This window comes from Ahaetulla prasina, chromosome 5 (genome assembly GCF_028640845.1).
Source record: "Ahaetulla prasina isolate Xishuangbanna chromosome 5, ASM2864084v1, whole genome shotgun sequence".
NCBI classification, from domain to species: Eukaryota; Metazoa; Chordata; class Lepidosauria; order Squamata; family Colubridae; genus Ahaetulla; species Ahaetulla prasina.
The window spans coordinates 58,611,706-58,755,884 of record NC_080543.1 but is presented as its reverse complement, the minus strand read 5'-3'; the positions used below and the strand labels follow the sequence as shown (position 1 = coordinate 58,755,884).

The 144,179-nt window shown below is 37.7% G+C and overlaps 1 protein-coding gene and 1 long non-coding RNA gene across 4 annotated transcripts; both read left to right on the top strand.

The window, feature by feature from the left end:
• The first annotated feature begins 51,029 nt into the window (after nucleotides 1-51,029).
• ERG (ETS transcription factor ERG) lies at nucleotides 51,030-118,093 on the top strand. Of its 3 annotated transcripts, XM_058185771.1 has the most exons (11): nucleotides 51,030-51,048; nucleotides 62,340-62,488; nucleotides 97,453-97,670; nucleotides 101,553-101,704; nucleotides 107,215-107,418; nucleotides 108,257-108,337; nucleotides 110,620-110,691; nucleotides 113,482-113,550; nucleotides 114,177-114,233; nucleotides 115,507-115,554; nucleotides 116,242-118,093. In XM_058185771.1, exons 1-11 carry the CDS (start codon nucleotides 51,036-51,038, stop codon nucleotides 116,760-116,762), a joined length of 1,584 nt encoding a protein of 527 aa, XP_058041754.1. In that variant the 5' UTR covers nucleotides 51,030-51,035; the 3' UTR covers nucleotides 116,763-118,093. The 3 variants fall into 3 exon arrangements, with proteins under 3 accessions (XP_058041754.1, XP_058041752.1, XP_058041753.1); XM_058185769.1 differs by lacking the exons at nucleotides 51,030-51,048; nucleotides 62,340-62,488; nucleotides 97,453-97,670; nucleotides 101,553-101,704 and adding an exon at nucleotides 103,405-103,578; XM_058185770.1 differs by lacking the exons at nucleotides 51,030-51,048; nucleotides 62,340-62,488; nucleotides 97,453-97,670; nucleotides 101,553-101,704; nucleotides 110,620-110,691 and adding an exon at nucleotides 103,405-103,578.
• A 7,368-nt stretch (nucleotides 118,094-125,461) lies between these two features.
• On the top strand, nucleotides 125,462-138,420 carry LOC131199812 (uncharacterized). Its single transcript, XR_009155425.1, has 3 exons — nucleotides 125,462-125,592; nucleotides 128,158-128,388; nucleotides 137,379-138,420. It is a non-coding gene; the product is annotated as an uncharacterized LOC131199812 (long non-coding RNA).
• Nucleotides 138,421-144,179: the final 5,759 nt, after the last annotated feature.

The following is a 144,179-nucleotide window of genomic DNA, read 5'->3' as shown; positions in this document are numbered from 1 at the left end:
CAAAAGTTGTTCATTACAAATGTTTAGATTGTTTTTGAATAGTTGCTTATGAATTTTGATGAAGTAATATGGAGATTGTAACACATCATATTCTGATTGGCTTTTACCCCATGCATGTTGTTTACAATAGCAGCCTGATATGGAGAAAGTAATAGATTCAGGTGCTCCTTCTTTTGTCTTTAAGACCATTTAGAAAATCTACTTCTGCTTCTAATATAAAAGGTGTCAAGCTAACAGCATGGCTAAAAATATTCTGTATATTTGTGCATTTCAAGTGGGTTTTTATCATTTTCTTTGGAAAAATAGTTACAGAAATAAAATCTGGATAACTGTAAAGATGGTAGAACAAGACAATGCAGAGTTTTCAAGGGATTCTCTCTGTCTCTATTCAAATGTGATTCAGAGCCCAATGTATGATTTAGGTAAGCTTATAGCAAATGTTGAGAACCTCTTAAAGTGGCTGCCTTTTTTCATGGCTTTACATCACTGTCCCTCACACATATTATACACCCCCCACTCCAAATTTGTACTTCAAAGTTGGATCCTTATGTAGTTATTCAGCAGAATCAATAACAAATGGTTAACTCAACCTTGGTCTGTATTCTTAGTGCATTAAAACTTTGCTGGAATGAAAGCTTAATTTTGTAGGTATTGAAAAATTATAAACTTCGCTGAATTTGACTTAAAGCAGAATAATTTTGAGATTTGGTGGCATCACTAATATTATCTTAACCTAACAAAAAAAACCCTGCATCTCTACTTAGTAGGCTATTAATATAAATACTCAAATCTGGATTTATATAAATGCTTAAATCTGGATTTAATAAATTTTAGCCCAATAGAACATAATCTTCTCTGTTTCCATTCTTCAGCTGCATGCTCTGTTCACCAATGCTGTTATCAGAATTTGCTTCAAAAATACAAGTGGTTTGTTTGTTGGCTTTTTCAGATATAGTCTATTTTAGCAATTGTCACATGTCAGTAGGAATGACAACTATTTATTACTTTCTTTCTCTGTATATTTGTGTGCCTTTGTACACCATAATACAAAGTTTCTTCTCACTATTTCAATATATGACAGACCACTATTATGTCCAACTTTATATTCTTTTTGTTACATTCTAAATGTGCAGAAAAAATTCATGAGCTTAATTTTTATAAAGGTTATCTTACTTTTAAAAAATAACTACAGTCATTATTACCAGATATATTATTGCACTTGATGGTATAATTGTATTGGTTTCTGCATGTTTGGTTTTTATTCAATTAATGCTGAACCACTATTAATTCTTTTGAAAGAGGAAAGTACCAAAAAATGCAAAGTGCAAATAAATGTGAATACATGTAAATATAGAATGGACATTTGAAAAAAGGGCAAACAGACCACAGAAATTTAATGGATATACCCATTTTGCTATGATGTGATTTATTCAGAAAATCTTAATTTCTCTGTAATAAAATAATTGTCCAGTTCTTTTTCATAGAACAATCATTGAACAATCCTTTGGGAAACTGAATGCCGATTCCTGTGGTTTTTTTTTTTTTAGTTCTTAAAGCATCATCAGGAGAGAAAGATTCTGCAGCAGCCACTTGGCTCAGCAGTCTCTTGATGATGCATGAAACTGAACAGATTCCATAATTCTAACTCTTTCATTCCTGTTTTGGTGCTGAAAACCAAAAAGGAATGAAGAGTAATAAAGGCTTATTTTCAGTCCTGAAATAAGCAGACATGACTCAGAATACTTGTAGTGAATAAAGTGGTGAAATACAGAGATGCTATTTTCCATAGTCATTTTTTTTACCACAATGGACTTTTAAACATTTACTAAAATGGCATATGTCTAAGGTACTTTTCTTGGGAAACCGAAAAAGGAGAAAGAAAAAAAAACCTTGCACAATTTGAGCACCTTATTTGTGGAAGAAGCCATATGATATCATATTTGAAGGACCTCCAATTGAAGTGTAGTGAGTCATTTAGACTTAGTCAGAATTAATATTTTCTTTGCATCTGTTTTGAGCAAGCTGCAGTTGTAAATCAACCATAGATTGACTTCAAATTAGTCACTGAACTTCAACCACCAAACACTAAAGAGGGAGGGCACACTGCCATGATGTGAAATTGAAAATATGCAAAGTGACTTATCTAAACTCAATGTTAATTAGAAACTCCTGCAACAAAAGCCACACATTTACAGATTTTTAACAAAATGCCACCATCATTGGATATAAATGTTTCACAGATCCACAGGGATTTAAATGAAATATTATGCCTACTCTTAAGTAGGCTTTTGAGATACAGTTACTTTTGAGCAGATAGTTTATTTATTTATTTATTTATTTATTCATACTTTTATACCGCCCTATCTCCCTAGGGACTCAGGGCGGTGTACAGCCATATAAAAAACACATAAATATACAAAGTAAAATATTAATCTAAAAAACTTATTAAATAGGCCAAATATTTAAAATAGACATATAAATAATAAAACCCAGTTAAAATTTAGTTTAAAAATTTTAAAAATATTAATAAAGCCCCAAATTAAAATTTGACACTATTATGCCAGTCCCGCTTGAATAAATAGGTGTGTTTTGAGCTCACGACGGAAGGTCCGAAGATCAGGCACTTGACGTAAGCCAGGGGGAAGTTCGTTCCAGAGCGTCGGTGCCCCCACAGAGAAGGCCCTGCTCCTGGGGGCCGCCAGCCGACACTGTTTGGCGGAGGGCACCCTGAGGAGACCCTCTCTCTGAGAGCGTACGGGTCGGTGGGAGGCATAAGGTAACAGCAGGCGGTCTCGTAAGTACCCGGGTCCTAAGACATGTAGGATTTCTTGTACATATCTGTCTTCTTTCATTTAAATCAGGAGCATGCAACTGACGAACAAGCTAGATATTATTTTAAAGATATAGTGTAGTTAGCAACTTCTTCTTACCTCTTTTTATTAAACCTAAAGTAGAAAGATTTTGTGTAATTTAGGAATCCCCATAAAGTCTTGAACTCCTTTCCACCTCTTCCCATCATAATAGGGTTCAGTTCCTATAAAGAGGCCAATTATTACTAAAAGGGCCTCAGCAGCATGTTCTTCCATCGACATCTGGGAATTTGCAATTTCTAGACCATTTTCAAAGAAAGTACTGTACTAGCAGAAAATTAAATGCAAACTATTGGTGCAAGACTGCGATGAAATAAATCACTGAAGTATCAGCAATTTAAGCAGTGGGTGTGAGTATAACAATGTGTGAGTAGTATGATAAAGGTTATATAAATAAAAGTTTAACCATTTCCCCACAAATATATAACAAAAACTTGGAAAAACTATTGAACATAATTATGTTACAGGTAATCTTTGACTTATGACAAAAGTTGAGACCAGAATTTTATATTGCTAACCAGAATTTTATACTGTTAAGTGAATCACCTCTGATTTTATGACCTTTTTTACCACAGTTGTTAAGTGAATCATTCAATTGTTAAGTAAATTGTGCTGTCATTAAACAAATTCAGCTTCCCCCATTGACTTTGCTTGTCAGAAGCTGGTTGGAAGGTCACAAATGGTGATCACATGACCCTCGGTGTTGCATACACGTCAGTTGGAATTTTTGTCACATTACCATGAGGATGCTATGATGGTTGTAAGTGCAAGGCCTGATTGTAAGTCACTTGTTTAAGTGCCATTGTAACTTTGAACAGTCACTAAATGAATGTTTGTGAGTTGAGGACTATCTATAGTTTTAAATATACTGTACCTTTATTGTTTTATCCTGTTGCATCTCATAGAAATATATAACTCAAATACTACAAACATTTAAGTGTTTCTATTTCTTTTATTACAATAATAGTTGTTATGAATTTGAGAATGAAGAATAGAGGCGTCTATATGTATAGATATTCCAATTAGGTGTAAGTCCTTGACTTACTTACAATTGAGCCCAAAATTTCTGTTGCTAAGAGAGAGAATTGAGTTTTACCCAATTTTATGACTTTTTTTGTCCAAATTTTTAAACAAATCACTGCAGTTGTTAAGTTGGTAACAAGGTTGTTAAGTGCCTTACCATTGACTTTGCTTGTCAGAAGGTCACAAAAGGTGAACACATGACCCAAGGACACTGCAACCATCATAATATGAGCCAGTTGACAAGCATAGAAATTTTGATCATGTGACCATGGGGATGCTGCAATGGTCAAAAGTGAAAAACAGTCATGTCACTTTTTAACTGCCACTGTAACTTTGAACATTTATGCAATGAATGATTATAAGTCAAGGACTACCTGCATATTATTTCTCTTGTTACAAACACATGCACTATTGGCGAGCTAACCAGACTGTAGATGACTTGAATGCATGGCAAGAGAGTTCACATAATGCTTGCAATACTGCTGAGGGCCAGAACCTAGATAGTGCCTAATGTATATAGTTGTCTAAAATGCAATGCTCCATGAATTCAGTTCTCAACAGATAATTTGAATATCATTGAATAAGATTCCCATTACCTGACATTCTCCTTTTTTTTTACAAGCAACCCACCTGCCCAATCATTTTTCTTTCCTTTCCAATTGTCACAGCCAAAAAATGGTTCTTTTTGCTGTTTTTAGCTTCCCTTCTCATGCTAAGTTCCTTTAGTGTATATACTTTTTCTAATTCTTAGCAGAAGAATACTCTTATATATCTGTAACATTTTCCAAAGCTACTCCTCCATTTCCCCCTATTGTACAGTATTGTACAATTGTACATATGGTATCTTATTTCTCAGAAGTTCTCAATCCTCCTGTGGTTCCTTTGAGGATAGTCATCCCTGGGGAACTACAATATCATCATCCTTCGGGAACCACTTAATATTGGAATTGGTTATCTCGACATTTGGTGCGTATATCTGTCTGTATTCCCAATGTCTTTTTAAGTAGTAGCCTGAAGTCAACACAGTCACTTCTTGCCAAAGTGCACACTGTTTTTACCTCTTCACTAAGCAGTTTCCTTTTAAGATCTTAATATATATGCATTCATCTTCTCCCTTCTAAAAATGCTTTTCTATCCTTTTATCTAGTCTGTTTCTTTTGAATATGTCATGTCCTTCAATTTTGCATTCCATTCATGAATTTCAGTTTTAGTAATATCTGTTAAATCACATTTGCCGTTCTGTATTAAGAAATCTATTTTTGATTGTTCTACTGCAAAAGAAGAGAAAGAGAGTTATTTTAAAAGTCCAACCCACTATGAATAATATAATTCAGGGTTTGTTTTCCCAAAATAGAAATAGTGATGCAATTAAAGATGTTCATATGTGTCAGCAATCAAGTACTATTTTGGAGATGAAAGTCCTACATGGTTTGGGGCCAGGCTATTAGAAGGACTACTTCTCCCCTAAATTATATGTAGTTGGCCCATCAGGACAGAAAGGTAGGATAAATGCTGGTTCTCATTGTTTAAGGATTGTCATCTGGTGCAATCATGAAAAAGAGCTTCCTCAATAGTGGCCCCTTCTTTATGGAACATCATCTCATCCCAGGGTATGGTTGGCCTCCTTTTCTGAAAGGTCTATGAATGGAGGCAGAGTCAAGCAAACATTTAATTTGACAACGTTATTACTGCCATTTGTGGGTGGGATTTTTTATGGTTATGGTTTTTTTTTATATTTTAACCATTTTTTATGGTTTTATGTTGAATTTTTACAATGATTTTTAGAGTCATTCTGTGTGAATTGGGCAGCTATATAAATTTGTTTAGACGTGAACTGAAGACTCTATTATTTCAGCGTGCGGGACTAGCCTAAGAATAAAATGTTTTAGCTAAATTTTAATGGGGGTTTTACCGGTTTTTACTGTTTTAGTGATCAGGCCATGATAATATTTAGTTTTAACTGGGTTTTAATGTTTATTTATTATATTGTTTTTAATATGCCTGTGAACCGCCCTGAGTCCTACGGGAGATGGTGCGGTATATAAGTTTGATAAATAAATAAATAAATAATAAATTAATAGTCAAAATTTTCATAATGGTTTGTAATGGTTTGTTTAAATACAAGTTTCTTCTCTGAATGCAATGCATTATATTAGTGAAAAAACTTCATATTTTCTTAATGATTATTAATATTATAAAAACATCTAGTGGCATATATTGTCTTGCAAATAATACTATAAAATATTTTAAAAGAGCTCAGCAGAAATTATAAACTATGCTACTTGTTATTTATTTGTCATTTATAAAATGTTAAGTTTCATGGTTTATATCATAAAAATATTGGATTAAATTGCAACCTTTTGCTAGTCACAAGCTATTTGCTAATCAACATGTACCAAATAGAACCAATTAATTGCAGTTAACAATCCTAACTACAAAAATGAAAAAACGCTTGAATTCCTTTTGCATTTTTAAATTGATTTTCAGAAATATTTACATTTAGGTTTACAGACTATATTGAGAAATATATAAATATTATTCTGTTCTCCTGGTTTCTATCCCAAGGCTGCCAATTAAATTATCCCATAAATCCTCCATTATGGGTAGTAAAACCTAATTTTAGATTTCCTGCCCTCTTCGGTTGTTTTGCCTGATTGCTACCAGTTGGCTAGAGGTGCAACCTGTTAAGAGAGTAATTGTAGAGAATTGCCTGTTTCATTCTTTGCACATGTGGGAGAAAAAAAACCTTATAAAAAACCCTTTAACTTGTTCCTTTCAATGGCTAAATTTCATCTTCCCCTCTAAAATATTTGTAGCCCATCAGTTTGGATATCTGTAGTAGTTATTTTATAGAAAATATTTTATGGGAAAAATATTGAAATATAGGCTGTAATGTATTTTTAAAAATGATACATACAGATACAATATATGCACCAACTGTCAAAGAAGTTCGTCTGGGTACTATTTGCTTTTGATAAATCCATGCTGGGCCTGTTGATTGTAGCATGTCTAACACAATGCTCACCAACATGCTGTTTGGTAATCTGTTTTAAGACTTTGTCCACTACAGAACATCAAACTTCCAAGTTTATAAATCTTTGGGTTCTCCTGTTTTCCCTTTTGAAAATGGGAATGAAATTTGCTCTCTAGTTTCGTGGGATCTGATAAGTTCTCTAGGAGTTCTCAAAGATTACAGTGTTATTCTGCTATTATTTTAATATCATTACTTTAGTATGTCAGAATATAATTCATCTGACATACTAAAGTAATTTAAACATGTTCAAATCTTCATCTTGTAGATTTGAACATGTTTAAATTGGTTACATATTCTCTTACCCTCTCTCTATATTTCTCTTGCTCCTTCAGTTAAGGTTTCATTTGCCTTTTGAGAGAAGACAGACACAAAATAAAAGTTAAGAAGCATGCACTTTTGTACAGATACAGATGCTTATAGATTATTTATTTCTGTTCTGTATTTGGTAAACATTTGGCTTCATCACCTAGTTTCTAAGGAACTCAAAAGTAGGGCTAACTCTTAAGGGTTACTGTGTTTCCCTAAAAATAAGACCCTGCCTTATATTTTTTTGAACCCTGAAATAAGCGCTTGACCTTATTGTCATGTGCTCAAAAGTCCGATTGGGCTTATTATCAGGGGATGTCTTATTTTGGGGGAACAGGGTAGTAATCTAAGGACCATGTGACATGAAGAAAAGGAAAAAATATACATAAGGTATCTATTCTTAAAATAAAAAAATAATTTATGCTTGAATGTATTTAGTAATTTTACATTAAATTATTCTTTAATTTACTATTCTACAAAAATCAGTCTGAGCTATTGCTTTGGTTTAGTAGAATATATACTTCTATTGATATTTCATATATCCAGCAAGTGGGTGACTTCTCTTGGCTGGAAGGCCATATCAAACTTGTTGAGTGAAGGTAGCTCTTTTAAGGAATAAAGTGCTTGTCTTCAGTTTCTGCAAGACTTAAAGTGTCAATTTGGCCTCATGGACTCTGCAGGCCAGATATACTATATACTATATAGCAAAGTTTGAAAAGTGTGACCTAAACATATACAAACACTTGCTATTTGTAGTTTCATTTTACTTACTTGTATATCATCTTTTATCCTTCGAGATACATTCTTAATCATGTATGTGATTAGATACATGTATGTACTGCAATTTATTTTTCTTCCTCTTTCTCAGTACTGGGAAATAGAATTCTTCTTCGATCTGTGTCCAATATGACAGCAATGAAAGCTATATGGCAATTGGATAGATTCTTTGGAAACTTTCTCCTGTTTCTTCTGAGCTATTTTTCTTTTCTTGCTTTTTTATGCTGGGGAAGGAGAAACACTTAGAGTGGCCAAGGCCTATATTGCTCCAGTTGTGTTGCTGTTGTTGGAACACATGAGGGAACTGTGAATTCATCTGTTTGTATTTTAGGTTATTTAGGCTAGGTATTTTTGTAGTTTGTATTTTATTTTAGCTTTATGAGAACACATTAAAGGGATGTATATAATTCAGTGGGAATTTCTTGCGAAATACCATGAAACCTATATATACCTATAAAAGTAAAGGTTCCCCTCAAACATATGTGCTAGTTGTTCCCAACTCTAGGGGGCGGTGCTCAACTCTGTTTCAAAGCCGAAGAGCCAGCGCTGTCGAAAGACATCTCCGTGGTCATGTGGCCGGCATGACTAAATGCCAAAAGCGCACGGAACGCTGTTACCTTCCCACCAAAGGTGGTCCCTATTTTTCTACTTGCATTTTTTACGTGATTTCGAACTGCTAGGTTGGCAGAAGCTGGAACAAGTAACGGGAGCTCACCCCGTTATGTGGCACTAGGGATTCGAACCGCTGAACTGCCGACCTTTCGATCGACAAACTCAGTGTCCTAGCCACTGAGCCACCACATCCCGTTATCATACTTAAGTATTATCATACTTATCCCAAGATAAGTATGATAATAAAATTCCCAACAATGGAGGTACACCTTCTGCTCCTAGCAAAATATTTCCACAAGTATATCTGATAGTGAAGATATGTCACACAAAAATAATAAGGAGGTAAGGTGTACGGCATGCCTCAGGCAGGTGAGACGGATCCTGGGGTGTCCAGAACAGACTGCATATGAGTGTCTGGTTCTAAGTCAAGGACTAATTAAATAAATTGCTATACTGCTAATGGGTGAAGACTTTGCACATTGCAAAATATGTTAAATATAAGACAAGAAAAAAGATGTAGTGTCATTAACTAACAATTCAATGTACAAGGTGGAGAAAATGTTGGAACCTGGAATCAGGAAGATTTTGGTTGAATGAATGAATGAACAAACAAACAAATGAGCAAGCAGGTACTTCAAGTTTGGCTAGGATGAGTATTTATTGCCAACACCAGCTAAATGATGACTCTACATATGGACATTGTTGTATGGACAATATTAAAATCAAATACATTCATAATAAGAAACAGATAATAGAGAAATGCAATCCAGGATACTTCAAGGTGCAGAATGTGAAGCAGATCATGAATTATTGATGTGAGTCATATATATATATATATATATATATATATATATATATATATATATATGTATGTATGTATGTATGTATGTATGTATGTATGTATTTATGTATGTATGTATGTATAGGTTAACCATAGAAATTAACTGAGAGTGGATATGTCAGCAAGATGTGACCTTGAGAACATGTGATCATAATATCAGTGTACAGGTTTATTATACATAACTCATATGAAGAAGTCTCTGAGGAGTTATGAAAAGGGAAAAAAGGTACTGTGAAGTAGAAAAAAAAGTATTTCCAAAATTTAAAAGAGGAATGCTTAATATAGCCAGAGCAACATGGTTTGAAACCTTGAGTTATAAGACTTTTCTACACTAATTGAATGCAGACTTCCAGCATCAAACAAGAAAGAGCAAAGATAGTTATTTTAATCAGGACTGTTAAATAGAGGAAAATGTTAAGAGGAAAATGAGAAATATTTTAAAGAAGATCAGACAAATCACAGGAAAATGTAAGGAAATGTAAAAATCACAACATTACTTCTGAGTAATAATAACAAAATCCTTTTTCATATAACAAAAAAATTGGAATTGTGACTTTAGAGGCCTTGATGCTTCAACATGTCGCCACTACTGATTATATATTTGTATTCTAAAATAGATTAAAATTCAAATACAGTTGGACAATAAATACTCACAATGGTGGTTGAAGACAACAGTCACCATGAAATAACATCTATCTTGTGAGTCCAAATCACTCCTCACCCCCACACATAAGAAGATGATTGCATTTTCTAGGCTTTACAAAATGCCAGAAGCATTGGAGCCATTTGGGGGAGGGGGAGGGGCTTATAATGTTCCAGAGCAGCGGTCACAAACTGGTGGTGCATGGACCACTGGTAGTCCATGAGAAAATTTTGGTGGTCCGCAGAAAAATTATTTGCATTTTTTATATTGCACTAAATACTATTTATCTTTTTAAAAAATTCATATTACTGGTCCGTGGGATTTAAAATTATGAATTTAGTGGTCCCTGAGGTCCAAAAGGTTGGTGACCCCTGTTCCAGAGGACAGACACTGCCTTGGGAAGGCAGAGCAGAGACATTTTTCTCTCAAATTCATCCTTTATTCTCAAATCACCAGTCTTTGGAAAGTATTATTAACATTGACTTATGGATTTCTATTTTTATGCACAACCAAATAACACCCATATTTTAGTCTTTTGCTGTTAATTAATCCTATCATCAGCCCCACTTTACAAAACTAGATTGCTTTCATTCATAATGTAGCAACAGCATTTATGATAATAGTATATACTTTTATTTATACAGTAAATGTAAGAATGTTAGATTCAGAAGATATAATAGATGAAACTAAAATTGGTGCTTGAAATATTATGGTAGCATTGTATGATATGAAGATGACAGTAAACTTTTAACTGAACATTTAAAACAAGATATAGTCCTCACTTAACAACCAGTTGAAGTTACAATGGATTAAAAAAAGTTATAATAACCTATTCTTGAAATTATAACTGTTGCACGCACGGACATACACGTACACACACACACACAGCCACATGATTACATTTTGGTTGTCTAGCAATCAGCTCACATTTACAACAGTTACAAAGTCCCTGGGACTGTGATTTGTGACCCTTTTGCTGTTTCTGGAAGAAAATGGTAAATAGTGCATAGGATACTTTACTTTATGACCATTGTTACGATAGTCATAAAATTGAATCAGGTCACATGGTGATCTGCTTAATGACTGCAACAACTTATGACCAAAATTCTAGGCCTAATTGTGTTTCTTAAGCAAGGTTTACCTGTATTATGGAAATAAAACTAGAAAGTGAAAAAATTGGGTTATTTATTTATTATTTATTTATTTAATTAAACTTTTATACCGCCCTTCTCCCGAAGGACTCAGGGCGGTGTACAGCCTACATTAAAACAATTAATATACACGCTAAAATAACAATTAAAAAACTTATTCAATAAAGGCCGAAATTAAAACCGTCCAATTGACCATATAAAATACCCAATAAAATATAATTTTATTTTCAATAAAATTGAAAAATTTTAAATTTAAAAATTTAAAAATCAGGCCAGTCCCGCTTGGATAAATAAATAAGTTTTCAGTTCCCGGCGAAAGGTCCGAAGGTCGGGCAATTGGCGTAAACCGGGGGGAAGTTCGTTCCAGAGAGTAGGTGCTCCCACAGAGAAGGCCTTTCCCCTGGGGGCCACCAGCCGACACTGCTTGGAGGACGGCACCCTGAGAAGACCCTCTCTGTGAGAGCGCACGGGTCGGTGGGAGGCATGTGGTAACAGCAGGCGGTCCCGTAAGTACCCGGGCCCTAAGCCATGGAGCGCTTTAAAGGTGGTAACCAAAACCTTGAAGCGCACCCGAAAGACCACAGGTAGCCAGTGCAGACTGCGCAGGAGTGGTGTTACTCTGGAGCAACGTGGTGCTCCCTCAATCACCCGTGCAGCTGCATTCTGGACTAGCTGGAGTCTCCGAGTGCACTTCAGGGGTAGCCCCATGTAGAGAGCATTGCAATAATCCAGACGAGAGGTGATGAGAGTATGAGTGACCGTGCATAAGGCATCCCGGTCAAGAAAGGGGCGCAACTGGCGGACCAGGCGAACCTGGTAAAAAGCTCTCCTGGAGACGGCTGCCAAGTGATCTTCAAACGACAGCCGTCCATCCAGGAGAACGCCCAAGTTGCGCACCCTTTCCGTTGGGGCCAATGGGTTATCATTATCATCTTAGCAGTATAAGAAGGCAGTGTCAATCTGCATGATAAATGAATTTACAGTTGACTAACAAGAAGATAACAAAGTATTAATCATATGGAAGAAGACAATAACAATTCAGAGAAGAACATGAAAGACAAGGACAGTTCAGTGACAACAAATATTAGTTGTTGTGACTGAAGTAATGCTCTTCTGTGAAAGCTGGACACTGAAAAAACTAGATTAAACATGGATTTCTTCAAACTATGAATTTGGGAATGATTATGAAAGTATTGTGGACTTCAGAAAGAACCATGCAATCATTCCTAGATGAAATAAAGACTGGTCATCTTCTCCCTTGCAATGATCAACCTTGAAATTCATATAATTTGGGTACGTAATGTGAATGGATGGTGGAATATCAAAAAACAATTGTGCATAGCAATGGTCAGGGAAATGGAGGAGGAAGTTAATGTTTAAGATGAATATGAACATAGAGAGGACTGGAATGTCCTTGGAAAAGCTACAAGTTATTACAGTTGAAGATGATGGGCATTTTAGGACATCTGCTCAAGCCATATTAATTATTAGATTATAATTTAAAAACTACTGCCATGTGTTTTTCGTAATTTAATGCCAAAATACATAAAAACAGCCAGATTTGTTTTATATATTTATTTGTTAGAATTCTATATCAGCAAAGCAAACCAAAAAATCTTCTGGCTGTTAATAATTTATTCATAGCCCTGTAAACATTTTAACATACATTAAAAATTACATAAAGGAGCTACAGTATTCTATTTATTTGTTTACTACATTAATTTATGTGCTGCCTTTTCTATTACTTTAGGCCATGTTCAGTAAAATCCAACATATTCAAAATAATCTAACAAGAGAGCCAAAAACCAATACCTATAATTCATCTGCTTCCATTAAATCTCACTCCCTGCCCCAAAAGCCCACTGGAACAGCATAATCTTCTGTGTCTAAATGGGTAACAGGGAGGAAGCCATCTTCATTTTAGAGCAGGGCTATCAAACTCCCAGCCCATGGGCCAGATGCATCATGCATTGACCACGCCCATCCCTGGTTTAGCGAAGGGGAAAAAAGTCCTGATACGTCACGTGATGCCACCAATGACAATGTGAATTTGACACCCCGGCTTTAGAGTATTTTCCAAGGCTGCCGCCTTCTTGCCACTTTTTTGACTTTTCATGGGAAAGGGATCTTTTCTGCCAACATCAAGAAGGACTCTAGATGCTAGTTAGGTTGGATTCTCCTGAAAGTAAAGAGAACCTAAGCCATAAGGGTGTCAGAAGTAATAACAAATATCTTAATTTGGTAATTTTTTAGAGGCTGAAAATGACTACATTGAGGACTATATCAAATCTGATTCTTGGGAAGCAACTTGTTTTAATTAGGATCACTACCATAGAGCAGATATAATCAATAAAGGATGTGAATATCTTCTATCTACATAATTATCTTATATAGATTTGTACTATTATATACATTTGTTCACCAGATTTAAATGGGAATGAACATTCCATTTGGGATCTCTGAAGCCATGACTGGAGCCAGTTTAGTAGCACTGAATATTTTTTTAACCTTGAATTATTAGGGTAACCATTAATCCCTTTTGCAATGACACTTAGGCCCTTGGAATTTGAAATTTGAATTCTATCATTTCAAAATAATAGCCTCATCTTTAATGAATAAGACAAAATTTCAGTCAGAAATGTAATGCAAGAAGATTGGACTCCATTGAGTCCAGCAGTCTGTTCTCATAGAGCAGGGATGTCAAACTCATGGTGTCACGGCATCATCACATGACTTATCGGGACTTTTTTCCCCTTCGCTAAACTGGCATTTGGCCCCTGGGCCGGGAGTTTGACAGCCCTGTCATAGAGGCCTATCAAGGAAACTGGTCTAGTCTCCCAACAGATAATCTTCTGAAGCAGCCGTTCTGCCATTAAGGCTAAGAGCCAGTGATCTCCATGATTTCAATGAAATATTACAACTATTTCTGGAAGCCAGATAGGCTAGTAGTCAGCCTACATCTTGTGAAAATGAATTTCAAAGTTGAATTATGCATTGTACAGTATATTTAAAAAATCCCTTTATCAGTTCTGATTCTTCTAAGATTCATTTTCATTGGATAACTGCTGGTACTAGTACCTGTATTTTGGAAATGGGAAATTAGCTTCTCCTTCTCCATTTTATTTACACCATGCATAATTCTGTACACCTTAATTATGTCCCCATTAATTTTCCACCTTTAAAATAAAATTTAAAAATCCCCAAATGTTGCAATCTATCCTTATAGGAGAGCTGCTGCATCCCTTTAGTTGTCCTCCTCTGAACCTTTTCTAGATCTGCTATATCCTCTTTGAGATGTGTTGACCAGAATTTCACACAATATTTCAGATATGGTTTCACAATAGATAGATGGAGAGAGAGAGAGAGAGAGAGAGAGAGAGAGATTGGAAAATGTATTTTCAATACTATTTTTATTATCCCTAAATATAATTTCTTATTATCCATGCCCCTTAATTGGATAGGAAACATATTTAAGAATCTAAATCTAAACTAAAGTATTTTTCTATTATGAATTTAGGTTATACCAATTCCATTACTTAGTCCTTAGAGTTTTTATGTCAGAAAAAGATATTTCATTGTTTATATATGAAACTAGCATAGGCTTTAAATTATGGCAAATAGTATTGGCTAGAAGTCAATATTATATCAACTCATTATGTGATATACTTAAAATCAAATTAAAACAGAGGAAAATTCAGAAATAATTAAACAATGCCAGAGATGATACTTTTTCCTAATAGATATGATTTAAGGATGCATATATTTTTTTATCTAAGGATTATTTCACCAATCTGAAATATCTTTATAAAAATAAAGAAATAAGCAATAATACTATTTTATATAGCTACTATACTCAGAGAAGATCAGTGTAAATAGTTGCTGTGTATAAGGGAGGAAGGTCTTTATAGGCAAATTTTACATTAATACATTCGGATATCTGTATGGGAACCTGTAACTAAAATGTATTCACACAAGAATACATTTATGTTGTCTGTTTGATAGGAAGGCATTTATCCAATTGTGGAAAGGTCCTGAAATGCCGTAGGATTTTAGTTTTAAGAGAAGTTTGTCATGTACTACTGAGTCAAAAGCTTTGCAGAAGTCTATGTAGATTGCATCTATTGGTTTTCCTTGATCAAGGTTGGTAGTCCATATGTTTTTGCAGTGGAGAAGTTGTAAGTTACAAGACAATTTTTTTCTGAAACCAAATTGTTTATTAGAGAGTAGGTTATTAGTTTCAAGGTGGAGTGTAATGGATTGGTTTATGATAGATTCCATTACTTTACATGAGACGCAACATAGAGAGATAGGTCTGTAATTTTCAACTAATCTTCAAAATCTTCAACCAAAAACTGTCTACTATTGACCTCACCCCATTCCTAAGAGGACTATAAGGGGCGTGCATAAGAGCACAAAAGTGCCTACCGTTCCTGTCCTATTGTTTTCTTCATTATAGTATTATATGCATACTTTTACTTATACTTTTACTTATATATACTTTTTCTCTCATGATGAATTATTGTTTATGTTGATGTTTGTATATACTGTTGTGACAAATAAATAAAATAAAAATAAAATAAAGAAAGAACTAGAAAAAATGGATGTCTATGGCAGGGGGATATTGGTGCAAATCCCGGAGACATCAGGGTCTGTGACCGTCTTGCCAGCGATGCTGGCCACGCCTCTCCTAATTCGAGGACTACTTGTATATGTATCCTGTTATAGAAAAGTTATTGAATCATTATCAAATATTTCAGCATTCTATTAAATCACAGAGAAATTCAGGAATACAGAAAAATGGTTGTTAGATGTTACTCAGCTCCTTTGTCCTTTCTGCTTCCTTTAATTTCATATTGATTGGAATTCTAAGTGGTCAAGACTGCAGGAAAATATTTGGGGTATTCCAAATTTCTTAAAGTAATTCTAAAAGATCTAGGAATAGCTGCATTGCATTCCACATGGATGCATAATCCATGTCCAATATCTGTTGTGATATTTTGGGGGAAAAAAGATGAAAGGATCTAATAATAACTTTATACAGGTTATTGCCTAAAGCTCCTACTGTAGAAGAACTGACTTTGGTATCATTTCCTCTCTTAAGATGTCAGGTTTAGAATTTAAATAAGGCAACAGATTTATCGAAGTTGTAGTGTATAAATGTGACTTCCCTACAGATATCCATATTCTAAACAGGGATTTACAGAGCATCTGTTGCACAGATGTAGCTGGTCGATAAATCCTAGAAATAAAGCAAATCTGGTAAAAGTTCTTGAATAGCTGCATAACAATTAATTCAACAAAAATATTATTTTGTGGCAAATAGAAACGGATGTGTTTTTTCAGGAAGAAATCCTGAGTTCAAGTTACTTTTGGAAATGTAATATTGACTCATAAAATAGGTGGGGGTTGACTTCTAGTAGCTTTCTTTTGGGCAGAAGTTATTTCTCACACTAATATATTCTAGAAAGTGCAGTGATTTCAGTGATAAGAATTTATGCTCTTTTTATTAAAAGTTCAAAAGCTGATAGATGGACCACAAAAGGATACTGTATATATGATGACCAAAAATAAATAATACTTCAATATTAGCTTTCAGATGCTATTTATATAAATATATAAATATAAATATAAATATAAATATAAATATAAATATAAATATAAATATAAATATATATATATATATATATATATATATAGGTCTTTGGTTGTTCGGGTTTTCTCCCGTGTAAAATTGGAAGTGTCTTGGCGACGTTTCGACGAAGTCTCATTCGTCATCTTCAGGCTTCAGCTTCGTGCTTCTGGGAGCAATGTGTGATCGCAGCTGTTTCTTCCTTTTAACTGCTAGTGGGGTTTGAACTGATTGGGTGGGAGCTTGGCTGTGCTCTGATTGGATGGGGTTTTTCTGTGCTCTGATTGGCTGGGGTGTGTCCTGTGTTGGTGGGGGCTTGGTTGTGCTCAGTCTAGTCTGTGCTGCAGGGGGATTTGAGCTGGTGAGCTGCATAGCTGTTGTTTGGCTTTGTGGTCGTGCTACATCTTCATAGTGGGTGTCAGTCTGCTGCATGAATGGATTGGAGGGGTTTGAAATGGCTAATGTTGCAGCTGCGGTCTGGCTTCTGGTCCTTGGTCGTGCTTCATGATCAGTGTGGGTTTGGGTCTGCTTTCTGGGTGGATGTGCGGTGGTGACATCCTGTGTGGACCTTGTGAGTGTGGGTCTGGTGTCATTCCTCGTGTTAGGGACTCGTTTGTCAATAAGGGCGGGTTTCCAAATGGCTGGTAGGCGGGAGGTGTCATCTCGTTTGTTCATGCTGTGTGGGCGTTTTTCTATCTCAATGGCTTCTCTGATTATTCTGTTGTTAAAGTGTTCAGTTTTGGCGATAGTTCTGGTCTTTTTAAAGTCAATATCATGTCCTGTGACTTTAAAGTGTTGGACCAGGGAAGAAGTTAGTTCCTCTTTTTTGAATGAGTTCTTGTGTTCTTCAATGCGTGCACTTATTCTTCTGTTGGTTTGTCCAATGTATGTGGTGGGGCAGAATCCATCACCTCACACGTAAAAAACTCATTCCAGTTCATAGAGATCATAAAGAAACACATTGCTCCCAGAAGCACGAAGCTGAAGCCTGAAGATGACGAATGAGACTTCGTCGAAACATCGCCAAGACACTTCCAATTTTACATGGGAGAAAACCTGAACAACCAAAGACATATATACAAACACCCGTGAAAACCTCAGAAAACAAATATATATATATATATATATATTCTGAGGTTTTCGTGGGTGTTTGTATGTAGGTCTTTGGTTATTCGGGCTTTCTCCCATGTAAAATTGGAAGTCCCATTCGTCGTCATCAGGCTAGGTGTTTACAGCTTAGTGCTTCTAGGAGAAATGTGTGATGGCAGCTGTTTCTTCCTTTTAACTGCTTTTAACTGCTAGTGGGGGGGGGTTGAACTGATTGGTTGGGAGCTTCGCTGTGTCTCCAGAGACGACAGCTCCAACCACTCTTTGCTCGAGAAGCACGAAGCTGAAGCCTGAAGATGACGAATGAGACTTCGAAACATCGCCAAGACACTTCCAATTTTACATGGGAGAAAACCTGAACAACCAAAGACATATATACAAACACCCGTGAAAACCTCAGAAAACAAATATATATATATATATATATATTCTGAGGTTTTCGTGGGTGTTTGTATGTAGGTCTTTGGTTATTCGGGTTTTCTCCCACGTAAAATTGGAAGTGTCTTGGTGACGTTTCGACGAAATCCCATTCGTCGTCATCAGGCTAGGTGTTTACAGCTTAGTGCTTCTAGGAGAAATGTGTGATGGCAGCTGTTTCTTCCTTTTAACTGCTAGTGGGGGGTTTGAACTGATTGGTTGGGAGCTTGGCTGTGTCTCCAGAGACGACAGCTCCAACCACTCTTTGCTCGAGAAGCACGAAGCCGAAGACACCAGCCTGAAGATGATGAGTGAGACCTCGTCGAAACGTCGCCAAGATACTCTCAACTTACACGGAAAAAGACTTGAAAATGCCAAGACCTACAGTAATGATAATAATAATAATTAATAATAATAATTTAATTTTTTTTTATACCGCCCTTCTCCCGAAGGACTCAGGGCGGTGAACAGGCAAATAAAATAATACAATATATTACAATAAAACACATTTTAAAAAACTTATTCAAAATAGCCTAAATTTAAAATACCATACAAAATATAAAAAATAAACCCCAATAAAATCCATATTTAAAAACCCTATTTAAGCCAGTCCTGCTCGAAAGAATAGATATGTCTTCAGCTTGTGGCGAAAGGTCCGGAGGTCAGGAAGTTGTCGAAGTCCTGGGGGAAGCTCGTTCCAGAGGGTAGGTGCGCCCACAGAGAAGGCTCTCCCCCTGGGGATCGCCAGCCTACACTGTTTGGCTGACGGCACCCTGAGAAGACCCTCTCTATGTGAGCATACCGGCCGGTGGGAGGCATGTGGTAACAGAAGGCAGTCCCGAAGATATCCTGGTCCTATGCCATGGAGCACTTTAAAGGTGGTAACCAACATCTTGAAGTGCACTCGGAAAACCACAGGTAGCCAGTGCAGCCTGCGCAGGATCGGTGTTATATGGGAGCCACAAGTTGCTCCCTCTATCACCCGCGCGGCCGCATTCTGAACCAACTGTAGTCTCCGGGTGCACCTCAAGGGGAGCCCCATGTAGAGAGCATTGCAGTAGTCCAGGCGAGAAGTGACGAGGGCGTGAGTGACCGTGCATAAGGCATCCCGGTCTAGAAAGGGGCGCAACTGGCGGACCAGGCGAACCTGGTAAAAAGCTCTCCTGGAGACGGTCGCCAAGTGTTCTTCAAAAGACAACCGTCCATCCAGGAGAACACCCAGATTGCGCACCCTCTCCATCGGGGCCAATGACTCGCCCCCAACAGTCAGCCGCGGTTGCAGCTGACTGTACCGGGATGCCGGCATCCACAGCCACTCAGTCTTGGAGGGGTTGAGCTTGAGCCTGTTTCTCCCCATCCAGACCCGTACGGCTTCCAAACACCGAGACAGCACTTCGACAGCTTCATTGGGGTGGTCAGGGGTGGAAATGTACAGCTGGGTGTCATCCGCGTACAGTTGGTAACTCACCCCAAAACCACTGATGACCTCACCCAGCGGCTTCATGTAGATGTTGAACAGGAGAGGCGAGAGAACCGACCCCTGTGGCACCCCACAAAGGAGGCGTCTCGAGGTCGATCTCTGCCCCCCTGCCAACACCGTCTGCGATCGGTCGGAGAGATAGGATGAGAACCACCGAAACATGGTGCCTCCCACTCCCAGTCCCTCCAACCGTCGCAGCAGGATACCATGGTCGATGGTATCAAAAGCCACTGAGAGATCTAGGAGAACCAGGGCAGAGGAATAACCCCTATCCCGGGCCCTCCAGAGGTCATCCACCAACGCGACCAAAGCTGTCTCCATGCTGCACCCGGGTCGGAAGCTGGACTGGAACGGGTCTAGATAGACAGATTCATCCAGGTACTGGGGTAACTGATGTGCCACCACACTCTCAACAACCTTCGCCACGAAGCGAAGGTTGGAGACTGGACGGTAGTTGCTCAAAACAGCTGGGTCCAGGGAAGGCTTCTTGAGGAGAGGCCTCACCACCGCCTCTTTCAAGGCGGTGGGAACAACACCCTCCCTCAAAGAAGCGTTGACAATCCCCTGGAACCAGCCTCGTGTAACCTCCCGGGTGGCCAGTACCAGCCAGGAGGGACACGGATCCAATAAACATGTGGTGGCATTCAGCCGCCCCAGCAACCTGTCCATGTCCTCGGGAGCCACAGGATCAAACTCCTCCCAGATGGTCTCAACAAGACTAGCCTCCATCTCCTCGCCCGGAACTACCCAATTTTGGTCCAAACTATCCCGAAGCTGAGCGATTTTGTCGAACAGATACCTGCTGAAATCCTCAGCACAACCCTGTAAGGGATCATCGCCACCCTCCTGATGAAGGAGGGAGCGAGTCACCCTAAACAGGGAGGCTGGGCGGTTCTCTGCTGACGCAATGAGGGTAGAGACATAGGCCCGCTTGGCCTCCCTCAATGCCACCAGATAGGTCTGAGTGAAAGACCTAACTAGTGTTCAGTCAGCTTCGGAATGGCTGGACCTCCACACGCTCTCTAGGCGTCTTCTCCGGCGCTTCATCTCCCTCAGCTCCTCAGAAAACCAAGGAGCTGGTTGAGACCTACGCCGGGTCAGAAGCCACAAAGGCACGACTCAATCCAAAGCGCCCACCGCGGCCTGTTCCCAGGCCGCAACAAGCTCCTCGGCCAAGTCGTGGGCCAGGTCGCCAGGGAACAGCCCAAGCTCCATCAGGAACCTCTCCGGGTCCATCAGTCGCCTGGGACGGAACCAACGTATTGGTCCCGTCTCCCTGCGGTGTTGAGCGGCGGTCCGAAAGTCCAGACAAAGGAGAGAGTGATCTGACCATGACAAAGGTTCAATGACTAATTCTCATACTTGCAGATCACTCAACCACTGTCCAGAGACAAAAATCAGATCCAGTGTGCTTCCCCCCACGTGGGTGGGGCTGTCAATTAGTTGGGTCAGGTCCATGGCCGTCATGGAGGCCATGAACTCCCGAGCCGCTGTCGACGACACACCGGCTGATGGCAAGTTGAAATCCCCCATGACCTTAAGCCTGGGGGTATCAATGACACATATAATGGCTCTGCGCATGCGCAAGATGGCGGCTCGATAGGAGATCGGAGCCGCCGATGGGGATTACCGGAGGGCTGGCGGCGTCCAGGAGGCTTGCGGCTTGCACCCCCCCCGGTCGGACTTGCCATCTCTCAAGCAGCCATGGGAGGGACCTTCTCGGAACCACGGCTGCTGAGAACGAGACCGGAAGGATGAGGGCGAGCTGCGGACGGCGGCCATTTTCCTGGGCGTGAGGCATGGGGCGTGAGGCGAGGCCGCGGCTTATTCTCGGTGAAGGCGAGACCGCGGCTTGTTTTTTCTCTCCTGCTTGTTCCATCCAGCGGTTCCTTGTCTACTTCGGCTCTTTTCACTTCCATTTTGATATGGGGGGGAAGGGCTGTGTTGGGCCCCCCATGGCTCCCGCTCGAGACTTTCTACCCGTGCTCCGGGCCGCAGTTTCATCGGCGGCGTTTTCCAGTTTGCTGGCCCTTTTGGAGGTGTCTGGTGTCTGGTCGGACCCTGTGGTCAGGCTGGGCCAGGTGGAATGGGCAGACCTGGATAGAACTTGTGACCTTGGAGCGAGGGGCTGGGCTGGAGAGGCTTTAGCCTTGAAATATCTAGGTGGAAAGAGTGGTGGGAGCATGGAGGTTTCCTGGCCTAATTAGGCCTGCTTCTTCCCGGGATTAAAATAGCTGCATTGTAGTGCTGGAATAGTTGCATTGTCATCTGCAACGTTTGTCATCTGGATCTTGTATTGGATTGTATTGTCATCTGTACCTGGCACGGGCCATTTGAGACTCTTTGGCCATGGCTGTTCCTTTAGAACTGCTGAGGAAGATTATTGGAAACCATTTTATGATCTATTGGAGGACCTGCCGGGAAACATCTGTGGACACTGCTGACAGAGGGAGATTTACTACCGTTTTCATGTTATGGATTTTAGGACTGAGCTTGGGGCAGAGCAGTAGCTCTTTTGTCATCATAGACTGTATCTGCCCATTTTTTCAATCTTTTCCATCTTTATGCCAGCCACCATCTGAAGAGCTGTTGGATGATGGGTATCCATATGATCCTGATATAATATTCTGCCACCCTGGACGGTACTACCTCTCGTCGGACTCTATCTCCTATTTATGTACTTTATGCGATATTCAGCCTTGGAACTCTTGCGCCTGCGAGGTGCCCCCGCCTCGCAGGAATGGCCTGCTTTTTTACCTAGGGCTGGCCTCAATGACAGGTCTTGGGACCCACAGAGGTGGCATGCGAAGAGAAAGAGCCTTTGGTTTTTTTTAGATAGGGCGTTTTTAAGGGGTGGGAGGGGTAGGGCGGGTGTTGGGGGTAGCCCGTCGGGTGGGGAGCCAGTCCTTGCGTGCGCTCGTGGCGGTCATTTAACGGGTTCGGTGGTTAGGGAGGGGATTGCGTTCCTTTTGGTGAGGGTGGTTCCATTTGCACGGTAAGTGGGAGGGGCAGATATGGCGGAGGGGGGGATCGTATTGTTTTGGGGGGCACGCGCTCGATGTTTGCAAGTGATCACGCGCCCCGATCCCCCTTCCCTCTCCCGTTTCCCGGATGGCCAAGACCCTCAGAGCCTGGGCCTTCGGCTTATGTTGTGCAACGCCCGGTCCGTGGCCAATAAGGCCCCCCTAATACATGATCTTATTCAGGGGGGTGCCGCGGATCTTATGGGCATTACGGAAACCTGGTTGGGCACTGAAGGGGGTGTGCCCCTTGTGGAAATGTGCCCATCGGGTTTCCGTGCACTCCATCAGCCGAGGGCTCAGGGTAGGGGTGGGGGAGTGGCGGTGGTTATTAGAGAGAGTCTAGAGCCGAGGGAGACCACTGTACCTCAGATTGCCGGGTGTGAATCCCTCTTTGTGAGGTGGGGTCATAAGTGTCAGATGGGCTTGTTTGTCGCGTACCTGGCTCCTTGCTACGTGACAGTCGCCCTGCCTGAGCTCTTGGAGGCAGTGGGTGGCAGTGGAGACCCCCAGACTTATAGTCATGAAGGACTTCAACTTGCCATCTTCCGGCGCATCATCGACAGCAGCTCGGGAGTTCATGGCTTCCATGACGGCCTTGGACCTGACCCAAGTAGTTGATGGCCCTACTCATATGGGGGGTGGCACGCTGGACTTGATTTTTATCTCTGGTCAGTGGTTGAAGGATCTGGACTTGAGGGATGTAGTCACTGAACCTTTGTCATGGTCAGATCACTCCCTCCTTCGCCTAGACTTTCTGACCGCTACTCACCTCCGCAGGGAGACGGAACCAATATGCTGGTTCCGTCCCAGGCGCCTGATGGACCCAGAGAGGTTCCAGACGGAGCTTGGGCCATTTCCTGAGGGTCTGGCTCACGGCACGGCTGAGGAACTAGTCGCGGCCTGGAAACAGGCCACAGCTGGGGCTTTAGACCGCGTCGTGCCTTTGCGGCCTCTGACCCGGCGTAGATCCCAACTGGCTCCTTGGTTCTCCGAGGAGCTGAGGGGGATGAAACGCCGGAGAAGACGCCTAGAGAGTTCGTGGAGGTCCAGTCGTTCGGAGGCTGATCGGACACAAGTTAGGTCCTATAATAGGACCTACCTTGTGGCACTGAGGGAAGCGAGGCGTTGCTACGTCTCGTCCCTCATTGCGTCGGCAGATAACCGCCCAGCCGCCCTGTTTCAGGTGACTCGTTCCCTCCTTCACCAGGGGGAGCGGGATGACCCGTTGCAGGGACGTGCTGAGGAGTTTAACGGTTATCTATACGATAAAATCGTTCAGCTTCGGGACGGTCTGGACCAAAATTGCGGGGATCCAGATGGGGCGTCTGAGGGCGGTCTTGTTGACATTGTTTGGGATGAGTTTGACCCTGTGGCTCCCGAGGACATGGACAGGCTGCTGGGTAGGTTGAATGCCACCACGTGTTTACTGGACCCGTGCCCCTCCTGGTTGGTACTGGCCACTCAGGAGGTGACACGAGGCTGGCTCCAGGCGATTACGAATGCTTCTTTGTTGGAGGGAGTCTTTCCGACCGCCTTGAAAGAGGCGGTGGTGAGGCCCCTCCTCAAGAAGCCTTCCCTGGACCCGGCTGTTTTAGGTAATTATCGTCCGGTCTCCAACCTTCGCTTCACGGCAAAGGTTGTAGAGAGTATGGTGGCATGTCAGTTTCCCCGGCACCTGGAGGAAACTGTCTATCTAGACCCGTTCCAGTCCGGTTTCCGGCCCGGATACAGCACGGAGACGGCTTTGGTCGCGTTGGTGGATGATCTCTGGAGGGCCAGGGATAGGGGTTGCTCCTCTGCCCTGGTCCTATTAGACCTCTCAGCGGCTTTTGATACCATCGACCATGGTATCCTGCTGCACCGGTTGGAGGGATTGGGAGGCACCGTTTATCGGTGGTTCTCCTCCTATCTCTCCGATCGGTCGCAGACGGTGTTGACAGGGGGGCAGAGGTCGGCCCCGAGGCGCCTCACTTGTGGGGTGCTGCAGGGGTCGATTCTCTCGCCCCTTCTGTTCAACATCTATATGAAGCCGTTGGGTGAGATCATCAGTGGCTTCGGTGTGAGGTACCAGCTGTACGCTGATGACACTCAGCTGTACTTTTCCACACCGGGCCACCCCAACGAAGCTATCGAAGTGCTGTCCCGGTGTCTGGAAGCCGTACGGGTCTGGATGGGGAGAAACAGGCTCAAGCTCAATCCCTCCAAGACAGAGTGGCTGTGGATGCCGGCATCCCGGTACAGTCAGCTGAGTCCGCGGCTGACTGTTGGGGGCGAGTCATTGGCCCCGATGGAGAGGGTGCGCAACTTGGGCGTCCTCCTGGATGAACGGCTGTCTTTTGAAGATCATTTGACTGCCGTCTCCAGGAGAGCTTTTTACCAGGTTTGCCTGGTTCGCCAGTTGCGCCCCTTTCTAGACTGGGATGCCCTATGCACGGTCACTCACGCCCTCGTGACGTCTCGTCTGGATTACTGCAATGCTCTCTACATGGGGCTCACCTTGAAGGGCATCCGGAGGCTTCAGTTAGTTCAGAATGCGGTTGCGCGGGTGATAGAGGGAGCCCCTCGTGGCTCCCATGTGACATCTCTCCTGCGCAGACTGCACTGGCTACCTGTGGCCTTCCGGGTGCGCTTCAAGGTTTTGGTAACTATCTTTAAAGCGCTCCATGGCATAGGGCCGGGCTATTTACGGGACCGCCTGCTGCTACCGAATACCTCTCACCGACCCGTGCGCTCTCACAGAGAGGGACTCCTCAGGGTGCTGTCTGCTAGACAGTGTCGTTTGGCGACACCCAGGGGAAGGGCCTTCTCTGTGGGGGCTCCCACCCTCTGGAACGAACTCCCCCCAGGACTTTGTCAACTTCCGGATCTCCGAACCTTCCGCCGCGAGCTTAAAACATATTTATTCATCTGCGCAGGACTGGACTAGATTTTAAATTTATATTGGTTTTAATGGGTTTTATTATTTATATTGTTCTTTTTAATTATTTGGCTGTGTAGAATAAGTTTTTTAATTGATATTTTATTCTGTATTTATATGTACTTTTTTATTTGCCTGTGAACCACCCTGAGTCCCTTGGGAGATAGGGCGGTATACAAATACGATAAATAAATAAATAAATAAATAAATAAACTGCCATCCCGGCTATCAACTCCAGCAACTCGGGCAGGGCTGTTGCCACGCAGCAAGGAGCCAGGTACATGATCAACAAGCCCACCTGCATCCTACGCCCCCACTTCACGTAAAGGGATTCACAACCGGCTATCTGAGGAACAGTGGTCTCCATCGGCTCCAGACTCTCTCTAATAACGACTGCCACCCCTCCACCCCTACCCTGGGCCCTCGGCTGATGAAATGCCCGGAAACCCGGTGGGCACATCTCCACAAGGGGAACCCCCCCTTCCGTGCCCAACCAAGTCTCCGAAATGCCCATAAGGTCCGCAGCCCCCCCCCGTATAAGATCATAAATCAGGGGGGCTTTATTCACTACGGACCTAGCATTGCATAACATCAGCCGAAGGTCCAAGCCCTGGGGATACTGGCCACTCGGGGAACGGGAGAAGTCTGAGGGGCCGGAGCGCGCAATCGCTCTCAAACAGCACGTGCGCACCCCCTGAACATGATATGGCCCCCCCCTTCCGCCATATCTGCCTCTCCCACTTACTGTACTGATGGAACAACCCTCTGGACTTGGAACGAGAAGCAGTACATACCTATACCCGTGAAAACCTACGAAAACATATATATATAATATCTCTGTGTTATATATATACACACGCACACACACATATATATACATATCCTGTTTCCCCAAAAATAAGAACCTGTCTTATATTTTTTTGAACACAGAAATAAGCACTTGGCCTTATTTTCAGAGAGATCTTATTATTTTGGGGCATATGGAACAAGACGGGGATCCTCTTGCAGTCTTACCTGATTTCTAGCTCTGTCTTCCTAACCCTAACCAAAGGAAATGGCAGGGACCAGCTGTGCATACATTTTTTGTTTTGTTTACATTTATACCCCGCCCTTCTCCGAAGACTCAGGGCAGCTTACAATGTATAAGGCAATAGTCTCATTCTATTTGTATATTTTTACAAAGTCAACTTATTGCCCCCCCAACAATCTGGGTCCTCATTTTACCTACCTTATAAAGGATGGAAGGCTGAGTCAACCTTGGGCCGGGCTCGAACCTGCAGTAATTGCAGGCTTTGTGTTCTTAATAACAGGCTTAATAACAGGCTTTACCAGCCTGCGCTATTCACTATTTAAATATTTAAATATTTAAATATTTTTGGGGAGGGCTTATTTTCATTGGGGGTGGGGCTTATTTTAGCGCATGCTCTCAAAAGCCTGATTAGGCTTATTATCAGGGGATAAGAGCAATCTGAGTTGAAACAGGAATATAATGTGAGGAAATGTCTTAGAGTTGACCCTTCCTAATTCTCTTGAATGTAAAGGCAGGGAGGGGAGAGACATATTCAGATTATTTTAACAAATAAAAGTAATATTAGCATTCCTAATTTTGGTTTCCTTTCTGGACTAACTTGAAGGTTTGACAATTTATGGTTCCTTAATACATTATAGATGGGAGAATTGCAGATTAAACCCTAACGTGGACTCTGTTTGGAAGTAATGCTTGGGTCATTTAAATATGTTTAAATATATTTGTTTAGTCATTTTCCTATTTGTCCTTATCTTTTTCTGGTTTTGCATTGTGGGGTTCAGTCTAGTTTAGTACTCTTATGAATCACTCTGGAGGAATAAAGAATATTAAATAATCACTTTTCCATTGAAACAATAGTAAACAATTGCTTTTGTTTACTAATTTATTTATTTTACAGTTTTTAACTGTGCAATGTTATGTTGGGACCCAGGCATGCTAAAAGAATGGAAGGTAAACCAAGTAATTTTTGTTTCCATAATATAAATGAATTGTAGGAAATTCATTATGGGAAAATAGATGTCCTCAGTATTGTGAACAGCTGCCTTAACTATAAAATAGTTGGTGTTATCTTCTGTTTGTGAAAATTAAATGTAAGTTATTTCCTTCCTTTGGAGTTGATTTTTTTTCAAAATTTATTTGTGGCAGACAAATAAGGAACCACTACATTACATCTGTTTTATTTTTGCCCTTCTTTTCAAAGGCTGTTTCCTTCTCTTCTTCTCAACAAAATATACTATATAGATTGCAATTTAATACACACTTACCACAGTTGACTTGGTAAAGATGCACTTTATTTAAATAAATATCCATAGGATTTCAGTGTTACTTTTCTATTCCTAGAAATAGATTGTTTATTTACCATATTATCTTCAAGTCCTTAAAATAGTTGAAAGGGTTTAATTACTTTTAATAAGTTTTTGTTTAAAAAGAAACTTTGAATTCTGAAATTCTGCTGTGGCTAACTCTGAAAAAGCTATTTAATTTTATTTTTTTATTTTTATTTTTTATTTATTTTATTTGTCACAACATTATATATAAGCATAAGCATGAAATAACTATACGATATATAAGCATATATATAACCATAAATATGTAATAACTATATGAAATTGTATACAATCAAAGGGAACATTAGGACAGGAAGGGTAGGCATGTTGGTGCTCTTATGCACACCCCTTACAGACCTCTTAGGAATGAGGTGAGGTCAACAGTAGATAGTTTTTGGTTAAAGCTTTGCGGACTTTGGAAAGAGACCACAGAGTCTGGTAGTGCATTCCAGGCATTAACAACTCTGTTTCTGAAGTCATATTTTCTGCAATCAAGATTGGAGCAGTTCACAAGCTTAAATCTATTGTGTGCTCGTGTATTGTTGTGATTGAAGCTGAAGTAGTCTTCAACATGAAGGACGTTGTAACAGATGATTCTATGAGTTAAGCTCAGGTCATGTTGAAGGCGGCGGAGTTCTAAATTTTCTAAACCCAGGATTTCAAGTCAGGTGGCATAAGGTATTTTGTTGTAATCAGAGGAGTGGAGAACTCTTCTTGTAAAATATTTCTGGACACACTCAATTGTATTAATGTCCGAAATGAGGTATGGGTTCCAGACAGGCGAGCTGTATTCAAGAATTGGTATAGCAAATGTTTTATATGTTCTGGTTAGTAGTGTTTCTGGAGAAGACGTTACGCAAGATTAAGTTTACAACTCTTAAAGCCTTTTTTGCGATGTAGTTGCAGTGGGCTTTGGCACTTAGATCATTTGATATGAAAACTCCAAGGTCTTTAACGGGGTGGGGGTCATCTATAAGGTAATGTCCATCGAGCTTGTATTTAGTGTGCAGATTCTTTTTTCCAATGTGTAAGACAGAGCATTTGTTGGTTGAGATTTGGAGTTGCCAAGTTTTTGACCATTCCGACACCAAGTCAAGGTCTTTTTGAAGGGTAGCTGTATTGTTGGTAGTGTTAAATAGTTTAACATCGTCAGTGAAGAGAATTCCAGTATTCACCACTAAGGATGATTGTTGGTTTGCATTTAGTGATTACAAGTTTCAGCCAGATGTGTGCTTAAGCAAAAATAAGCTAGTGAACATAAACTGAGGCTAATAAAGTACAAATTTTATATCCCATCCTATATCTGGGAAAACACAACCATGTTATCGCATAATATAATTTATCAGACTTTCCTTAAATGAAAGTATCCAGGGAAGTAGCTATTTAAGATCTCTTGCCCTAGCAGAGCAATTAGGATTTAAGTTTAAGGGCTTGAGGAGTTGCAGTGTTTATAAACCTTTTTTTTCCAAAAAAAGTTTTTATTTTCATTTTCTATCATCATATTTAATGTACAGTCATTTATCCATCACCTTTTAACTTTCATTTGTTACCTATTCGGGCTTGCTCGTTTACTACTTCCTTCCTTAACTTAACCTTCCCTTCTCCTCTACCCTTCTCTACCTTCTTCTACTTACCCATCCTCCCTCTCCTTCCCTTTTCTACTTCCTCTCCTCCCTCCCCACTCCTCTCTTCTTCCCCTTCCTCTCCATTTCCCCCTCTTCCATCCGTCTCTCTTCTTTTCATCCTACTTCCTTCTTTCCCTCTCTCTCCTCCTCTCCCTTTCCAATCCCTTATTTGCACCAGTTCAGTCTGAAATGGTATTTGAGCAGCCCCGATTTCATTTCAAGTTCTTTTGCTTTTTGGTTACATATCTTCCGTCATACCTGTACATTTTTAATCAATCCATATACCATCTTCCCCTCCTCCCCAACCTCCCCTCCCTTCCCCCCCAGGACTTCCCAGAGCAAATACAGGGTATTATAACCAACAATCACAAACTAAAATAAACTAATCATACATAGAGTCCCACCCCTCTCTAAAACTTTAACTCCCCTTATCCATAAAAACGAAGAAAGAAAATATAATTCCATCAATACAAATACAGTCTTCCCTTCGTAAATTTCTTCTTTCAGTCCAATTTTAAATTACAGTCCATCTTCTCCACTTATGTATTTTTTTCAGATTTCATAGTTTTTACTGTCCAATCTTCACCAATCAACGCTACAATTAATTTTCCATCTTTCGATGTTGCTCCATCAGTAATATCATTACTACAATTACATATCTAACATTTAAATTACCAAACATTTAATAAACTATCCTTAGTCAATTAACATACTTAAAAATAATATTCGTAACATTGTTTTTCTTCTTCATTCTTTATACATTTACACTCCATTTAACATACAATTTACTTCTTTCTCTACTATTAATAATTACAATCTTGCTTTGATCCCCACAGCATTTGAATCATATAAATCCAAAATCTTACTTATATTCCCACCACTATATGTTACAAAACTATCACCATATTTCATCAAATACCATTACTACAATTACATGCCCAAAATTTAAGGTATTAAGCATTTAACTTATATTCAATTAATATACCTAAAACTAATATTCCTAAAATTCTTTCTCTTCTTCATTCCCTAAACATTTTATACTCCTTTTAACATACAATTTACTTCTTACTCTCTATTCTTAATAGTTACAATCTTGCTTTGATCCTCCCCCACAACCTTCTGTAATTCTGCTGCCAACATTAAAGTCTCAGTTTCAAATTGTGTTCGCTTTACTTCCTCCCCTTCTTTAACCATTCCCACCTCTTCTTCCGTCTTACTTCCTAACAATGGTAAACATCCAGCCTTTAATACTTTAGTATAGAAATTTCTTGCTTTAAAAACTATATTAAGACAATATTTCACTCCCTTATAATTTACTGTTATTCCAGCTGGTACATTCCATCTATACTGTATCTGAAGATTTCTAAGCTGGTCCACCAAAAATTTATATTCTTTTCTATCTCTTAACATTTTAAAAGGAATTTCCTTCAATACCAGTACCTTTTGTCCCAAAATTTCAATTCCATTTTTATAAGAAACTTGCGAAATTTCATTCCTAATCTTCCTAGATGTAAAATAAATTACTATATCTCTTGGTAAATGCCTCTGCTTTGCTACCCATGAATTAACACGATAATTTTTTTCAATTTGAATTTCAATATCCACTGGGCTCTGTACCATCAGCTGTGCGAAGGCCTCTGCAAAAATCTTCTTTAGAGCCTCTCGTTTATATTCCTTCAAACCTCTTACTCTTAATGCATATTCCATAACTCTGTATTGCAATAAAACCCATTCATCCTCTGCTCTTTCCGCCTTGATCTGGAGCTCTTCTATTTTGTTTTTAAAATCCAAATTTACTTGATTAATTTCTTCAAATCTATCATCCAACTACTTTATATCCTCCACCTTGATTTGAAATTCTTCTATTTTACTTTTTAAGTTCAAATTAGCTTGATCAATCCCTTTCCCTTTTCCCTCCAATTTTGTTATGTATTCAGCCACAGCTTTAATTGCTGTCACCAGATCTTCTCTTATATCTTCATTCTCAGCTTCAACAGTCTTTAATTTGCAATATTTTGCCCTCAATGTCTTTAATTTTTTTATCCCAAGCCAACATTTGAGCCTTGAGAAATTCCTTCAACTCGTCTTGTAATTTATAAAGTTGGGCTAACGAAGCTCCAGCTTCCTTAAAAACTTTCACAGAAGCCATTTTACTTTTATTTTATATTCAACCAAAGTCAAATCTATATATTAAATCAATTATAAATCTTCCCAGTTCCACTTTATTTCTCCACATAAAAATCAAATCCAGCAAGTAGCAAAGTTCTAGGCAAAGCAATATTAAAAAACAACTTTTAAACTTTCGCTTTCTTCACTTACAGTTTCCACTTCCACCGGAAGTTTTATCAGTGTTTATAAACTTTTGAATGATTATTAGAAGCCAGCAGATATTCTAAATATACACTGAATATATTTCTCTTAGAGATAGATCAAAGTCTCTAGTTATTAATATGCTAGCTACAGAACCACCTTTTTCTGTTTTCAGGAAGCTAACTATTACATAATATAATATGGTATATAAATAAATGTTTAAGATTCTTCCACATAAGTCTTTCATTGTGCAATCACCATACCTCATTTACTTGTGTTTCTGCTATCATTTTGCTTAATAATTTGTTATGGAAGAAGAAATGGAAAAGTGCCTTGAGTTCACTGTAGCATGCACTTGTTAATTCAACAGGGTTTCTTACAAATTTATTGAAGAGGGGAAAAGTTGTGTAGCCCTTTCCCACCCCACCATATCTAGTTGATAACTAGATAAAGCATATCTAGCTGATATTTTTCTCATTACTATATTGTGAGGTTAGGGTGGCAGACTTCTTAACTTACAGCAAGGACATCAGTGGTAGGTATTTAAAAAGTCAAGGTGATATCTGAAACCTCATGGTCCCCAGTCTTTTTTCATATACATCATACTTTTTACACCATCTGTGGATACATGTATGTTTGAATATTGTATTTCACATCAGAATTATTTTTGGAATGAGCCTGGAATAAAAATTTTGTAAAAAAAGAGAGGGAAGAGGCTGATGGTTTATTTCACTGCCCTGATGATATCTACGTTTTGACCTAAATGTTGATTAACTAAACAATTATCTCTTCAACCTAGCCTAGGGATTCTCTCTTACCTCTGAGTTTATGTCAATAAAGCAGAAGATTTTTTTTTTATCAGAGACCCATTTCCTTTTTAAGAATTATTTTCACTTTTAAAATTATTCTGGAATGCATCAACAGATTCTCTGGGTTTACTTCCCAAACCTCAGAAGTAGTTTTGGCTTTTACAAGACACAACATAAATAATTTCATGACTTCAAAAACTGGACACAAGAGAGGACCAAAGATTTTAGGTAGAGGAAATATATACAGGCCTGCAAGATGGTTTTGATAATAAAAATATTTAAGGAAGTTTTTGAAGAATAGAACAATGTTATGGAATGGATACATTCTCCCTGTCATCCATTCACTTTTATGTATTAGTTCAGGTATGGATGGCACAATTATGTAGTAGTGTTATCATAATTCTTAAAAATGCATTGCCTATTTTATTTGAGCTGAAACATAATATTAAATGTTTTAAGATTATTTTTATTACTATCTGATGTTCCTGGAACTATTAGAGACACTATGAAAGAAACAAATATCTCAGTTACTATAAAGCATTAAAGAAACAGATGGACGTTAAAATATATATTTATTTTATTTATTTATTACATTTTTTGCTACCATCTCCCCATAAGTGACTACATATATTATATAGCATTTATTGAATTGTATCTCATTGAAAAACTTTTCTAATAAAAGAAATAATTCTATAGATATAATTCAGTTTTTGGGTGCCTTTTGCTAAGGCCGAGATAGTCAGAATTCAGTCATATTATTTTGCATTGGGAGGTATATGAGAAAAATATGAAAGAATGCTTTAGTTTTTAATGCAATTTTCCTAGTAACAATTAATGGTTTTTAAACATTTAAACTTTCACTTTTTCCACTTTTATTGTCATTTTCTTTGAGTGTGAACAGAAAAGTGGAATATAAATAATTTGAGATTGTTCTTTCTTTCCTAATAATTAGGATGATTATTATTGTTAGTATAGCACATAAAGTGGTGCAAAATTAGCATGAATATTGCTTGTGGAGGGAAATGATTGTTCTTACTTGTGTAAAGTCTAGATTATTTAGAAATAAATGGCATTGGTTGCAGTTGAAAAGGGCATATGGATTCACAAAGAATTGATAGATATATGTGAAAAGAGATGTTTGATGCTCTTTTCCTTCTAGTTCTCTTTTTCATCTTTTTCATCTTAATTCTCAGACATTATATGCTAAAACATGAGTGTCACAATTACATGATTATATTTTCTTGGATTAAAAGTTGCCTGTGGCTCTCAACTTTTGGTATATACACTGGCTGTTAAATGACATGATTCAACTTTCTGGTTATTCAGATGGGTTGAGCAACACATTGCATAAATTTTAATGATATTAAAATAAGGTCAGAATCATTTCCCATTGGTTGCTCTTCTCCACTTTCTTGAGGAGAATAAACATTAGGCACCGCATAATTATTTCTGATACTCAAAAATACTAAATGTAAGATACATACAGCATATATAAGCTGTCAGTCAGTAGTGTAACATGAAGTTTATGAAAAAGTGAAAATAATATTGCTAATATTTGTGGAAAAAAATAATGAAGAAAAAATATGAGGAAAACCTGCCTGGCTTATAAATGTGGGGAGAAAAATAGTTATGTTCCAAAGTTTTCAAAAAGGTGAAATATTCGTTTATTGTATATCTTTCCAATACCTTGGGGTTTATTTTAATAATATTATTAGAATGGCAATTTTCTTTTCTGTTATTTTTTCCCTTAAATTAAGAAATAACAATACCAAACTCCTTTTTAAAAAAAAAGAAACTGGGAAGAATGGTTTCTTTGTTTTAAAACTCTCAGAATTTTTGAGCAATCCAAAACTCATTGCCAATAGCCAGATGGGGAACAGTGCTAATGATGTGTTCAAAGGGCAACATGTTACTTTAATCTTCTCCCTGAATTTGATATGAGTCTGTTTATAGATTATAATGATTTCTATTATATCTAAGACTGCCGAGCATCCCATTGTCCCTTTGCTGACCCTCCACTAGCATTGACTTGACACAGGAATGGAGGATTAGTTTTCTGATAAAACGTTGCATTTTTATTATGGCTGCTGATACAGCAGTTCTTTCTCATACGCACATGCAGAGTTTATTGTCTTTTAAAATGGCATAACATTTTCCCATATACAGGTAATCCTTGATTTATGACCACAGTCAGGACTGAAACTTTCATTACTAAGTGATGCAGTCGTTAAGTGAGTGGCACCCAATTTTATACCTTTTTTAATCCAGTCGTTAAATGAATTTTGTGATTGTTAAGCAAACCCAATCCCTCACTGACTTCTCTTGCTGGAAACCCCCTGGAAAGTTGAAAATGCCAATCACATGACTGCAGGATGTTGCAATTGTCATAAATATATGCTGGTTGTCAAGCATGGAAATTTTGATCACGTGATTCCAAGGATACTATGATGGTCATAAATGCAAGGACCGGTCATAAGTAACTTTTTTCAGTGTCACCATAATCATGATTGTAAGCCAAAGACTACAAGTAGCCTTTAGTTTTTAAAAAAATTAAGATTCTATATTTGACCTTCTATATCATGTCATCACAGCGGCTCTACATGATGTATCGGAACATTTCCCCCTTCTCTAAACCAGACATGGGCATGGCCAGCGTATGATGCACATGTTTGAGAGCCCTGTTCTATATCTGCATCAACTTGCTATGGCAGAATGGATTTCATTGGTGATAAGAAAACTGCTTTTCAGCCTAACACCTTGAAAAAACTGTTTTGTATATGCTTTATTTATCTCTATCAAGTGAGGCAATTAATACACTTGTTCAATACAGAGCATCTAGCATTTACTCAACATAATAATCTTCAGACGATCAGCTAACATAAGCAAAACAAATTACATATAAGGTACATACATACAAATAAAACAATGAATAGATACAGGAAAGAAATTACAGCTAACAATAATTCCAAATCGGGTAAGTTGTGTCAATAAAACTAACCCTTCCTGATAAAGATACATTTTAATATGTTATTTAGTTGCTACAATTACATAAGTTTGGAATGTTTTGTGTACTCAATGATTAAATATTTATAATAAACTTCTCTGTTACCATTTAAAATGTTAAAAATAGATTACCAAATTGCTGACATTATTAATATAATATTAATATATAATATTAGTATTTAACAAACTATTTATAAAAGCAGTACAACACATCATAACAAAGACGAAACACAGGTATTTTTTTATCAAGAAAAAGGGAAGAAAATGGTAATAGAAAAATGCAGATAGAGGCTATGTCTATTTTTAGGACCAGTGAAATATTAGGAACATTTTTTTTAAACATGGGTATTATTTTATGTAGAATTGTGTTAGGTTGGAGGCTCTACATTATAGAAGAATATAAAAGGCTATAGAAAATGAATAAAAAATAAATACTTAACGTTAGGCAGCAAATATCAAGATACTATGCTATATTTAAAGCTATCATTCTTAATTTTTTTCAGATGTACTTATCAATGTGATAAATATTAGTATAAATAAAAAGGTCATACTTTATAATGCAATTGATCGCACTTAAGAAAAGACATGACACAAGGTCTCCCTGGGAGCAGCTTATTGAGGCAGCAAAGCAAAATAATTATTTTTGATTCTGGAGCCTTTGCAAGTAACCACCTTTAAGTACCTAAGGGTGGTCATCCATGCCACTGGCTCAAGAAAAGCACATGGTGAATATGTGACTGCCTTTGGCCAAAGATCAGCAAACGCCATTCTCAAATTCTTCTGCACAAAGGGAAGATACTATGTCCCTGCTGCAATTAAGCTCTTTCTGAATAAGTCACTAGCACACTTTACAGGACCTTGCTCATTTATTACTATTTATTATCTTATTCTATAATTTTAACTGGATATTCCTAGACTGTTTTTATTTGTTATGGTCTCTGGTCTTTGACTGTAATAAACTTGATTTGATTTGATACTTTATAATAAATTATGTGTTTCTGTGTTCTGTTTTGTTTTCTTTACCAATAGCTTTAGTACTTTTGCTTCCTCCTAGGAAGCAAAAGGAAAATATGTAAATGTTGGTCCTTGTTTTTATTTAAAATTGAATCCCTTAGATAAGTGGTGATCCACATCTATAAGCTTGTTTATCCAATGGATAGAAAAATGAGCTTTTAAATAGATAGAGACATAGAGAATACAGTAAAGCTGTCCTTTAGATCTAAGTGGAAAGTAGCTTAGTACAAGTAGGAAATATGACATTTATGTTCCTTAGAAATTGAGGTTATTAGTGAAAAAAAACTGAAATAATGATCAAAGCAAGTGAATGTCTGTGTAATTTGTTACAATATACAGATACCAAAGCTGATGATGTCAGATAATGGAAAAATGAGAGCCATGTTTAATCTGTTACTTAAATACAATCCTATATCGCTAAATACATCTTGCAATGCGTATATATATATTTCACCCACAACTTCTGAATACATGTAATTTTTGAAGGTTTCACTTAAAAGCTTTTATCCTTACAATATTGAAATTAAATAATCTATTAATGTCATGGCTACAATCATCTTCATTTTGTAAAAGTCCTGCATTGCTGCAGAATATGCCACTCTAAATTCATAACAGGTGTTTGGGCAGTTTCCCATAATATGATTTTCTCATATAATATACTAAGTTTACTGTATGAATATTGTCATAGAATTTTATGTATATGAATAGGCAGAAAGGGCTAGAATACTTCTACAAAGTTTAAATACAAAAACAATTGTTCAGTAATCACTTCAAACAATTGTACAATGCACCCACTTTAATTCATGTATTTGATTATACAACCAAATTTGACTTATATTTTACAAAGGATTAAAAATAATGTTTCAGTTTAAATTTTCTGATTTGTAGGCTTTTTCCATTATATACTGTATAATCTATCATCTATCTATCTATCTATCTATCTATCTATCTATCTATCTATCTATCTATCTATCTATCTTCATCATCACCACCATCATAATTACCTATCTATATCTATTACCTGTCTATCTGGATCTACAAAGCCACCCAAGTCAACAATGCAACAGTAACTGGTATATATGATATGGATAAAATACATATTGTAATTTATTACATTCATAATCATTACTCTAGCTAAATGATAGAAATAATTTGTGTTGAATAATTTCACTACCCTAGATACCCAACAGTGTCTTAAGAGTTTGGAATGGCTATCTGGATTTATATTAAATTATAATATAATCATTTTTGGTAAACTTAAAATGTATAAAGTTTATCACAAACTATTATATTACACAAGAAAAAAACCTTCATTTCACACAAAGTTGGTTAAGGAATTGGCATGCAGATTATTCAAAGCAGACTCTTAATATTAAAATATTCAGCTTTCTTTAAAAGTTTCTCATATTGAGAACATTGGAAGAGCAATTTAGGATTTTGTGGGGTCAGGAAAAGAGAACCAAATCAATGATATTGAAAGTAGCATTTTTCAACCTGGTTAGTGAAAAACTCTTATTTTGTAGACTCTTTTTTAAAAAGTAAAGGATTAAAGCACTGGATCCAGGGCTTAACATCATTACTGGTGAAAACAAAGATAAAAGATAAAAGTAAGGGGCGTGCATGAGAGCATAAGAGTGCCTACCGTTCCTGTCCTATTGTTTCCTTTTGTTATATCCAGTTGATATAGTTATTACATACTCATACTTATATATATGCTTATATATTGTATAGTTATTTCATGCTTATGCTTATATATACTCTGTGACAAAATAAATAAAAAAATAATAATAAATAAATAAATAAATAATCAGTGTTGCAAACCAAATTGTTTTTGCTTATTGTTGCATACAGGTTGAGATAAATTGAATATCTCCTATACTTACAAGTAATTGAAGTCATTATTGAGCAGTCATATTATTCTCCATGAATTTGCCTATGAGTAATTCTTTTTAAAAACGATATACATTCATGGTTGTTTGTACCGAAACAATATATTTTTTATTTTATTTTATTTATTTACATTTATATCCCGCCCTTCTCCGAAGACTCTGGGCGGCTTACAGTGTGTAAGGCAATAGTCTCATTCTATTTGTATATTTACAAAGTCAACTTATTGCCCCCCCAACAATCTGGGTCCTCATTTTACCTACCTTATAAAGGATGGAAGGTTGAGTCAACCTTGGACCTGGTGGGACTAGAACCTGCAGTAATTGCAGGCAGCTGTGTTTTAATAACAGGCTTCTTACAGCCTGAGCCACACCGCGGCCCACGGTATGGCATGTATACATATATACTATTATTTCTTGTGTTAGAAGCAAATACTAATTGTTGGAGAACATGTATTATTCTATTTTTAATGTTCTTATTTTGTAGACTCTTTTAAAAAGTAAAGGATTAAAGCACTGGATCCAGGGCTTAACATCATTACTGGTGAAAACAAAGATAAAAGTAAGGCGTGCATGAGAGCACAAGAGTGCCTACCGTTCCTGTCCTATTGTTTCCTTTGTTATATCCAGTTGATATAGTTATTACATACTCATACTTATATATATGCTTATATATACTCTGTGACAAAATAAATAAATAAATAAATAATCAGTGTTGCAAACCAAATTGTTTTTGCTTATTGTTGCATACAGGTTGAGATAAATTGAATATCTCCTATACTTACAAGTAATTGAAGTCATTACTGAGCAGTCATATTATTCTCCATGAATTTGCCTACGAGTAATTCTTTTTAAAAACGATATACATTCATGGTTGTTTGTACCGAAACAATATAGTACATATATTATTTCTTGTGTTAGAAGCAAATACTAATTGTTGGAGAACATGTATTATTCTATTTTTAATGTTCTTATTTTGTATGCTACCCAGACTCAGGAACGCTTATATTGGTAAGGACCATCTTCTCTCACAAATATTAAGGTAATTTTGATATTATTTTGCTTTTTCCTTTATCATTACAGTTGAGACAACTGTGATCATAAACACAGCCTTTTAATTCTGAAAGATCAAAGTGGATAAATAATGAACTTCCATCAGAGTGAATGTGATTTTTTTTAAAAAGTGGTGAGATGATTTGGATGAAACTAAAGTGAAACAATGAGAGTAAGCTATGAGACACAGTATTGTCCTGGCTACCAACTTGGATGTCTTTAAACAAGGGTTTACCAATTCATGGAAGTCAAGGGGAACAATTACTATTAGCCTTGAGGGCAATCTGAAGGACATCTGCTGGGCCAGGAGTCTGATTGAGCTGGACACTGCTTATGTTTTTATGTTTGTACATAAGAAAATTATATGATGAAGAGAGGAATTGAAGTGCATGTTACAAATGTTAGTGACCAACAAAATGTTTTTGATGAAAATCCAATGAAAATGTTGAAAAATGGGAAGGTTTCACGAATGAATAATTGAAGAAATGTTAAAATGTGCATGTAGTTAGCTTTATGGAATGGCTGTGCATATAAAGATTGCAGGAAATGGAAGAATTGGAAGAATTTTGTTATTGTTTCTCTTGTGCAAAGAAAAAGATAAGAAAATAAATGTGAAAAGTAAAGGAAGTTTGTAAAGTATCCATGGGATGAGATTTGGTAGAAAACTAAATGAAAGGTCACAAGAGGTGAGTTTGAACGAAACAAAGTAAAAAAAAAGCATTCTTATGCTGGACTGGAGGTGTGCAGATCTTCTGGATGTATGACTTTGGTCCTGTATCAATTTTTCTTGGAGAAATAGTGTAGCATATTTAAGTCAATTCATATCACTGTGAACACAAAACTTCACTGATTTCACTAAAGAAAATTAAACACGATGAATCTCAAAAATGGTTTGTGCAAGAAAAAGGACATTTGAGTATGCATGCATTATTAGTATTTACAAAATTCCCATTTTTTCCCCAAGAATGCTGAAAGAAGCAAATTAAAAAGCTCATCATTTTCAGGCAAAACTTCAAAGATAGGGGTATGTGCAGGTCCTGGGATGCTTAATGGATTAGATATCTAATTTAATGATATTTAATATTTACATACAATATATTGTACAAAGATATATTCATCATATGAGGATGTATTTAGACTTTTTTTTAAGTTATCCATGAATATTTTCAAAAAAATTTTTTTTACAGGGATATTATTCTCTATAGCATTAAAAAAAGGGCTTGGTTGAAATGAGGTATATTTAGTTGCTATAGATTGTGTAGTACACTGGAAAAAAGAATTATGATTTTAATTATTTTATGTAATTATTCATTTGAAATAGTATTAATTCTCAAAGCCTTGTAATATTCAACAGTTTCAAAGACCTTGATTTTGGGGATCATTTCAGAAAAGCCTTTGGCAAAACTTTTTTTTTATATACAATCTTATAATCATAGCTTTTTTCTCACACTCAAATACCAAATACACTTTTGTAGTGCGTAATTAGTCCTGACCCCATCTAAAGAGTTTCTAGTGAGAATATACCCGTATTTTTTGGCGTATAAGATGCACTCTCCCCCTCCCAAAAGAGGATGGAAATATTGGTGCATCTTATAACAGAATACAGCCATTTTTGGCCTCCCAAAGCCCCACCCTGTGTGTCCTGTTTTTGCAAAAAAAGACCCATTTTTCACAAAAACGGGGTGCACAGAGGCTTTGGGAGGCCTGCAGAGTGCTCCTGGGGGCCGGGGAGGGCAAAAACTTTTTTTCCTTGCTTACCTATTCGAAATCTTGCTGCGTCTTATACACCAGTGTGTCTTATAGTTCGAAAAATATGGTAATTAGGCACATACAGAGTCTAGCTTATCACATGCGTTTATATCCTCTTCATGATAATGTGAAATATAACAGCATGTGTGGTGTACCACACTGAGAATCGCAGACAACTCATTATATTTTTGGTAGTGGTGGAATTCATAATGCTTAGCAGCAGTTCTCTGCTTATTAGAACATCTGTTTCTATTTTCAGTCCAGTCATTTGGCCAGGACATTGGCACATCCCTGCGCAGAATAGAGATCGACACTTTCTAAAATTTTAATTTATTTCAACTGATCACTTAAAGAATGTGTGTGTTCTTTGTGCAGATAGATTAATTTACTCCATACCCTAAATTTATTCAGATTATTAGATTCCAGCTGAGTTAGTAAAGAATACTACATACAATTCAATCTTTGTGTGATGGCTGATTGTATTGTGAATCAAGCTATTTAATAGTAAGATTGTTAGTTTAAGTATTTTTGGCATCAAATCCAAGGAAAATCGCTCTGTAGCCAAACGTGTGGCTGAATTAGCTTGGGAAAAAGTTCTGTCTTTGATAAAGTGGATACGGTTTAAGACTGTTGTTTAATTGAGGGACAAACTTTGAAAAAAGTCATGCATAGCCAGCACAGCTAAACACACATTCTATTTAAAATTTTTATATGTGTGCTTTATGATACTTGAGCAAAACTCCACAAATAGGGAACAAAAAATTCTGAAATAATTTTTAGAAATGATTATTAATGTACATGAAAGGCACTCTGTATACATGATTTGGTGATATATTTTCATATTAGATTCCTTATCATTTTTTATTCTGGAAAGAGAAATAATCTGTAGGTAGAGATAAAGTGGGAAGGGAGGGATGTCAAAATATATATGGACACTCATTCTGCTTCTGCCCCTTCTTTTTCTTTTGTTCTTCTTTCCTATCTTTCCTAAACTAAAAAAATAACAACAAAGTGACCTTCTGCCATCTGAATTAGAAATAGTGAACTCATGTATTGGCTTCCTTATTTCCCTATATCAATTACACTATGCAAATTCCAAAGGACTTGGGTCTAACTATTATATTGCCTACTTATAAAAATGTTGGTCATTGAGAATTGCTTATTAATTATTGCTTTATCAGGCTTTTATGCATAAAAGTAGTCACTATGCTAAACATCATCATATTACATTGACTAATTAGATCAGTCTATAGCATATTTGGCCAGATAAGCACATGTATTTTATTGATGGACATTCTATCCTTGACCATCATCACGAACGACTAGCCTTGTGGTGCAACCAAAACAATCTGGAACTGAACACACTTAAAACCATAGAAATGGTGGTAGACTTTAGGAGAAACCCTTCCATACTTCCACCTCTCACAATACTTGACAACACAGTATCAACAGTAGAAACCTTTAAATTTCTAGGTTCTATCATATCGCAAGATCTCAAATGGACAGCTAATATCAAAAACATCATTAAAAAAGGACAACAAAGAATGTTCTTTCTGCGCCAACTCAGTAAGCTCAAACTGCCCAAGGAGCTGCTGATCCAATTCTACAGAGGAATTATTGAGTCTGTCATTTGCACCTCTATAACTGTCTGGTTCGGTTCTGCAACCCAACAAGAAAAACACAGACTTCAGAGGATAATTAGAACTGCAGAAAAAACAATTGCTACCAACCTGCCTTCCATTGAGGACCTGTATACTGCACGAATCAAGAAGAGGGCCGTGAAAATATTTACAGATCCCTCACATCCTGGACATAACCTGTTTCAACTCCTACCTCAAAACGACGCCATAGAGCACTGCACACCAGAACAACTAGACACAAGAACAGTTTTTCCCAAGGCCATCACTCTGCTAAACAAATAATTCCATCAACACTGTCAGACTATTTACTGAATCTGCACTACTATTAATCGTTTCATAGTTCCCATCACCAATCTCTTTCCACTTATGACTGTATGACTATAACTTGTTGCTGGCAATCCTTATGATTTATATTGATATATTGACCATCAATTGTGTTGTAAATGTCGTACCTTGATGAACGTATCTTTTCTTTTATGTACACTGAGAGCATATGCACCAAGACAAATTCCTTGTGTGTCCAATCACACTTGGCCAATAAAATTCTATTCTATTCTATTCTATTCTATTCTATTCTATTCTATTCTATTCTATTCTATTCTATTCTATTCTATTGTCCTGCCAGTCTGAAAAATAGTCATTCCAGCCAGAATGTATTACATAATGTATGTACTTATCAACCTTAGAACTGCATTTGATCTTGGCTATGATCAAGTACTCATTGCACTTATAGCAATAGCAATAGCACTTAGACTTATATACTGCTTCACAGTGCTTTACAGCCCTCTCTAAGCAGTTACAGAGTCAGCATATTGCCCCCAACTATCTGGGCCCTCATTTTACCAATCTTGATAATTTTGCGAGAGAAAAAAGTCTTAATTTTGCATTTTCAAACTATCAGCTGTAAATGAGAAAATAGGAAGAGAAAAATCATCTTAAAATTGTCATAATGTGTAATATCCCTAAAATATTATGGTTAGCTTTTAGGTAAAGGTAAAGGTTTCCCCTGTCCAGTTGTGTCTGACTCTAGGGGGCAGTGCTTATCTCTGTTTCTTAGCTGAGGGAGCCTGCATTGCCCGAAGACATTTCTGTGGTTATGGGACCAGCATGGCTTTATGCCAAAGGCACATGGAAAACTGTACTTTCCCACCAAAATGGAACCTATTTATCTACTTGCATTTGCAGGCTTTCGAACTGCTAGGTGGGAAGGAGCTGGGGCAAGTAATAGGAGCTCACCCATTGTGCAGTCTCAAATCCGGGCTATTAGTTTTCCAACTGATAAGCTCAGCATCTTTTACTGCCCCCATGGTCACCTTTTATAAACCTAAAATTGAGTGTTTAAATAAGAACTTGAGGATATACTGTAACATGTTGCAAGTCCTACTGGTATGCATTTATTTGTAATATTTGTCATTTTCATTTCTTTATCCATATTTAGTGAACTGCAGAATTATAGTTAGTTCTAATGTTCATAAAGTCAACTGCTAATATATTTCTTTTCTTGGAAACAATGAAATTTGCAAAGTTGGCAAATGTACCGTGCATCATGAACCATATCCTCTTGCATTGCAAAAGTGCTTCTTTTAATTAGGTAGTTCAATGCAGATCACTGAAATAAAAACACATGATGTGCCGTAGGCCAAAAAAGGGAAATATGAAAAAGTAATGAGTACAGATTGTACTGATCACCATAACACAAGCTACCACTATAATAGAAAAATAACAAGCATTCTAATACAGCTGTCTGCTGAAATATATTAATTTTAATTGAATAGATTTTATGATATTATCATGCATTTTCAAGCCTCAATTGTGGAAAGCTCCCTTCAAATTGGTAGGTATTGTTATCCTGCTACTTGGGGAAGAACATTTAATAGAAAGGATTCTATGGGGGAATTAAACCCAGAAATGTGTTAAACTAATCAGCTTTACTTTGATCTTTAATTTATGTCTGTCTTTTTTGTTTCATATAGTTTGTAACTCTTGGCAGGCACAATGAAATCCCCTATGATTTGTGCTGTCTCTAAATAAATTAAATTCCAGCTATCGGAAACATTCAGCAACTCTTAAAAATTGATAAACAATTGCTCTAGATCATGAAAGGATTGCCAGTCACTTTTAAAAACATAAATTCAAAGACTTGAGAAAGTATAGTGTCCGCTATAATTCCAGGAAGATTAATGGAATTCAAAATTAGGGGTAGAATTATTAAGCCCTCTATCTAATATGTAAAATATATTTTAACATTAAAATTTATATTGAATTTGAGCATCACTCACTGTGCCAATCTTTAGGAGTGTCAACAAATGTGAAAAAAGAATGACTCAGCAGATATTGTATAATTGTAGAAACACTTTAAGAAGAAATTCATATTTTTTTAAAACAAAAGTGGATGAATCTTCTTAGGACTGCTAACTAACTAAAATCAACAAATATTTTGGAAGAAATTGATAACTTGTTTTTAATGTATAATGTATACATGTATTTATACATTAATGTATAAATTTTTGATATATGTTTATTTGAAAGTGAAATTAAAAAACAAACAAACAGATTATTCACAGAGCCAGTTTTCCAAGGACTACAATGGGCATAGAGCTAATATAATTCAAGAACAAATTGAAATCAGGTTGCTTCCAAACAGTTGACCAGAACTGCTGATTAAATCAAGCTGATAAAAATGAAAGTAGGTTAATGGACAACAAATGAAAAGTAAGATTCAATGAAAAAAAATAAATCTATGTATTGATGCTTATTTGGGCAAAATATCCTAATAAGATATTCATCTGATTGATTTGATTCCTGAAGCTACACTTTCAGTTTTAACAGATATAAAAAGACAATTTTCCTTTAAAATATGTAATATTGAAATTATTTTGCCAAAATGCATGATATTAATACATTGATAATACTACCTACAATTCTATTTGATGCAATGAATGCTGTAATCTTGGAAGAAAGTATAGAAACATATTGCCAAAATGTAGTCTCTAGATCTTGGAATGGTTTATCCACCGAGAAAGGCTGACTTGCAAGTAAATTTATCTCTGTCAATTACTGGTATAAATATCCATTTGTTTATCTCAAGTTAATCAGCACACCTTGGATTTAAGGAGTTAAGTTTTGTATCAGATAGGCCTAGAATAAAGGGAACTATGCCTAAAGTAAATTTAGCTAAAAGAATCTAGGCCCAGTACTCTTCAACATCTTCATCAATGACTTGGACGAGGGGATAGATGGGGAACTCATCAAATTTGCAGATGACACCAAGCTGGCAGGAATAGCCAACACTCCAGAAGATAGACTCAAGTTACAGAAAGATCTTGACAGACTTGAACATTGGGCGCTATCTAACAAAATGAAGTTCAACAGTGAGGAAAGTAAGGTTCTACATTTAGGCAAAAAAAAACCAAAATGCACAGGTAGCGTATATGTGGTACCTTGCTCAATAGTAGTGCCTGTGAGAGGGATCTTGGAGTCCTAGTGGATAACCATTTAGATATGAGCCAGCAGTGTGCAGCAGCTGCTAAAAAAGCCAACACAGTTCTGGGCTGCATAAACAGAGGGATAGAATCAAAATCACGTGAAGTGTTAGTGCCACTTTATAATGCCTTGGGAAGGCCACACTTGGAATATTGCATCCAGTTTTGGTCGCCACGATGTAAAAAAGATGTTGAGACTCTAGAAAAAGTGCAGAGAAGAACAACAAAGATGATTAGGGGACTGGAGGCTAAAACATGAAGAACGGTTGCAGGAACTCGGTTTGTCTAGTTTAATAAAAAGAAGGACTAGGGGAGACATGATAGCAGTGTTCCAATATCTCAGGGGTTGCCACAAAGAAGAGGGAGTTGGGCTGTTCTCCAAAGAACCTGAGGGTAGAACAAGAAGCAATGGGTGGAAACTAATCAAGGAAAGAAGCAACTTAGAACTAAGGAGAAATTTCCTGACAGTTAGAACAATCAGTAAGTGGAACGACTTGCCTTCAGAAGTTGTGAATGCTCCAACACTGGAAATTTTTAAGAAAATGTTGGATAACCATCTGACTGAGATGGTGTAGGGTTTCCTGCCTGGGCAGGGGGTTGGACTAGAAGGCCTCCAAGGTCCCTTCCAACTCTATTGTTATATTATATCTATTTTCAAACTGTCAAAATAAGATTGGAATCTAGTCTTCTGTGCTTATTCCCAATATTGCAGTGGACATTTCTATCAACTTTATTACTTTTTATAATAAACCTTTAGTACTAATGCAAAATACTCTTGTCAAATCCAGAGCTTAATATTACTATTACTACTATTATTATTTTTTAATTTTAATTTTTATTGTCATTAGAGCTGTGTGTTCAAACCCTGACAATTTTCTCAGATTATGTGAATCTGCTAGTCTGAATACTGTTGGAAGACATTCAAGCTTGTGTTGCATCTGGATATTTTCCAACACAATGTTCTGGTTGATAAGGACTGCTTGGCTTTTATAAAGCAGCCATTTCTTTTTGCTAATATCCAAGGTTTGGTCTTTGGGCCACTTTCCACATAATCTTGAGTGATTCCAGCAGCCACCGATTTGAACAAGATCAGTAGAAAGTGCATTTCTCTAGCACAGCAGTCTGTTAGCTGTAAAAGAAGTCCATCCACATCATAGCCCTTGTTGTATCCCTTAAATTTCACGAACCACAAAACCTAGTGACTGATTAAAACCATTTAACAAATTATAATACAATTATGTGGGCTTAAGGCAAATGCTGCATTCCATTTTTACCCTCCTGGAGAAGTTCAGGAACAGGGCAAACTTTGTTTTGGCTAAGTGAGATTGCATTTCTAATATTTTTTTAAAAAAATGCTTAATATCATGCCAACTTTAATTTGAAAAAATCACATTTAGCTTCTATATATAGTTGTTGCCTTGACAATTCATAGTAGAGAATGCAAAGATTTCAAAATTAAAACAATTAGTTTTATTCAAGCACTATGCTGTTACTTCTCATGAGTAACTTGGGGCTCTTCTGCATAGCCATGCTAATATGTTTTTCTCCCGGTTGTGAATTAGGAAGAGAAAACTCTTATCAGTTTAAATTGCTCTGACCTGTAATCTTCTTTTACAATTCCCTAGTCTGTGGCTTGGCAATGTAATAAGGGGTAGTTTCAGGGCCCCAACTGATAGATTCCTAGCTGCTCTTTCCCTTCACATCTAACATAAACTACTAGTGGGAAGACCAATCATCAATCATTCTCTTGGAAGTGTGGTAGGGCAGGGTTGGCAGTTCAAAACTATTTTTCTTTGACCGCTTATGATAGCAGGAAATAAAAAAAGAACACTTTATAATACCATTTTAATTGCTGCCATCTAGAGATCATATTAATTATTGCAGGTTGCCTGGGAAATTACAGGTAGCCCTTGACATATGACTACAACTGAGCCCAAAATTTCTGTTGCTAAGTGAGATAATTAAGTGAGTTTTGGCCCATTTTGTGACCTTTCTTGCCACAGTTGTTAAGTGAATCACTGCAGTTAAGTTAGTAACAAGGTTGCAAAGTGAATCTGGCTTCCCCATTTACTTTGCTTGTCAGAAGGTTGCAAAAGGTGATCACATGACTTCAGGACACTGCAATCGTCATAAATTTGAGTCAGTTGCCAAGCATCTGAATTGTGATCATGTGACCATGGGGTTGCTGCAACAGTCATAAATGTGAAAAACGATCATGTCACTTTTTTCAGTGTTTGTCATAACTTTGAATGGTCACTAAATGAACTGTTGTAAGTTAAGGACTACCTGCAATTGTCCTGTCCAAGAAATAGAAGTTTGATTATCTACCTCAAGCAACACTTCCTGCCTCCAAGCCAGCCTTAGAAATCAGAAGAGCAGGTTCGAGATATAGATTGGAAAAGTCAAATCATAGTGTTATCAGCCTTATTGTGGCTTTGGATCAGTCTTTCCTTTTCCCTTCCTGACACCAGTTTCGTGAACAAATTGTTGTTGTTGTTGTTGTTGTTGTTTTAATTTTTATTTTTTTATTTTATTTTGTCACAACAGTATATACAATCATCAACATAAGCAATAACCCATCATGAGAGAAAAAGTATATATAAGTAAAAGTATAAGTAAAAGTATGCATATAATACTATAATGAAGGGAACAATAGGACAGGAACGGTAGGCACTTTTGTGCTCTTATGCATGCCCCTTATGCCTCTTATGCCTCTTATGCAGCAGTTGTTAATGCTGTTGCTGTTGTTGTTGTTTTTGTTAAGCAAATAATTTCTGTCTCTCACCTCCACTCTACATTTATGTGCATATGTAGTTGTCTGTGTGTGTCTCACACATTTTCTTTGTTTTACCATCTTCCCAGAAGAATGTACTACAAACCAAATAGTATGGTTCCTGTTTGACAGATCTGTCAGTCTCCTGGAAGTTTGATATCTTGATCTAAAGAGAAAAGACAATGGGTCTAGTCTTTCTCTCTCACGCCCAAAGCCAAAATGGCTACGATGCCTGAATGAACGCCAGATGGGAAGAGGGCATTTGCTCAGCTGACTTGCCAGGCCAACTGGCACTGAGGAAGTTGCTGCCCATGTCTAGAGATTGGAGAAATTGCCTGAGAATGAAATGGAGGCAATATCATGACTGGCTGTCATTTCAAAGCTTTTTTATGCACATTAAGACATAAAGATTATCCCTTAGGATGAATGCTACTCCATCTTACACAATAATAAAGTAGAAGTATAGCATTAAAACAAAAGTTAATAGCAAATCAATGTCAAACCATATAAATACATTCAAGTTACCTGAACTTGTTTTCTGCACTTGTGATGTATCTCTACCACTTCCAAAAGAAAACGAAGAAGTAAAAGGTGTTCCATATTAACTAGAAAAGGAACATTAGAATGCTAAATAAAGTTAGTTGGCAACCTACCCTGTTTTCCCCAAAATTAAGACATCCCCTGATAATATTTTTAATTGCATTTTAAACTGTATATTGTATTGTTGGTTTTATCTTGCCTGTACACCGCCCTGAGTCCTTCGGGAGAAGGGCGGTATAAAAATCAAATAAATAAATAAATAATAAATAAATAATAAATAAGCTCAATCGGGCTTTTGAACACATGGCAAAAAGGCCACATGCTTATTTCAGGGTTCAAAAAATATAAGACAGGGTCTTATTTTCGGGGAAACATGGTAGTAGGGGTTTGTATTGTTGTGCTGACCATAAACAATATCACTATTGTAAGATTGATCTGGGCTGCAATAGGTTAATCATCCAACACTAGTGATGTACACCTATTATTGACAGTGAAAAGTGACATTTGTCTGAAATTTGCAGTGTTTTCCACAGATGCTATTCTCACTGAATATATTCAATCTCTAAATTGCAAAATTGCACTCACTTTAAAAATCCATAGATTTTAAAGGAGCATAGTTCAAATACACTCCAAGCATGCATAAAATCTATCATGTTTCATCTCTTCATTTTTTGAAGCTGAAGCATTCTGTCAGTATACGTCTGCTTCTGTGTGTGTGTGTATCTGTGGCTGTTCCCTGAGTAAAAACCAGTGAAGCAGGTCTATAAATATAACAGAAAGGAGATTTATTTACAGGAAATACATTATTCCAGATCAAATCTATAATTCTGACTGGTGGGCTTTACATCCTCATTTTACACTTTATAGAAAATGGCAACATCGAAAACCATTGGGTAACACACCGAAAACAAGTGGAGAAAGATGAGCCAAGCATATTTACAAATCTTATTTTGAACAAATAAGGAGATGTTTTACATGGGTAAGAGATCTTCTTTTTCTAATTTTAGAAAAATAACTGTGTTATTCTGTTGTGAGTAAATGGGCTGAATGAATGCCCATTTATATATATTCATAGCTCTTCACCTTCAAAATTGTAAACTAACTTCTGTTTTCATTGAATAAAGTCATTCTATGCAAAAATCAGGATGTTTCCTGAATGTGGAATCCAGAGTTTCACAATATTATGAAGTAATTATGTTTTACAATTAGTTTATCAGGGTTTTTTTTGAGCAAGCAGGACAATGTGGAAATAAATTGAATTTAGAGCTATATGAAGTAGTACCAATCTCATTGAATGCAATTTATTTAAGGTTCACAAAATAGAAACAAGGCTCCCGACACAGAGCTTTAGATCAGTACATATGGATATTAGGGTTGTTCTATTAGTGATGAAACAGTTTGCTTCATTCTGATTATTAAATATTGATGTGTTAATACTGAATGCACTCTGCCAAATGCAAAATTCATTTTATAAACTCAACAATATAAAATGAACTGTGTGCCAAAATAAATAATTGTGCTCTATCAAAATCATAAATACTGTAAAGATTAAGATAAATTTGGGGATTACTATTATAAATTATTTCTATATTATTGTATGTATGTGTGTGTGTGTGTATATATATATATTTGTTTTCTGAGGTTTTCGCGGGTGTTTGTATGTAGGTCTTTGGTTATTCGGGTTTTCTCCCACGTAAAATTGGAAGTGTCTTGGCGACGTTTCAACAAAGTCTAATTCGTCATCATCAGGCTAGGTGTAAACAGCTTCGTGCTTCTAGGAAACACGACGAGACCTGTGTTTAACTTATAGAATCATCTATTGCAATATCCTTCCTGTTAAAGACTACTTCAGCTTCAATCACAACAATACAAGATCAAACAATAGATTTAAACTTAATGTTAACTGCTTCAATCTTGATTGCAGAAAATATAACTTCTGTAACAGAGTTATTAATGCTTGGAACACACTACCTGACTCTGTGGTCTCTTCTCAAAATCCCCAAAGCTTTAACCAAAAACTGTCTACTATTGACCTCATCCCATTCCTAAGAGGTCTGTAAGGGGCGTGCATAAGAGCACAAACATGCCTACCGTTCCTGTCCTATTGTTTCCTTTCATTTACCTAGCCTGATGATGACGAATTTTGTCGAAATTTCGATGATGATGGGATTTCGTCGAAACATCGCCAAGACACTTCCAATTTTACGCGGGAGAAAACCCGACTAACCAAAGACCTACATACAAACACCCGCGAAAACCTCAGATAGATAGATAGATAGATAGATAGATAGATAGATAGATAGATAGATACACATACACATACACACACAGACGAGAGAGAGAGAGAGAGAGAGAGATTCATGATGAAGGCTATGGGTCATATTTTATTAGTCCAATCCATTTAGTAAATAGTTGTTAAGGGGTGAGAAATGAGTGACTGTCCCAAAGTCTCCTTCAATATCTTAAACTTTACACCACATTGGCTTTCATAGATAGGTAAATAAGTAGATAATAGAGAGCCTTAATAGGCACTTTTGAGAAAAAAATGAATTTGTATCATATGATATAGATGCATAACATATGGTAAGAAAGGAAAAAGTCTTGGTGGCCAAAGGGTGACAGCTTTGAATGATTAAAACAATCTGGATAAGTCCTAGTCTTCCTGGTTCACTAAGATTCAAATTAATACATTTCACATCTGTTTCATGTTTTCAGACACTAAGAATGTATACCAATCCAGTATTAGACGTCTGTCTGCTCTTATAAGGAATTTAATTTGTGCCTCAATAAATGATTTCAGATTGATTGGATGAAATCTCAAACCCTGCAAGTAAAATTTATTTAATACGTTAGTGAACCACTCAAGTACAAAAAACAGAAAAGACAATAAAAATACCTGAAATTAAGTCTTGCCTGGAAAGAGAAATATCAGCTCCTTTTCATATTTCTGTAAAGTTTGAGCCTGAGAAATTTTAGCAGTAGTGAGAATAGCATGTGAAGTATTTCATTATATTCTTGACAAAAACCTTTACACATTTTAAATAATGGGCAATAGATCACTATTAATTACAATAGATTACTTAACTAGAGGATAATTTTGTTATTGACTTTCATTGCACTTATTGATTGGTGCAATGTCCATTGGTGATTATATATATTCAGGAATTGTTTTCTACATTTTCAGTTGTTAAGGCAGGCTTCTTCCCTGTGCCCAATTCTTCAGAATCATTAAAAAATAAATCAATATCTGATGCTGAATATACTTTCAGATTATATTTAGGGCTAAAAATGGAGTCAATTGCTGTTATAAGCTAAAGAAAAATAATATTTGATGCCTAATAAAATAGATTATTTTCTCAATAAACCTTTTCTTTAGAAGAATGGTGAGCACCATCTAGTGACTAAAATAATATTCACATTTAATCTGCGGGGTGAAAACTATCCCACCATAAACTAGTTTATCTACTATGTGGTGACAAGATTTGCTGTTAAAGTTTACTTGTAAGTAAGCATAAATATAACTGTTTCTAGTCAAACTTATTTAAATTAAGCACCATTTTTTTCAGATTTTGAATTTGAAGATGCCTTCTAACATACCTATCTGTCAATTCTGTAAGAACTTGATAATTTAAAACTTAACTAGCAGACCTTTTCCTCCAAAGATTTGTCATATCAGTTAATTATAATAATTTGTCTCCATTTAGATTGAATCTTCTGACATGTCTTGGGCTGTCTGCTTGTGGAGTTTTTCACCCTTATAACAAGAACTTCTTTTTTCAGTCCAGCTCTAGGAAAATAAAAGTGAAAGGTAAAACAATCAATGCATACTTTAGGTCAGGACTCTCCAACTTTGGCAACTTTAAGACTTGTGGACTTCAACTCCTAGAGTTGAAGTCTGGGAGTTGAAGCCCACAAGCCTTAAAGTTGCCAGAGTTGGAGACTCCTGCTTTAAAGTGTATGCAAGTTTTATAACTGAAGGGCAGCTCTACCACTATGCAATGTTGCACATGAAAATGGTTTTAATGACAGAGACCAGTGGTGGGTTTCAAATTTTTTTATTACTGATTCGGTGGGTGTGGCTTGGTAGGTGTGGCTTGGTGGGCATGGCAGGGGAAGGATACTGCAAAATCTCCATTCCCTCTCCAATCCAGGGGACAGTTATTGCAAAATCCCCATTTTCTCCCGATCAGCTGGGACTTGGGAGGCAGAGAATAGATGAGGGCGGGGCCAGTCAGAATTTTTATTACCGGTTCTCTGAACTACTCAAAAATTCCGCTATTGGTTCTTCAGAACTGGTCAGAACCTGCTGAAACCCACCTCCGACAGAGACCCTTTTAAGCCAAATTTCTAAATAAAAATATATTTACTGAAAAAATAGGAATTCAAGGAAAAACAAGAGAAAGGAGCAACAGCAAACAAAACAAATGAAAAACAATAGTCAGCCTAGCCAAAAAATAGTTACTTAACAACTTTTTTGAGTAATACCTTGAATTTTAGTACATATTTAGGTTTATTGCAGAAGAGGATAGTTTTAGAGAGATGCAGGTGTCGCTTGATGTTGATGCTACTGTTCTTTCTTCACAATTTTATAATTTTTTGTAAAGGTTGGTGGAGCAAAAGCTATTAGGTTGTTTTACCCATTCAAGCAAAATACTCCCATCTTTGGGATTTAGCAAATGAATCATAACATTATCTATTGTTAAATAATTTGTTAAAGATACAAGAAACAAGTGTTGCATGATATATAACTACTCTGCTGCTAATATGAGCATTTGTAGCAAAAGAATTATATATAATTTCTACTTTCTTGTTAGATAATCATTTCTGTATAGATTTCCAGCTGTATTATATCAATATGCTTTAATTAAGTATGAATGGCTGATATCATAGAATACTACTTAATGTGAACATCAGGAAACAATATTTTGATATAATGGGATCCTTATTTCCAGTACGAATAGTTTACATCTTTTATTGATCCACTTTGAGGTATTGAGTATTTATATATATATGTGTGTGTGTGTGTGTGTGTGTGTGTGTGTGTGTGTGTGTTTTCTGAGGTTTTTGCGGGTGTTTATATGTAGGTCTTTGGTTATTCGGGTTTTCTTCCGCGTAAAATTGGAAGTGTCTTGGCGACATTTTGACGAAGTTTCATTCGTCATCTTCAGGCTTCAGCTTCGTGCTTCTGGGAGCAATGTGTGATTGCAGCTGTTTCTTCCTTTTTAACTGCTAGTGGGGGTTTGAACTGATTGGGTGGTAGCTTGGCTGTGCTCTGATTGGATGGGGTTTTTTTACATGGATGGTTTTTTTTTTACATGGAACACTTTGAAACCCAAGCTCTAGAAAAATCTGATCACAAACCCAAACTCTGGCTCAGATACGTAGACGACACCTTCATAATCTGGCCACACGGGAAAGAAAAACTTGACAACTTCCTCACACACCTCAATAGCCTACACCCCAAAATACAGTTCACCATGGAAACAGAAGTTAACAACCAACTTCCCTTCCTAGATGTCTTAGTCTACAGGAAACCCAATGGCTCCCTAGGTCACACCATCTACCAGAAGAAAACACACACAAACCACTGCACACAATCTGACACCACCACCCAGCACAGATCAACTCCGTAGCCAAGACACTCATCTCCAGAACAAAACGCTTAGCTGACTAACAACACCTAAAAACCGAACTACACACTCTCACTAACGTACTAACATCCAATGGATTCCAGAAAAATAAGATTACCAAACTAATCCAAAAAGAATCCCCCACTAAAATCCAAGACAGAGAACAAGAAAACGGCACAGCCCTTCTCCCATATATAAAAGGCACCACAGACAGAATCAGCAAGATCCTCCACAAACACAACATCAAGACAGCATTCTGCACAAACCGAAAAATATCCACCATCCTAAGAAACCCCAAAGACAAAATTGAGTTAGAAAATCAAGGAGTATATGAAATCCCATGCACCGCCTGCCCCACCACATACATTGGACAAACCAACAGAAGAATAAGTGCATGCATTGAAGAACACAAGAACTCAGTCAAAAAAGAAGAACCAATTTCTTCCCTGGTCCAACACCTTAAAGCCACAGGACACGATATTGACTTTAAAAAGACCAGAACTATCGCCAAAACTGAACACTTTAACAACAGAATAATCAGAGAAGCCATCGAGATAGAAAAACGCCCACACAGCATGAATAAACGAGATGATACCTCCCGCCTACCAGCCATTTGGAAAACCGCCCTTATTGACAAACGAGTCCCTAGTACGAGGAGAGACACCAGACCCACGCTCACGGGGTCCACACGGGATGTCGCCACCGCACGTCCACCCAGGGAGTGTTGTGTCTTGCCCGCTCTCACCGCAGCCGGGGCTGCCTTATCTGCTTCCGAACGCTGAGGAATGTCCTAGTATGCCTCCCGGCCCCAGCCCTGGCTCCATGCCCACACAGGAGGAAGCACCTCCCGGCCCCAGCCCTGGCTCCATGCCCAGACAGGAGGAAGCACCTCCCAGCCCCAGCATTGCCAATTTTGACCACTTGTTGTCTGTTTGATAGAAAAGCTGTTATCCAATTGTGGAGAGGTCCTGAGATGCCATAGGATTTTAGTTTTAGGAGAAGTTTATCATGTACTACTGAGTCAAAAGCTTTGCAGAAGTCTATGTAGATTGCACCTATTGCTTTTCCCTGATCAAGATTTGTAGTCCGTATGTTTTTGCAGTGAAGAAGTTGTAAATTACATGATAATTTTTTTCTGAAACCAAATTGTTTATTAGAGAGTAGGTTGTTTGTTTCTAGGTGGAGGGTAATTGGTTGATGATTGATTCCATTACTTTGCAGGTGACACAGCAGAGAGATAGGTCTGTAATTTTCAACTAGGCTGGGGTCTCCTTTTTTGAAGATAGGGATGACCATGGCAAGTGACCAAAGTTTGGGAAGGGAACTGGTCGTGAAAGCTTTTTCAAAAATTATGCTTAGGGGTTCTGCTATATTAGTGGAAATCTTTTTTAAGAAGTATGCACATAGTCCATCAGGTCCAATAGATAGGGATGGTTTCAGTTTGCGAAGAGCTTTTTCAATATTATCTTCTGTGAAATCTATATGTGTTAGGTCGTTATACTCATTGTTGGTATGATTGGGGAATGTCGGGTATAAGTCATTACTGTTAACAAAGACTGTGCCAAAGAATGTGTTGAAGAGGTTTGCTTTAACTGTTTCATCATTATATTCTTTGTCGTTACAATCTTTTAGTGGTGGGATAAATCTCGAGTCTTTAAGTTTGTTGTTTACAAAATTATAAAAAGCATGATTGGAATTTGTGCGCAAGAGATCTTCTTCTTGCTTGGTGTGGTAATTGGTGCATTCAGTTTTTATTTGATTGCATATATTTCTGTAGCAGTTTTTGAAATTTGCTACATAGCCCTTTTTGTTTCTTCTCCAGAGGGATTTTTTTTTTGATTGAAGCTTTTTTATTGATATGGGTAGTTTGTTTTTTCTGATTTTGGTGGTGGTTTGTGGTATGTAAAGATTAATGACTCTATTGACTTTAAGTAGGAAAACTTTATAGTGGTCTTCTGCAGTGATGCAGGTTGAGAACAGATTATGCCAGTCAAGAAATGAGAGGTTGTAGTTTATAAGGTCATAGTTGGCTTTTTTGAAATTATAGTTTGGAATACCATTATTATGACAATTTATGTAAGGGTGTATATTGAGACAAAAGTCTATCATGCTATGGTCACTGTTGGAAAAGGGTTCTTTTATTTGTAGTCCATAAATTGAGTTTGTGTTGTTGCAGAAGATGAAGTCAAGGCAGTTGTTGAGTCTTGTATTGTTAATTACTAGTTGTTCTAGACCAAGGTTTGTAACAGCGTTGTATAAGGTAATATGAATGGGTTCAGTTGTACATTCATTTGTTATCCAGTTAATAGAAGGTAGATTAAGGTCACCCAGGAAGATGAGAGGATATGGGCAAGAGGTAGCCCATGTTAGCAATGTGGTTAACTTGTTTGCATGAGCGATGTCGTAGTCAGGGGCTCTGTACCATAGTAAGAATCGAAGTGTGATGTTAAGGGACAGGTCACATACAATAGTTTCAGGAAGAGAAAGTTGATGTGTAACTTGAATATTTTTTAGATTCAGTGACTTTTTGTAAAAGATAGCCACTCCACCTCCTCTGCGAGTTTCGCGATCTGACCGAAACACATGATACTCTTTGTTTGAAATAATGGAGTCAGGGAGGGAGGAGTTCAGCCATGTTTCGCAAACAAATATGTTATTATATGTACCAATGTTTAACAAGAGGATAAATTCAGGCAATTTATTTACAATGCTTCTTGCATTTATCAATTTGCATTTAAGATCTGCAGTGTTTGGTGTAGAAAAAGTAAGGGGCATGCGTACCTAGTTTTGAATGATAGTTGGTTGAGGGTTATGTACGATGGGTGGTTGGAGGTTGGATGGTTGTTCAACATTTGGTTGAACAATGGATGGTTAGTGATTCTGTAAGAATAACTATATATATATATATACATACATACATACATACATATATATATGTGTGTGTGTGTGTGTGTGTGTGTGTGTGTTTTCTGAGGTTTTCGCGGGTGTTTGTATGTAGGTCTTTGGTTATTCGGGTTTTCTCCCGCGTAAAATTGGAAGTGTCTTGGCGACGTTTCGATGAAGTCCAATCCATACATGCAGCAGACATGCACCTCCAATCCATACATGCAGCAGACTGACACCCCCTATGAACATGTAGCACGAACACGAACACGAAGCCAAACAACAGCAATGCAGCTCACCAGCTCAAATCCCCCTGCAACTCAGACTATTCTGAGCACAATCAAGCCCCCACCCAAACAGGACACACCCCCAGCCAATCAGAGCACAAAAAAAACCCCATCCAATCAGAGCATAGCCAAGCTCCCACCCAATCAGTTCAAACCCCCACTAGCAGTTAAAAAGGAAGAAACAGCTGCAATCACTCATTGCTCCCAGAAGCACGAAGCTGAAGCCTGAAGATGACAAATGAGACTTCGTCAAAACGTCGCCAAGACACTTCCAATTTTACGCGGAAGAAAACCCGAATAACCAAAGACCTACATATAAACACCGAAAACCTCAGAATATATATATGTACATATATATATGTACATATATATATGTACAAAAAATGTATATATGTATGTATGTATGTGTGTGTGTGTGTGTGTGTGTGTGTGTATGTATGTATATATGTATATGTATATATAATGTTTTTGTAGGTTTTCATGGGTATAGGTATGTAGGTCTTGGCATTTTCGGGTCTTTTCCCATGCAAGGTTGAGAGTATCTTGGCGATGTTTCGACGAGATCTCACTCATCATCTTCAGGCTGGTGTCTTCGGCTTCGTGCTTCTCGAGCAAAGAATGGTCGGAGCTGCTGTCTCTCTATAAATACTGGTGGGGAGATGGGGATTGTTGCTGTGAGCGGGTTGGTTGGTTGTGTGGTTGCATCTTGATTGGTAGATGGAGTGGGTGTTTGCAGATTGGTCGAGGTGGGGAGTGTTGCTGTGAGCGGGTTGGTTGGCTCTGTGGTTGCATCCTGATTGGTAGATGGAGTGGGTGTTTGTAGATTGGTCGGCTGTTTCGTAGCATCCTGTGTGGGTGTAGTCCTGGTCTTTTGTTCCTGAGCTTTGGTGTTGTGGCCTCTGAAGTTCTGTGATGTGATGTCTTGAGCAGATGGCTGTGATGCAGCATCCCGGCCCTGGTTTGGCTCCAAGTAAGAGGTCCTGTCATGTGTTCCTGGCATGTGTCAGCCTGTTTTGTGTGGGGATCAGAGGGAGGCGCAGCAGCCAGTGGTGTCAGCATAGCCTGGCTTCTGGATGGTGGTTGTGTTTTGTCTGTGGGAGGGGTTTGGGTTTGAATCTGGTGAGGATGATTGGTGGTGGCGTTGTGTGTTGTCCTGGGTCCGGTGTCAATTTTTGTGGCTGGGACTCGTTTGTTGACAAGGCTGGTTTCCAGATGTCTGGTAGGCGGGAGGTGTCGTCCCGTTTGTTCATATTGTGGGGGTGTTTCTCTATTTTGATGGCTTCCATAATTATTCTCTTGTTATAGTGTTCACTTTTGGAGATTAATTTGGTTCCTTCAAAATCAGTTTCATGTCCTGTGGTTTTAAGGTGCTGGAAAAGGGAGGAGGTTTTTTTCTTCTTTTCTGACTGCATTCATACTCCACTCAGTATTAAGGATCCAGTTGTAGAGGTGGTTAACAGTATTAAGTATCTGGGGTGCAGATAACTAACAATCTGAACTGGTCTTTCCATATGTCATCCTTAGTGAAGTGTACAAAAGGGTCTGCATTTCCTGCGTCGGATGAGGAGAGCACAACTTTCTCCTTCTGCCAGTTTTTACAGAGGCATGATTGTGTGTATTTTAACAAACTGCATCACTTTTTGGTTTGGTGGCAGCAGTGCCTCGGATAGAAAGTCCATACAGAGAGTGGTAAGGACAGCTGAGAAGATTATAGGAAGATAGCTTCCTGTTATTCAGGATACTGCTTATAAGCGCTATGTGCTTAGAGCTCAAAGCATGGTTAGAGACCCCATACACCCACTTCACGGTCTGTTTCTGTTGCTCCCCTCTGGGAGGAGGTTTTGAAGTATTTCTAGCAGGACTACCAGACTCTGTAACAGCTTTGTTCCCTAGGCCATCCATCCAGTAAACTTGCAAGATTCGTTTTTCTCACCATGTACATTTATATATCCAAACCAAACTTTTGTTTTTCTGTGTCATATAATATATGTGGATATATGCATAATTTTTATTTATTTATATTTTTGTCATCTTAATGTAGTGTATATTTGAGGTACTGATCCTTTGAGAGCTGTATGCAATGAAATTTCATTTTTATGTAATACCAATTAGTGTAAAGTGACAATAAAATTATTCTAAGTCTAAGTCATTAAATAGATTAGAATTTAATATTTTATAATTAGTTGCTGTCCATTTAGTTTCAGCTCAGTTTATCTGAATTATAGCTGATGCCAGAGTATTTTTATTGTCAAGCAAACACAGTAGACTGAAGTCCATGAAAAGGTAGGCAAAGGTAGATGAATTAGTTTATAAAGCAACCATATTGCTAAATGTTGAACAACAAAAGAATTTGGCAACCTTTCTGGATATTACAGATAACCTGGTGCTAAGAAGGGAATGTTTCTTCCTGAGTTATCAGGGCTATTGATTAAGATATACACTTAATGGTAGAAAGAGGAATGAAGGAATGTGTGTAATTTTGTCCTAACAAAGAAACCTTAAATCTCCTGATACTATCAGAAGTACTTGCAGGTAGATCTCTATAAGCCATAGCAATAAGTATGTTCCCTTTTAGAGAATTGACTCAAACTCTTTAGGGCTTGAAAGTAATTACTAATATTTGATGTTTTATCTGAAAAATCAACAATTAGCAATTCCTAGAGATATAATTTCAGTCTTAAGAACCCAGATACAACTGTATTAAAATATTTTATTCTCTTTTATGAATCCATCTGGCAATTAAGTTGTGTATTATGTTGTGTTCAACTACTATATGCTTCTAAGCTCTTTTGCCAGGGTATATATGAGACCCCATTTTGCAATCCTTTCTTAAAACTAATTTAGGTTTTATCGTCATGTTTCCAGTAGTATACTTGGAAAGACTGACAAGTCTGAGGTGGCTGTCAGAATAACAGAGTTGGAGGAGATTTTGGAGGTCTTCTAGTCCAACCCCCTAGTTAATATCATTTTAGACAAATGGTTAATTTAGTAGATGATGTTGGGGGATTGCCCTTGTACAAGTTTCTGCAACGTTCCATCTTGTTCTCCAATTCATAATTTTTAATATTTAGAGAGCAGGCAAGATCTCAGATAATGCTGCTCTTCTCCTATTCTTACCCTCTAACCCAGGAGTGTGAATGTACAGAAGTTATTTAAAATACAAGAGCAAATAAGAAATCCTGCTGATCCTAGATGTGTTCAGCATGTTAAGGATGGTGCTGTGAATGAACTTCATAGTTTAGGAATATTTTTTTTTATTGAAAAAGTTTTACAAAATTCCCCCCCCTCCTTAGGAATATTCTATAACTATCCTTGTTTATAAATATGCAGATAGTAATGAAACATTAACAGTGTCATCTTTTTGGACCTTAAGAGAGTCTGAGCTTTTAATTTGTTCAAAATATGGAAGCCAATGTTGCTTGAATGGGATATATAATATGAAAGACCTGTGATTATCTATTTGTTTTCAGCTCAATGCAAAGTCCTGGAAGTCCTAAAGAGTTTGAAACAAGAGTCCTTCATGAATCAGATTCTCCCCTATGGGAACTTTGCTCACCTTATGGTCCCTTCTTACAGTCCCATATCTGCCAGATATTCATCTGGAAGGAGCAAGAGAAAGGTAATTTTATAGTTATGCTTAGTTATGAAACAATATTTTGCAAATATTATTGTTTCACTTCTTATCAGGCACTTCTCTTTCATTTTTTCCTTTAAGGTTTTGTTGTTAAATGTCTATTTTTTTTCCTTTAGTGAAAAAAAAAACTCTGGTTTTTTTTAAAATTCATGATATTTTGTTGCAAGTCACCTTATTTCTACATTGCAAAAAAAATGAACATTCTATTATACAAATATAAAAGAGATAAATCTTTGTTTTCATCTGTTAAGTCACATACTCTGTTTTTTATATTTCACAAGGTTGTTTAATGTTTATAGATTTAGAATAGAATATTTTATTTGGTCAGGTGTGATTAGACACACAAGGAATTTAAGTAGTATATTGCACAGTATCAATGAATTCTGGCCAATCAGATTTTGCTCCACCTCCAATCATTCCTGGCATAACTGATATTTCTAAGAAATATAAATATGTCATGGCTAAAATTGGTAATCTTAGCTTCAGATCATATTTCTGGTTTAATGAAGTCTAAATATCCTGGTTCACTATACTGGGTTTAAGCTTTCACAGCCAGTATCTGTTAGGCAGTGTTGGGCATGCTCTACACAATACATTTCCACATATTTTACAGGCAACTTATCAGGGACTAACCAGGCTCCTGTCTTTATAGTCAAGAGTCCTGACTTCTGATTGGTCTTTAGCCGAGGTGATTTTGAATTGGTTCTTTGCTTGTGCCCAATTCTGGTTGGTTGTTTTGGCTGTATTTGTTCCTGATTGATACATTGTTCATGCTGGCCTTTGCTCATTTTTGGAGTGCTCATTCCTGATTCGTTCAGTGTTGGTGCTGGATTCTGGTTGGTTATCTGAGCACCTAATGTTAGATTCGGGCAATAACGAGGCAGGAGACCAGATGAGTAACAACAGCTCTTTAGTTTATAGTGAACCCAGCAAAAGCAAACGGTAAAAACCCCTCCTTATATACAGTTCAGCTGGAGGCTTCAGCCAATTAGCAACGTGCTATTTCCCGCTCTATTTTCCCTCCAAAACCCTTAAAGATACATTACACTCCTCCCCTCCCAGAAAACTTTTTACCCCTATTTACATAAAATGAATAATTATTTTTCACGTAGTCACGTAGCACGCAGGGCGCCTCCTAACTCTTCGGACCTGCGCAGTTCATTATCTGGGAGTGAGTCGAGCTGGCCGGAGGGACTGTCCGTTCCTCTCAGCTCCTCCTCCAGGCCATCCGGCCTTGGATTACTTGCAGAGTCGTTCCTGCTTTCCTTCGGAGGGACCAGTTGGTGTCGCTGGAACTCAGATAAGTCCTGCGGTTTTCTCGGGTTTGAGTTAGCTGTGGATTCAATCATTGGATAGTCAGGGCCTGTTTCGTCTGTTTCTAGACTGGTGGCTATTCTTTTTCTTAACTGGTCTATGTGGCGTTTCCAAACCCGCCATCCTCTATTTCTACGAGATATGATTTGGGCCCGTTGTTTCTAGGATTGTTCCTTTGCCAGTTTGGGCCTTCACCATAATTGTGTGCCCATACGGAACTCCCTACTGTCAATTCTCTTGTTTTGCCCGGTGTTGTTTTGTACCCGCCTGGTGTGTAGTTCGGGTTTAACCGGTCTAACGGGCATCTAAGCTTTCTCCCATCAGTAGCTCTGCTGGCTGCGCCAGTCGCTACACAAGGGGTTCTGTGTTGTACCGCTAAGAAGGTGTCAATTTTTAATTGCCAATCCCCGGGTCTGAGTCTGGACAATGCTTCTTTCGCACTCCGGACGAAACGCTCTGCAAGGCCGTTCGTCGCAGGGTGGAAAGGCGCCGAGAGGACATGCCGGATGCCCTCTTCCGCCAAGTACCCCTCAAAAAGGGTCGCCGTGAACTGTGGCCCGTTGTCTGAAACGAGTGTGTCTGGTAACCCGTGTGTTACAAAAAGGTGCCGCAGGACTGAAATTACAGCCTCTGCGGTCATGGATTTCATTAGAATGATTTCCAGCCATTTGGAAAATGCGTCTACCACCACTAAGAATGTTTGGCCGTGGAAAGGGCCGGCAAAGTCGATATGGATTCGGGACCATGGGCCCTGGGGTTTCTCCCACTCTTGGATTGGGGCCGTTGGTGGTAGTGGTCTGGATTCCTGGCATGCTTGGCATTTCCCAACCCTATCGCTAATCTCCATGTCCATCAAGGGCCACCACACATAGCTCCTGGCTAAACCCTTCATTCTCACGATCCCAGGATGGCCTTCGTGCAGAAGTTCCAGAACTTTTTTCCGCAATTTCTCTGGGACCACCACTCTATCCCCCCAGAGCAAACACCCCCCTTGCCCCCACAATTCCCGCGCTTTTTACATATTCCCTAAAACGCTCACCCGGCGCAGCGGGCCATCCTCTTTGCACCCAACCCATTACAGTCCTTAATGTAATGTCCTTGTAAGAAGCCCGAGCCACCTCCTTGGAAGTGACTGGACCAGAGTCCAAAGAGTCAATTAACAAGACGGGTGTGCCCGGAGTGGGGTCTTCGATGGTCGCTGGTAAAGGGCATCTGCTCAAGGCGTCTGCATGCCCTAACTCCTTTCCTGGCCGATGTAGCAGTTTGTAAGAATATGCAGCCAGAAAGATAGTCCATCGGGTCAATCTGGGCGAAAGTGCCACGGGCGTTGGGCGGTCGCCCGCCAGCAACCCTAGTAAAGGTCTATGGTCTGTGACGATTTCGAAGTCGCGACCGAAAACATATTCATGGAACTTCTTTACCCCGGAGACTATGGCCAAGGCTTCCCTATCCAACTGGCTATAGTTCCTTTCAGCTGAGGACATTGTTCGGGAGTAAAACGCTATAGGGGCTTCTGTGCCATTTGGCAGCCTGTGGCTGAGCACAGCCCCACCCCGTAGGGGATGCATCACAAACTAGCACCAATGGTAGTGTGCTATTGTATTGGATCAATAGGCTATCACTAGACAGGAGGTTTTTTATTGCTTCGAATGCTCTAGCTTCCGCCTTTCCCCAAGACCATGCAGCATTTTTTCCTAGTAATTTGTGTAGCGGCTCGGCTATGGTAGCCTTATTTTTTTTAAAACCACAGAAAATTTACCAGACCCAAAACGCCTGCAACTCTGTTTTGTTTTGGGGTGCTGGGGCCTTTCTGATTGCCCTAACCTTGCTCTCAGTGGGTGGATCCTCCTGTCTATCCGTAGCCCAGGAATTCTACGGATCCTACCCCGATCTGGCACTTGTTTAATTTGACTTTTAAACCGCGGACCGGAAAATACTCAAAACTTTTCTCAGTCGCACCCTAGTTCTTCCATATTATCGGCGGATACCAGTACGTCATCAAAGTACGGTACCACCCCGGGAGCCCCTGCAGAAGCCGCCCATTAAATTTTGAAATAATCCTGGTGCCACACTGACCCCAAATTGTAACCTGGTGCATTTGAAAGCACCCTGTGCGTTACGATTGTTTGTGCCTCGGCCGTGCTGCTATCTCACGGGCAACTGTTGATAGGCTTGGGCCAAATCTAGTTTGGCAAAACCTGCCCTGCCCTAGCGAGTGCAGCAAGTGTTGCACCACTGGGACGGGTAAGCGCTTTTTGCAAAGCTTTGTTTAGCGTCGCCTTGTAATCGCGCAAATCCTGACTGACCCGTCTGGTTTCACTGGGGTGACTATCGGCGTCTCCCACTTGCATGGTCGACTGGCACTAGTATCCCTGGCTTACTAGTTTGTCCAGTTCCCGGTCAATCTTGGGCTTCAGGGCAAGGAACCCTCCTAGCCTTTAAGCGGATAGGGGCAACTTGAGGTCTAGGTTGAAGGAGATAGGGGTCCCCTTGTACTTGCCCAGGCAGTCTTTGAAAACGTCCTCGAACTCCTTCATGAGTTCGTCCTTGAGGTCGACTTCATTTCGGAAGACTCCGGTCACTCCCATGCCCAATGCCCGGAACCAGTCTAGTCCCAACAAACTCGGCAGAGTCCCATCGACGATGGTGATGGGCAGATTTTTTTCGAACTGTCCATACTTGACGTGGACGGTCATCGCCCCTCGGACAGGGATCCTGTTCCCTTGATAGTCCTGCACTCGTAGCTTCTGTGGCCGCAGTTTGCGTTTCGCGATAGCCGGCAAGTTTTTTTCTAAGTTGCTCCAGGACATGATTGTAATTGAAGATCCAGTGTCCACTTCCATTCGGCACGGCACTCCTTCGATGAGTGTTTTAATAAAGATTTTTTTTCTAGGCGTGTTGATGCCTGGCCCACTCTCACGGCGGTCTGATTCAACTTCGCGCCTTTTTTCCCTTGACCAATCCCGGGCCGTTTCGCGGTTCCCGCGCTTTGATTGGTCGGTTTGAATTTTTGGCGGGAAGGTTGGGGCGCTCGGCAGGCTTTCGCGATGTGCCCTTTTTTTTCACATCGCCGACACGTGGCATCCTTAAATTTGCAATGTTGCCGTTGGTGTTGGCCCCCGCAACTCGCGCATTCGCCCCGGTCTTCCCTCTCCGGCCTCCCGGTGTGGAAGACTTCTTCCTCTTCCTCCTCTTCTGACTCGGCCTGGACTTCCTCGTTGTGGACCGGGGTTGTTTTCGCTGGCGCGACCGGCTTTTGTAGTGTTTCTGCCGCTTGGGTAGACATCTCGTGAGTCCTTGCCTCGTCCAGGGAGATTGCGAGCGTTAGGTTGCTTCTGGACAGCAGCCACCGTCGCAAACGGATGTCCCTGACCCCGCAAATTAGCTGGTCGAGCAACGTCTTCCAAGTCTCGGTACTCACAATGGTTCGCGGGTTCGCGGCTTTCCTTAGTGCTGCCATGTACACACTGATGGACTCGCCCTCTTGCTGCATGCGCTGCCTTAATTCGAACCGTTGAACGAACTTGGAAGGCGTTGGTGCATAGTGGGCTTTCAAAACAGTCTGCAGAGTTTGCCACGGTACCGCCTGTACCGGCGTTGGCTCAGAAAGCGATTCCGCGGTGTCGAAAACCTCGGGACCGCAGTGACTCAGGAAGTACGCCCGTTTCCTGTTGTCCGAGACTCCTTGGAGCTCGTTGGCTTCGAGGAAACACTCGAAGCGAGCCATGTATGACCCCCATTTTTCTTTGGCTGGGTCGAATGGCGCTGGCGGTGTATAGCTGGACATCGTTGCTAACCGCCCTTATTTTGCTGGGTTCGTTCCTGGTGTTCTTTTGCCTCGAGATCCCACCTTCGTCGCCAGTGTTAGATTCGGGCAATAACGAGGCATGAGACCAGATGAGTAGCAACAGCTCTTTAGTTTATAGTGAACCCAGCAAAAGCAAACGGTAAAAACCCCTCCTTATATACAGTTCAGCTGGAGGCTTCAGCCAATTAGCAACGTGCTATTTCCCGCTCTATTTTCCCTCCAAAACCCTTAAAGATACATTACACCTAAATATCGATAACACAGACATCATCACAGCACCTGACCAATCTCATCTGTTCTAGAAGGTGGGAAGTCATAGTGAGGGAGCTCCAGCAAATCTCAGGACTTTCTTTTTCCCAGAAGAAAACAAGAGCAAATGACCTGCATGTTTCTACCAAGAAGATATGTTATGTGAACATATCCATGAAGTCACTAGCAACTAAACTGACTTGAAAGAGATTTCACCTGTTTTATGCACAGACCTTTGAAAGTCAGCATCATTTCGTTTTCTGCCTTCATAGAGCAAGTGATGGGAAAGGCCTTTCTCTTCTGGAGCTTCTGGAAAGTTGTTGCCAATTAAAATCAGCAGGTTGGTGTTCAATGGAAAAAGAACCTGACCTGGCATAGAAGACAGTTGGTTTCATTCAAGCTTAATTGTTGCAAGTTAGTTCAGGGATATTACTGCATCTACTGACATTTGTGGTTGACAGCAGCTTGTCCAATCTAAATTTGGCCCCAAATATTTAATCTTTTTAGGAGGCTTATATCAAATTTGGCCCAGTTCATGTGACATCTGCATCCTGCTTCAGTATGTTAGACCGTATTTACTGCACATCATATCGCACCTGCCAACACTGTCATAGCCAATTGACTTTTTTTTAAAAAAACCTTGTAGCTGCATATCGTCAAGAAAAACAACATTGTTTTAGGACCTCTTATCTCTTAGCTCCCAAATATCCTGTTTCTTCAAACTGCAGTAGCCAGGACCAATAGAAACCTCTTCCTGCCACTGCCTGACTTCATTTCCCAGAGTTAGCACAATCTCATCCGTTCTAAATAACTTCATCAAAACTACTTTCTGGTCAGAGTGAAGCAATAATTATTATTGACAATTATTAGCGATCAATAAGCTAGATACATTATGGCGAGCACTATTAAGGTAAGAAAGGGATATTGTGCCTTGTGGTTAGCCTTTTTTATATTGTGCTTTTTCCCCAAAAATTTGCTTTTTAAACAGCAGTAAGATAGAATTGGGCAACACCCCCACAGCCACAATAGAGGACAAGAAGATTTCCTTTGTACTGCTTAGTAAATTTCCTTTTTCCTACTCCCTGTCCACAAGGCTTAAAAACTTGAAAAAGTTGGGTGTTTTTTTTAAATTCACTGTTCAGTGCTGTGGATTATACTTGCAAAGCTTTTGGAGGGAAGACCTGAATTTACTGCTTGCAATAGTTTTTGAACAAATTTGGATATTTATCTGAATTAGGCTCTGGAAAAAGTTATTATTAAGAATTAAATAACACATTTTGGAATTCTTCTCAGCATTTGATTTGAAGCTGAAATTTTCTTCTTTTAATTTGGATATTATTTTGAAATAATATTTTATTCATCTTATTTTGTGCTACAAGAATTAGTAAGGTTGTTCTTTTAAGATATACTTCATTTTTTTAAAAAAAATGGGGGAGTATTTAATAAAATCTGTGACAAGTTTGTGACTCCAGTTTCTTAGTGTTATTTTTAGTTTTTTAAAACAACTTCTTAGCATGATAATGTTCCTAAGGCTGGATTATGTTTTTGAGATAAATAATATATTATTTGTGTTTCTGTAAAATTAGCTTATAGTTACAGATCATAGCTAATAATCACAGATATGGCAGTAAGTGCTAATTATCTGCTGAAGAAATAAACTGTATGTAATTTTAATTTAATAGGATGTATGTTAATGAAAAGCTCTTCAGGATACAATATTTTATTAATAACCATATTTTTATCTTTTTCCTAAACTAGAGTTTTATATTTTAAAAACAAAATTAGAACATTGATAGCAGAATCTTATGTATATATATTAAGGCAATGCCTAACTAGATTTTTTGCATATTATTCAGGTTTAAGTGATTTAGAAGAGTAATCCACCTAATTTTCTTTAATAATAATGGTGACCATGGCTTCCTTTCATTTGATAAAGTTATTTAGTATATTTCATTAATTCTCAAGTATTATTGACTTGCTGAGACAACTGCAGTATTGCTTTGTTTAAAAATCTTTTTATTTTATAAACATGGACTCTCTTATAGTAGAATATTTGTTTTGTTTTGTTTGTTTTGTTTACATTTATATAAACAAATGAGTGAATGAGTGAAATATTGTTTAGTAAAAGTAGGAGAGTAAGATAGGTGGGCTTTATTCTGAAGGTAAAAGTGTTGAACATCTTTCAAATTAAGTTTAAAATGAATATTTTAAGACAGTAACATCAGAATAAAAGGAAAACCTAACAAAAAATTGGGCTTTTCTATTTATTTAATATTATCGACACTGAGTAAATATGAAAATCAGAATGATAAACCTGAGTATTCAGAGCATTTTTTTAAAAAGCAATACCTATTAAAGCTAATAAAATTGATGACATCTTTATGCATTTTAATAATGTTATTTGAGCCATACTTTGTAATATAGCAGAAGGTTAACAATTATTCTAAAAAGGTTATCAAAATTTTATCAGTCAACTTTGCTACCAATGAATAATTTTATGTACTTTGAGAATATAGGAATAGCGATTGACCTATGACAGAGGGAGTTAAATACTGTTATTTTAATTAAAATAAACCTGCACTGAGGTGTTCAGAAGATCTTGTTTTTATTTTACCTTATTTGAGGCTACTGCTTTTCAAGAAAGTATTCTGATTACCATTCTAAGGAAATGTGAAAATCCTGGCTGATCTGCATCAAAAGTGTAGTTTAAATATGTCAAAAAATGTAAATTTGGCTACATGGTGTTGCAGTAATTCTTTATTGTTCTAACAGTGCACTCTTACTTAAATTTGTCAGAGTAAACATGAATCTAACTAGGACATATAATCATACTGCCATATGACCACTTAGAGTTGGAGACAAAAACAAATAAAAATCTTTCTCTGACTTAAATAACTCTAATTTCTAATAAAGAATTGAACAATAAATAGATGAATAATATGCAATTATAACAAAATGCAGCAGTAGAAAAAGATAGGTTCTTACATTTTCACCTATTTTTCTTTTTCAATGGGCATAAAATTAATCTTATTACCGGTTTGTAATAAGATTGCGGGTATTTTTTCCAACTCCTGTTATTCAAAATTTGGGAAGTATAAAAAGGAAATTTTATTCCATAGTTATCTTGCTTCTGTGGCCGTTGATACAATTACAAGGTTATATAATATGCTTTTTTTTTGTTAGTGCTGGTTACCCTGAAACTGTGTACTGATTACATTTGTGGATAGCTAAACCACCTAATCTGTCTCAGAACATATACAGTCTTTCTTTTAATTGTTAGTTTCCTTTTTTGTGGTTGAAATGCTGTGCTATCTGAGATTAAATGTCTGCATATTTAGAATGGGAATATTTGAGGTTCCATAGTCAGAGTTAAAAACATATATTTCTGCATAATACTTAGGCAATATATTAACTACAATGGTTTTAAAATATTTATTATGATCACTTCCTGAAAATATTGGCATATTTGTAAGAAAAGAATCTGTGCAATATATTTTAATGTCTATATTGAAAAAAATTCAGGTATAATTACAAAATAAGGCAGAGTGCAATTTTTGGTTATATTTCTTATTTTTTGCCAGCATTAATATAGATCCGTTAAGTGAAACAACATGTTGTTACTACTTTTTTGTTAGTCAGTAAGATAGTTTGCCTATAAAAGAGTAAATATTATTATAAATAGATATGATCAGGGTACCAGTTCAGGTAAATCTTAAATGACTCAAGGTTGCACATCATGATAAAATGCTTTTTTATCTTTTCAAATCTTCAGTATACAATGCTATTGCAAAGTTATGTACATCCAAATAGACCTAGCTGCTCTATCTTCAGAGCTAAAAATGAAGGGTGAAATAATGCAGTGGAACCCGAGGTCTTTAGAGAAGGGCTTGAAAAGATATTTCATACAGAGACTGGTAAAAAATGTGCAAACCCCTCTGTGTTTATATAAAAGAATTAAGGTTTGATGCTGCTGTAGAAATCAAACTAAAACTGTAGATGTCAAACATGAAGAAATCAGTATTATTATTATTATTATTATTATTATTATTATTATTATTATTATTATTATTATTATTATTATTATTATTATTTCAATTTTTATACCGCCCTTCTCCCGAAGGACTCAGGGCGGTGTACAGCCAGGTAAAACAAACAATGTAATATACAATTAAAATACGAATTAAAAAACTTATTACATAATTGGCCTAAAACTTTGGAACATAAAAACTAAAACCCACTAAAAATTACTAGTAAAAATTTAAAACCAATAAAATTTAAGCCAGCCCCGCGCGAATAAATAAGTGTGTTTTTAATTCTCAGTGGAAGGTCCGAAGGTCAGGTATTTGGCGTAAGCCCGGGGGAAGCTCGTTCCAGAGGGTAGGAGCCCCCACAGAGAAGGATCTACCCCTGGGGGCCGCCAGCCGACATTTGGCTGTGCTATTAAATATCCTATAGAAATATTTATTTATTTATTTATTTATTTATTTATTTATTTGTCACAACAGTATATATAAGCATAAGCATGAAATAACTATACAATATATAAGCATATATATAAGCATAAGTATGTAATAACTATATTAATTGGATATAATGAAAGGAAACAATAGGACAGGAACAGTAGGCACGCTTGAGCTCTTATGCACAACCCTTACAGACTTCTTAGAAATGGGGTGAGGTCAATAGTAGACAGTTTTTGGTTAAAGCTTTGGGGATTTTGGGAAGAGAATATACAAGAGCCTTGTCATTTACAGACTTATATTATTATACCTTCTTTTGTCTCTTACCTGGGTCTATAAATGGAATGAAAAAGAAACATTTTCCCCACTATTAAATGAATTTTATAATTCACTTCTCGCTAACTGCAATGATAAGGAGTGTGAAATATTCTAACCAAGGATGTTTGAATCTTTTGGATGCTTGTATCTTTTCTTGGAAGTGAGGGCTTGAGGGAGAAATGCCGAAAATACATCTATTCTGCTTTTGTTGTGCTCATGTCATACAGTATGTTTAACTATAAGGGTTGTTTTATCAATGAATCACTATTGTTGATGTTTCTGGTTGGTATTTTTATGCAGCTTCCGGAAAACAAAATAAATTAATGTTCTAAAAAAATGTTATTTCTCTTCCTTCCCAATTATTTTATTCCTTGATTATTCATACAAAATATTCTTAATCCAGTGGTATTTATTTATTTATTTATTTATTTATTTATTTATTTATTCGAATTTTTATACCGCCCTATCTCCCGAAGGATTCAGGGCGGTGTACTGCCAAATAAAAACATAAGAATAATACAAATAAAAACAACAATTAAAAAACTTATTAATTAGGCCGAAATTAAAATATCACTAAAATAGTATAAAACCCCATTAAAACTAAATTTAAAACTAAAAACCCTAGGCTAGCCCTGCACAAATAAATAGATGTGTCTTAAGCTCGCGGCGGAAGGTTCAGAGGTTGGGAAGTTGGCGCAGCCCTGGGGGAAGTTCGTTCCAGAGGGCGGGAGCCCCCACAGAGAAAGCCCTTCCTCTGAGTGTCGCCAGTCGGCACTGCCTGGCGGATGGCACCCTAAGGAGTCCCTCTCTGTGAGAGCGTACAGGTCGGTGGGAGGCAATCAGTGGCAGTAGGCGGTCCCATAAGTAACCCGCCCCTATGCCATGGAGCGCTTTAAAGATGGTAACCAAAACGTTGAAGCACATCCGAAAGGCCACAGGTAGCCAGTGCAGTCTGCACAGGATTGGTGTAACATGGGAGCCACGAGGGGCTCCCTCTATCACCCGCACAGCTGCATTCTGAACCAACTGCAGCCTCCAGATGCCCTTCAAGGGGAGCCCCATGTAGAGAGCGTTGCAGTAATCCAAGCGAGATGTCACAAGCGCATGAGTGACCGTGCATAAGGCATCCCGGTCTAGGAAGGGGCGCAACTGGCGGACCAGGCGAACCTGGTAAAAAGCTCTCCTGGAGACGGCCATCAAATGATCTTCAAAAGACAGCCGTCCATCCAGGAGAACGCCCAAGTTGCGCACCCTTTCCATCGGGGCCAATAACTCGCCCCCAACAGTCAGCTGTGGGTGCAACTGACTGTACCGGGGTGCCGGCATCCACAGCCACTCCGTCTTGGAGGGATTGAGCTTGAGCCTGTTTCTCCCCATCCAGACCCGTACGGCTTCCAGACACCGGGACAGCACTTTGATAGCTTCGTTGGGGTGGCCCGGGGTGGAAAAGTATAGCTGAGTGTCATCCGCGTACAGATGGTACCTCACCCCAAAGCCACTGATGATCTCACCCAGCAGCTTCATATAGATGTTGAACGGGAGGGGTGAGAGAATTGACCCCTGTGGCACCCCACAAGTGAGGTGCCTTGGGGCCGACCTCTGCCCCCCTGCCAACACCGTCTGCGACCAATCGGAGAGATAGGAGGAGAACCACCGATAAACGGTGCCTCCCACTCCCACTCCCTCCAATCGGTGCAGCAGGATACCATGGTCGATGTATCAAAAGCCGCTGAGAGGTCTAATAGGACCAGGGTAGAGGAATAACCCCTATCCCTGGCCCTCCAGAGATCATCAACCAACGCGACCAAAGCCGTCTCAGTGCTATATCCGGGTCGAAAGCCGGACTGGAATGGGTCTAGATAGACAGTTTCATCTAGGTACCAGGGAAGTTGACATGCCACCACACATAATTACCTAAAACAGCCGGGTCCAGGGAAGGCTTCTTGAGGAGGGGTCTCACTACCACCTCTTTCAAGGCGGCAGGGACGCCCCCCTCCAACAATGAAGCATTTATAATCCCCCGGAGCCAGCCTCGTGTCACTTCCTGTGTGGCCAACACCAACCAGGACGGGCACGGGTCCAGTAAACATGTGGTGGCATTCAACCTCCCCAGTAACCTGTCCATGTCCTCGGGAGCCACAGGATCAAATCCATCCCAAACAGTCTCAACAAGACATGTCTCCAACATCTCACCTGGATCCACCCAACTTTGATCCAAACCATCCCGAAGCTGAGCGATTTTATCCTATAGATAACCACTAAACTCCTCGGCACGTCCCTGCAACGGGTCATCCAGCATCCCCTGTTGAAGAAGGGAGCGGGTCACCCGAAACAGGGCGGCCGGGCGGTTATCTGCCGACGCAATGAAGGAGGAGACGTAAAAATGCCTCGCCTCCCTCAGTGCCACTAGGTAGGTCCTACTAAAGGACCTAACTAGTGTCCGATCAGCTTCTGAATGGCTAGATCTCCAGGCACTCTCTAGGCATCTTCTCCGGCGTTTCATCTCCCTCAGCTCCTCAGAGAACCAAGGAGCTGGTTGAGACCTACGCCGGGTCAGAGGCCACAAAGGCATGACACGGTCAAGAGCCCCAGCCGCGGCCAGTTCCCAAGCCGCGACTAGTTCTTCAGCCGTGTCGTGGGCAAGATCCTCAGGGAATGGCCCAAGCTCCGTCAGGAACCTCTCTGGGTCCATCAGGCACCTGGGACGGAACCACCATATTGGTCCCGTCTCCCTGCGGTGGTGAGTGGCGGTCTGAAAGTCCAGGCGGAGGAGAGAGTGATCTGACCATGACAACGGCTCAATGACTACATCTCCTAAAACCAGATCACTCATCCACTGTCCAGAGACGAAAATCAAATCCAGTGTGCCTCCCCCATCCACTACTGCGTCAGGTCCAAGGCCGTCATGGAGGCCATGAACTCCTGATCCGACGTTGATGACATGCTGGTAGATGGCAGGTTAAAGTCCCCCATGACCATAAGTCTAGGGGTCTCAACCGCCATCCCAGCAAGCACCTCCAACAGCTCGGGCAGGGCTGTGGTCACGCAGCAAGGAGCCAGGTACGTGACTAACAAGCCCAACTGACACCTATGGCCCCACTTCACAAAGAGGGATTCACAACCGGCAATCTGAGGAACAGTGGTCTCCCTCGGCTCTAGACTCTCCTTTATCACAACCGCCACCCCCCACCCCTACTTTGGGCCCTCGGTTGATGGAATGCCCGGAAACCCGGTGGGCACATTTCTCCAAAGGGCACGCCCCTTTCTGTGCCCAACCAGGTCTCCGTAATGCCCATAAGGTCCGCAGAGCCCCCCTGTATAAGATCACAAATAAGGGGGGCTTTGTTCACCACGGACTGTGCATTGCACAACATCAACCAAAGGTCCAAGCTCTGAGGATCCTGACCATCCGGGGAACAGTAGAGGTCTGAGGGGTCGAAGCGCATGATCACTTTCAAACATTGAGCACGCGCTCCCGAAAATTGATATGACCCCCCCACCTCCGCCATACCTGCCCCTCCCACTTACCGTCTCAATACAACCACCCTCATCAGTAGGAACATAGTCCTCCCCCCTGACCTCCGAACCTAATAAAGAGCCGCTGCTAGCACATGTAGGGACTAGCCCCCCACCCGACGGGTTACCCCCATTACCCGACCTTACCCTCCCACCCCTTAAAAATTCCCTATCTAAAAAACCCCACAGGTTCTTTTTTTGCATGCCACCTCTGTGGGTCCCAAAACCCATCATAGAGGCCGGCCCTCGGTAATGTGGAGGGCCATTCCTGCGAGGCAGGGGCACCTCGCAGGTGCAAGAGTTCACAAGAGGGATTCACAACCGGCAATCTGAGGAACAGTGGTCTCCCTCGGCTCTAGACTCTCCTTTATCACAACCGCCACCCCCCACCCCTACCTTGGGCCCTTGGTTGATGGAATGCCCGGAAACCCGGTGGGCACATTTCTCCAAAGGGCACCCCCCTTTCTGTGCCCAACCAGGTCTCCGTAATGCCCATAAGGTCCGCGGAGCCCCCCTGTATAAGATCACAAATAAGGGGGGCTTTGTTCACCACGGACCGTGCATTGCACAACATCAACCAAAGGTCCAAGCTCTGAGGATCCTGACCATCCGGGGAACAGTAGAGGTCTGAGGGGTCGAAGCGCATGATCACTTTCAAACATCGAGCACGCACTCCTGAAAATTGATATGACCCCCCCACCTCCGCCATACCTGCCCCTCCCACTTACCGTCTCAATACAACCACCCTCATCAGTAGGAACATAGTCCTCCCCCCTGACCTCCGAACCTAATAAAGAGCCGCTGCTAGCACACCTAGGGACTAGCCCCCCACCCGACGGGTTACCCCCATTACCCGACCTTACTCTCCCACCCCTTAAAAATTCCCTATCTAAAAAACCCCACAGGTTCTTTTTTTTGCATGCCACCTCTGTGGGTCCCAAAACCCGTCATAGAGGCCGGCCCTCGGTAATGTGGAGGGCCATTCCTGCGAGGCAGGGGCACCTCGCAGGTGCAAGAGTTCACAAGAGGAGTAGCGCATAGCAACTGAAGATAAAATCGGCAATAAGGGGGTCCATCTCCGAATGGCAAGAACGATACAAAATGATGGTAGTCCAGAAGATGGTAGTCCTGAATAAGGGCAGGCATAGAATGATGACAAATGATAGTAGTCCAGAATGATGGTAGTCCAGAATGAGGGCAGGCATAGAATGGAAAACAAAGGACAGTCCAGATGGTAATCTGTCGAGTGCCTAATCCAAACATCCTGGAGTAAGGAGTGGGGGTGCTCCGGTCATAAGCAATGTCGACCTCCGTCCCCCAGGCGAATCTACTACCTATTCCAAAAAGTCCCAATAGGACCAACAGCGGCCAAAGAATCCCAAAAAGGCCAAGGAGAGGCGTAGCTGATGTTAAACCGTCAGGGGGGACTACAAGGGGACAAATCCGGAATACCTCCATCGCCTCCCCGCAGTCCTCCAACAAACCACCTCCAAACATGGTCAGAAAGTACTATCCAGGGGTCCCTCCAACTCCATCACCCCCTAGTACATCCTAACCATTCCAGAGGCCAGGTCTCTCCAAACCTCTCCTTCCAAGAGGCCAAGCCTGTCCAGCGGGCTGAACCTCTCCGAGAGGCTGGAGGATATGAAGGGCTCCAAGATCGCGATCTGGCAGCAGGGAAAGGCCATGGACAACGTGGCAAAGGAGACAGATGGAATATCTCCACTATCGCTATCGTCCAGATCACAGCAAGAGGACCCGGACCCGGACGGCATAGCACAGCCAGGAAGCCAAGATGTAAAAGCCAGGAAGCAGACCAGCAGGAAGCAGACCAGATCCCGAAGAGCAAACTGAAGGTACCAACTGAAAAATCGGCCGAAAAAATGCCGATTCATCGCCCCACCACCGGGCCTGAAAAAACATGGCCGCCGGAATCCACCGCCTGCTTACCCGGCCCCGTTCTCAGCAGCCGTGGGCACGAAAATGTCCGGAGACCTCTCCCACGGCTGCCGGACAGATGGTAAACCAGGCCGGGGGCAGCTAGGTGGGCGGCTCAGGCGTTGCCATCCTCGGAGGGCCTCACAAACGCCGAAGCCGGATCTTCAGCGCCGCGCCATCTTGCGCATGCGCAGAACCAATTTATTTCCTTTATGTGGTCTATTGTATAATCATCAGAAGACTTTTAGGATTATTAGATAAATCTAGAGTTTGACACCCACCAGAATAACAATAATATTATCTCTTTTATATTGCCTCAGCAGTTCTCTGAATGAAATAAACATGAATTTAATTTCATGTTAAGACACATCTATTTATTTGCGCAGGACTGGGCTAGGATTTTAATTTAATGTAGTTTTAATGGGGTTTTATTATTTTAATTATAAATTTTAATTCGGCCTTATTTAATAAGTTTTTTAATTAGTGTTTTATTTTGTATTTATATTTGTGTATTTGTGTTTTTAATAGGCTGTAAACCACCCTGAGTCCCTTGGGAGATAGGGCGGTATAAAAATGTGATTAAATAAATAAATAAATAAATAAATTTAAATTTTTAATTAGCTAAAATATTTCAATAATGTCAACTATCCTGAGATTTCAGGCAAGAATGCTGACTTCTGGCAGCCTTGATAATCTAAAATATTAAGTATCAATATATAGATAGATATATGATAGAGAGATAGAGATATAGAGATATAGGCACCCACAGCAGGGGGCAGCACTTAGCCAACTGACTATTCTTGAAAGGCTTAGCACAGTTTTGAATCTGGTTTGACTTGGCTGAGAGACTATTGGAAATTGCAGGACTGTAGGTTAGATTGAGAGGTTGAAGAAACACTCAGGATGAAGAATGTGGAAAACATTTCTTTACTATTGTCAGGAAAAATACATAGACATGAACAGTTAAGGTCAACCTGAGGGAACCTTTGTCTTATTTCAAGGAACCTTCTGATGCCACAAGTGATCTATAGTCCACAGGTTAAAAGACATTGCCTTATACTGTAATTCAAATTTATTGATATATAGTTCTTAGAGATGTTAAGCTGTTCTACTATATGAATAACATCTGTTAGATTTCTTTACATCTAGTTTTTATATTGCCACGTGCAGCAGTGCAGCATGACACTTATTTATGTGCTGTAGTTTTGGAGTTGAAGAACAGAACAAAAGCACTACCTTATTACTTGACGCCTGCTTAAAAAGAATTGATTTGTAATACTGATTAAATCTATAGTGGTCCTTTTAATACTCTTCTCCATCCTTTAATACTCCTTTATATTCTGTTCTATTACCACATAAGGGATATGTACAATTTTTCAAACAGGGCTTTTACCTAGAACAGTGGTTCCTAAACTGGGGGTAATTAGCCTCAAGGGGGTAATTTGAGCATATCCCCAACATAATGAATTAAGGTAATTTTGAATTAAGAATCCAGTTTTGATCCAGCTGCTGTTTGACTAAAACCACATCATTTAGATTCTTTATGGGGGTAATGACACTCAAGACACAGGAAAGGGGGTAATTGAGTTTAAAAGATTAGAAAAACACTAAGTTAGACTTTATTTTTATTTGGCAAGCATATAAAATGTAAATAATAAAATATACATAATATACATAAAATGTATATAATGTATCAATTCTGCATGCTGTTTTTTATCCTTCTCTTATTTCTTACCGGTAATACTAGATTTATACTAGATGTATACTAGATGTTATACTAGATGTAACATGTTTATATTACATATTTATACTAGATGTAGTATAATTTATACTAGATGTAACATGTTTATATTACATATTAAAAATAAATCCATCCAAAGGAAGACTTTTTTCCCTTTCAATAGTTGGAGAATTATGCAGATGCCTACACTTTTATAGGCTAATATAGAAATCGATTTCTCTAGTCACAACTCTTTTTTCCCCTTAATAGAATTTTTTTTTATTGGCCAAGTGTGATTGGACACACAAGGAATTTGTCTTGGTGCATATACTCTCAGTGTACATAAAAGAAAAGATACGTTCATAAGCTATTATATTAATATGTTCTATCAGAGAAGTCAAATCGATGGTTAACAATTCATATTATCATGAATACTCTATTTTAGTCTAGTTGCTGCCAACTGTATCCATTTTCCTGAAGCTCAGTGAAGTGTTTGATGATGAATACCAACAGCACTTAAATAACTGCATTTGTATTTGTTATTAGAAAAATAGAATATTCTCAAACATCTCTTAAAGTTTTTAAAAGAAATGGATTTGTTTGAAGTGTTAAAAGAAATCTACACAATAAGCCTGATTTTACGAAGAATACGTCTTCAAAAGCATTTGTAACTGCTTTTATGTTTTATGGTTTAAATTGTGATTCATTGCCCAGAGTCAATTGGATTGAGATGAAATTGAGTAAATAAATAAATAAAAATCTTGACTGAACTTTCAGATATAAATTTATGTGAGAATCTGAAAATTATACCCTGAAGTGGTAGTTTTTAATGGACAAATTCTTAAAAATTGTGTAGAAAGGGTAGTATATTAAAGTCCCAAATGCTTTATTCTTTTAGTATAGACTGGTTGGAAATTAAGTAAATACGATGATTATGTTACCTAATAGTAGGATGAGATAGAAATATAGCTCAGTACATGAGCTCTAACAAGGAAGTAATTATAGCTATTAGCAAGTCCTGGACCTACCCACTTAAGTTGGTTTGTTACAAACTGGAATGATATAACTAACCTTTTCCTTAGGTCATGCAAATACTTTCTTTCTATATGACTGATAATTGCTATATGCCACAGAATCCCCAATCATGTATGCAGAATCTATTGTGCATAAAGCTGAACATATGTAAACTATCTTCATGGATTCAGATGAATGCAACAAGACTTAGGTGAGGTCAACAGACACAATCCTGCTGATTTGTGAATTCATTTCTTTATGGATGAACTTATCTAAAGAACTCTAAGGAAGTAATAGCAAGCAGTCCTGGCTTCCCTTTCTGCTGAGCTATGGTTTCTGATTCTGCAGATATATTTGCTCACTACATTTGTTTGTCAAATGAACAATATAATGTAGCTATTTCAGATGTAGTATGCTCAGTGGTGGGATCCTCTTTGTTTAACAACCAGTTCGGTGATGGCACAATTTGCATGTGTGCATAGTGTCAAGAAATCTTCACTTCCTGGTTTCTTCGGAGGAATAACACAGCTGATTCACGTGGCAATCTGCTCTACCACATGAATCAGCTGAGAAGATAAAGGTCAGAAAATAGCGCAGGCAAGCAGGTGGGCCCATCTAAATGTCAGGATGAACCGGTTCACTCCCAGCTGATTGTTGGAGCTACCAGTTCGCCCGAACTGGTAGAATCCCACCCCTGAATATGCTCCAGAAGTATGACTTATAAGTAATAACAATTACAGTCAAACCTATCTGGAAAGCAGTAGGCTGGAAATGGCTGCTGCAAAGTGACAATATAACAGTTAAAATCAATCTGGCTGAAGGGAGGAAGGAAGAAGAACAAGTCAAAATATTTCTCTTATATTTCTAAATAATGCAGTCACTTCAAAATTATGACTCAATACTATTAGGGACCAATATTTTTGGTGTACATTTGTCATTTTTGAGAGCTAAAAATATTTTGTAGGATAATGCATTTATTACCTAGATAAATAATAAATATATTGGTGAAACTCTTATGATAATGATAACAAACCTGTAGACAGATATTTCCTGTCTCTATTTCCTTTCTGATAGCTCATCAGATCATAGCTGATCAGGGGCTGTCATTAAAGGAAATTTTTCAATGGGAACTTCCTGTCTACTCATATTTAATTCATTAGAAAGAATGAATTTCTGTTCAATAGAAATGTTCAGAAATTAGCATTTAAAAAAAAATGTTGAGGAACTTGTTATTATAATTTTCAAAAAGGCTTCTATAGCCTCATTTCATTACATTATATGGAATTAAATGAAATATATGATTGTCATCCTGACTCTATTCCAAATTAAGGAATTACAGGGTTGTTAAAAAGAGAATTTTTTATATGATTCTACAAAACAAGTGGAATCTTTGTTGTGATATGTATTATACAGCAAACAACTCAATTAGATGTTACCTGAACTTCAGGAAGGACAAACCATTTTCTTGTTACCATTGTGGAATAAAATTGTTTAATAAACTTTACTGTTGTTATTTTGATATATAAAATACCATAACCATCACTATACTGGTTTAAGGTAAAATCTTGTAGAATTGTTCATAATTAGCAAAATGGATAAATCATGTAATAGGTTCCAGGTAAATATATATTGTAGATTTCAGTATTTTCAAGGAAGCCAATCAACCGCCAACTAATTTTAAACTGGAGTTTTATATGTATGAATGTATTAATTACCCAAATATACTAATTTATTATCCAATAACTAAATAAAGTTCAAAAATTATTCATCCCATTCCTACACCCCAGATCTACAACCTGTTCCTATTATTCAGGCTTCAGATTGTGTAGGTTTTACAAAAGTGAAGTTGTCTTTAAAATTGTTTATAACAGTTAGGCAAAACTTGTCAAGTGAAGGTTAATTGCCCTTCAGTTAAAGCAGTTCTCTGCACAGATGGGTTATCAGGCTCCAACACTCATTACAAGATTAATCTTGTTTCCGACAAGACTTCCCTTTCCTCCAACTGATTTTGCTCAGGCACTGGATCTTTCATCAGCCGTTAAAATAAGGGTGGATTACCCCTGGGATATTTAATGCTTGAGTGCCACGAAACAATACAGAATGTGTGACATATCTGCAAAGAACATCTTTAAGAGACAGCACATTTTCTTAGCATTATGAAGGCCGAGATTCATAAACAACTGAAACAATTGCAAGGCTTTGAATTAGCCCCATGAACCAGATTCATCCTGAGCCTTCCTTCAAATGTTAGCATTTTGCTGAATAGACTTTTCAATATTGCATTTTCTTGTTATTTTAAGGAATGCTTGTGATGATTTTCATGAGATTTTCAAAATCACTACTGGGAAAACTCACGCGTTATACTATTCTTTAAAAGGACTTAGCATAATTGCCACAGGTTTCTTTTCTTTTGTTTTAAACAAGTTTTTTGTTTAAAAATTCATTTGACATTCAATTTAATGATTTTTTTCTGGGATATTGTGGTGGTCTTTAAATAATTATTGACTCTGCATTCCATCTGAGGGAAGAAGTTTCACTTTGAAGTAACGGAATACTAGACTATTTATTTCCCATTCTTTTTTTGCAAAAGTACGGTGTGTGATTTCTTATACATTTAATAATAACTTTTAAAACAATACAATAAGGATTTGACTGTCATGTGATATCATTTGCCTAACATATGTATTTAAAGGAGTAACTAAAATATTTCAGTATGGCATCCTACATAGGTCAAAAGAGTTATTTTGTCTGCTAAATAATCCTATGGAAGCAATACTAAATGGAAATGTTGCCTCATAGTTTTATTTTATTGAGTGGTTTCATGTGTTGTCAATATGAAAAAAGTTGATGAATCAACTACCTATATGAGAAAAACAGGAAATGTAAGTCAGAACTAGTCTAGGTCAGTAAAAGAGATATAGGAAGTACTTCTTTAAATTCATTAAAAAAAGGTCTTCAGATTAAGTTTATTTTGGGATGTTTGATATAACTTGGCAAATATCTGGCTGTTCTGTTCCTTCCATGAAACTTCAGTAAATTCCAAAACAAATATTAACAAATATTAATAATCCCAATCAACAATCTACCTTGTATTTCCACAGAATTTCCTGCTCTGTCCTCCAGTCAGTAACTAATTTGGCTTCTATAGAGATTTCTATAAACTTTAATATGTTTTGCATCTCAGGAGGACATAAGATAGAAGAAAAGAAAATGTTGCCTCCAATCTGATGTTTTACTTATGTGTAGAGCTGAACAGTCTATTACTAGTCTATTTCAATTTCCACGTTTTAAATTGTAATTCTATGATTGAAACTTGGAAACATGCATTAAAAAGCATAACTTTGTATAATACTTTTTTAAAAAAATTCATTTACATATACAATTTTTGTACATTTTGCAATATAAACTGCACTAGTACAAAAGACAATTAGATTCCAATCTCTAAAATGCTCTAGAAAATATATACATAGTTGAACTTTCATTGCTTAAAAAAGAGATCCAAATATTTATATCTGCTAGAATAGTGTGGTGATCTTGCTGCAGATTATTATTATTATTTTTAAATGCTGCCAAGGTAGCGACAATTGGTGTCAGGTCACTATGTGAATATCTACAGATATTCTATCATCATTATTATCATTGTCATATATGCTGTCCTGCTCCTAATGGCATAATATTGCATAATCTACTCAAAGCATGCTGTAGGATACTTGATACCTAATTAATGACATTCTTGTCTTTTCCATTACTCTCTGAGTGGCCTCAGTCTTACGGCCCTAAAGGATTATTGGGAAGCAACCTCCCCCACCATGGAAATACATATGATTTGCCCCTTTTGCTTTTGAGAAATCATATAGTAGATTCTTGTAAGAATTGCTAAGTGTTTGCTAAGCAGGTTCAACACAATTCTTCATGTATTTACAAGCCATTCTTTTGGAACAAGTATTTAGATAAGCTCCCTCATCTTCAGAATTCCGACCATTTCACAGAAGTTGGCTGGGGAGTCACCCACCATTTTTCTAGAGTTCTCAAATTCCACATCTTCTGAACCTCTGCTCATTTTCATCAGCACTAAATAACTCACTAAATAAAAGAAAGCCTGCCCTATTCATCCCCAAGCTGGGCAAAAAGAAAATGAATAACAATTCTGTGACTCTCTGATATTGGCCTTCTTAAGCTCCACCGCTACCAGTTCTCCCATTGCTAGATTCAGCAATCTGGGATTGTCCAGTGCCATGAATTCCATGAGATTTGTCATAGAACTCATTGGAGGCTTCTTCCTCCAGTTAATTTTGTTTATTTACCAAATAAATTTTGTTTATTTACCAAATGACTGGTAAGATATTTCCCTGCTTATACTGTATCTTGAGATACCTAAGTATGTAGCTGGACACCTTGCATCTCTCTCCAATCATTGGAACCACTGTATCTTCTCAATAATGATTATTAACTTCTGGAACAAATCATGGCATCAGCCTTATCATGTTACTAATCAATAGATATATTCTTCTGGAAACAGCCAAACCTCAGCTGATGTACTATAGTTCATTACATATACTGGTTTTGCACCTATATTTTCCCATCTAACTTTATTAATTGTTTTCTTCTTGATTGGAACATATTAGATAGTAGATTAATGAGCTAATAGATCCACCAGTTTGGAGAGTACTTTGAGTCTTTCAGGATTGTCTCCAAGGTGGAATGTCTATTTATATCCAACAATAACATGGGTTATGTGGGTTGCCCAATACCAAACAAACTGACACAAAGTCTACCCCACTTTCAATCTATATGCGTACAACAGTTTTCCCTGAAAACAACACTTCTAAGGACTATTTAGATTTAGTGAATGTATTATTTGATTTATTCTTTATTATTTAAACTTATTCAGATATTTAAACTGTGACAAATACTCGTCTCTGCTACCACAATTTATTAAACTTTTTATTGTTTATGTACCTTTGGGTTTTTTTGGGAATTTGTTACTGGAAAAAGAAAATAATGCATTAGGTATAACTGCCTTAATCTATGCAAATGATAGTTCTTGTAATAAACTAATGTTTAAAACAAATACTAGTGCAAACCAATTTTACTGAAAGAATTTTGATTCCTGAGCAAAATGACCTTAAATCCTTCAAAAACTACATGATTATTAATGGAGTCTAATATGTGGAAATACTTGATACATTCTTTTATATATTTTCAGTCATAAACTTAGATGCATATTTTTATTGGATAGCCAGAGGGTTGTTACCATTTGTACAGTATAGGGACATAAACAGAGAGACACATAAAGAAACTTTATAAGGATTGCAGCTGGGATGAACAACATGAGTGAATGAGGCCAGGATTTTGAAAACCCATATTGTATCATAATGGAAGAAGTCAACTAAAAAAATGATATGCATGGAACATCTTCCTATGAAGAAGGATATAGGCAAGTGATGGTTAACTTTTTCCAGACCGAGTGCCCAAAGTGCGTGTGCGTGCATGCAAATGTGTGTGCCTGCGGCCGAACCCCCCCAAATGCAATGCACCCATGGCTCCTGAGCATGCCCCCTGCCCCCACACATATGCTTACCCCCGTGCATGTACGCACCCCCACACATCCTCACGTGCCCCCCGCACACAACCAGGCTCCACGCATGCATGTGCACCCCACCCCAATGCATGTGTGCATGCCCCCCCCGCATATACCCCCCCCTCCCAAGCATGCACAGCAGAGATCCAAAGACTAGCTGGCCAGCAGGAGGCGTGTGCATATGCACAGCAGAGCTGAACTTGGTCAACTGTTTGACTGCCATCAGAGAGGGCGCTGCATGCTACCTCTGGCACACATGCCATAGGTTCACCATCACAGATATAAGAAGGTTTTTTTTAACAACAATGAAAGTGGACTGAGTGAGATGGGCAGGATACTGATAAATGAAATTGTAAGTAGTCATTTCCTAATTCATACTTTAGTAGACCAAATCTCTTGGTACTCTTTATTTATTATAGCTAAAAACAAATTTCCATTTATGTCTCTGGATATTAACATGTACAAACAAAACAAAAAGAACTTAATCACAATAAAAGTATCATCAAAATGCAAAAATCAAACTCAAGGTATGTCCCCACAGTCAGACATCAGTATACTGGGGGCCATGTATTCTTCTTGAAAGAAGGTATTCCATAGAGTCAGAACCACCACATGGACTCAACCAGATTGTGAATTTGTACTTGTTTTGCAAACAATTAAATCTGTCTTGCGGAGTGCTCAACTCCTGTTTCTTTTTAATTATTCCTGCCTCAAAATTCTTGAAAATCATGCATAATCAGTGTCAGAGATAGCAGACTCACAAAGGAGCTCATTTGAGACTTCTGGTGGCGCCGTAGGCATTGAAGACGATCCTTCGGGATCGCCAGCCCTGTGATCACGTTAAAGCCACCTAGGCAGCAAAAATCAGCTGTCAGGCGATTTGAAAACCTTTCCCTCGGGAGAAGAGGGAAAGGCGAGCAGTTGGGTGAAGGTAGAGCTCCCTGAAAGCCCCAGGAGTAATTCTAGGGGCTTGAAGGGTGAGAGCTCCCTGGAAAGCTCGACAGAGCTCCGGATCCAGGACGCTTCTGCTTTTAAACATAACAAAACGCCACAACCACCTCTGCAATCAACATGAAACTTCAATCTGACTTCAAAGCAGACAGAGCAAAGACAGGAGTGCTGGCAATTACAAGTACTAAACCTTAACTCTGTGTTTATATTGTTCCCTGTTGAAACAATTTAAGAAGAAAAGAGTAAAGGAAATGGCGCCTGTGCTTTAAGAGGGCGTGAAAGCGAAAGTGAAGAAAGTTTTTTGTTAACGTTGTTAGCACCCTTAGCGCTGTTTAAGGCTGTTGAAAAGCTGTATTCTATATCTACGTGAAGAGACTTAAAAGTGAAAAGTGAAAGGACTATAGAATCTAAAGATTTAAGGAGAATTGGATTTATTGAATTTATTGCTGCAAGGTATAAACTTAAAGCAAGAAATGGCCCCTAAGCAAATTAAACCTGGTGTTCTCAAAAGTGCTGGAGGTTTGCCAACTCAAACACACAAGCCACAACTTCTGGCTGATCCACAAGTACTGACTTTGGAAGTTTTACAAGAATCTTTAAAGGAATTTTTAAAGGAATCCTTAAAGGAAGCTTTAGAGTTGCAAACTGTTGTTATAGAGGGAAAATTTAGGCAAATAGTAGAAGAGATTTTGGAAATTAAAGATGTTGTTGAAGCTCGAAACAAGGATATAAGAGAAGACATGGTGTTAGCATTTCAAAGTTTGGCAAAAAATATGATTCATCTGGATGAAAGGGTGGATTTAATCAATCTAATTGAATTTGGAAAATAAAATGGAGGAGATACAGACTAAGCTGGAGAGGGCAGACAAATAAGTTGTCTTATTACAATATAGATTGATGGAATTTGCCCTGACAGTGAGAGGATTGAAAGAAAATAATCGAGAATAAAATAAACTTAAAAGAGATCCTTGTAGAGGCTTTTGCACAGATGATTGGAGAGCAACCAGCAGATTTTGTAATTCAAATTGATAAAATTTATCGTGTTAACTCCTGGGTTGCCAGACAGAGACAGTTGCCAAGAGATGTTGTGATTTATTTCACAACTAGGAGGATCAGAAATAAAATGTTACAAGAATCCTATAAAAATAAAATCCAAATAGAAGGAAAAGAGGTATTAGTGTTGAAAGAAATTCCTCCTTAAATGTTAAGAAACAGAAAGGAGTTTGCCTTTTTGGTGGATGAACTTAAAAACCAACAGATACAGTTTAGATGTTCCAGTTGGACTAATAGTGACTTATACAGGAAAAAGATATTGTCTTAACATAATTTGGAAGGCAAGAGATTTTTATACTGATGTATTAAAGGCTGGGAGTCTACCATCGCCAGAAGCCAGGCGGAAAAGAGAAGGGGAGATGGCAAGAAAGTGGCAGAAGGAAGGAAAGCAGTCACAAGTTCAAGTAGGGGCTGTAATTATTGAAGAAGATTCACTGCAACTTCTAGATACTTTCCAAAGCCAAGAACCACTGGAAAAAACAGGAGATGTAAAGGAGCAAAGAATGACTCGAGCAGCCATTAAACGTAAAGAACAAGAAGTAAAGATGCAACAATCACAAATGATAATTCGAGAAATTAATAAAGTAAAAGCCGGGGGGGGGGTTAGGCCGAAGAGGAAGAAATGGTAATTAGATTTTCAACTTGGAATGTTAACAGCTTAAACTCACCACAGAAGAGAATGAAGATATTTTATTATTTGCAATTCAAGAATGATGTGATTTGTTTGCAGGAAACATATATTAGATTAAAAATATGATTTTCTTTCCAGGTTAGGAAAAAAGAGTTTAGAGATCTTGGAGGTTAAATGGAAATTTGTTTAGATATGAAGAGATTGTAAAAGAATGTAAAAGACAAATGAAAGAATTTTCTGTTATGAATATGTATAGGGGTACATCTAGGGAATTGGTTTGGGATGCAAGCAAAGTATATATGAGGGGGATTTTTAATATAAATAAATAATAAATATGGACTTAGACAGCAGAAGAAGTGGATGGGAAACTTGGGGAAAAATTTGGACTAGAAATGTTAAATTCAAATTGATAAAATTTATCATGTTAACTCCTGGGTTGCCAGACAGAGACAGTTGCCAAGAGATGTTGTGATTTATTTCACAACTAGGAGGATCAGAAATAAAATTTTACAAGAATCCTATAAAAATAAGTTCTAGTATAAAAAGTATGGTAATAGAGAGTAAATTATTCACAAGAAAGATACATATTGGAATGGAGAAGATGGTTTGATTATATTCAAAAAGTATCAGACTAAGGAGTATCAAATAGTTTATGAATGAATAGAATTTAAGAATTGTATTAGTAATTCTTTTCATGTAAAAAGGGAGTTAAGGTTCTAGGGGAGTGCTGGGAGCTTATGGATAGTTAGCTTAGTTTAGCTTATGTTTGTTAGATGTTATACCCTGTATTTTGCCCTGGGAAGTCTGGGGAGGATGGGTGGGGGGGGATGGATGGAGGTGGGGGGGGAGGGGGGAGAGGGGGAGGGAGGGGTGGAGGGAGGAGGAGGGAAATTATTTGTAAAAAACTTTCTTTTTGTAAAACTTTTTAATTAAAAAAAAAGAAATGAAATTTGAGAATGAATCCAATTGGATTCTTACAATCAGGATGCTGAATTAAGTAGACCTTTTCTGTGATCTAGCAGACCCATTTTTGCACTCTTATATTGCAGTACTGATTTAGCAAGTATCTAAGTCTGGCGCACAAAGCTTAATATTATTTTTCAACAAAGATCTAAAAGGAAGCATAGCTGGCAACTGCCCAATGTATTGTGTAAAACTCATGTTCAGTGGAGCAGGGGATGGATGTTTCAGATGTTTTCTTTGGCTCAGTCTATTGTTTTAGGTTTTTCAAGGCACTAATTAAAATATATTCTGAAGTTCTTTCTTTGCGACGTTTATTTCATGGAGAACAAAAATCCAATAAGTAAAAAGTAATTAAATAACCTTTTTAATAAAATACTTTTCAAAATTTTTCAATACAACTTTAATGCTGTTTTTAAAAAACCTCAAAAACTCTTGCATACTTATAGCTTGGTTTATAGTGGCAACTATTTATTTATCATAGTTATGGGCGCCACTTGAAAAGCTTGAATATAGGATTTTCTTCTATACAACTTAGGCTTTCAATAATTATTACATTTCTTATTTTCATAGCATCCAGCTTTCCCATTACATCCATCTACTTATTTAGGTCACTATTTCTGTGTACATGGAAGTCCAATTTGCATCCTATCTTTAGTATGGATAAGTGGATATATTCCTGTGCCCACCCTTTATTTCCTGGGTTGTATTGATTTCAGCCCTATGTATTTTTGTTAATAGTCCTAGAGACGTTGATTACTTTAATTGATGACAAAAAGGTCTATATGATCTGTAGTATGCATTGATATATGTTCTCTTTTTCCTGGTTTGCTTGGGAAACATCACAGTGAAATCCCTTTCCCTATGCTCTAATATAATTATCCTTTACCTTCCCATTTATGTTAAAAATATTTCATTCAAAGGACAACTAAGCAGTTGACATGGTCCATGTAGTTAAAATATGTGGAACATCAAAATAAAATGAGTTATTTAAAAGTAAATAAATGGTATTTTAACATGAGAGATCATCAGCTCATATGAAGGAGTAGTGCCCTTGCAGAAATTCTGGTTGGTAATATAAAAAGACATATGATATAAGAAAGGAAATCACCAAAATCAAATGGTTCAAACAATTTCAATTCCCACTCTGAATGAAAATTTAGATAAAAGATTTGATTATTTAACAACAGTCATAAATCAGTCTAAGGCTGATCCTCAGATACAGGTAATAGCAGCTAAATCAGTCTTGCAATTGGGTGGATTGGAAGGCAATTTGTTGCTGACAGAATTGGAGGAAAAAGAGAATTGCAGGCTCATTGAAGAAGGCAGAAAGAGGCGTTAATTTAAAAGGCTTAGAAATGTCAATATGGATCAGTAATGAATTTTCTTAAGAAATCTGTTGGAGATTGTAGAATAGACTTATATTCAATTAGAAGATGACTGTTAACAGATGTTTTGATTCAACTTGTACAAAAACCTTCTGAATAACAAGAGTGTGGAGATATTCACAACAGAGTTCTATGACTTTGGGAAATGAGATGCAATTGTTTGGAAAGATTCCAGTTATAATTTTAAGTTTTATTATTAAGAATCAGTCAAAGATATTTGATCCTGGATAGATCAGAGATAAAGACTTTAGTGATCCATGGTAGATTAGAAGCCATTGTAGATTTTCTGTGTGTGAAAAACAATAATAGATTGTTAACAGAGGACTTTGAAGTTTAGTTTTGTTGTTGGGTTTACTTATTACCTGTTTTCTTTTAACATTAAATAGATGGTGGGTCAAATTAGCTGGGCAAATAGAGTTGTAGAAATTATTTTTCAAAAATCATATTTTAATTTCTATAGGACTATTCAAATTAGTTATGTTTACCCTTTGCAACATCAATACTGAAGGAGAACAAATAATTAATGTGATCCTTTTCCCAGATATAAAATGAATTATCACACACACAGCAGCAGAATTTTGTGCAATAGTTGATGCAAGTTTGAACACTTACTTTCTCCTTTTCAGTTCTGTGTTTATTTAATTTCCTGATTGTTGGTTGAAATAAAAATTGATAACAGATTTTTCATTTATATCCTTCCCCATTTATGTGTGCAACTCATCAAGTTTTACAATTCGGGCAAAATTCAATCCTAACAGAATGTTAAAATATACTTTCTGAAATCTTTTCAGGAGTTCCAGATTCCAATTAATTGGTCAAACGTCTGTGTGAAATTGAATGCATTTATTTATAATCAGTGACCAGTGATTTAGCTACAGTAATAAAAATAGAACATAAAACTTTGAGAGCCTATAAAAATTATAAACATAGGATCCTACTAGTAGTATAACAACTGAATGTTGATACTTAGGTTCATTTTTAAATTTTGGTTTTATAGGAAACATATATTCAATTATTGTGGAGTTTAAGTAACAAATAAGTATGTAAGTAAGTAAATCATGTGAATTTTTCATGTAAAATTTCTTTTGGAAAGATAAGATAACCTTTATTGTAATTTTTTACTGTGAGCACACTGGCCCATATTAAAAATGAAAGTCTGTTGCCTGCTCTCAAAGAGAAAGTATATATCTGCCCATACCCATACATAGCATACATATACACATGCTATACACACACACACACACACACACACACACACATCAATGTTAAGTGTGATTTCTAAAATGTTAATAAACATTAGTTTATTATTTAAGTTGTATTTGATTTAAACACTTTGAAATTAGTAGAACTTATTAGTTCTAATAGGTTGGCTCTACTCATATCTTTCTAGTTAACATATTACATATAGTTTAGATCTTTGTCCAATTTTCACTTAAACTGGTAAAGTTGTATGCTCTACCTGACATGAGCTGATGCTATGTCTCAGTTGTTCCTTTAATTGATTGGTGTTCATATTTCATTTGTAATATTAAGCATATACTGCTTATTATCTTGAAAATATTGTTGGTTTTTAATAATGAAACATTATAAGTATTCCTGGAAATAATTAAAAACACCATTCCGTTGCCTGTTTGGCTGATTAGAAAACCCCAGTCTTTTGAAATGGCTGGCAATGTGCCTGCTCTGTCTTTACAGTTGCACAGCTTTTCCAATTTCAGTTGAAGTTCCTTCTACCTGCTTCTTTTTCCTTCTCAGAGCTTTTTACAAAACCAATCAAAGCAGCAGCTTCATTCTTCTTGCAACAACACATTGTTTTATGGACATGGGTTGCTTGGAGTTCATGCTTTGTTTTCCTGGGAAGTTGGCAGTATTGCAAAAGATAACGGAAGGATCTGTAGGAAACACACTTGTTATACTGCTAAAGTTAGTAACCTGCAGAAAATATTGAGTTCCTAGTTCTCAACAATTTTATCAAAACTTTTCTTTGATTTTTCTTTAAAAATGTTCTTATTTATCCTATTGATTTAAAGAATAGAAAATAGTGGAATATATTTCCCTTTATATACATATGTCATGTCTGAAAGATAAGTTATTTGTATGGAATGCTAGTTTTAGCCACAAATTCTCATTCCATTACTTCTGTGTTCTTAGCTATGAGGAAAAACTGGCATATTAGTAAATATACCACTTATTTGGTAACTCTGTTTCCTTCTATCTTTCTCATAATTACATTGTCAGCATTCCAGAAAACCCCCTCCTGCAGAAAAGACTCCGAAGCAAACATCTTTCAAAGTTCTTTTACTAGCATAGGTAAACTGGCACAACTGGGGAAACTCCGAATCTGGGGATCTGAGTTTTTCCTCAGTAAGACAAACCCAAAACCCACCACCCCTTGACCCCTCTGCCGGTCACATTCTCCAATCGCCAACCGTCCCATCTCAAGACATCACTCCAACCACTCCTTCTCCAGATGTAGGCTTGGCCTGACCTTGACCGGTAGGAAGAATGTTCTTATGTCTAATGGTCCCTTCTACCAAATCCTCCCTCCTACTTTCCCACACATGGGAAAGTGGCAGCGCAGAAGCCTCCGGCCTAGTATGGCTTCCAAAGCTGACATACATGCTCACTTGCTCCTTACTGTATAGCTGTATTCAAACTATGTTCTGTAGGTAAATATAAATTATCAATGCATCATTAAGGATACAGGCTAAAACAAATGAAGAAAATAAAATGAAGAAATTTGCAGTAAGCACTAATGGGAAACTTTTGTAATACACACACACAAGTATCACTCCATGGACAGTAAAATTCAACCTTGTAACCTAGTAATTCCAGGTACTAATGAATTGAATATAGAAGTACTTAAAATGATATGCATAAAGATATGTTCTCTTACAAGCAATTTGTATTTCAGTTTAATGGACAATAAGCTGTGTAGATAGGTTTGCAGCAAAGTTCTTCCAGTGATACCAAAGAATAATGTAATAAGAAAAATTCTGTATGCAGATTCTTAAAGTAATGGATTACAAATTTCATGGAATTTTATCTTTCATTTTAGGATTAATACAACATTGCCATGAAGCTGAGGGGTTTTTTTTGGCCTCAAGATGACTTTTCAGTGTAGTATAAATAAGAACTGTTGCTTTTCCTTTAGTGAAGAATGTTTCCTTAAATCATACCTGGAGCTGAATTTTATTTTATAAGCTTGTTACCAGCTCTGACAGCCAAAAATATAAATGAACTGCAAGATCTAATAATCAACGTGAAGAAGCACAATGAAAAATGAGACTAAAATTAAATATAACAAAAAGTAAGCTAATGATGACAGGTATAGCGATGAGCTTTAAAATGGACAATTATGATATTTAAATAGGATATATTCCCACTTTTAGAACTATCAACAGCAAAGGAAGCAGCTGTCAAATACATGCTTTCAGACTAGTCCTTGCAATGTATCAAATGCAAGCAATCAGAGCCATTCTTGAATAATGAAAGTCAGTAATTCTATTATCTACCACATATGCTACAACAGTCCCATCAGACTGCTTTCCTTTCCTTAGGTATGACCAGATAAAGCTTCATGGAACTTGGGGGGTGGGGTGGGGTAACAGGTTTATGCAGTGGTGGGATTCAGCCAGTTCGCACCACTTCGGGAGAACCGGTTGTTAACTTGCTAAGCAGTTTGGCAAACTGGTTGTTGGAAGAAATCATTAGTGCAGACAACCGGTTGTTAAACTACTTGAATCCCACCACTGGGTTTATGGCACTTATGGCACTGCACAAGTACTTCAAGCTAGACCCCCACTTGACTCCTCCTTCTAGGCTGGCTGGCAGTTTCCCATTCCCTTTCCTACTCCTATTCCCAATATGGTTGCAATGAACATTTTGGGAAATATATTCAAATATTATGTCTATACCCATAGATACCAGAAGCTTGCAGCTGTTTTACCTGTGACATTCTATGGATCTGAATATTGGAATGTTAAGAAGCAGGAGAGAAAGATATTGAAGCTTTTTGTATTTTTGTATTGGAGACTATTGTAACGATACCATGGCTACCGAATACCTACTCCTAACAAATTTTAGAAAAAAATCAAACCAGAGTTCTCACTTGAGGAGGCACATTGAATAAGCTCCAATTACTATATTTTGGACACATTTTAACAAAGGGATATCAAGGTTCCGACTGACAACCAAGCAGGCCCAATAGAGACAATCCAATCTCTTTAGGCGAAGCTTTATTGAGTACATCATTTTGGCACAGATTAAGGCAAAACCAGTTCTGGCTATTTCTTGTGCAATCCTCCCTTCTTGTCTTGGTGCAAGTCACATTGTCCAATTAAAAGCAGTTGACTTATTATGAGAAAATACTTCTGAGGATCTTGGCCATCTGTTAAAATGTCCTTGGTTCCCACCGGTTGCTCTCTTGATGCCTGGAGGACCCTACATTCCAATTCTCCCCTCCCCTCCCCCTTAGTTCATTGGCAAGCTGAAAGGTGATAATGGTGCAACAGCATAAGCAATCTTTGAAGCTTGACAGAGTAGCTGTCTTGATTAATCTAAAATGCTGGTAGCGATGGCCAGCAGTAAAATGACTGGATTACAACAGCAATGGGTTTGCCCCTAGAAAGTATAAAGGGCCAGGATAGGAACACATTATCCTGGAGTGGGTTTATCTATTGGTCATGAGAAATGTACACCAATGTGATGTCACATAACTGATAGATTACACATTCAATCAATGTTGTTATTATAGCATTTGTGAACAGTAATTTTCCTGAAACAGCACCTGTAAACATTTCAACTTCCTCAGTCCTTTTGTTTTAGAAAAAGTTATGCAAAAAACCTACTCTCTGTGATTCATTTTATTATATTCTCATTTACATTTAAGGGAAAAATTATGAAAAGAGACCTTTTGCACATGCAGGAACAGCACAGCATAGCAGGTTTCTGCACGTGAAAGAAACATTCAAAGACAAATTGATATTCATACTGAAATTGCTGAAAGAGACAAAACCTTTTGTTACATGCATAGTTTCATCTGTATAGATCAGAGCTTTAACAAAGTATAGTTTACTATCCTTTGTATGTTTTGTCTGTTATTGGCCTTTATTGAAACAATTCCAAGTACTAATGTTGACTTTTAAAACCTAAAACCTTTTTAAAACCTATTCAACTACTACCCTCAAAACGACGCTATAGAGCACTGCACACCAGAACAACTAGACACAAGAACAGTTTTTTCCCGAAGGCCATCACTCTGCTAAACAAATAATTCCATCAACACTGTCAAACTATTTACTGAATCTGCACTACTATTAATCTTCTCATAGTTCCCATCACCAATCTCTTTCCATTTATGACTGTATGACTATAACTTGTTGCTGGCAATCCTTATGATTTATATTGATATATTGACCATCAATTGTGTTGTAAATGTTGTACCTTGATGAATGTATCTTTTCTTTTATGTACACTGAGAGCATATGCACCAAGACAAATTCCTTGTGTGTCCAATCACACTTGGCCAATAAAAAAAATTCTATTCTATTCTATTCTATTCTATTCTATTCTATTCTATTCTATTCTATTCTATTCTAAGTATGGATTAAAGTTAAAAACATCATAGGGACTGTTGCTTACATACAAGTCTGCCCATATCCTAGAATCTGATAGAGAATTCTCTTTCAATTTTCAGACCTCAGTTGATGAGAGCAAGCGAAATTACCATTTCATTAGCTGCCCCTAAATTTTATAGTTCTCTGCCCTGAGGGTCCAGACTAGTTTTTTTTATTGTTGTTGTTGATGTTGATGATGATGGCGTTGAGGAAAATAATTGCTTTATGAAAAAATAAATGTTATTTAATGCCTAATTTTAAAAATTGAACCTGCCTATATACTAATTTTTCCTTCTTCCTTTGGATATATTCCTTATTTATTTTACTTTTTATTAATTGCCTGGAGGCAGGGTACAGTTATTTAATAATAAATTAATTATTAATTTAATTGATCTTGATTGCTTCCCCCCCCTTTTTTTTTTAATTCCAGGAAGCATTATCAGTTGTAAGTGAAGATCAGTCTTTGTTTGAGTGTGCCTACGGGACTCCCCATCTTGCTAAGTCAGAGATGACCGCTTCATCTTCCAGTGAATATGGGCAAACATCAAAGATGAGTCCCCGTATCCCCCAACAGGACTGGTTATCCCAGCCTCCAGCCAGAGTCACCATAAAAATGGAATGCACCCCAAATCAAGTTAACGGCTCAAGGTAAAAGAAAAAAAATATGTAAAATGAAGCTTTATTTTAATTTGTGTCTACATGGGAATCCCTGGAAATTTCCCTGAGTATGAAATTAAGAGCAAGCCTTTGAAATTCTTGTCTATCTCCCATTTCTCTTTCCAAGGAAGAATATAAGGGAGATGCCATGTTTTTTAAGTATGAAATCACACACATGCAAACATAAAAATAAACTAGACAAAAACCACACACACCATCCAGCTTTGCTATGTTGCTATTATAAATTCACTTGCCTTCTCTGCATGCCTTTGGTTAGCCTTAACCTTGAGTCAGGTCAAATACTGTATGTTTCTGTAAATCATCTTTCCATATTTAAAGTGGATATACATATAGTAGGAAATCTACTATATTTAGTAGGAAATCCAGTCTACAATAAGATAAGACATATATCTATATGGTTGCTAAGAACCGACAATGACTTGATGGCACATAATGATCAAGTCACATAAAGATAAAGTACTAGCCTTAGAGTTGCTAAACAACAGCAACCATTAGCCACAGATAACAGTTTCCCTTGTCGTTGTCTTGTTTCTGATGATAGGATGCCTTGTGTATTTCTACTTGAATCATAGTATTTTAAGTTTATAAAATTTATCAATAAATGCACCTTTTAGGCAAGTGTATACTCTTTTTGATTTGATTATTTTACCTTTTTCTAATATTTTTTTTAAAAAAGGTGGCATTGGTAAACTTGTTCTATATTGCTTCCAAGTGGATCTGTCCAAACAGCCCTCAGGATTATGCATTGATTTGAAAGAGATTTTACCATTTTAAGTGACTACTCTAAATCATATCCTAGTTCTGAATCCTTAATGAATTTCTTGATAGGGCTCTGCAGACAACTGGGTTCAAGCATGGTTTGCAATGAATACAGGCACATGAACATGATTTCACAGAAACTTTCACTTAATACCTGAAACCAAAAAAATGAGACTGTTTTAAGATGTCCTAATATGTGCTCTGTAATATGCTCCACATAGCCCTTTATGTATAGTGTTCTTTACCAGCAATTCTTGGTATTTACATTCTTTAAAATCATTGAGGACTCCAAACAGCATTGGTTTATATGACTTTTCTCAGTAGGACAGCATGATATTGTTATATTCTTTGTTTAAAATAGTCAGAGTGACTGTGGAATATTTCAAGTTTAGAAAATTTTATATACTCTTGGCATTAATGAATATATTGTTACTTCTGTATTTATAACAGAATGCCACAGCAGTATGAATGCATACTGCATTCATGTTTTGTTCTTTCCTTTACACTTGAAATTGCTGAATACCTGATTATTTCAAGCATAGATAATGGAGTCTTGAACCCACAGAGTTTCCTGATAGCTTCTAAATTCATTGACCTACTATTGTTTATGATTTACCTTTATTCACTTTATTTTTAGTGAGGTAGTCAGGAATGGACCACTAATGCTTCAAAGTAAAGTCATGCTGCCAATTGTCTTTATTTCTCAGAATGTATTTGATTCCTATAGAAAAAAATCTAACAGAAACACAGAACATAAGCAAAGTTGGATTTTGGCTTTGAAGTACTTCCAACATTAATGCACACAACACATTCAGAAACAACCGATACAATTCTCACTTATAAGAGGAAACTTGGTGATGGCTGTGGATGGAAAGCTAAGAGCTAATATCTCAAAGGTGCTTAACTGGACTTCGTTTTTCTTTGAAGACTTTTCACTTCTCCTCCAAGAACCTTCTCATTTCTGACCAAATGGTGGAAAATGGAAGAATTTATATTCCTTGTAGTCATCTGGTTGTAAGTACTCTTTCTAACAGTCACGGAGGCCACTTGGAAGTTTATGTGTGCCCTCAGGGGGACTGAGGTAGTCTCATATCCCTCCCCCTGTGTTGAGGAAAGGGCTGTTCAATTTTAATGTAGATGGCCTCTTTGACCCCTCTTTCAAATTAAGGGATCATCTATGTTAAGATTGAACAGCCCTACCTCAACAGAGGGGGAGGGACATGATACCACTTATCTCCTGTGTACAACACAGTCCTTTCAGCAGCTCCAAGAAGGTTCCACATCCATTTGCACTATTCAGGTGATTCTGAGGGCAGAGATAAACCTCCACATCACCTCAACAACTCTCAGAAAGAGTGCTAATGACCAGATGACTGCAAGGAATATAAATTCTTCCATCTTCCACTATTCAGTCATAATCGAAGAAGCTTCTTGGATGAGAAGCGAAATGTCTTCAAGGAAAAACAAAGTCCAGCTGCCCTTTGAAAAAGGATGACTGAGAATCTGCATAGACACTAAGAGCAAATATGAACAAAAGATACTGACTCAGAGAAGATGGAATTTTAAAGGATAAGTATGGAGGAATGCAGCATCAAGGTGGCAGGAGGTAATGAGGAGGCTGGGAATAAATTTGATAAAGCTGTGCAGAGCAACTGGAGAGATTAAAGAGAGACTGATACTACTTGGTGGTGAAAGATAGCAGATGTATGTATGTATGTATATATGAGGGAGGGAGGGAGAGAGGGAGGAAGGAAGGAAGGAAGGAAGGAAGGAAGGAAGGAAGGAAGGAAGGAAGGAAGGAAGGAAGGAAGGTGAATTCTAGTTCAAATTGTGTTTTGTGGTTCCTGCTCTGCTTTTTATTGGGGTTCTTATTGGAAGAGTGGTAGTTGCGCAATGGTTAGAATGCAGTATTGCAGTCTAACTCAGCTGTCTGCCAGGTGTTCGATCCTCACTGGCTCAAGGTTGACTCAGCCTTCAAACCTTCCAAGGTCAGTAAAATAAAGACCCAGATTTTTGGGGGCAATATGGTGACACTGTAAACCGCTTAGAGAGGGCTGTAAAAGCACTGTGAAGTGGTATATAAGTCTACTGATACTCTTGGTAAATGATTAACATTAGTATGACTAATTAATCTTTTTATTAAATGAGTCAAAGAAGATTTATTTCTTTCCCTATCAATTGTGTAATTAGTGGAAATTTGTGGCAGGCTGGGTAGAAGCCCATTTCTTCAAGTGAAATGAGGCAACTATACCCTTCTGGTGTTTAGAAGCAGAGATCTGTGTGGTTTTTGGAAGCTGTTTTAAAAGAGTGATGTTCATAAACCTTTTGTCAGTATGAAGCACTTTTCTGAGACTGCCCAGCTCTAAGTTAAACTGCTTCAGTGGCTTATAAATGCTGTCTTGCACTTAATTTGAAATAATGAATTTAATCTTACAGAACAGTATAAGAGTTGCATATATGATTCAATTATTTCTAAACTATAAGATAAGGACAAGCAAGTGCTGTGAAGGTTGCAGATAGTAATCACATGACCAAGATATGCTGTGCCAGTTGCCAAGTGCCCAAATTGCCAAGGACTCTGTGACAGCCACAAGTTTGAGGACTAGTCAGAAATCTACTTTTTCAAGTATTAAATAAATTTAAAGTAACAAATATTCTGGGACAAACTAGTGTAATTATATTAATCTGATCTCAAGTATTGTACAAATAGGTTCTTATTTATCATAGCATAGATTTATCTGTTAATATTATGGATATTTTAATCATATTGTTTTATGTTGAATTATAATATTTTGAATTTCAGTGACATGTGGAATAACATGGAAACAAAGCAAACTTATTTAAATGTTTTTTAAAAATAGAACTTTTAGAGTTGAATCTCCTAAAATTTCAGCACTGAACTCTCTGTTCCACCTGGATCTCTGACATCCATTGTAGACTTCAAAAGCTAACAGAAACAAGACTGCAAGACAGTTCCTGAGATTGCCGATGAGCAGCACATAAAACTTTTCTTAGAGTACTTCCTTCAGTTCTCAACTTTTTTTAAAAAAAAATATTCTATATTATCCGGGAATTTTTAAATTGTTTCCTTAGGACTTCCCCTGACAACTGCAGTGTGACAAAAAGTGGAAAGATGACTAATAACACTGAAAATGTTGGCATGAACTATGGAAACTATATGGAAGAAAAGCACATCCCTCCACCGAACATGACCACCAACGAACGAAGAGTTATTGTTCCAGCAGGTGAGCAAATATTTTTAAATAACTATTTAAAGAGAATGTACCTTATCACTAAATACAGTAGAGACCATCCATTCACATTACGAATGTCCATACTGATTTCAGAATACAACTAAAGCATACACTTAATTCTTCTCTATTGAAATTAACAGCATAGTGTTTATTTGGTAAAATTATGTGGTTTTCAACATCTTCGAAATCAGTTTATGCATAGATTCAAGAAGGAGAAGAAGAAAAAGGAGAAGAAAGAGAGGGAAGGGGGGGAGTAGTAGTAGTAGTAATGCACTGCAAAGGTGGGTTTCAGCAGGTTCTGACAAGTTCTGGAGAACAGTAGCAGAAATGTTGAGAAGTTCGGAGAACCGATAAATACCACCTCTGACTCCCATCTATTCTCTGCGTCCCGAGTCCCAGCTGATTTGGAGGAAATGGATTTTTGCAGTAACCTTCCCCTGGAGTGGGGAGAGAATGGAGATTTTACAGTATCCTTCCCTTGCCACCCCCACCAAGCCACCCCCACAGAACAGGTAGTTAAAAAAATTGAATCCCAACACTGATGCACTCACACACCAAGGAAACGTTGTCCTTTGAAAAAATAAGTTAAACAAGTTTAACACCGAGATACTGAGATCATTGGAAGTGAGGCGGGAATTTTTGTCTTGTTTTATCCTCATTCTTATAGGGGTTTTGTAATTGTATTTATATAATTTTTCTCTTAGATATCTGCCAAAAATTAATATGTTTTGTTAATTTTGGTCATTGCATTCAAATTAGGATTAACCTAGGAAAACAAGAGACTATAGGCAAGTTATGCTTTGCCTGTTTTTGTCTGACAATGTTATGTAGGATTTTATTAGAACAATTAAATACAAGGATGCATTATTACAAACAAACAAAAAAAACAGAAGGACTGTCAAATGAAATGAAAGGCTTGTTATTATTTATATATTTCATTTTTTGGCTTTATAGACCTACCTCACTCAACAGTGGCATACATCATCAATAACACTAATTAATTAATAAAAAATAAATAAATATAAAAAAGAATCTAAAGAAAAAAAACCCCAATAAATACATAAAGTATCAAGAAAAACCTCATTCAGTTTGTCATACTATTATTTCAAGTATCTTCTTAAAATACCAGCACCTACCATTCCCTGATCTTCTGTGTTCAGACACGTTGAAGAAAAATATTTATTTCAGTTGCTATCAAAACTTTCAGAGAACATCATGCTGGTTGTCATGGTACACAGTCTAAATATATGCCTGCTTCTCAGGATCTGAAAATAAGAAAAACTTACTTTACATTTAAGTAATGAAATACTATATAATGAGTTTGTTTAATTCAGTGACTTTGCTGTGGTCTTTAAACCACAAATATGCATAGTATATTTCACACTGCAATAGGGAATATGCTACAGAAAATTGCTAAAGACCTCTTCTAGAGCAAGTATTTACTAATGCTTAATGTTAGGAATATTTATCTCTGATGATAAATCAGAATCACTTCTAAATAAAATGGGTGGCAAATAAATTTAGGAAGAAAGAACAAAATGGTACAAAAGAGCCCATATAGAAAAATCTAACAGAAACAAGACTGCAAGACAGTTCCTGAGATTGCCGATGAGCAGCACATAAAACTTTTCTTAGAGTACTTCCTTCAGTTCTCAACTTTTTTTAAAAAAAAATATTCTATATTATCCGGGAATTTTTAAATTGTTTCCTTAGGACTTCCCCTGACAACTGCAGTGTGACAAAAAGTGGAAAGATGACTAATAACACTGAAAATGTTGGCATGAACTATGGAAACTATATGGAAGAAAAGCACATCCCTCCACCGAACATGACCACCAACGAACGAAGAGTTATTGTTCCAGCAGGTGAGCAAATATTTTTAAATAACTATTTAAAGAGAATGTACCTTATCACTAAATACAGTAGAGACCATCCATTCACATTACGAATGTCCATACTGATTTCAGAATACAACTAAAGCATACACTTAATTCTTCTCTATTGAAATTAACAGCATAGTGTTTATTTGGTAAAATTATGTGATTTTCAACATCTTCGAAATCAGTTTATGCATAGATTCAAGAACAAATCTGTTCCTGGAATCTTCTTTATTTATTTATTATTTTTTATTTATTATTTAAACTTATATACCGCCCTATCTCCCAAAGGACTCAGGGCGGTTTACAGGCATATAAAAACATCAATATACAAATTAAAATAATCATTAAAAGACTTATTCTAATGCCAATAATTAATAATACCAATTATTAAAAATAGAAATATAAATATTAAAATCAATTTAAAACCCCTCTAAATTTAAAAATCTAAGCCAGTCCTGCACAGATGAATAAATGAGTCTTGAGCTCGCGACGGAAGGTTCAAGATCTGGAAGTTGACGGAGTCCTGGGGAGTTCGTTCCAGAGGGTGGGAGCCCCACAGAGAAGGCCCTTCCTGGGCGCCGCCAGACGACACTGCCTAGCTGACGGCACCCTGAGGAGTCCCTCTCTGTGAGAGCGCACGGGTCGGTGAGAGGTATCTGGTCGCAGTAGGCGGTCCCAGATAACCCGCCCTATGCCATGGAGCGCTTTAAAGGTGGTCACCAAAACCTTGAAGCGCACCGGAAGGCCACAGGTAGCCAGTGCAGCCTGCGCAGGATGGGTGTTATCACGGGAGCCACGAGGGCTCCATCTATCACCCGCAGCCGCATTCTGGACTAACTGTAGCCTCCGGATGCCCTTCAAGGAAGCCCCATGTAGAGAGCGCAGTAATCCAGGCGAGACGTCACGAGGCGTGAGTGACCGTGCATAGGGCCTCCCGGTCCAGAAAGGCGCAACTGGCGCACCAGGCGAACCTGGTAGAACGCTCTCCTGGAGACGGCCGTCAAATGATCTTCTAGAGACAGCCGCTCATCCAGGAGGACGCTAAGTTGCGCACCCTCTCCATCGGGGCCAATGACTCGCCACCGATGGTCAGCCGCGGATTTAGCTGACTGTACCGGGATGCCCGCATCCACAGCCACTCTGTCTTGGAGGGATTGTGCTTTTGCCTGTTTCTCCCCATCCAGACCAGACGGCCTCCAGACACCGGGACAGCACTTCGATAGCTTGCTGGGGTGGTCCGGTGTGGAAAAGTACAGCTGGGTGTCATCCGCATACAGCTGGTACCTCACACCGAACCCACTGATGATCTCACCCAGCGGTTTCATGTAGATGTTGAACAGAAGGCGAGAGGATCGATCCCCGCGGCACCCCACAAGTGAGGCGCCCGGGCCGACCTCTGCCCCTGTCAACACCGACTGCGACCGGTCGGAGAGATAGGAGGAGAACCACCGATAAACGGTGCCTCCCACTCCCAATCCTCCAACCGCGCAGCAGGATACCATGGTCGATGGTATCAAAAGCCGCTGAGAGGTCTAATAGGACCAGGGCAGAGGAACAACCCCTATCCCTGGCCCTCCAGAGATCATCCACCAACGCGACCAAAGCCGTCTCCGTGCTGTAACCGGGCCGGAAACCGGACTGGAACGGGTCTAGATAGACAGTTTCATCCAGGTGCAAGGGAAACTGATATGCCACCATACTCTCTACAACCTTCGCCGCGAAGCGAAGGTTGGAGACCGGACGATAATTACCTAAAACAGCCGGGTCCAGGGAAGGCTTCTTGAGGAGGGGCCTCACCACCGCCTCTTTCAAGGCGGCCGGAAAGACACCCTCCACCAAAGAAGCGCCAGAATCGCCTGAGCCAGCCTCGTGTCACCTCCTGCGTGGCCAGCACCAACCAGGAGGGGCACGGGTCCAGTAAACACGTGGTGGCATTCAGCCTCCCCAACAACCTGTCCATGTCCTCGGGAGCGACAGGGTCAAACTCATCCCATAAAATGTCACCAAGACCACCCTCAGCCGTCTCACCAGATCACCGCAATCTTGGTCCAAACCATCCCGGTTGAACGATTTTATCGTATAGATAACCGTTAAACTCCTCAGCACGCCCCTGCATCGGGTCATCCCGCTCCCCTGGTGTAGGAGGGAGCGGGTCACCCAAACAGGGCGGCTGGGCGGTTATCTGCCGATGCAATGAGGGAGGAGGCGAGCTACGCCGCTTCCTCAATGCCACTAGGTAAGCCCTAGTATAGGACTTCACTAGTGTCCGATCAGCTTCTGAGCGGCTGGACCTCCAGGAACTCTCTAGGCGCCTTCTCCGCGCTTCATCCCTCTCAGCTCCTCGGAGAACCAAGGAGCCGGTTGGGACCCGCGCCGGGTCAGAGGTCGCAAAGGCACGACACGGTCTAAGGCCCCGCCGCGCCCGCTCCCAGGCCGCAACAAGTTCCTCAGCCGAGCCGTGAGCCAGACCTCAGGAAATGGCCCAAGCTCCGTCCGAACCCTCCGGTCCATCAGGCGCCTGGGACGGAACCAACGATCGGCTCGCCTCCCTGCGGTGGTGAATGGCGGTCAGAAAGTCCAGACGAAGGAGAGAGTGATCTGACCATGACAAAGGTTCAGTGACTATTTCCTTTAAGTCCAGATCTCTCGACCACTGACCAGAGACAAAAATCAGGTCCAGAGTGCCACCCCCAATGTGAGTAGGGCCATCAACTACTTGGGTCAGGTCCAAGGCCGTCATGGAAGCGATGAACTCCCGAGCTGCCGTCGATGACGAGCCGGACGATGGCAAGTTAAAGTCCCCCATGACTAAAAGTCTGGGGGTCTCAACTGCCACCCCGGCCAGCACCTCCAGGAGCTCGGGCAGGGCAGCTGTCACGCAGCAAGGAGCCAGGTACGTGATCAGCAAACCCATCTGGCACCTATGACCCCATCTCACAAAGAGGGATTCGCACCCGGCAATCTGAGGTACAGTGGTCTCCTCGGCTCTAGACTCTCTAAGCACAACCGCCACCCCGCCACCCCTACCCTGAGCCCTCGGCTGATGGAATGCACGGAAACCCGGCGGGCACATCTCCACAAGGGGCACACCCCCTTCCGTGCCCAGCCAGGTTTCCGTAACGCCTATAAGGTCCGCAGCGCCCCCCTGGATAAGGTCATATATTAGGGGGGCCTTATTAACTACGGACCGTGCGTTGCATAACATCAGCCGCAGGCCCAGGCTCTGGGGGTCTTGACCATCCGGGGAACGGGAAAAGGACGAGGGATCGGGGCGTGCGACCGCTTGCAAACATCGGGCGCGCGCCCCCCCAGAACGATATGATCCCCCCCTTCCGCCATATCTGCCCCTCCCACTTACCGTGAAAATCGGGCCACCCTCACCAACAGGAACGCAATCTCCCCCCCTAACCTCCGAACCTATTAACTATTAACCTTTCTTTTATTAACTTAAAAAGATTGTGTACCTTCTAGTACACAATCTTTTTAAGTTAATAAAAGAAAGGATTCTAGACTTATTTCAATAAAATTAATCAGTATCCGTAGAAGATGTTTGCCCTGGGGAAAGAACTTAGATGTTTTTTCACAACTTTAACAAAATGACATTTTCTGCTTTCAAAATAGATCCTACATTATGGAGCACCGACCATGTACGCCAATGGCTAGAATGGGCTGTCAAGGAATATGGCCTCCCAGATGTGGACATCATGCTATTTCAAGATATTGATGGAAAGGAGTTATGTAAGATGACCAAAGATGACTTCCAGAGGCTCACACCAAGCTACAATGCAGACATTCTTCTTTCACACCTACACTACCTCAGAGAAAGTAAGAAATAAATAGGTTTGACTTTTTTTTAGAGACATATGCTTATAAGATGCTAAATTCTTTCAGTTAGGAAATTATTGATTATTTTTAAGAAAATGAAAACTAAAACAATATACATTTTATATGATTAGAATGGGTAATAATGTTTTTTCTGGTCACATATCTTTGCTTTCTTTCCATTTCTGAAATGTTAATTCTAAATGAAATCATAGACATAATGATTTTGAGTATATTCAGGCATGTGTTCTATGCAACAAAATGAGCACTTTAGAATATCCCATTAAAATTGATGTTTTCAGGTTTAAGAAAAGCCCCTCAAATATAAATAATATAAAGTAATATATAACATTTAGAAGTAGGAAAAGAACAAAGTGAATTTGCTATTTAAGGCATATAGAAAAATTTCTTCAGTTCTAAAATTTTTTTAAATGTAAGTGACCATTATTCTAATATCAGGCAGTGCAACACCAATATGACATATTTTTCACAGATTTCATAATGAGTATTAAGACATTCTTTAATATTATTCTGACTTAAAACTCCCCCTTCCAATAGAAAAATCATAAACCCATTCCCATAAAGCAGTGTTTCTCAATTGTGACAACTTGAAGAGGTGTGGACTTCAACTCCCAGAATTCCCCAGCCAGCACAGCTGGCTGGGGAATTCTGGGAGTTGAAGTCCACACCTCTTCAAGTTGTCACAATTGAGAAACTCTGCCATAAAGACATGAATGAACTCATGACCATAAATAATTCTATTATACTAAAAGAAAATGGTTAGTAAGATAATTTTGACTATCTTTTTTTAAAATTCTTGGTGTTGCTTTTTGTTTTGTAGCTCCTCTTCCACATTTGACTTCAGATGATGTTGATAAGGCTTTACAAAACTCTCCACGGTTAATGCATGCTAGAAATACAGGTAATGCCATCACTGATCCCCTTTTTATAGGCCATTTTTAAAATTCAGGATTTCTGTCTAAGAGATACATGTTGACTGTGATTTTTTTTTAAAAAAGAGTGCTTAAGACTGTCATATATGTTTTAATATTTATGGGAATTTCATACACCTAATGCTTTTCATAAACATGTAAAATATTTAGCACTCTTGAGGCAATATTGTTCAGTGGGAAGAGAAGAGTTAGTCACCTATGCCTTTCCCATATAAGTATGAACACAATTATGAGACTCACATGGAATATACCCATCATAAGTTCTCTTGGTAGTTTTTCCTACCATGTAAATAAAACAAAAGAAAACAGCAGGACAGCTTTTGCTGAGTTGCCTTATATTAGTGAAGGAACTAAATTTTTGATTGGCCTTCCATGGGAAAAAAATTTTTTGTTCATGTGCAAAAGGAAGGAAATGGAAGGAATAAAGAACATTATAGTCTAGCTTGTTTCCTGACCTTATAATGTTCTACATACAGTGAGATCAGATACTTATTATGCAATTCATTTGAGAAAGTGGAATTGTGAATTTAAGAAGCTGAAACATATCAGTTGTTCTAATCTTTTTGCAAGCTTAATCTTTATTCTATCTGTACTTTTAAAACCAGTGGAACTACTTTAAATATCTTTAAATGGTGCAATCTAATGGTATGCAGTAAATAATGTAATATCTCAAGGACTTATCCTTGAGGGAGGGAGGCATTTTTGGATTTGTCCCTTAACTAGGAAATCTTATGTGAGACCCACTGTTGTGTGCGTCAAACTGTGGACACAATTTAGTCTCATGGGCTTCTAGATATTTAGCTTCTCTCATATCCTTTTTATCAGTTACAGTATATTGGACTGCTACTGTGAATCATTAGATAACTTCCTAGACAAACTCAACTAATCTATTCTTGTGAGCTGTTTGACCATCAGATCAGATCAGATCAGAGCATTAATTTTAAAAAAGAGAAAGAGAGAAGGGGAAAGAGAGAAAATGTATAGCTTTAATTTTGGTTCAACTGCCTGTAATTAAAACAAGCCCTTTTTTGAACAGTTCATCTGGTAATGTAATATCTCTAATTTGATCAAATAAAAGTTCAGGGTACCTCATTTTTGTTATCATGCCTGACAGTTTTAATGACTTCTAGTGACCAGAAATAACACCTTGTATAATAATTCTTAGCTCTGGGCACTTTTTAAGAAAGTAGGATAGATTTTTCACTTGATAATTTTTCTATATTTTTACATAATTATTATCAGTAGTAGTAATGTTAATTATATTTATAAATAAATACAATATATAGAATCACACACTGAGGACTTAGAAATGTGATTAATAAAATGTTAAACAACTTGACATCAATTCATGTTTTGCTCTGTGCAATTGTCCTTTTAGAAAGAGATGTGATGTATCATTCTTAAAATACTTCATGCATTTCACAACTTAGCTTAAAATAATTTGCTAAACCTGTTCTAAATAGAATCTAAATTTCATGACTTAAAAGTTTATTAATTTTATCCTTGTCCCTTCCCCAATTTTATTATCACAAGAGTTTTACCAACAAGATTAACTGAGAAGCAGTAAGAGACAATGACAAGATTATTGTCACCCAATGAGTTTAATGTCTCATGAGATTTTAAAGCTGAATTCCTCAGTTACAGCCCATATTATGTTAAATTTCTTCATCTATAAAGATTAGTACAGAGATATATGTCTTTTCTACTCTACATCAATGTGTTATATTCCCATATGTTTATTTATTCATTCAGTGCCTGTAATTAACAGCTCTTCTGATGTCTTACAAAGTTCAGCTTTATTATAGCAATAAAAGATGTAGGTATTGAGTGATAAATAGCATGAGATTTGAGCCCATATATATCTCAGTGAGCTTATACTCCTCCCCTAGAACAATCCTCCTATAAAGAATCACCACAAAGCCACAGGAAGAGTTACATGCTGCAAGGAAAATAATTGTACAATAGATAGTATTGCCGGCAGACCTGCTGTTACTTATGTTTGTATTAAAGCAAGTAACTTCTATACTAATATGTCAGTTGTATAATTCGGTGAAAACATACAGTCTGCTGACATATTGGGATAATATGCTCTAATTGGAATTATTTCAAGTTGAACTTGATGGGGAAATTAAGCTATCTGCTGCAGTCAAACTTCACAAATGTCATTCCAAAATGTTCATGATATTCACACATATATTTCAATATATAGAGCAAAGCAATAATGTTGGGGCTTTTTTGTTCTTACTTCCAGGAGGTGCAGCATTTATTTTTCCAAATACTTCAGTTTATCCTGAAGCAACACAAAGAATTAGCACCAGGCCAGGTATGCAGAGATATGTACTTTACAACACAATTTATGATATTTCTATCCTTCTTTTTTCTTTTAACACATAATTGTAGTTTTGTCCACTTATAGCTTAGCACATGTTGTCAAGGCATACCAAATTCCCTTCCTCCTTTCAAACAATTTTTCTTCTTCCTCAAAATTTTCCCCCTTTCCCCCTTAATAGGCAGCACAATTTCTGTTTTTGTTTCTCCTTTGTTTACCCAGAATCTGTTCAGTGCTTTTCGAATTCAGCAAGAAAACTGAGACAGCTGTTCTTGTGCTGTGCAGTATGCTGAAACACTACTAAAAATTTTACTGAAAGAAAAGTTTTTCTTTACTGAAAGAGAGAATAATTGTCAGTGCTACTGTGTAGAAGTAGGTGCTGAACACGAGCAAAGGGAAAAAGTGAAAAGAAAGAGAGGAGAGTAGGAGGAAATATTTGGCACAGGATTTTTTTTAAAAAAGAATTTGTAGCACTGAATTTAGGGCATGCTGAAAGATCAGGTAACCATGGAGAGATGGCATGACTTTAAGGCCTGGATAGCCACACAGCTCTGCTGCCTCTTGTGAGGAATTGGTTTCAAAGAGATTAGGCATAAAGAGGATTTTATTACAACTGAATCCACCAACTTTTTTGGTTTTGATTCTGTGCCTTCTGTTTATTTATGAATTAGTTTTCTTAGCATTTTTAAGGAAAAAATAAAAGCAAACAATATACTTTGATATTCTGTTCACAAGAGTCTGCAGAGTATATAAAAGATAGGGAGATCATCAGTAATATGGGTTCTAGAGTTCTTTTTCATTCCTTAAAAATAGTTGCATACTGCCCTGATGGCTGTGAAGGGAGGGGATTAAGAGGCTGCCAACATTTTGAGCTGTTGCCTTCTAATTGCAACATGAAAAGGGAATTTTTAACTTTTTCCCACAACCCTCAGCAGAGTCTGGCTCTTTATTGAACCTGAGGTTGTGGGGATTGCCATCTTCTTTCACACCAGTGTTGACCCTATTTGATTTTGGAGAATTATACAGACAAATAAATTGAGTTTTCATTCCCTTTACATAATTTATTTCCAACATTCTCTTTTGTTTGGAAAGAATTGTAGGATAGGAAAACATACAAAGCATTATTTCCAGCTTTGTTATCATCAGTCACTATAACAGATTTTTGCATTTTTTTCCCTGTGAAATGAAGGAACGATTATGTCTCTCTGTGTATTTCTGCTCTCCCATTCCTTTTCATCTGCATATATATACCAAGAAGTACATCATAGACTGCATGCATTCTGTTTGGAGGCATGAAATAGGAAGAGGAGATGGTCAGCAATATTCCTTAGCTGCTGTCAAACTAGATATTTGCTGAGGGACTTCTCTCTAGACCCCAGCTTGATCTGGCCATTGTTAATTTTTTCTTCCCTTAGCTGCTGTTTTGCCAATACACAATTCTATATATAATGAATTTGGTCCCTCCTGTTCAGTTGTCAAAATTTATTCTGCTAACATACAGGCAAAATTCCAAACCTTTGTATATAATTTATTTCCACTGATCTTTTGGTTGAAAGGAATAGAAAGATTCTAAATTAAGTAACAAAAGGGTCAAATAAATCTATAATAAGAAAGGAACAGAGCAGGAACAAAATAGTTTTAGTGTACAGCCAAATGTAAGAAGTGAAAAAGATTGTGTGGAGGAACACACAATCATTTTGAAATTGTTTGCTTTTTAAAATGAATTTTCACCCATAGTAAAACTTGTTATAAGCCTTAACGCACACATATTTCTTATGTATATTACATTTAAAAAAACTTGAGACTGATCTTCAAAAGTTATTATAGAAATTCTTCTCAAATAAGGATGGAAAAATAGAGGAAGTAGCTTTTATTTGGAAAAAGGAATAAACCATGAACGGCACAATTTCATGTTTTAATACATTTTTCTTCTGCAGGAATCTTTTAGATTGCAATTTTATTCCTTTTCCAAGAATATATAGATTGTTTATATTCCACATATATTGAAGCTACTGCTATGCACTACGTCCTTAACTTTAAAAAAAGGATAGGATATTTTGAGTGTGATCATGCAAACTATTCAGCTGAGGATATTTTTAATACTGTGGTAATGTATATTATGAATATCCTCAAATTAATTTTACAATGTCAAGTCCTCATTAAATTTTCTTAAACTTATTTCAGTGTTATAATGAAAACTCATAGAAAGCCATAGTATGACAGGTAATGCTGTCACGTAAGTGTCTCATAACTGCAATTCTGAGAAGGAATGTTCATAGCTATCCATTGAGTGGTCGTGTCACATCTCCATTCATTAATCTAACTAATACATGTATGCATATAATAAATTGGAGCTTTCTAAAAAGGATACAAAAAGAATGCAGAATCCTAAATCCTAAAATCATGTTACCATGATTTTAATGTTAATAATAATTCATCTTTAATTTTGTTAATTATCTTGGTTCTTTACTATGCAAAATAGAATAGAATCAGACAAATCAAATGAACATAAAATAATGCAATGCAATGCAATGTGATGCAACGCAGTAATAGACGGATAAATGTCAAACATTGTATATGTTTATAACTCCAGAAAGTTATTTTTTTATACAGTGGCAATTAAGTAGACTGCTGTGAGAATAATGTTGAATTTTATATTGTGGTGAATATTTTGCCCTCAGGAATACTACTAATTTCAAGAGCTACCAGATGACAGACATTTGGCCTAAAGCAGCATTCCTATTTTCTATCAGATCTACTTATAGTGATTTCTTCTGCACACAGATATGCCTTATGAACCAGCCAGAAGATCAGCATGGACAAGTCATGGTCATCCTGCTCCTCAATCAAAAGGTAAAAGATATAATGACTGAAAATCCAGTGGAAATACCATGACTATTTCTAAAGCATTTCATCTTCACAAATTTCAAATTTAAAACAATCAATATAAAACTTATATTTTAAAAAATCCTCAGCTTCATTATCTGTTTTGAGAATTGAGAACACATATTAATAAATTGATTTTCATGGTGAAATCAAGAGTATATTATGTAACTATAATCAATAAGTTTGATCTTCAAGATTGGTGGAAGTCAGGTGGCATACACATTTCATGAATAATAATTCAGTCAGATGTGATAGACTATGAACAGGGAATCCCTATTCTAGTTGACCCATAGCTAATGAACCCAGCTAATGAGCAAACACTTTCATTGGTAGTGTTGCTATAAAAACTAGATAAGCATAGTGCAAAAACATGCAACATATTGGACAAATACCAAGAAAAACCATAACAAAAAAAACTATATCTATTCCTTCACAAAGTCTGCTCTTCTGAAATCAATAGATTTCATATTATTTCTGTGAGATTGTTATTATTATGATTAAAGTACCAAGTACCTCCTTTCCAAAGAACATTGACTATATCTCTCTTTGACATAGATGGTAATAAATGTTTTGGTTTGGTTTTCTCTTTTTAGCTGCCCAAGCATCATCTTCAGCTGTGACCAAAACAGAAGACCAGCGTCCTCAGTTGGGTATGTCTTTGGTTGTGCATGTTTTGTATCCTACAGGTTATGGAAAATGGTCAGTAGTTTGTGCTTAGTGTGAGCAGTATGGGCAGGAAATAGCCATTTTATATATAATCAAAACTAAATGTACTGTATTGTTTTTCAAATTATTTTAAAATAATGAAGATAGCTGCCATGCAAGTAGTAAGGTTAATAAATAATGTGCAAACCTGTCTACTAAATTTAAAATGATATAAGGTCCTTAGCTCTGCAGCAGTATCTTCTGACTGGGATCATGAATTGTATGTTTCACTGGTTCTATACAAAATTCACGGTTTCAATATAAGGACAGAAATAAAAATAATTTTTAACCATAATGGATTCCTAAAAGATTAGGTCTATGGAAGGGGTCAAATATACTGTATCTCTGTTTAAGAGAGAAATCATTTTGCGTGTGTGTGTGCATGTATCTATATGCATATGTGTGTATATATAGTAAATAGTTTTGCTGTCTATAATGAAGAAGAAGAATAAAAACCACCACTGTCTTGGCTTTTCTATGTCAGTTGCTACTCTTGAAAACACACCTCCAGGTCTAAAAGAACTCAGTTACACTGTAACAGGTGGACACTCTATTATAAGTTTCCTATCAGTGGAATAGCAATAATGCTGGGAGATGGATTAAGCCACTTAACTCTGTCCATTACTTTTCACGCCTCAAAGCCCTCATATTTTTGTCAGGATGGCAATAAAACTGATTAAACTGACCTTAACTGACAAACCATTATAACTTAACTAAGGAGTACAAGTAAGCACAAAGATTTTGTTGTAATCCTGTCTATAGTTACTAGAATAAACTCCCTTTTTATGACCCTGTAGTGTAATCCTTTAATTTGGGGTAGAGTTGGGGCGAGTAGATTTATGAGCCGGATGCCTTTCCTGATACCATGCAGGGTTTACTGCAGATTTTTTGTTCTTTGTGCCGTAGGAGAGAAACATCTGCTGCTATTTATGATTGAACTTTCAACCTTTTTAGTGGGAGGCGAGCATCTTCACCACTAGGCCACCATGCCACTATGTTCTATATATATAGTATATAGAACTATATTCTATAATTACCTGAATATGAGTATCTAAATGCATTTGTTTTAACTGATGGAAGATTTACTTTGCAGATAAATACAGATTACCTAAACTAGCAATATTATGATCATGCATATTAATCCCCAGCATTTAGCTTGGAAATATTTTTAAATTTCTTACATAATTTTGGCTTATGTCTATTCTTATCTTGATTTAGATCCTTATCAAATTCTTGGTCCAACAAGCAGTCGTCTTGCAAATCCAGGTATGATAAAATATTAATGCTTTACCTTTAATTTTACCTGAAAATAAGAAATGTATTAATTACCCAAAAGATCAGAATGATGATACAAATCCGTCACAAAGACTGTCTGCTTCCAATTCAAAAGTAAATGATTATCTAGCAAAAGTCCCAATAAATCATGGCCATGCTGTGAAGAATAAACTTACAGTATTAATCAATACATAGGCCAAATTGTTAAAACTTTTAGTTTAAAAATAAGTACTTGATAAGTAATTTGATCTTCCTAAGTAATAAAGAGTAAACATTGTCTTCTATGGAACTTGACTAGCTATTTACTTTAATGGGGATAAACTTCAAAGTTCACATGCTGTGAATGATGAGTCAAAGATGTGTACAAAGGATAGGAGTATTCAACGGATAGGAGTTGCCATGATTTGAAGATCTTTTCTGCTTTTCTCATGAACACACGGAAGACAGCTTTGGATGAAAGTGTACTGTATAGATAATTGTGATATCATTTCATATTTTTGGTCTCCTCATATATTCCTTATCTTGTCCAGGCAGGTGAATCAGCTGAGGAACAGGGAAAGGGCAGCCTAGAAGTCTATGTAGATTATGGAGCACTGTTTCATAAATGGACTAGAAAGTTTTCGTGTTAATTCCTAATAAATGTCTCTAATGATTCTTCTTCTTTTTCCCTACCTACAGGGAGTGGGCAGATACAGCTGTGGCAGTTTTTGTTGGAGCTTCTGTCAGATAGCTCCAATTCTAATTGCATCACCTGGGAAGGTACCAATGGAGAGTTCAAGATGACTGACCCTGATGAAGTTGCACGGCGCTGGGGAGAAAGGAAGAGCAAACCCAATATGAACTATGACAAGCTCAGTCGTGCTCTTCGCTATTATTATGACAAAAATATAATGACTAAAGTCCATGGTAAACGTTATGCCTACAAGTTTGACTTCCATGGAATTGCTCAAGCCCTTCAGCCACATCCTCCAGAATCATCCATCTATAAATATCCATCAGACCTTCCCTACATGAGTTCCTATCATGCACACCCCCAGAAAATGAACTTTGTTGCTCCTCATGCTCCTGCTTTGCCTGTTACTTCCTCCAACTTTTTTGCTGGACCCAGTCCATACTGGAATTCACCAACTGGAAGCATCTACCCCAACACTAGGCTCCCAACCACTCATATGCCTTCTCACCTTGGCACTTACTACTAAAGAGGGAAGAATATTTTAAAGGGTATGTTTTCCTGGAATACAAGGAATTAGAACCAGCAAATCTGAACAAAATGTGCCTGAAAGACTGATAATACTGACCAGGATATAAAACAAACTTTTTTATATAGAGAGATTAAAAAGTGTAAAGATATGTTGACATCAGGTCTAAAGATAAAAGAAGAAAATACACATCTAGGTAAAAATTTGTAATAATAACTAGAACATGGGGCCAGAAGAAATTTATAAGATTGCTATGTCTTTTTTCATATCACAGTAAAGTAATACAAGAATATTCCATTATGAACATGGATGCAATAGACGAATATATAAATGCATAAAAAAGTAACTATTTTTTTTACAAAAAATCAAATATGTAAAAAGTGGGATAAATATATCTCTAGAGTAGACCATGTTGTGGTTGGGATAAAATCACCTGTATTCCATCAAGAGAGAGGTATCAGATATTTCAAAACTGTGAACACAATACAAGTTAAAGTTTCTTGATAATGTTACAGAGCTCTGAGCCAAACATTGGGTTTGAGGATGTGCTAAGGGCAAGTGTATGATTGTAGACTAAGGGTTCAAATGTCAGGAAGTTCTCCTATGCAAACCCTGTTGCAATAAATAGGAGCTCACAAGAGCACTATTAAAACCCTGTGTCTGATAAATGTAGAGGAAAGGAATAGGAGAACATGGGGTGATAAAGATGAAGGAAAATGTACTTCTTTTAAAGAGGGGGAAACTGACAGTTTTTGAAGAATTATTTGCTCGGATATGACAAATACCACAGTATGTATTAAGCCATTTTCAGTATTATCAAAGGAAAAACAAAGCTTTTATTTTTAAGTCAAAAGAGGGAGAAATAGTGATAATCGAAGTATGCATCTCTCTATAAAGATATTAAACTGGAATCGTGTGCTATTTAAAATAACACTTCAAACCTCATTCTTCTTAAGGGATGTTGTTGTCTACTAGTTGAAACAGACAAAACCCAATTGCCAATAGACATATTTGTTAGGCAGCGCCAGTTTTTCTTTCCGAGTCGCGAACGCTGTGCGTTTGTCAGAATGAATTATACAAGTCAGTGTTATTTTTTCTTTTGATATAATAATTATATAACTTATGCATTTATACACTACGAGTTGATCTCGGCCAACCAAAGACATAAAAAACGACAATCAGAAATACTGTGGCCTTGAATTTTAACTCTGTATGCTTCATGTTTACATTATGAATTTAACTAGTTCTTAGAAAGCAGAATGTATGTAATAAAATAAGCTTGGCCTAGCATGGCAATTCAGATTCTCACTGTTGTCTAAATTTTCATCTCTTTGAAAAAGAAAACAAATACTTGGTTTTTTTAGATGAGTAAAAATAAATATTTTTAAAAATTGTTTATAAACTTGAAATACTTTTTAAAAAATGAAATAGAAGAAATAAGAACATACTTACTTTTATTTCACCTATTAAAAATTCAGCTCTAACAGTAATTATTACAAGTTGGCAAACCAAATGAGAATGCTCTCCAGACTAGATGTGGAATTGACAGGAGGTCTGAAAGGACATATTGCAGAATTTCTGATGTGCTTCTGTTGTTAATGTTGATCTGGAAATCTGGAAATATTCATAATTATATATAAATCTAGAGCAGAATTTCCCATTCCATTTTATGGATTGCTGCCTATCACATTAATTTTCAGTGTGTTAATATTGTGTTGTACAAATGTCAATGATAGTTAGGAAGATTAAAAGATAATTAGCAGGGAGAACAAGAAAAAGAAAAAGCTACATATTTGGTATATCTCTTATTTCTACCTTAAAGAACTGCAGCCAGAGCACTTCTACCTTCCTTATTGACACATAGTACTTTAGCTTCCTGCTTCCTTGTTCAACAAGGCAACCTTCTCTGCCTCTCACCAGTATTATACTGTATAACAACTCTGTTCTATTCTCTGTTTTTAAAAATGTATTTATCTATATTTTCCATTGGCACAAGGAACCTAAATAAAATTATGGCCAATTTAAAAACATACACAAAAAAGAGTCCAAAGAATATTATTATGGATTTCATTCTGAATAAACTTGGTTACTTAAAATATAAAAGTCCTTGCTACAACGGGTTTTATGATATGGAGGACTTGCATTCATCTGTGATCGATGTATATATGGATGTGATCTTCTCTATACATACATACATATTTATTGAGACCATTTTGAGTTTTATAAAAAAAAATTCCCATATCCACTTTATATATTCTTCCTTCCTTTCTTTCTTTCCTTCTTCCTTTGTAGATTCCCCTTGAATATTTTTTATAGAATTATTTGTATGTATTTCTTAGCATGATTATTTGCTTAAAGCAAGAACAATTCAGGTACTTCCAAGGCTTGACTATTCACTTGACTGACTCATTGACTCTTTGCACTTTTTCATCCTTACAGGAAATTTAGCCAAGCCTAAAAGTTAAAATGTAATAAAATCTACCTTAAATTTTGCCATGCAAAAGAAGTGCAGAACTTACATAGCTTTCAGTAAAATAGATTATCCTTATTTAGTTCTCTGCAAGAGAGCAAACTGCCTCCAGATCCACCTGGCAGCAAGTTCCTTCATCTTGCTAGATGGCAGGGTCAGGACTGAGCTGAATTTAATCTAGAGCTGAGCCATCAGTCAGTTGTTGAGGGAAAAAGGAGACAGTAAAAAAAATTACAATGAAATGATATTTTAAAAATGCACCCATCAGGAAGCAGAGGAAATTGATATTCTCTTTGTAGTCAGGTGTTTCCTGTACAAAGAGGTACTCTCAGGTTATTAGATATGATGGAATGTGAATTAAATCCAAGTATTCTGGATCACAGGTTAGGCTGTCTATAGTATTAGGTCTGCCAGAAGTTGAAACGGATAGCATTAGATACGATAAACTCTCGCCTATGAAATTTGAACAAAGACCTAATTCAAAATGTAGGAGTTCTAACATTACGACATACATATCTGATTTCCCCCCAAATAAGACATCCCCTGATAATACGCCCAATCGGGCTTTTGAGCGCATGGCAATAAGGCCAAGCACTAATTCCAGGGTTCAAAAAAATATAAGACGGTCTTATGTTTGGGGAAAAATCATTTCAAATTTTCATTCCTACATTGCATGCATGTCCTCAATGTATCAATTGGCTCTGGATTCTCTAATCTGGATAATGAGTTATTAATATCTGAACTCTGATCTTTTCAGTTTTTCATTCTAGGAACTTTGTTCCTTCAATTTCATTTTTTTTTAAAGATAATCACTTAAGCCATTCTATCTCTCCATAGTAGGATGGTTACTAACAAGTTTTTGCTAAGATACACAACCTTTAAAATTGTACTTTTCTTTTAGAATAAAAGTGTTACTGTTTCAAAATGTTTGGTGTAACTACTTCCTTGGTGTAAGATCCAAAATATAATTAAATGATGACTAGACTTAGAACGATCAATTTTGGCTTTTTATCACACTTCTTGTATACTTAGCATGTATTTAAGAGGGGATTTTTATGGTCATTTCTTCTTTTAACACAGTGTTACTGGCAATGAAATGATAGAAGAGAGCCAAGGCAAGTTCAGTATATACTTATCCTATCATTGATCTTGTAGTTATTATTAAATCAACTTACATAGATACAATTCCACTTCAACTGCAAGAACTGTAATCTTACTATAGCAGGGATGCCAACTTTCGTTTCCAGGGCCTCTTGCACATGATTTTATTGTTCCTTTGTTTCAGAATCTTTTTTGTATTATTCCTGACCTCTTAAAATAAATGGAGAGCTTGCTCCTCTTGGTATGTTGTGCTATTCAGGCAGCTAATTGTCCACCATTCCATGGACATTTCATATTTTAGTACAGATCGGTACTGTATCAAAATGGTGATTGATTTCAGAAACAAAAGTTCCTGGTTATTGATGTTCTTAATCTTTTGTTACATTTCAAAATTTGAAGTTGAAATTTCATTTATCATCTCCCAAGTAATTTCAGGTTTGTTGGTATTTAAAAAAAATACTTAAAGATATACACAGAGGGACATTTTGTTAGCTTAATTTTAATGCATGCAAATCAGTTCAAAAGACAAAATTATTTTCTCTTTTTTTGGGGGGGGGATATTAGTGACCACTTGTCACATTTTTCCCTGCTTAAATACTATTTTAAAAGTTTTTAGTTAAATTTATATTTGCATTCCCCGATCACAACCTTCAATATACAAACAGGATGAGTTTTATTTATTATATATTTACTTATTTATTAAATATATATAGATGCAAAAGAGGCTCTGAGGATGCACAACATTCATGAGTTGCATTTCACTTCATATGAATAGCAAGAATTTCACCCTTGTTGTATTTCTGTGCTTGATAATTGCAGGAATTTCTGCTGCTGTCTAGCACACAGCCCACTATAAATGGAAAGATAATTTAATCAAGAATGTAAGGCAACCAAGTTTGTTCGATTATCTGTATTCTATGAAAAGTTATAGCCAAATAACCAGAAAAAGAAAGCACAACTTGCTTAGCTTGATATTAGGTAGCTTTCCTTCATCTGATTGTAGTCAATGAGCATGAGTGTTTAGAGAGCCAGTCAGGTGTCATCTTGTTTTGGCAATGAGCCAATCAGATCACAGTAGGATTCAGTTATTGATGTCATGTATTGAAGCTGAGAGGAGGACATTTGTCAGTGTGTTATGTGATCGCTATCATGTTGGCTGGGGTTTTTTTGTATTCTTTCATGTAGTGAGCTTGTAAAAGGTAATAAAATTAAAGTAATGGTGTAAAGAGTTGACTGGTCATCCAGAAAGCGATGTAAAGTGAACAAGGCTACAGTTATAAAGAAAATAGAAGAAAAAATGGTGGAAACTTAACCAAAGGTGGCATTTCTAAGCTTTTGAAGAGGTATAAGGAGACTCAGTCACTACAAAACCAGACTGGTAAAGGCAGGAAAAGGTGCACAACAGCAAGTGATGATAGAAGAATTAAGAGACTGTGCCTATGTGACAGAAGAAAATCATCTGGGTGTATACAAGATGAAATGGCACAATGCAATGTGAAGCTGAATGCAAGGATTGTTTAGTGCAGAATGCAGGAATTTGGCCTAAAATCTAAAATTCCACGAAAAAAAGCCACTTTTATCTCTCAAACAAAGGTTGAAAAGCATTACATTCTTGATTAAATTATCTTTCCATTGATATATAATTTTATACTACTCCAAAAAAAAAGTAGTGGTATTAGCCATCAAACCTCAAAACACACTTTTCCCAAAAGGTTTCCACAATTTTGGCCACTACTGTATATAAACGTTAGCACAATCAGGAACTGAAATGGAACAGGAAGCCATTCATAATGATTTTTAGGAGAGTATAACATAGTTCCATATAATAAAAGTATCAAATTGCCATATTTTTTTTTAATTTTGTCATAACAGTATACATAAACATTGTCAAAAGTAAAAAAGATATCATGGGAAGAAAATATATATATATATATATATAATATATATATATATATATATATATATATATATATATATATATATATCTTTAGTTATTCGGTTTTCTCCCATGTAAAATTGGAAGTGTCTTGGCGGCGTTTGACGAAGTCTCATTCGTCATCTTCAGGCTTCAACCGTGCTTCTGGAAGCCAAGACACTTCCAATTTTGCAGGGAGATTTGAGCTGCCAATCAGAGCACAAAAAACCCCCATCCAATCAGAGCACAGCCAAGCTCCCACCCAATCAGTTCAAACCCTCACTAGCAGTTAAAAAGGAAGAAACAGCTGCAATCACACATTGCTCCCAGAAGCACGAAGCTGAAGCCTGAAGATGACGAAAGAGACTTCGTCGAAACGTCGCCAAGACACTGGACAGGAACGGTAGGCACTTTTGTGCTCTTATGCACGCCCCTTATAGTCCTCTTAGGAATGGGGTGAGGTCAATAGTAGACAGTTTTTGGTTGAAGATTTTGGGATTTTGAGTAGAGACTATGGAGTCAGGTAATGAGTTCCAAGCATTAACAACTCTGTTGCAGAAGTCATATTTTCTGCAATCAAGTTTGAAGCGGTTGACATTAAGCTTGAATCTATTTTTTGCTCTTGTAATATTGCGATTGAAGCTGAAGTAGTCATTTACAGGAAGGATATTGCAATAGATGATTTTATGTGTTAAACACAGGTCATGTCGAAGTCGATGGCATCAGGCAGTGACAATAAAGTTAAGAGGGCCAGACATCCCCTGAGGCAGGAAGAAAAAACAGTATAAGATAAAGATGCAGAGGTCTCCAAGCTATTTCTGAGCCATCCATAGTATTCAATCCAACAATACCAATGGAATTCCACCTTGGAATGCATAGTTCTATCAAGGTTCCTTCTTATTTAGTTTCAACCCAGATGAGGGGTAGGTAGAGTAATAAAGGAGAACCTGGAATCCAGATTGAAAAGTATGAGGACTAAGCAGTCTGCAAACTGATATAGGGCATTTCCCAGTTTTTCCAAAGATTCACAAGCATGCTGGAAAATAGTGGGGGCTGGGATTAGGCACATTTACAAGAACAATAGAGCATCTTCCATGCAACACAATTTTACCCAGCAAATAATATCTTCTGATAAATAATCCCTTAAATTTACATGTAGCTTTCCCCCATCCCTCTCATTTGGAAATGGTAATCTACGCACCTGAAGACAAAACAAGAAGCAATGACTGGAAACTAATAAAGGAGAGAACCATCCTAGAACTAAGGAAAAATTTCCTGACAGTTAGATCAATTAATCAATGGAATGACTTGCCTCCCGAAGTTGTGGGTGCTCCAACACTGGAGGTTTTTAAGAAGAGACTGGACAACCATTTGTCTGAAATAGTATAGGGTTTCCTGCTTGAACAGGAGGTTGGACTAGAAGGTCTCTTCCAACTCTGTTAGCCTGTTATTCTGACTTGCTGCAAGTAACAGAAATATGCTGCTTTTTTCCCAAAGAGTGAAAGCACCCTAACCTTTCATGGACCCAGAAAATGCTGCTTTCATCTTTTGAATTTTGGCTGGATCTCATCTCGTATACAGACATGAGATTCTTTCAAATATGAAGGTTGACTGAAGGGGATGTTTTTCCACAAACATTTCCACCATCTGTGATTTTAGGAAGAGGTACAACGTGGCCACCATCACATCAGGAGGTCTCTGTACTTGATGCCATGCACAGTGGAATTGCTTGGTGCTATCAGTGTTCTGCTGACTCATGAATATGTAAATACACTTTAAGTGACATGGGAAGATGCTTCACAAAAGAATATACAATACAGATATATTATTTTTGCCAATAGATGGCGATAGAATTCATTGGAAAAATGTTGATTCTATTATATGAAAATGTTTGGTAAGAAATAATTCATTCAAGCCCTCAAGCTCCTGCAAGTAAGATAGCCAAATTGTTCTCTTCAGTTCAATTTATTTACTTAAACCATAGCTAACTGAAAATATTCTTCACCCTTTAAAATATTACTGTAGTTGAATATTTTAAGAATGTCTAAAAACAAAATTCTCATAAGAGCTAGCAGAAATGGAGGATGCAGCATATGTGACATAAATAAAGTATATTGTGAAAAGAATTATTTCTAGTAGGTTATGTTAAAAGTAGATAAATATTTTAGAGCCAATGCCATATTTGGAAATTTTTATTGTGTATCATGGGTTTTAATACGGCATGGCTGCCATGGGAATATTGCAGACTGGGAAAACTGTTCTCTAAGCACTCTTATCTCACTTCCCTTCATCTCTTTGTGAACAGATGAGAATACTAAGTTAAGCCCCATTTTTATTTGCTAAGAATACCTCTAGATACCTATGGTACCAGTAGGCGCAGTTAGAAATAAAAATCCTGCTGGAAGCCACTATCTTACTTTGCAGCATTCTGGCAACTCAGATTACTTAAAGTGAAGAATTTCAAACCAAACAAAATGTGACAAACAAAAAGGAAAGTGGTAAGGATAAGGAGAGTAAAGAATACAGAGATCCATCCCAACTATTTTTTACATTCTTAATTATTTTAACCTGTGTAGTCATAGAATAGAATAGAATAGAATTTTTATTGGCCAAGTGTGATTGGACACACAAGGTATTTGTCTTGGTGCATATGCTCTCAGTGTACATAAAAGAAAAGATACGTTCATCAAGGTACAACATTTACAACACAATTGATGGTCAATATATCAATATAAATCATAAGGATTGCCAGCAACAAGTTACAGTCATACAGTCATAAGTGGAAAGAGATTGGTGATGGGAACGATGAGAAGATTAATAGTAGTGCAGATTCAGTAAATAGTTCGACAGTGTTGATGGAATTATTTGTTTAGCAGAGTGATGGCCTTCGGGAAAAAACTGTTCTTGTGTCTAGTTGTTCTAGTGTGCAGTGCTCTATAGCATCGTTTTGAGGGTAGGAGTTGAAACAGTTTATATCCAGGATGCGAGGGGTCTGTAAATATTTTCACGGCCCTCTTCTTGATTCGTGCAGTATACAGGTCCTCAATGGAAGGCAGGTTGGTAGCAATTATTTTTTCTGCAGTTCTAATTATCCTCTGAAGTCTGTGTTTTTCTTGTTGGGTTGCAGAACCGAACCAGACAGTTATGGAGGTGCACCTCTCGTTCGACCTCTCGTCTATATGCGGATTCGTCATTGTCTCGAATGAGACCAATCACAGTTGTGTCATCTGCGAACTTCAGTAGCTTAACAGATGGATCGTTGGAGATGCAGTCATTGGTATACAGAGAGAAGAGAAGTGGGGAGAGCACACAGCCTTGGGGGGGGGGCTGTGCTAATTGTACAGGTATTTGATGTGATCTTGCTTAGCTTCACCTGCTGCTTCCTGTTTGTTAGGAAGCTTGTGATCCACTTACAAGTCTGTTCCGGTACCTGTAGCTGGTTTAGCTTAGTTAGAAGAATATCTGGAATGATGGTATTGAATGCTGAACTAAAGTCTACAAAAAGGACTCTTGCATAGGTCTTTGGAGACTCAAGATGTTGTAGGATGTAGTGCAGAGCCATATTAACAGCATCGTCTGTTGATCTATTTGCTCGGTATGCAAATGGCAAGGGGTCTAACAGCGGATCCATGATGGTTTTCAAGTAGGAAAGCACTAGCCTTTCAAAGGTTTTCATGACTACAGATGTTAAAGCAACTGGTCTATAGTCATTCAGTTCCTTGATGGTGGGCTTCTTCGGCACTGGGATGATGGTAGAGCGTTTGAAGCAAGAAGGAACATAGCACATCTCTAGTGATTTATTGAAAATATGGGTAAAGATGGGGGCCAATTGGTCAGCACAGACTTTTAAGCAAGAAGGAGTTATCTTGTCTGGGCCTGGAGCTTTTCCTGGCTTTTGTCTGTGAAATAGGTCCTGCACTTCCTTTTCTGTGATCACTAGCGGTTGTGAACCCAATGAAATGGAGTCAGTAGTAGGAGGCTTGGCTGTTGTTGGTGTGTCTGAGATGGGGGTTGTGGAGATAGGTGGCTGTAGTTTCCTTTCAAACCTGCAGTAAAACTCATTCAGGTCATCTACCAGTTGTTGATTACCTTCAGCCTGGGAAGGAGGTTTGCCATAGCCGGTGATATTTTTAAGAGTTTTCCACATGTTTGCTGGTTCATTTGCTGAAAACTTATTGTTTAGCTTTTCAGAGTAGCTTCTTTTTGCTGCTCTGATCTCCCTTGTTAGTGCATTTCTGGCCTGATTGTACAGCATTTTATCACCTTTTCTGTAGGCTTCCTCTTTGGAATGTCGTAGCTGCTTAAGTTTAGGTGTGAACCAAGGTTTGTTGTTACTGTATATTCGCAAGTTCCTTGTAGGCACACATAGGTCTTCACAGAAGCTGACATATGATGTTACTGTATCTGTGAGTTCATCCAGGTCTGCAGAGGTATCTTCAAAAATATTCCAATCAGTGCAGTCAAAACATGCCTATAGCTTTAATTTTGCCTCCTCCATCCAGGTCTTCACTGATTTAATTATTGGTTTTATTGTTTTAAGTCTTTGCCTGTAAGCAGGTACAAGGTGAATCATGCAATGATCAGAGTGTCCTACAGCTGCACGTGGTAAAGACCGATAAGCATCTATTATGTAGCAATGGTCTAGAGTATTCTTGCCTCTGGTGGGACAATTGACATGCTGAAAGTATTTTGGTAGCTCTTTCCTTAAGTTTGCCTTGTTTAGATTTCCCAAAACAATGGCCAGTGAATCAGGGTGTTTGGCTTCAGCCTCCATGATTTGGTCAGCTAGAGTTCGTAATGTCTTGTTTAAACAGGCTTGTGGTGGGATATAAACAGCAATTAGAAGAAATGAGGAAAATTCACGAGGCGAATAGTATGGTTTGCAGTTGATAATTAAAGTCTCTAAATTGTGTCACAGAATTTGTAAATTATTTTAAAATTTTGTCACCAGTTACTGTTAATATATAGGCATATATTAACTCCTTTCTTTTTACCAGATGTTTCTGGAATCCTGTCTGATCGTTCAATCTGAAACCCTGGAATGTTCAGGCTGCTATCTTCAGTTGATTCATTTAACCAGATTTCAGAGAAGCATAGGACTGCTGAATTGCGAAAATCAGAATAGTATTTGTTTAAGAGGAGTATTTCATCCATCTTATTTGCAAGTGAGCGTATATTTGTTAGGAAAATTGAAGGCAGAGGGGTTTTAATGCGATTTCTTAGTCTGTTTAAGATCCCAGATCGCTTACCTCTCTTCTTTCTCTTCCGTTGTTTGGTTTTTTTAAGTAATCCATGGCTCTGTGGGAATTGCCTCCTCCTGTGTTAGAATCTCCTCCATGTTTGTAAAGACAAGCGGGGGTGAGATCAAAGAAAGCTGCTCCTTAAAGAAATGTTCCTTAATTTTTAGCAGATGGTCTCGTGAGTAGGAAATCCGTAGTGAGTCACAGAGAACAATTAGAAATAAAGAAACAATTAGAGAGCATTTTACCGAGACAGCCTTCGTCAGCGCCATCTTGTAAATCTTGTAAATCTACACAGCAATGACAGTCACTGCTTGCTTGTTCCTTCTTGCTTAGTTTTTTTTAAAATTTAGAACAAAATGCCAAAACTGTAAATTTCTTGTAGACTTCTATGAGTTCCTATAAGAAATGTTTTAGGTACTTTCTCTAGAGCAGAGCAGAGCAGAGCACAGCAGAGCACAGCAGAGCAGAACAGAACAGAATAGAGATGGAAGGAACTTTAAGTGCAAATTTACTTAATACTGCACTATTCAAACAAACTAAGATGACAAGTAATTTAAAATTGCACATTTTAGAATCTATCAATAAAGCAATTTGTACAAAATATATCAGAAAAGAAAAAAACACATTCTATTACTGTATGTATATTGAAAATATCATTTTATGCAGATCACTCATGCAACATCTTGCAACAAAATGGAGACCCATACAACTTTATCCAAAATTGCCTGACCATTCAATCCAGCACAACTAACTCAAGTCGAGTAAAGGATAACACTGCCATACATCAAAACCATCTCAGAAATCACTCAAGATCTGGCCTGAGGTTTCCAGGGAACTAGAGATGTGCTCAGCTGGCTCCACTGATCAGAAGGCCATTCTTATATCCCTTCACCTAGGGTATGTATACTTGTTTTTGTAATATTTATAACATGGGTTTTTATATTTATATCTGTTGCTTTTATATATGCTGCTGTATCCAACTGCTGAATGCCACCCAATGTTTGGTGAGATGAATGGCTATATAAAATATCTAAGACAAAATTCTATATAAAATGTGCATTTTTTTAAAAAAAAATCATTATATCAGAAATTCCTAAAGGACACTATTGTTCTGTACAATTGTTACATAATAGATTGTTTTTTTTAAATGTAGAGAGTCTTTTAAAAGTGAACATAAAAAAGAGAGGGCTAAGTTAAAGTGAGTTATGACTAAGTTTACTATTGCTCAACAATTCTGATTATGTGATACATTAGAGTGTGGCAGAAACAAATTTTGATTATAGGAAGCTATCTTCAATCATTGCTTCATGTAACATAGTATTGTATATAAAATCTATGGTTGCCAGGCATTGCTGGCCTAGTATTATTATTATCTCAATGGCAGGCAATTATATTTATTTATTTATTTAATTTATCAAGTACATATTCAATAATATATATAAGTTTAAGCATGAATTGAATACATAAAACAAATACAATTAAAGGGAACTTTAGGACAGGGACGGTAGGCACGCTAGTGTTCTTATGTACGCCCTCTTAGGAATGGGGTGAGGTCAACAGTAGACAATCTTAGGTTAAAATTATGAGGATTTTGGGATGAGACCGCAGAGTCTAGTTATAGTTAAATTATAAAAAATTATATTTTAAACATTATATTATTAATATAATATAATATAATATATAATATTATATAATATATTATTAATATTATTATATTATAAACATTAGATTATAGTTATTAGGAGCTGGGAATCACAAACATCTCACTCGAGTCCACATGGTTTGGCAGCAGCTTTATTGGGCTTTTCCCCAGCCTTTCCTGAGATGGTGGCATCTGAACTAAGGATCTTCAATAACAAAATGCTTTAATAATAAAGTGTTGCTGTCTTATGGCACGAAGTTACTGTTACTTGTCCAAGGAGAGGTTTCCAATGGGGCAATGGAGGAGAGGGATTTTTGTCAGGATTTTATCCTGCCTTGTTAAACTGTTGAGGTTAGGCACTAAAGTCATTTCTATATATCCTTTAATTTAGTTCAAGAATGGTAGTGGTTTTTTTGACTTTTGTTTTTTTTGGCAACTTGAAAAAGACTTTCAGTTTTATAACATTACAGAGTGAAATGTGATAGACATGCTATTGAGCAGAAATATATTTTATAAAATATTGCTGTCTTATCTGTGAAAATGAATAAATCTCTGACTAGGAAGATCAATTGACTAATGGTGAAGGATGCCACCTGCTCAGTGCTTTAGTAAACTTTTGTTTTCCATTTCCCCTCTTCTTCCTTCTTATCTCCCCGCTTCTCTCCCTCTCTTTCTATTTCAAGTAATATTTGATTGCACAATACAATTAATTTGTGTAGTTTTTCCAAATCTTAAAAAACTAAATTATTATTTATAATAATTATTATAATTATAATTATATATAATTATATAATTAATAAATAATATTATATATATATATATATATATATATATATATATATATATATATATATATATATATATATATATATATATATATATATATATATTTGTTTTCTGAGGTTTTCACGGTGTTTGTATGTAGGTCTTTGGTTGTTGGGTTTTCTCCGTGTAAAATTGGAAGTGTCTTGGCGGCGTTTTGACGAAGTCTCATTCGTCATCTTCAGGCTTCAGCTTTGTGCTTCTGGGAGCAATTGCTCCCAGAAGCACGAAGCTGAAGCCTGAAGATGACGAATGAGACTTCGTCGAAACGTCGCAAGACACTTCTAATTTTACATGGGAGAAAACCCGAACAACCAAAGACCTACATATATATATATATATGTATATATATTTGTTTTCTGAGGTTTTCGCAGGTGTTTTTATGTAGGTCTTTGGTTCAATCAGTTCAAACCCCACTAGCAGTTAAAAGGAAGAAACAGCTGCGATCACACATTGCTCCCAGAAGCACGAAGCTGAAGCCTGAAGATGACGAATGAGACTTCAAACGTCGCCAAGACACTTCCAATTTTACACGGGAGAAAACCCGAACAACCAAAGACCTACATATATATATATATATATATATATATATATATATATATATATATATATATATATATATATATATATATATATATATATATATATATATAATATATATATTATAATAATATAAATAATAATTATTGTTATTATTAAGAAGTGACCGAAAGGTTATCAATCACTATATGCAAAGGTCTACTGCTAAAGTAGAAATTATTTTAAAAAAGATATTACCAAACAAATATTTTATCAAGAACCATTCATGAGGGCGCAGGATAGAAGATTTATTCAAGCTAATACACAAGAATATGGTCAAATAAAGTTTGCCAACTAAACTGGCATCAGATAAGGGTCAAAGGAATTCAGGAGGGGTTGGACTTGGAGCGTATATAGGAATTCAAGGACTGACAGCCAATGATGCCCTTAACTTAACTTAACTTAACTTAACTTAACTTAACTTAACTTAACTTAACTTAACTTAACTTAACTTAACTTAACTTAACTTAACTTAACTTAACTTAACTTAACTTAACTTAACTTAACTTAACTTAACTTAACTTAACTTAACTTAACTTAACTTAACTTAACTTAACTTAACTTAACTTAACTTAACTTAACTAAACTTAACTTAACTTAACTTAACTTAACTTAACTTAACTTAACTTAACTTAACTTAACTTAACTTAATTTAACTTAACTTAACTTAACTTAACTCCTTAGCACTGCCTGCCCTTCTCCTACATACTTACTAATTACATTTTTTTAAAAAAAATCCCAAATATCTTCAGTGGGCTCAGTTGTATACATTGTTCTCATCTATCTCCACTTTTTTCTTGCAACAACTTAATAAGACAAGTTAAAGATATGATTCAAGTGAGCTCTCTTTATTTGTTTATTCATTCACTCATTCAGAATGAACATCTAGCATCTCTATTTGCCTACAAGGCTGTAGTCTGTATTGGATAATTCTAAGCATTATTTTGCTAGTATGTAAAATTAAGGAGAGTATCTGATAATTTTACATACCAAGACCAGTAGAAACAGAGTTTTGCACAATAATACATGCATCACCACAAATCTTCATTTAGAGCCCAGCTAATTCAAACCAAAATATTTTAAACATTATATTATTAATATAATATAATATATATATATATATATATATATATATATATTTGTTTTCTGAGGTTTTCACGGGTGTTTGTATGTAGGTCTTTGGTTCAATCAGTTCAAACCCCCACTAGCAGTTAAAAGGAAGAAACAGCTGCGATCACACATTGCTCCCAGAAGCACGAAGCTGAAGCCTGAAGATGACGAATGAGACTTCGTCGAAACGTCGCCAAGACACTTCCAATTTTACACGGGAGAAAACCCGAACAACCAAAGACCTACATATATATATATATATATATATATATATATATATATATATATATATATATATATATATATATATATATATATATATATATATATATATATATATATATATTATAATAATATAAATAATAATTATTGTTATTATTAAGAAGTGACCGAAAGGTTATCAATCACTATATGCAAAGGTCTACTGCTAAAGTAGAAATTATTTTAAAAAAGATATTACCAAACAAATATTTTATCAAGAACCATTCATGAGGGCGCAGGATAGAAGATTTATTCAAGCTAATACACAAGAATATGGTCAAATAAAGTTTGCCAACTAAACTGGCATCAGATAAGGGTCAAAGGAATTCAGGAGGGGTTGGACTTGGAGCGTATATAGGAATTCAAGGACTGTCAGCCAATGATGCCCTTAACTTAACTTAACTCCTTAGCACTGCCTGCCCTTCTCCTACATACTTACTAATTACATTTTTTTTTAAAAAATCCCAAATATCTTCAGTGGGCTCAGTTGTATACATTGTTCTCATCTATCTCCACTTTTTTCTTGCAACAACTTAATAAGACAAGTTAAAGATATGATTCAAGTGAGCTCTCTTTATTTGTTTATTCATTCACTCATTCAGAATGAACATCTAGCATCTCTATTTGCCTACAAGGCTGTAGTCTGTATTGGATAATTCTAAGCATTATTTTGCTAGTATGTAAAATTAAGGAGAGTATCTGATAATTTTACATACCAAGACCAGTAGAAACAGAGTTTTGCACAATAATACATGCATCACCACAAATCTTCATTTAGAGCCCAGCTAATTCAAACCAAAATATTTTAAAACTCAGTCAAACTACAAATTTTTGTTGTTGTTGTTGTTTTGTAATTTTCCTGTCTTCATCTGGATATAATTTACCTCTCTAACATTCCTTTGGATGAAACAGTGGTACGTGTTGTGGCCTGCTAGATGCCAGTGGAGCTGGCAGCAGACTCTGACGATGAGGAGGTTGGAGAGGAACTTTGTGTCAAGGTTCCAGAAAAACCTCTTCTGCATAAAGAAAAAAAACTCTGAAGCCATTGTCTTTCAAAGTTCTTTACTAGCATAAGGAAACTGGCAGACGATGAGTGAAATTCCAAAACAAACTTTCGGATTCTTTTCTCAGTTATACAAACCCCAAGAGTCCCACTCCCCTAACCCCTTTGCCGGTCACATGGTCCAACGTTCTTCCACTTTATTCGAAATCTCCTCTTGCCACTCCTTCTGCAGATGCAAACACAATCCGACCTTGATCGCTTGAAGAATGTAACCATACCCATCACCCCCCCTTCTTCCCCTCAGGGGAGAAATGGGGCAGCGTCTGGAAACGTACGGCCTAGTATGGTTTCCAGGCCTGACACTTGGGCCATTGCTGGAGTCTGGGGAAGGCTCTGATGGATGCTCTGCATTGGACTAGAGCCAGGGCCGTCCGACATTTCCCAGCCACCGGAGAGGCAGCTGTCTTTGGAGGCTGATATGAGTGAGGAGAAAGAACAGCTGGGGCCTGTTCCAGATGCATGTATGCGCAGAGCAGTTAGAAAAGGTGAGCAACAGAGGACAAGGAGTCAACTCGGGAAGCAAAGTACACTTGGACACTGAATGGCCCCTCCCTGGTTGGGGAATAAATAGAAGGGAAGGAAAGTGGTTGTCGTAGGATACAACAGTTCGTATTTCTGAAAATTTTGCTCATTGTGTTTCGTGCCACAAAGACTGCTTGCCAGAACTTAATTTGCAGCCATTCGGCTGGGAGCTCAGTCTTTGCAATTATGTCAAGGAACTGATAAAATCTGTACTGCAGTTAACTCCTTGAAGAACTATTGCCTGGACTTTTCGGTGGGTGAATGCAATTAATTCACAAGAAGTAAATAAAGAGGGGGGTTTCATGACAAGGAGTCTGTTTCTTGCTTCTGCTAAGGCTGGGTCAGAACAGTATGATAGTATCACTTAATAGTAATATTATGTCTTAATATACCTCATGTAATTTCCAGATAATAAGGCAAGATCCTCTGCTATTAGGAGACAATCAATTGTGCCAGCTCATGACACATTATCTGATAATTCTAGTCTATTGCCCATAATGGAAAGGATCTAACAAAAAAGTATCAGATCACAGAGACCTTTTGGTAGTTACTGAAAGTTCTTCCATCCATTCAGAATACTTTTGCAGTTTCGTTAGATCTTAAGTGAAAGAACTGCAGAAACATAACCAAAGAAATATATTTATGAACATTGTCTTCTTGAGACATATCTATTATTATTTAATCCCAACCTTTTTCCTATGAGATCAGGAATGTGTCCATTAGTTTATGGAAAGACAGATTCTTCAACTTTTTGCATATTGAGGTCTAACCTTATTGGTGGGAGATAAAAATAGGATTTTTCCCCCTCATAATTCCTCAGCAAATGACTAGAGTAATGTTATGAATAAGCTGGGGGGAATCTAATTACCTTTTTATTCATAATCAGCCACTGAGATCCAAATAAATTGGCTGGGGATCAGAATAGATTTTTCTTCCAGAGCAATGTAAATGACCGCTCAGGTGTATATGTGACTATAACAACTTAATAAATATATCCTACAAAATGTTAGTCAGTCCTGGGTGCTAATGGTTTGAATGGACAGGATTTGTTCTTTGATTGTAGATTATAACATCTGACCTTTGCTTCTGAGAGTTCAAAAGGAAGGATAGATAGGGAATTTAAACAAACAGAGGAAAGTTACTGGAAGCACCTAGCTGATAACACCACAGTAAAAGTGCATATGGTTTGGCTGCCCAGATATCCAAAGGCTTACAAAGGTCAAAGGAAAGTGTGCTTGCTAAGACAGCCATTGTGAAAACTGAGGTCAATATATTAGTCAAATGGCTTCTTTAGCCCTGGCAGTATCAGCTATTAACAATATGCCTCTTTCTGAACAATGGACTATCACTGTTCCATTCACTTGTATTCCTTCGTAGAACTTCAGTGTTCCTCCCCAAAAGCATCTCTTATATGTCATCCCAAATTCACAGAATACGTGAAATGTTCATGCAACCAAAGATCATCTAACAAACTAAATAACTGGGGTCACTTACAATTCATAAAAATCAACCTGCACTTCTGCAGAGAAGAATAAAGGCTTGTGGTGGAAATTTTTAGCAATAGAATTATATCTTTGGAAATCAGTATTATAATTTTAATTGACATACAGGATTATTCACCTTGGAGAGAACACTTCAAAATCAAAAGTATGTAATTTATTGGGAGCTACAAAATCACATGAGACTGTGCCAAATATTTCAGCAGACTACAGTAGTACTGTTTTTTAGACTATAGTACAAAAAATTAGGAGAAAGTGAAGAAGAAAGTTCCTTTAATTAGGCCAGATATTAATGTCATAAAATCTACAGTTCAAAGTTACTCTGATTTGACTTTCATGGACTGTGTATATTGCTGACAGAAAATAGCATTTCTATCAAGTTAGACCTTGTATTTAGGACAAAAGAATTGTTGCTTCCAAAGACCAATATACAAAGAGCAACAGTCCTGTGATTCAAGAATAAAATAAAGAATACAATACAAATGAAGACATTTCCTCAAATAAAGAATTCCTTTCTCTAATGTGGGCCAATATATCATAGTTAAAATTTTGTAATTATTCATACATCATGTGAGATAAAGTTTGTTTTTAACTGACATTGATCATTTCCTCTCAATTAAATATTCCTGGAATATATATAATCTTTGTTTTATTTTGTTTATAGTATCCATAAAAGGCAGTTATATAATGAAAGGGTGAAGGCAACATTTGATATTGTAAATCCTGTGGCAACTGGATTATGTAGCTTCTGAATTGTTTGATACCATTTCCACCATGAAAGTGCTTCCATAGTTTTCTCAACATTCAGGGGTTCATAGAAAATGATTATGCCATGTTGACAAGTTCAACAAATCTCTCTTTTGTCACTGATGAACAACACTCATATTTTGTCCTTTGAAGTGGGGTGTTGTTGTTGTTGGTTTTATTTCCTGCTAGACAATTTGGAAACAATTTAAATGTTATTTAAGAAACTATGGTATGTTATTAATATATCATTCTTCTTATGTTGTATTTACTAACTTAAAAGTCTCTTTGTATTTCTTTCCATTGTTTATACATGCAGATTAAGTTTTAAGTACTTTGTTGAATGTGAACACAATTGGAATAATACATACCATGAAAATAACATCTTTTTGGGCAAATAAAATAATTTATTGAAAACTCGTTGAAACAAATAATTACAGTAAAGCCATGCACTGAAAAATATAATTATTTAATGTTTTCAAAGGGTAATCTGCAACTCTGAATAAAAAGTATTAATTATAAATCAGTGGAAGTAGAAAATTTCCTTGGGGATTCAAGGATTAGGTAACACAATGTAGTTCACAAGGGAGAAATAACTTTGCTAGCTAGAACACAAAATTACAATAAAATAATTATTCTGATAAGTGAAAAAATGAGCTATAAATAACTAAATTAAAATTAACAAATATGGAATGCACAGGGGTAGGATGGGAAAGACTGTATCTGGTTGGATGATGCTGCCTATGAAAAAAAGATCTTAGAATGATAACTTATTACAAATTGAATATCAATCTGTAACATAAGATGTCTATAAAGAAACCTTAAAGAAGATTTCTTTAAGAAAAAAGGGCAGGAGTAATTGTAGCGATTTCTAAATCATGAGAAGTAGTAGTTTCAGTTTACTATTTATTGGAAAGACTCCACCACAAGTACTGTGACCAGTTCTGACCTAAGTATTTAGAAAGAATTCTAAGGTCTAAGAATAGGAAAACCTAGGTTTTCATCTTTCCTTAGGTCTAAAACTATCTGGACAGCTTTGAGCATGTCTTAACTCAAGGAATGAGCTCTCTCTTAGCTCTTAGCTCTCTCTTAGACTATGGCAAACCACCTCCAAAACTGTGGCCAAAAAGACTTAATTGATGAGTCCATGTCATCATTGAAAGACAGGGTTGTCTGACTCAAAGGACCATAACAACAACACAACAGGACAGAGGAGGGTAATGAGGGCAATCAAAGGACTAAAGTTTTGTGAGGACAAATGGAAAGGTTTAGAAATGTTTTGCCTCGAGAAAGGAAAACTAAAAATGGATATTAAAGCACTCTTATGCTATTTAAAAGTGTGTCACAAGAAAAAGTGCCAAGACCTATTATACATCATTCCAGAATGCAGGGTACAAAGATTTATTTCTGTTTTCACACGAAAGCAGGGATATGATAATGGATTTAATATATAAAAAGAGAAATCAGTGTTAAGAAAAATGTTTTTAAAACTAAGGGTGGTTGAATAGTAAAATTATTGAAGGCAATGATGAGTTCCCATTGAATGTTTTAAGGGAGAAATTGGACAACCATATCTTGAAGATAATTTTAAATTGTACAGGTCTGTGATTTTATGATACATACACTTCTTTTTTTCTTCTATCAGATAAAGAAGAAAAATATTTGATAGAGATCGGGTGAGCAGAAGACATATTTGTACAGGAAGGAGAGAACAAAAAAAGAAATGAAACAAAAGCAGGATGGAAATTTGGCAAACAGGAGGTGATTTGACAGATAAGGAAGGGAAAGGGAGTCTTTATATTCCTTTCCCTTATATATAAAAGATGAGTATCTACAATGAAGCAGAAGAGAGAAGAAGCTATTTCCATTCTTGTTGCCTCATCAATGTCTCCTCTACAGTTCTATAAGTTTCACCGGCCAGATGAATAAACAGTTTTTTGACAGTCACTCTCATCACTGGCTATCTCGAAACATTGGGAGTAAGAAACAAAGAAGGTCATTGACCCACCCCTTATCTTCAATCCACAGAAGAGGAAAATAACATAAATTGTCAATCCCATCAACAAATTAGTTGAGCCTATGGGTTATTGTCAGTTCATTATGGTTGGGTTTTCGTTACTTGCCCTTATTTGCTTTTTTGTTTGTTTTGTTTACATATCTCACTTTTATATTTCTTACTTTTTATAATACTGATATATTAACTGCCCAAAATCACTTCATGTCTATAGCCAAGTAAATTGAATAAAACAATATAAACCCATTCATATCATATCCCTTGTTGTGCATATTTGAGTTCAAGAAAAAAAAAGCTGAGCAATTTGAGTTGCAAAGCTGGCATCCTTTCCTATGAAGAATCTTCATAAGACAGCCAAAGTCAAGGAACCAGTACAAATTGCACTGGGTTCCAATTACTTTCTGGGTACAATTCAAAGTGCTGTGTTATCACCTACATAACACAATAATAATAATAATAATATTTTTATTTATAGACCGCCCTTCTCCCAAAGGACTCAGGGCGGTGTACGGCCACAAATAAAATACAGAAAGAAAACAACAATACAAAACTAAAACAACCCTTAAAAAACCTATTTAATATGGCTACTTATTACCCTCTAAAATTTACAAAATTTTAAAACCCATAAATCAATTTGTAAATCATTGTAAGCCGCCCTGAGTCTTCGGAGAAGGGCGGGGTATAAATGTAAACAAAAAAAAAAATTAAAAAAATTGATAATATAAAATTTAAGCGAGTCCAGCAAGATGAAATAAGTAGGTTTTAAGTTCGCGGCGGAAGGTCCTAAGGTCAGGAATTTGTCGGAGTCCAGGGGGAAGCTCGTTCCATAGGATAGGAGCCCCCACAGAGAAGGCCCTCCCCCTGGGGGCCGCCAGCCGACATTGCTTGGCTGACGGCACCCTGAGGAGCCCCTCTCTGTGAGAGCGCACCGGTCGTTGGGAGATAGACGTTGGCAGTAGACGGTCCCGTAGGTATCCCGGTTGCTTAAGGACTGCCTCTCCCTGACGACATCTGCCTGTTTTACTAAGTTAGGCTGGGTGTGCTCCAGTCCAGGGGTAAAATGCTCCCAGTTCGGACTGGATCACATGATCCGGTAACGATGGAGGTGGGTAGTTTGGAGAACTGGTAGCAAAAATCCCTGCTCCCCCCCTCCACCGCCCACGCCTCGCTGTTCCTCTTCCCTGAAGCTCTCGGTGGTGATATAGCTGCAAACGGCCTTAAATGACTGCCGCAGTGCTTCAAAGGGCCCCACTACAGCTGATCAGCACTGTAGGCGTCTAGTAGACCGATGCCTCTATTTTTAAAGAAGGTAGACCGATGCACACCCCAAAAAAGGCAATTGGTAGATTGGTGCCTCTGTTTTTAAAGAAGGTAGACCGGTGCGCTCCCAAGTTTTGTATACTTTGTTTATTATTTTTATTATTTATTATTATTGGCCATGCCCATTCAGTCACCTGACCACCAAGCCATGCCCACCAATTAAGCCATGCCAACATAACTGGTAGGGAAAATTTTTAGATTTCACCCCTGGTCCTACCCTGGAAAATTTGTATTTCCATAAAAGCATTCACTAACAAATAGCAAAAAATTAAAAGGCAGAAGTATAGCCAAATTAAAAATATAAGACAAAATCCTGATCAATATCTAATAATTCAGACAGAATTTTCCAAGTTTTAATAGTGTTTCCTTGTCACTTCTCTCAGCTGATGTATAGCTGTACTGTACGATATACACCCAGTGAGCATGAATATTACTCAATACAAATGTCTCTATTTTCCATGTTTTGATCTTCCTTCCTTCCAATTTATTTAACTAGGCTTTAGTGGTATAGTGTACACATCCTGTATTCATTATGAGCCTTTCTATGAGTGATGTTCTATGGAATTTTTGGAGGAATGAATAAAGGCCTTTAAAATGTTTCAAACTTCCAGACACTCATACAGACCGCAAGCTATTTGTATAGCAAATAGGAATACAATATTTAAAGGACATTAAAGAGGAAGGGTGGAGAAATACCTTCCTTCTTCTAGGAAGTTATTAAGCAACTGAGGGTTAGGGAGCCAACTGGATCTCTTTTCCTGCCCATTTTTTCCCCGGCACATCACTTTGACTGCAAAGTGGACTACAAAGAGCAACCCTGCAAAGTCTGACACAAATAAATGTAGGTCAGAAGCCGGCAGCAAAATGTAGGAATTTCAATTTCAAAAAGCTTTTTGAGATACATACATTTTGTAAAACATGAAAAGAACTGTAAAACATTTACAGGCACCTGGCTCGGCCTAGACATAAAAGTTAGATTTCTGAACTCTATATATTCAGTGGCACTCTTATTAAAGCTATAATTTCTTTTAGCCATTTCCATCTTTCTTTCCAAATTCAACTTGTACATCTAAATTTTGTGTCATGATAGGAAGAAGGGGACATTACCCGTGGGGACATTCATTATACAGGCAGTCCTCAACTTACAACAGTTCATTTACTGACCATTTGAAGTAACAATGGCATTGGAAAAAAAAATGGCATGGCCATTGTTCACGCGTATGACCGTTGCAGATTCACCATGGTCACATGATTAAAAATTCAGATGCTTGGCAACTGACTCATATTTATGACGATTACAATATCCCAGGGTCATGTCGTCTCCTTTTGCAACCTTCTGACAAGCAAAGTCAATGGGGAAGCCTGACTCCCTTAACAATTGTATTACTAACTTAACAACTGTAATGATTCACTTAACAAATGTGGCAAATATTGGATGGGTTTTTAAAATTTTGTTATTTTATGGGGGAGTACGTTTTTTAACATTTTGGGCATTTAAATTAGTTTTTTAAGGGATGTTTTTAGTTATTGTGTGTATTTATATTTTATCTGCCTGTTCACCGCCCTGAGTCCTTCGGGAGAAGGGCAGTATACAAATTAAAATATTATTATTATTATTATTATTATTATTATTATTATTATTATTATTATTATTATTATTATTATTATTATTATTATTATTAAAAGTAGTAAAATGGGGCAAAACTCACTTAACAAATGTCCTGCCTAGCAACAGAAATTTTGGGCTCAGTTGAGATCATAAGTCAGAGACCACCTATATTATTCATCTCTTTCCCCCTTTCCTTCCCACTTGCCTCTTTAATGTTATAAGGAATGCAAACAATAATAATAATATTATTCTTACTATTAGTTTCAGAAAGAAATAATTTTTATTTGCAGATTCCTTAGTGACCATTTTGAAAATTTATTTTATTTTATTTCAGATTTATTTTGAAGATTTTCCTTCTTCTGTTGCATACAATATCCTTTTGGAGTAGATTTGGATGACTGATTGATTGATTAACACAATTCACTCTAATGAGCTTTATTATGAGTGGCGATTCTTATTTAAACCTCCAAGGCCACATCCTTTACTCTTAACTTTGCATTAATTCCTATGATCCATGAGATGCCAGTAGGCTTCAGAAACAAAAGAAAGAAAAGCAAATGTCTATGGAGATTCTCAGTCATCCTTTGGTTGTCCCAAAGGTGCTTTTTTCAAGAGGCAATTCTATTATAGCAATTTATGCTTAGTTACCAATGCTTAATTAATGTATTTTCCATGCATATTACCTCTGTCATCAGGGTCACCTGAATGGTACAAATTGTTGTGGAGCCTTCTTGGAACTGTTGAAAGGACTGTATTGTAGACTGGAGATAGAAGATGTTGTATCCCTTCCCCTCTGTTGAGAAAGGGCTGTTCAATAGATGGCCTCTTTAAGCCCTCTTTCAAACCAGTGTTTCCAAGAAGGCTCCACACCAATTTGCACCATTTAGGTAACCCTGAAGACATAGACGAACCTCCAGGTAACCTTAATGACCCGCTATATGAAGCCGCTGGGTGAGGTCATCAGTGGTTTCGGGGTGAGTTATCATCTGTACGCTGTACTTTTCCACCCCGGACCACCCCAACGAAACGGTCGAAGTGCTGTCCCGGTGCCTGGAAGCTGTACGGGTCTGGATGGGGAGAAACAGACTCAAGCTCAATCCCTCCAAGACGGAGTGGCTGTGGATGCCGAAACCCCGGTACAGTCAGCTGCATCCGCGGCTGACTGTTGGGGGCGAGTTAGTGGCCCCAAAGGAGGTGGTTCGCAACTTGGGCGTCCTCCTGGATGGACGGCTGTCCTTTGATGAACATCTGGCGGCCGTCTCCAGGAGGGCCTTTTACCAAGTTCTCTTGGTCCGCCAGTTGCGTCCCTTCCTTGACCGGGATGCCTTATGCACAGTCACTCACGCTCTGGTTACGTCTCAGTTGGATTACTGCAATGCTCTCTACATGGGGCTGCCCTTGAGATGCACCCGGAGGCTGCAGTTAGTCCAGAACGCGGCTGCGCGAGTAATAATGGGAGCCACGCATGGCTCCCACGTAACACCACTGCTCCGTAGTCTGCACTGGCTTCCTGTGGTCTTTCGGGTGCGCTTCAAGATTTTGGTTACCACCTTTAAAGCGCTCCATGGCTTAGGACCCGGGTACTTACGAGACCGCCTGCTGTTACCCTATGCCTCCCACCGACCCGTACGCTCTCATAGAGAGGGTCTCCTCAGGGTGCCTTCCGCCAAACAATGTCGGCTGGTGGCCCCCAGGAGTAGGGCCTTCTCTGTTGGAGCATCGACGCTCTGGAATGAACTCCCCCCTGGCCTATATCAAGTGCCTGATCTTCGGACCTTCCGTCGTGAGCTAAAAACATACTTATTTATTCAAGCATAATAGTTTGATTTTAAATTGGGGTTTTATTAATATTTTAAATATTTTAAATTTAAATTTTAATTATCAGCCGTTTTCATAATTTTGCTATGTTTTAATTCGTTTTTAATTGTACATATCTTGTATTTTATTTCTGGCTGTACATCACCCTGAGTCCTTCGGGAGAAGGGCGGTATAAAAATTTAATAAATAAATAAATAATAAATAAATAAAAGAATGCAAATGACCAGCTGCAAGGAATATAAATCCTTTCATTCCCCACCATCTAGCCAGAGCTGAAGAAGCTTCTTGGCTGAGAAGTGAAACGTCTTCAAAGAAAAACCAGAAAATCCTCTTGAAAAAAAGCACTTTTGGAAAGAAAAGCAAGGTAATGCATAGCTTTTTATTTCTGTGTAGATCATCCACTATTCCAGTGGTTTTGCAGATGTTTCTGGCATTTCTTTACTAACTGTACCTCTTTATAGCTGAGTACCTCAGCTGTCCCCTTCTACCTGGTAGTGAAAATAATAACTTTAGAACTGTGATGGTGAATCTATGGCACACATGCCAGAGGTGGCACATAGCGCCCCCTCTGTGGACAAGTGAGCTGTTGCCCAAGTTCAGCTCTGCTGAGCATGCACGGGCACCTCCCACTGTCAACTAGTCTTTGGGTCTCTGCCGCACATGCACGGGGGGCGTGTGTGGAGGCACATGTGCATGTGCGGGGGGCTGGGTGCATGCATGGGGCTGAGCACATGTGGGGGGCACATGCATGCACAGAGCAGCTGTGGGGGGACATGCACATGTGCAGGGGCAGGGCACATGCACGGGGGCCATGTGTACATTGCATTTTGGGGGTTTAGGCACCCACTCTTTGGGCACTCAGTCCAGAAAAGGTTAGCCATTACTGCTTTAGAAAGTGGTATCTATGTTTGTTTCTCATTCCCCCTTCACCTTCTTCCTGACTAAGCTGAGAAGTAGTGATGGGCCCAGAGGCATTCAATTACCTTCAGTGACTGAGGGTGATCTTAAGTCTCCTAAATGCCAATCCAGCATTTACACCACTATATCACATGGTTCTCACATGGTTGTTATGTTCAAGGACTATTGTACCGTAAACTGCTTTGGAAACCAGTTTAAGTAAAGGTTGAGATAAAGTATTTAAAATAAGAACATGAAGAAATAATGAGATGCAGCTGCCCATAACATGTCATTCTATATACTTCAAGCTAAACATTTCATAAGAGGAAGAAACCTTACGCACCTTCTTCAAACTTATCGGCAATTTTGAAAGATGCAGTCCCAACACACGGCTGCCTTCCTGTATCTAGTTGGATTGTTGGTGCTTGTAGCAAGGCTAGATTCTGACAAACATCACATTTATGTGGGGGCAGAACAACATTTGGGGAATGCTTACCTGAAGTAACTTTTAGAACACAAACTCAAATCTTTTCAGATAATCTATAAATATTGACTCACTTCACAATGAGAACCCATGGTAATAAATTTAATCCTTTAATGTGCCCTTGATAGTCTCTTTTTAGGCATCCTATTTTATCCACTTACCGGTATTTACTTAATCTTTTATTGAATACAATACAGCTTTTTCTTCAATGAAAGACTAATTACTCAAGCATGGGATGAGTTCAATGAGAAATGAAGAATAATTCATGAATAATAATTAGTGTTCACGCTTTCATTGCCTTAAT

Bases quoted from the DNA above. Each gene is read 5' to 3' on its own strand.
- ERG (XM_058185771.1), top strand. The intron at 101,705-107,214 runs GTGAGCAAATAT...CTTTCAAAATAG, and splicing joins AAGAGTTATTGTTCCAGCAG to ATCCTACATTATGGAGCACC. The intron at 107,419-108,256 runs GTAAGAAATAAA...TTTGTTTTGTAG, and splicing joins CCTACACTACCTCAGAGAAA to CTCCTCTTCCACATTTGACT.